At 34.7% G+C, this 141802-nt stretch overlaps 18 protein-coding genes, 1 non-coding gene and 2 pseudogenes across 22 annotated transcripts; 11 read left to right on the top strand and 10 right to left on the bottom strand.

Moving 5' to 3' along the window:
• The first annotated feature begins 8316 nt into the window (after nt 1–8316).
• LOC143626544 (cytokinin hydroxylase-like) lies at nt 8317–12367 on the top strand. Its single transcript, XM_077096607.1, has 4 exons — nt 8317–8765; nt 9129–9358; nt 9595–10215; nt 11654–12367. The coding sequence occupies exons 1-4, from the start codon at nt 8486–8488 to the stop codon at nt 12080–12082; spliced, it is 1560 nt and encodes a 519-aa protein (XP_076952722.1). The 5' UTR covers nt 8317–8485; the 3' UTR covers nt 12083–12367.
• A 3300-nt stretch (nt 12368–15667) lies between these two features.
• On the bottom strand, nt 15668–16720 carry LOC143626534 (uncharacterized). Its single transcript, XM_077096601.1, has one exon. It carries the CDS (start codon nt 16432–16434, stop codon nt 15712–15714), a length of 723 nt encoding a protein of 240 aa, XP_076952716.1. The 5' UTR covers nt 16435–16720; the 3' UTR covers nt 15668–15711.
• Nucleotides 16721–19134: 2414 nt separating this feature from the next.
• Nucleotides 19135–24629, bottom strand: LOC143628012 (U-box domain-containing protein 32-like). The gene is made up of 9 exons (XM_077097707.1): nt 24432–24629; nt 23480–23547; nt 23251–23372; nt 23048–23152; nt 22877–22946; nt 22640–22786; nt 22043–22570; nt 20577–21233; nt 19135–19543 (listed from the first exon to the last, which is right to left on the bottom strand). Exons 1-9 carry the CDS (start codon nt 24595–24597, stop codon nt 19361–19363), a joined length of 2046 nt encoding a protein of 681 aa, XP_076953822.1. The 5' UTR covers nt 24598–24629; the 3' UTR covers nt 19135–19360.
• Nucleotides 24630–35952: 11323 nt separating this feature from the next.
• LOC143625161 (gibberellin 20-oxidase-like protein pseudogene) lies at nt 35953–37301 on the top strand (annotated as a pseudogene). The gene is made up of 2 exons (XR_013152230.1): nt 35953–36429; nt 36695–37301. The product of XR_013152230.1 is annotated as a gibberellin 20-oxidase-like protein pseudogene (transcript).
• A 1347-nt stretch (nt 37302–38648) lies between these two features.
• On the top strand, nt 38649–39712 carry LOC143626525 (large ribosomal subunit protein eL36y-like). Its single transcript, XM_077096594.1, has 4 exons — nt 38649–38695; nt 39155–39259; nt 39337–39536; nt 39624–39712. Exons 2-4 carry the CDS (start codon nt 39158–39160, stop codon nt 39652–39654), a joined length of 333 nt encoding a protein of 110 aa, XP_076952709.1. The 5' UTR covers nt 38649–38695; nt 39155–39157; the 3' UTR covers nt 39655–39712.
• Nucleotides 39713–41227: 1515 nt separating this feature from the next.
• Nucleotides 41228–43177, top strand: LOC143626516 (large ribosomal subunit protein eL36y-like). The gene is made up of 4 exons (XM_077096589.1): nt 41228–41325; nt 42557–42661; nt 42739–42938; nt 43050–43177. The coding sequence occupies exons 2-4, from the start codon at nt 42560–42562 to the stop codon at nt 43078–43080; spliced, it is 333 nt and encodes a 110-aa protein (XP_076952704.1). The 5' UTR covers nt 41228–41325; nt 42557–42559; the 3' UTR covers nt 43081–43177.
• A 995-nt stretch (nt 43178–44172) lies between these two features.
• LOC143628005 (uncharacterized) lies at nt 44173–50369 on the bottom strand. The gene is made up of 10 exons (XM_077097702.1): nt 49993–50369; nt 48924–49007; nt 48005–48825; nt 47396–47484; nt 47217–47320; nt 47052–47148; nt 46879–46954; nt 46680–46794; nt 45506–46037; nt 44173–44873 (listed from the first exon to the last, which is right to left on the bottom strand). The coding sequence occupies exons 1-10, from the start codon at nt 50270–50272 to the stop codon at nt 44381–44383; spliced, it is 2691 nt and encodes an 896-aa protein (XP_076953817.1). The 5' UTR covers nt 50273–50369; the 3' UTR covers nt 44173–44380.
• Nucleotides 50370–52591: 2222 nt separating this feature from the next.
• On the bottom strand, nt 52592–55693 carry LOC143627998 (signal peptide peptidase-like 1; annotated as a pseudogene). Its single transcript, XR_013152680.1, has 4 exons — nt 55678–55693; nt 53874–54779; nt 53604–53800; nt 52592–52852 (listed from the first exon to the last, which is right to left on the bottom strand). The product of XR_013152680.1 is annotated as a signal peptide peptidase-like 1 (transcript).
• Nucleotides 55694–57793: 2100 nt separating this feature from the next.
• Nucleotides 57794–61531, bottom strand: LOC143627991 (uncharacterized). The gene is made up of 2 exons (XM_077097693.1): nt 61250–61531; nt 57794–59116 (listed from the first exon to the last, which is right to left on the bottom strand). The coding sequence occupies exons 1-2, from the start codon at nt 61340–61342 to the stop codon at nt 57950–57952; spliced, it is 1260 nt and encodes a 419-aa protein (XP_076953808.1). The 5' UTR covers nt 61343–61531; the 3' UTR covers nt 57794–57949.
• A 15042-nt stretch (nt 61532–76573) lies between these two features.
• Nucleotides 76574–79312, top strand: LOC143626506 (sec-independent protein translocase protein TATB, chloroplastic-like). Its single transcript, XM_077096582.1, has 5 exons — nt 76574–76885; nt 77629–77750; nt 77958–78017; nt 78109–78511; nt 79134–79312. Exons 1-5 carry the CDS (start codon nt 76666–76668, stop codon nt 79259–79261), a joined length of 933 nt encoding a protein of 310 aa, XP_076952697.1. The 5' UTR covers nt 76574–76665; the 3' UTR covers nt 79262–79312.
• Nucleotides 79313–80913: 1601 nt separating this feature from the next.
• Nucleotides 80914–83389, top strand: LOC143626496 (rRNA 2'-O-methyltransferase fibrillarin 1-like). Its single transcript, XM_077096574.1, has 6 exons — nt 80914–81214; nt 81918–82013; nt 82099–82176; nt 82266–82442; nt 82964–83032; nt 83119–83389. The coding sequence occupies exons 1-6, from the start codon at nt 80990–80992 to the stop codon at nt 83293–83295; spliced, it is 822 nt and encodes a 273-aa protein (XP_076952689.1). The 5' UTR covers nt 80914–80989; the 3' UTR covers nt 83296–83389.
• On the top strand, nt 82749–82819 carry LOC143628939 (small nucleolar RNA snoR60). Its single transcript, XR_013152847.1, has one exon. It is a non-coding gene; the product is annotated as a small nucleolar RNA snoR60 (small nucleolar RNA).
• Nucleotides 83390–85103: 1714 nt separating the features above from the next.
• Nucleotides 85104–87315, top strand: LOC143625150 (uncharacterized). Its single transcript, XM_077095590.1, has 5 exons — nt 85104–85187; nt 85643–85731; nt 86365–86643; nt 86684–86870; nt 86972–87315. Exons 2-5 carry the CDS (start codon nt 85674–85676, stop codon nt 87192–87194), a joined length of 747 nt encoding a protein of 248 aa, XP_076951705.1. The 5' UTR covers nt 85104–85187; nt 85643–85673; the 3' UTR covers nt 87195–87315.
• A 9266-nt stretch (nt 87316–96581) lies between these two features.
• On the top strand, nt 96582–100390 carry LOC143628041 (uncharacterized). The gene is made up of 4 exons (XM_077097725.1): nt 96582–96868; nt 97887–98068; nt 98156–99252; nt 99333–100390. The coding sequence occupies exons 2-4, from the start codon at nt 97901–97903 to the stop codon at nt 100141–100143; spliced, it is 2076 nt and encodes a 691-aa protein (XP_076953840.1). The 5' UTR covers nt 96582–96868; nt 97887–97900; the 3' UTR covers nt 100144–100390.
• A 357-nt stretch (nt 100391–100747) lies between these two features.
• Nucleotides 100748–104415, bottom strand: LOC143626485 (ferric reduction oxidase 2-like). Its single transcript, XM_077096569.1, has 8 exons — nt 104228–104415; nt 104025–104130; nt 103661–103855; nt 103339–103573; nt 102503–102830; nt 101781–102021; nt 100973–101709; nt 100748–100881 (listed from the first exon to the last, which is right to left on the bottom strand). The coding sequence occupies exons 1-8, from the start codon at nt 104382–104384 to the stop codon at nt 100748–100750; spliced, it is 2133 nt and encodes a 710-aa protein (XP_076952684.1). The 5' UTR covers nt 104385–104415.
• Nucleotides 104416–105040: 625 nt separating this feature from the next.
• LOC143626473 (uncharacterized) lies at nt 105041–106076 on the bottom strand. Its single transcript, XM_077096561.1, has one exon. The coding sequence runs from the start codon at nt 105700–105702 to the stop codon at nt 105202–105204; it is 501 nt and encodes a 166-aa protein (XP_076952676.1). The 5' UTR covers nt 105703–106076; the 3' UTR covers nt 105041–105201.
• A 3669-nt stretch (nt 106077–109745) lies between these two features.
• Nucleotides 109746–112148, top strand: LOC143627980 (septum site-determining protein minD homolog, chloroplastic-like). The gene is made up of 2 exons (XM_077097685.1): nt 109746–110333; nt 111303–112148. Exons 1-2 carry the CDS (start codon nt 109793–109795, stop codon nt 111728–111730), a joined length of 969 nt encoding a protein of 322 aa, XP_076953800.1. The 5' UTR covers nt 109746–109792; the 3' UTR covers nt 111731–112148.
• Nucleotides 112149–113441: 1293 nt separating this feature from the next.
• Nucleotides 113442–117087, bottom strand: LOC143625477 (glutaminyl-peptide cyclotransferase-like). The gene is made up of 11 exons (XM_077095794.1): nt 116911–117087; nt 115821–115877; nt 115666–115701; nt 115452–115516; nt 115300–115363; nt 115103–115220; nt 114920–115014; nt 114771–114841; nt 114656–114683; nt 114515–114566; nt 113442–113721 (listed from the first exon to the last, which is right to left on the bottom strand). The coding sequence occupies exons 1-11, from the start codon at nt 117085–117087 to the stop codon at nt 113612–113614; spliced, it is 873 nt and encodes a 290-aa protein (XP_076951909.1). The 3' UTR covers nt 113442–113611.
• Nucleotides 117088–119461: 2374 nt separating this feature from the next.
• Nucleotides 119462–121975, bottom strand: LOC143627970 (small ribosomal subunit protein eS10z-like). Its single transcript, XM_077097673.1, has 5 exons — nt 121824–121975; nt 121658–121706; nt 120600–120879; nt 120363–120501; nt 119462–119728 (listed from the first exon to the last, which is right to left on the bottom strand). The coding sequence occupies exons 1-5, from the start codon at nt 121824–121826 to the stop codon at nt 119645–119647; spliced, it is 555 nt and encodes a 184-aa protein (XP_076953788.1). The 5' UTR covers nt 121827–121975; the 3' UTR covers nt 119462–119644.
• Nucleotides 121976–123460: 1485 nt separating this feature from the next.
• LOC143627953 (protein REVEILLE 6-like) lies at nt 123461–127411 on the bottom strand. 2 transcript variants are annotated; one of them, XM_077097664.1, is made up of 9 exons: nt 127191–127411; nt 125337–125394; nt 124854–124977; nt 124641–124766; nt 124469–124573; nt 124233–124342; nt 124068–124127; nt 123885–123988; nt 123461–123801 (listed from the first exon to the last, which is right to left on the bottom strand). In XM_077097664.1, the coding sequence occupies exons 1-9, from the start codon at nt 127379–127381 to the stop codon at nt 123795–123797; spliced, it is 885 nt and encodes a 294-aa protein (XP_076953779.1). In that variant the 5' UTR covers nt 127382–127411; the 3' UTR covers nt 123461–123794. The 2 variants fall into 2 exon arrangements, with proteins under 2 accessions (XP_076953779.1, XP_076953772.1); XM_077097657.1 differs by having other exon boundaries at nt 124653–124766; nt 127191–127409.
• An 8502-nt stretch (nt 127412–135913) lies between these two features.
• LOC143626462 (uncharacterized) lies at nt 135914–136818 on the top strand. The gene is made up of 3 exons (XM_077096551.1): nt 135914–135973; nt 136101–136176; nt 136269–136818. The coding sequence occupies exons 1-3, from the start codon at nt 135968–135970 to the stop codon at nt 136703–136705; spliced, it is 519 nt and encodes a 172-aa protein (XP_076952666.1). The 5' UTR covers nt 135914–135967; the 3' UTR covers nt 136706–136818.
• The last annotated feature ends 4984 nt before the right edge of the window (nt 136819–141802 follow it).

Genomic DNA, 141802 nt, shown 5'->3' with positions numbered 1-141802 from the left:
ATCGTGTGTTTGGCTGCATTTAGAGTCGATTAGACACATTACAAGTGGCGATTAAGTGTCTACCGTGTCAAATACGAACGAGTTTGTGTGTTTTCTTTAAATCGAAAAATAATATGGTGATATCAGTTAGTTTTTGTTCATGTTTTTCATAATTAATCAGTTATTACACATATGTAGTACCTGGATCGTGTGTTTGGCTACACATTTTTTAGATATGTTGGTCGAACACAACAATTTTATCATACGTGTGAATATCTGGTTATAATGCACAGGTTTATTGCATTATAACCTTGATATGTTGATGCATCTAATTGTATTTGTTGACTATTGCACATACGCAGCACATTGATCATGTGTTTGGCTGCACGTTATTTTGGGTATGTTAGTCGAACAGAAAGATTTTACCATATGGGTGCACATATATCACAGATACGCAAATATAGATGTATTACATATACGATGCACATATATGTTGTGTATTACATTTATGTAGTATGAAAATGACATATTTTAATGCATGGTTTAGTTTTATTGCAGGATTAAGTATTATTTTTAGTACCTAATTATAACTTTACAATGTGTATACTGGGTAGTATATAAAAACTTGACAAGGGTGCATTAAAATCAGACAAGGGTGCATGAAAGTCTGACAAGATATGGCTGCTACTGCATATAGTTGGTTATAAAGTTTTGCTATTGGCTTGCACAGTTGGTTGACTACCATTGGCTTGGTTCTTCGGTGCTAATTGCCTGGTAGCTGGTTGATGTATGAACAAAGGGCAATATTGGTTCATGTTTACCTGCTGCAATATATTGCTTTAGTGTGCTGGATGGTTTGACGGCCTGATTGATTCTCAATAAATCATTGGGTTATCTTTACAATTGTTGGGTGTGATGACTTGATTTTTAAAAAAAGAAAATCATAATCAAGATGAGCTATATTGGTGCATAAGGATGACATGTTTGAAGATTGTTTGTGTTATTGTTAAGTTTTATGTTTGTTTTGATAATTACAAGTGTTTGTTTGGAAAAGTTTATTAGTTTGGGTTGTTATTGTATGGATTAAGGAGTTGCTTAAGATGTATAGTTGTGTTTGGTGTTTGTGGTTTGTTAGGTTTGGTATGAGTATTGGGTTGTCTTCTTATTTTGGTTGGTGCAGATCTTGAGGAAATTTCCTAAATCTCACAAACCCATTTTTTTTGTATTTTCTTTTTAGTTAGTAAAATTTGATAGGGTACGCCCCTTTTACCAATACAATAAAATAAAGAATCAAATGTGGGTGTACTTGAAAAGGTTATTAATTAATTATTTTTCTTTCCAAAATCCGTGTATAGTTAACAGTTGTGTTTTCAATTGAAAAATTTTACATATAGGTCGTTGGACCACGATGTGTTTATGTGGTATGAAAGTAAATATGAATACTTTTGTACCTGTTATTAATGGTATCAATTGTTTTTTTAAACATGTAGTTGAATGTTACAGTTTAATCCCGTAGTCATACGCACTTAAACGTATATGTTAGTGATGTTACATATTTTATGAATGTATTTTGTTTTTGACATATGTAATAAAACATATAAGGATGGATATATGTTGAATATAATACAAAACATGAGTCTTTTTCTTTAAGGCAAAGATGCGTTTAAACAACAAATGAAATATTAAAATGCTAGACTGAAAACAAAGAAATGCTGAAGAATAAGCAAACAACATTACACAAAATCATAGTTACATAAATAATACACTTAAATACTATTGTTCATCGAGTCAAACAAGTCTTGACTCTAGTCCCACGTCATTTGCAGATCACCCCTCTACCATATTTACCCTTTGTGCCACAACTTATTTAACATTTTCCAATTCGTATAACGAAGCGGGCCTAAAAAATATGTATGCACACATGATTAATACACGTGAAACTCATGAATAAGAAGAACAACATCAGATAAACTGTTATAATATTCAATTTCATATAGTATCTCATCGATTATGCGTATTATACACCCAATCGAGCACACCGAGGCTATCATGTTTGACGTGCTCTGTTTTTGTCTTTTTTGTGTATAATCGGTGAAGAAAATTAATTTAAAATGAAAGCTATGAAGGATGAGCATAAAGATCAGTTCATGTATTTTACATGAATTTCAAGTTACGTATATGTATTGTTGATGTATAACACCTATATGTAGTGTTGATGCATTGTGTATACGCAATGTTGATGTATTGCGTATACGCATTGCTAATGTTTTAGATTTTGCATATATAAATGGTGTACTTTACTGCATATTTATGTTATATTGCGTGTATGTAGTGTTAAAAGTTAGGATTATTCAAAAACATTTTTTGTATATAACACAATATGTAATAGTAACAGTATTACATATATGCAATACTCAATATTACATATATGCAATACTTAATCATGTATGACACATATGCAATGCTCATTGTTACACATATATAACAACGTAATACTGTATATTATGATTATTATGATATTTCTCTTATTATTACATATATGTAATACTTGTAGCATTACGTATATGTAATACTGTTAGTATTACATATACGTAGTACTCTGTATTACACAATTTTTACCCTTTTGTATTATTCATATATCTTCTAATAATGTATTGATACATGACTAATCAATTAAACCATCAAATCACATGAATCAAACAAATTATGGTATTTCCTTGAGTAATGGCCGTTTTTAATCAAAAATTCCCAAATTCTGGCCGACTTTGACCTCGAATCACCTAATTCTGATAGTTTTTGACCAAGAATCCCCAAATTATATAATTACAGAGTCATTATTCCTTGTAGAACGTGCATATAGAGCAATATATAACCAGATTAATAGGAAAACGATGAAATTCAGTAACAACACATATGATTAAGGAAGATAAAAGTTTGAATTCCAAAATACCTTAAGATGTCGTGTTTAATTGCTGAAATCAACGATGAAGAGAAGATTAACCGACTGTATTTGCATAACTACGAACGAATAGTGGATTGATATTCAATATCTTTGATGACTTAGGGTTCTTAATCTTCAAGTTGTAACATTTCATGATATTTTTGTGTACCGATTCACAATTTGTTGAGTTGTTGAGAGAGTTTGTCGTATACTGGAAGGTTGCAATTGTTGTACACGAGAAACCATGGTGTAATTGGGGTATTTTTACAAAAATAACCCTATACTTAAGAGTTCTTTAGTTCTCTCCATAAAATGGAGTTCTCTCATGATCCTCTCCTTAGGGTAGAGTTAATGTAAAAAACAATATTTTTGTGAGAAGAATAAGAATAGATCTAGGCCCTTGAATCTATGATCTAGTGGTTGAGATTGGTAGTTTCTAAATAATTGTATTGTTTCATATTTACATTGTATAGTGTCATATTTAGGTGGTTTCTTTTATTTTAAAGCTCTTCTCACACTTCTCACCAAACACTTGTTTTTTATTTGAACTCTTTTATATAGGTCTACAACACTATTACACCCCAAAAACAAAAAAACCAATTATTTGCTGACTGGGCGTCACACGGCGCAAAACGCGTATTTTGTCGCGCCTCCACTACGCATAGCCTTAACGGAAATCCAAAATACAACCCTTGCAAATGATTTATTGCACACTCTCATCTTTAAAAAAACAATTTTTTATTCAACAACTTGATATCAATATGCTAAAGAGTAAAGGCTCTTTGGTAAATACCATGTGCTCCTAATATGTAACAAACTAACAACCCACGTAAACCATGTCTAAACATTGTCAATTTTGCCCCGATGAATTGCACACCCAGGAACTCATGGTTTTCTTTCCCCCCAACGAACTGCTATTCCAGGCAAAACGTGTGTTAGTTAGGGAATGTTTCTACCCCACAATAAGACATAACAAAAGGTGGGACTTACATCTCCACAACTCTTACGAAACCCATTGTCCTTGTTGGCACACTGACCTGACCCTAGCTCTAAAACCATTTGTAACAACCCAAGTAAACCATGTCAGGATATTGTCTTTTGTGGATTGTTCATCCAGGAACTCATGTGTCACACCCTGATCAAAGTGGCAAAACGTGTCGGGGTGCGACGTTAATTGCTCATGAACACATGATGTACACTATTAAGTAACAATAATTAAACAACTCATTTTCATTCATTCAAACTCAAATATAACTTGTCCATATATCAAATTACAATGATATAAAATAATCAAATAATAATCTAACAATTTATTTGTTTGATATAAACCCTAAAAATCAAATATAATAAGTATTCATTTTTCAATATCAACCTATATTCAAAACCAATAGCATGCATAAAAATAACTTTGATCAACACGAATGTTGATGAGCAATACACTAGATTAAATATATTTATATATAATGAGGCAAAAACACAATTCATATTTTTTTTTGAACGACCAAAAAAGTAATGACGGATACTCCGTACGCGGCCCCATTGGCTAAAGGAAGCCCAAGCCGGCCACTAGTCCAGACGGACGGAGACCCTAGCGGTCCACCTATTGAGGGATTCCCCGGATAAAACCTGACTCCCACGCCCGCCAAACTGCACGACAGCGAGAGGCCGGTAAAAACGGGTGAGATCAGGACTCGAACACATACAAGCCAGGGTCATCCCTCATATCTCACATATAATTTGGTGATAGTGAGGTTTGAACTCCCTAACTCTCACTAGTAAAATGAGTGTTATACCATTGAGCCACATCCTATTTATATATGTAGATAGAATATCACAATAATCATTGCATTTGAAATATAAATAGTGGCTCCTTTATAATTGGTGACAACCAAAATTATAGAAGGGGCGTATGATCATACTTAATATGAATGAGGCCAAACCATAAATAAACATACAAGCATATAATCATAATTGAGGCATAATTAAACAAGTGATTGAACAATTTGTCATGTAAACACATTATTATTAGTTACCAAATATGGTATATTAATTTCCAAGTTTTTCTTAATTTTTCTTATTTACGATAACTTTACAAAATTAAGATTTAGCAACGAAAATTAATTGAGTGGCGGGAAAGTTCGTCAATACTGATGGATCAAACGAAAATTTTAGTAAGAAAAGAGAAAATATATTTTTAAACTTTGCCATCTTATTATTGAAATTTCAAAGAAAATCATAAAAGTAAAAAAGAAAAGTATTTACAATGTCAAACTTGAAGAATGAGTCTTAACAGTCAATTAAATGTTACACGTTAGTGTGTGAAACATGGAAAGTTAATCTAGTTGATTTATCATTAATGTACCGTCCAAATTATGTAAGTCGATATTTATGATAAAATTAATTAAACTCAAATTTTTAGTTTCATGGAAGTGAAATTTTTTGAATAGTTATATATCGTTATATACTTAAAATAGTTTCGGTATGATTCGAGTCAGGTCCGGTAACAAATAATCAAATAATAGGATAAAAGTTAGGAATTTTTCTTCTTCTTCTTAATTAATACATGTATGGCCGGTTGAATTAAGGATTTAAAAGATGTTCAGAATAGATTTAAAAGATGTTGATTGGGTCCAAATAATTATTATTTTTTTAAATTGGACTAAAATATACAAATTAATTGTTTAAAATGAAAATTTTTGTCATTCCAATAAAAGATTGTTTATAATTTTTTTAAATGGTAAAGTGCAACGGGGTGGTAAGATGACTCCGAAAAGTTTACCATTCGTGTACAACCCACATTACTCAATTCGAATCCCTTTTACAGTAGTGTTGCCCATATTTCAGAGCGTGCATATGAACCGCGATTTGAACTTGAGCACCACCTAAAAGGAAACTTTAATAAACTCGAATTGTCGAAATTAATTGTGTAATGAGGCGGTGTATAAATATCATGAAAAACGGTTGAGATAAAAATAGTATTATATATTATTAAAAGTGAAATAAGAATCTACGTGGTGTGCCTGCATGCCATCTCTCCAATGTAGGTTCGTCGTGTGAAACATGGATTTTCGAACTGTAAACTAACCCGGTTAAGTCGGTTAAATGATTTAAACACCCGTATCATCCGATGTGGCGTAAAAAGAAATAGTTTGAAACAAATATTAAAGAATTAATGTAAAGTCAATACTATACTTAATTAGGAAAGATAATCCTTTGATTTTCATTAATCGCTAAAAAGTTCACAAGTATGCCCGACATCATTGAGGTATTGTCGTGAAAAGTTGATGAAAAAGTAATATAATATAACATTGTAAATAAATAATGAATTGATAGAAATGTAATATTTAAATTGATAAAACCAAACCAATTCTCGTAAATTTTATCGTTAATTTAAAACAAGTTATTTTACAAATGAGGACACAAATGAGAAAGATGAGAAGAATTTCTAGACAAAAAAAAACCCTAAAAAATTAAAAAAATTAACAAAAAATCATGACTCAAAATTTAATTAAAAAAATGAAAATATTAAAAACGCAAAATGTTTCCACCGTCTTCCTCGTTCTAGATAAAAAAACTCGAAAAACACACAATGTTGAGGAAAAATATTATTGTGTTTTTTTAATTATCATTGTGTTTTGTGTATTTTGTCACTAATTGTGTTTTTCCCTTTACATTGTGTCTTTTTATCTTGATATTGTGTTATATTACTCAAAATTGTGTTATATTTGTGCGGCATTATGTTAAATTTTGTGACATATATATTGTGTCTTCTTTAGTTTATCATTATGTTGTTTGTTCAATTGTGCCATTGTTTATTTTTTCCCGATATTGTGTCTTATCGTCGGTTTTTTTGGGAACAAGAATGACGGGGGAAACATTTTGGTTTTTTAGTTTTTTTCAGTTTTATTTATATTTTGAGTTCTTATTTTTTAATTATTTTTTTTAATTATGTTGAGTGGTTTTTGTGTGGCCATAAATCATTTTCACACTTCTCCTTTTTGTCTTCCTTTTTATTTTATTTTATCTTTACCCGATTAAAAAAAATTTATTTCATGATAGTTTAAGTAACAGTAGTTAAACTAGACTATCTTGATTAGTTTTGTTACAATGAATTTTATCTAAATTTATTTTGTGATAAGCCATCGGAGATGCTCATTTTTACATAGCATTGTTTTGTTTAAGTAGCCAAAAGAATATAAACATTTTTAACTAGGAGTGTGCATTTGTTGGTTTAATGCTTAAACCAAAAATTCCGTTATTGGGTTTTTGAAACCCGTTTGATTTCAGTAGTTTTAGTTTTATCATTTAAACTTAAAATTTTTAAGCTGAAAATATAGTTGCAAAAGTTATGAAGTTGAACTTAATTTGAGTCTAAGTTTTTTATTTTATTAAATTGTAATCGTTTTATAGTAAATTATATCTTTTTTCTAGACTAAAAAAAAAAAAAAAAAAAAAATTAATAACTAGTTAATTATTGCACATTTAAATTTTAAAATTTTGAGCTACACGATTTAATAATTTCATATAAATTATATAAAGTTGGTTTTTGGATGACAGCAAAATCAGAAACCGAAACAAATTTTTGGTTTATTGAAAAAACATATAACCAAATTTGTGGGGTTTTATTTATTGAGTTCAGTACTTTTGGTTCGCTTAAATCAATTGCTCTAGTTACGGTTTGATTATTTTCGTTCTGTGTACACCCTAGATCTATTAAATAATTTCTATTTTATATTATCACAAGGGATTTACATGTAATTAAATTACTTTTCAATGAAATTAAAAGATCGTACATTTGATCAAAAACATTCTGAAAATGACAATCTCAAAGTTGTGTCATCAGAAGCCAGTTCTTTTACAAATAATATCACGTCACGTGTCACATAAATCGTCGATCCAACGGAATTTGTTGTGAGACGGAAAAATTATCTTTGAGGCCCACGATATTAACAATGCGGCAACGATAAATATATCTGTGGATCCGACAATATTATCTACAAAATCCAAAGGTATCACATGTGATATGCGATGACATTTTAGTGCGGTAGTGAGATCCAACAATATTTGGTGAGATCCGACAATATTTTAGATTTTAGTGAAAACTTACTGTATTTAGTTGGATACGGTGGAAATAACATGATTAAAAATTTAAAACCGTCGTTTGTCATATTTAACAGATTTAGAATAGAAATTTTAAAAACATCATAGTTTATAGCCAGCAGTGTATAATTTTGAGTGGTAAATGTCATTTAGCTAGGGTACGTCTATTTCCCCTTTTTAAACCGTGTAACGAAAACTACTTGGACGGAAGAAAGAAAAAGTGCAAAAGTATTTTATATTTAGTGTGACCACCGTCTATTTCTATATTAATTTTCGCATATTCAAATTCCTCATTCAATATTCCGTATTTCAGGGGGCCATTTTCAGTCAAACTTTATACGTTCCATTCATATTTGCCTATAAATATCCAACACCATTCGCCATCTTTCAACATAATCAAACAACATATTATTCCCATATTAATATTCTACCTACCTACCTAGCTTATATACAACAGATATATCAATGGAGAATAATATTATTCAAGCTCTTATCTTTGGAATGGCTGCATGCTTTTCGTTTATGTTATGGAGGGTCTTGTATTCTTGTTGGGTTTTGCCCATTAGAGCTTACAGAAAGCTCGCCAGTAATGGCTTTTCGGGTCCGCCTCCGAGCTTCCCGTTAGGTAACATCGTCGAGATGAAGAAGACCATGAAGAACAAAACTCGTTTGGTGTCTTCGACTGTGTCGAATGATATTCATTCCAGTGTTTTCCCATTTTTCGCTCAATGGCAAAAATTATATGGTAAAAAATTTTTTTCACTCATAATCATATATTAAATAAAAAGATCTAATTACAATAGAGAGGTGAATAAACTGGCAAAAAGCTGTGCCACCATCCCTTTTTGAATGGCAAACCCGATCCTACATTAAACAAAGTTATTGTAATTAAATATCTAATTGTTGTTTATAATTGTTAGCATTCTTTTTTCAAAATTTTGCTTGAATTTGTTAACACACAATGTAATTAGTTTTAGTTAGAGGTGGTGTTTTGTATAATCCAAGATGGTGTATAAACTCTAATTACAATTATAAATACAATTTACACGTTAAGCGCGCACACTTAAGAGTTTAACTGAATTAGGGTTTATGGTTCTTGATTTTGCAGGGAAGGTGTTTATGTACTGGCTAGGAACTGAGCCTTTTTTGTACATTGCTGATCCGGAGTTCTTGAAGAAGATTTCGTCTGGGGTTATGGGGAAAAGCTGGGGAAAACCGAATGTTTTCAAGAACGATAGGAAACCCATGTTTGGTGATGGTTTAGTTATGGTTGAAGGTGATGATTGGGTTCGCCATCGTCATGTTATTACTCCTGCATTCTCCCCTTCTAACCTCAAGGTACAGTCTGATATCTTGTTTTCATTGGTTTCCTAAGTAATCTTTATAATATTTGTGATTTAACTGATCTTGTTAGTTAGCAAATATTGAAAATGCACATCGACCAATGAGTTTTCTAGATAACGGGTTTTCATGTTAACTAGAAAAAAAATAATTAAATAAGGTTATATAGATTTTAGTACTTGTTATTACTATCTCTAATCATACTAATATTAATGTACATGTTTAATTAACAGGCAATGTCAAGCATGATGGTAGAGACAACAAGAAGCATGCTTGACCGATGGGCGGATTTGATTAACAATGGGAAACCAGAGATCGAAATAGAACGAGAGATCATAAGCACGGCGGGTGAAATCATCGCGAAAACAAGCTTTGGAATGAATTACGAAAACGGTAGAACTGTTTTCAAGAAACTAAGAGCAATGCAAGAGACACTATTCAAGTCGAGCCGTTACGTGGGCGTACCTTTTGGCAAGTACATGTGTTTGGGACAAAATCTGGAAGCCGAAAGACTTGGGAAAGAGATAGATGCCCTACTTCTGTCGATCATCGTTGATCGAAAGAGATCGATGGCTGAAAATGGTGGTGGTCAAGAACAGCAAAATCTTTTAGGGGTTTTGTTGGCAGAAAACCATGTGGATGGTAAGAAAGGGAGGGCATTGAGTACAAGGGAGCTTGTGGATGAATGTAAAACATTCTTTTTTGGTGGGCATGAGACCACAGCTTTGGCAATCACTTGGAGCTTATTGCTATTAGCACAACACCCCATGTGGCAAGATGAGCTTAGAGAAGAAATCAAACAAGTGATTGGAGATGGTGACATTGATGCAACCACAGTTGCTCGTCTAAAGAAGGTAGCATGTTTGATTCACTTATTAGTTAGTACATAGTAACATGCTAGCTAGGGTTTCCTATTAGTTTTTGTTTTATTTTTGTTTTTAATGGTCATTTGAATCATTGATTGACCATTGATTCGAAATATTTTAAACTATCTATACTACAATCTTAAATACTGATTATATTTCTAAATAATACTAAATCTCTCTTTCTTAATTAACAAGAATCTTAGACACTTAAAAAACATCCTCATTGTTAATCATTATTAGAAACTAGCAGGGTGTCCGCGTTATGCAACGGTGCACGAACGTAACTCAACATTGAACACATAGTCTGTGTCGGTATATACGTCACCTGATGACGGTGCAAATGTAGCCTAAAATTGGACGCGTAACTCGGGCAAAGCTAGTTGCGTGTAATCGAAGATTGAACAATGTAACCGGATGGGAATGCTCGTTACCGACATTAAAACATGCTTAACCAATATACATTAATTTGAAATATACGTTAATTTGAAATATACAGTAATTTGAAATAAATTATTTTTTTAAACCAACCCGTTTTGGCCTCAAACCTGTTCCGACTCGACAGCGTTATGAGTCTTCTGACCGGGCCCCTTTCCACTTGAACCCGAACCAAAACCATTTTTTTTCGTATCGACTCATTCCGACCATATTGTACTTTTACAAATGACCCGAACTCGTCCGACTCGACCTATTACCCGGTTTTAAACGGTAAGCGCATAACATGCCAATATTTTAAAACTAAAAATTATAGCAATATTATACCCAAATTAAAGAGAATAAAATGCTCATTTTTATGATATAATTTTTTTGAAAAAGTATTAACGTTTGAAAAAGTTATGACCGTTAAAAAAATCGTGGGGTAGTTAGTTTTGAATTAGGGGGTATATTTGTAACTATTATTAAACTTTACAGAAAAAGTAGTGAAGTTGAGTGACAAAAATTGTAAGTATAATACTTGTGAGTAAAGACTTAATTACCCCTAATTTTAAATTTTTGATGCATTTATGTGTTGTATATAAAGCATTGAGCTTGATACCTCTTAAAATTTAAGAGGTCCCTAACTCATGGTATAGATTAGTAGGTTTATTCAGTTTGTTCCAATTGTTTGGCTAGATGTTAGGTTTGATAAAATCACCTGTGGATAATGATAAGTACAACATGAATATTAAATATTTTGCAATATATGGTATAATTACGATAAAATCTTGCCAAACAAAGGAATTCAATTGAATAATATCAAGTGTCCATTTAAAACAAATCACGTTAATAGATATATCATGTAACATGTTAGTTAAGCTATATAGATCATGTTAAATTGTTAAGTAACAAACAGAATCTTATCATAACATTTTTATTCTTTTTTTTTTCATGTTACAACTATCAAATGAAGATATTGATTTGTTTTTATCATTATATTTTATGACAACAGATGGGATGGGTGATGAATGAAGTTTTGAGATTATATCCGACTGCGCCAAACGTACAAAGACAAGTACGAGGTGACATTAGATTAAACCAAACATCAGTAATCCCCGATGGCACCAACATATGGATTGATGTGGTGGCAATGCACCATGATCGTGAGTTTTGGGGTGAAGATGTCAATGAATTTAATCCCGGGCGGTTCAAGGATGACTTGTATGGTGGGTGCCAAAACAAAATGGGATATTTGCCTTTCGGGTTTGGTGGTCGAATGTGTGTGGGTCGAAATTTAAGCGCAATGGAGTACAAAATTGTCTTGAGCTTAATCCTAACTAGGTTTTCGTTTTCCTTATCACCAAATTACACCCATTTACCCGCAGTTATGCTTTCCCTTCGGCCTATGCAAGGTTTGCCCTTGATTATGAAACCGTTGTAGGTTTATAGAAGTACTTACCGATAACCAAAGAGGTTTTTTATTATTATTGTTCTTACTACGGATATGAGTACATGTAACTTTATCATCCGCGCATATGTTGTTAGGGCAATAAAATAGGTCAAATGATAGTGTTTGTACAAGGAAGCAACTGAATTCCATGTATAATGTTTGTTTCTTATTTCTTTAACATTATAACAGTATTTAAAAGTTTTTATGGACATGTACGATCATATTGTTTGAATACAAAAGCATCCACAATAAGTCGTTATTAAGATTGGTTTTTCTTATTTTTACCGAACACTTTTTACTTACTGTATGGCTCTTGGTTTTGACAATTTTTTTGGTGGCCGGTCTTGGACTAAATTGCCTAAGATATTGGTGAGCCCTTTTAATTTATATACTTAGAGAAAGGTTCATATCTTTTAACATGAGAATGTAAGAAATAATATTAATTTATAAAAAATGAGAATGTAAAAAACAATACCAACTACAATTATAATAAAAGAATTTATAATAAAGAATAGTTTATAATAATAAAGAAAAAAATCTAAAAATTATAACAAAAGAATCATAATAAAGAATACAATAATAAAAGTAAATAACAGCAAATACATGTAACAAAAGAAAAAAAATCTAATAATAACAACGAAATATGAATCAACAAATATTTATAACGTCTAATCGAAAATTAGAAAATACGAGCAAAAAATAACAGCAAACACCTATAAAAATAAACCTAATGATAATAGCAAATTGGTTCTCACTGTTTTCATATTAAAAATAAAATGTGTTTGATCTTGTTTATATATATATATATAGAGAGAGAGAGAGAGAGAGAGAGAGAGAGATGAGTGATCAAAATTAAAAAAAAAAAAAAAAAAAGGTGGTTATTTGGCATTTGAGGAATGATCAAGAAAGTTTTGGAAGTAAGAGTAAGCCTCAACATTCTTTATTGGATTATGTTAAGTTTGCTTCCTTTTTGTGGGTCTTTTTAGCCATAATACGAAATAAATGTAATTAAGTTTGATGGGACTGAGTGAGTAAAAAGATCCCTCATTGTCTTTAATTGTTAATGGTTTAGCCACGAGTTAGCTATTAGCTAGTTGGGAGTGTTTTTTAGTTTTCTTACCGTGAATGGTCTTAACACATAAAACTATATCTAAAAGAAGTAAGGAAGCAAAAGTGTCAAGTTTAATTTAAGATACGCTTTAAGATTTTATTATCATGTTGCTTGGCTATATAAGATTCTCTTAAATAGAAAAAGGATTAGCTAGCCCTCAAAGTTTAAAACCTCAAGGAAAGACTAATGTTGAAACTAATTGCTAAGGGTCCATTTAAAGAAACAACAAATCACAAAGCTCAAATATGATTTTATAGCCAATTAATACACCACTCCATTGTGGTTCACGAAACACCATCCCATGTGTTTTCAATTCCCAAAGATGGCAAATCTCAATGACCACTATCACAATCAAAATAGAAAAATAGGACGTTGGGCAATGGTCTTTTAACCTTTGAGAAAAAAATATATTTTTTTACTCTATGTAAAAAATCAAACTCATATTTATTAAACATATTTCTTCTCCTACTCTTCAACACTCTTTCATAAAAAAATTAAATAAATAAATAAAAATAGAATATTGTTCAACCAAATAAAATTTGGTCCAAATTAAGAAAACCATTAAGGCCGAAGGTTCGTGTTAGCTAAGACGAAACGAATAAATTTATTATAGCTTTTAGTTTTATTTATCTCTATTTTATTATTTGATGAAATTGTCTTTTTTTTTTTGGTTTAATTTGATTTTATATTTAATTTAGAAAATATATATGGATTCAACCAGTAAGGTGATCACTACCTCATATGCAAATTGGGTCTCAAGTGTTTAAGTGATGAAATGACTTAGCTAACTAGAGGTGCACAAACTAGTTTAAAACTTAAAATCGTTTTGGGTTAAAACCGGTTCGTTTTAGTCAACAAAAGTTAAAACCGGTTTATGATCGATTTCTTTTCGGGTTGAAACCGGTTTCTTGATCAAGTTACGACCGCTTTCGGTTCGGGTATTGATCGGTTTTGGCCGGTTTCGGTTCGGTTAACCGGTTTTGAGAAAGAAAATTACAAACCGCTTTCAAACCTACGGTTTCAATTGGTTTCAAACCGTTTTCTACATAATCGGTATTAAATAAGTTTGGTTTCAGTTCGATTTTCAGATCAGTTCGGTTAAACGGTTTATTTGCCTACATCTATGGCTAACTATGATTAGTGGGCCTCAAGTGATCACCACCCCTTTCACTTTGTTTAGGTATAAGGATATTGGATAATATTTCGTCTATAAACGAAGACGGCGGATAAAGGTGCAAACAAGTTAAGCTGCTAGCGAACTACATTAGTTTAATCATAAAATGTTATTATTTAGAAAAAAAGTTCTTATTTTGATGACATTTTACCTAAACAGAGTAAACACCATTAAATTTAGTTTTGACTCTTTCTCGATTTATAAAGTTTTATAAATTAGGCAAATTATAAAAAAGCACATGTAACACACCTTACATAGCACTATATCATTGTGACACATTATTAGTAGCCCCATACTCTTTTTAGGGAAATGATTGCCTCTCCTATCATTTTATGTTTATAGACTACACTTGATCACTTCATAGTGGAAATATTGCCCAAACTTTTACACTTTTATTTTATCATATTATAAATAGTGCAAAGGTCTAGTAGGAAATATGAAAAACGTGTAAAGCGAATAAATTATCATGCGTCATTGGTAAGTCGCTATCTATATACATATACAAAGAATGAGGTAGCACACTTCGGTTTATACAAGAAAACAAAACAACATAATATAAAACATGCGAGGGCGTAATTAAACACACTACATGATTCATAAATTAATTATGAAAGTAATACCACTTTTATAAAAATGTAATACAACTTTTCATTATCGTGCATCATCATAATTTAATGGAACGTTCCATTATTACATAAACAGTTAATTGTCAACTAATTAATTATATTACGTACCACGCATAAATTAAGTCTTTCTTGTTATTATGCTAAAAAACCTAGTTTTTTAATTTATTAAATGCTTATTCATCCGCTTGCATATACAAATATCGTCCCATCATCAAAATTAAGAGCACTCTCAACACAAGGTTTGTGGATATCCGTCCGTCCATCGTGGGAAGGCAACAAACGAGCAGCGGCAAACTTCCATGTTGTGGCTGTTCGTCCGTCGAGTGGGGTTTGTTGCTGCAAACTTGAAGGTGGAAGAGGAAGTGAAATGTTTGGAATCTGATGTGGGGCTTATGTGACAGTATATGAACGTCAAAGTGGGTGCTTTAGTTAAGTTCTCCATTAAAACTTTTAATGAAAAATCTTATTAAAAAAAACAAGTATTCACTCTATACAAATCATAAAACTTGCATCATCTTTAATAATGGACAATATCAACTCGATTAGCCAGGAAACATAGCTGAGGCCGACAACCACACACGAGTTAGTCTGCCTCGGCCATGTTTCATGAAGGGCAATAGCCCTAATTATTATATATACACATTCTAATTAATTATCCAAACCAATAAAAACTCTAAATTTGATAATGTACGTTGTCAATATCATTATATCAATCTTTCTTTTGATCATCTGAATAATATCTCTTAAAAGCTAAAGGAACATAAAACGGCAACAAAACACCAAACAAATTAACACTCCAATAAACCATATTAATCACCGCTAATATCCTCCCCATAACCAACCTTCTACTACTCCCATGAAACACTTGTTCCACCTTCGATATCTCACTCCTCACCCACTCCATCAACGTAAACACCCGCGTCGAGTTATACACAACCGGCACCAACACCCTCATTGGCAACGAAAACCGATCCGAATAAGCCACGCCTTCCAAAAACAACTGACTAGCTAGCAAAAACACATGTGGAGTAGCCGCCTTAATCCCCTCTTTATCCCCTTCAATAATCCCTTCAAATATATACGCTACGGGAAGAAACAACCCGAACACCACACCCGCAAATGAGTAGAGGTTGAGAACACGATTAATATTGTTACTAATGTTGTCAAAGACTAGGTGGTTATGTGATGGCGAGAGTGTTAGGGTAGGAAATGAGACTTTTGAGAGGAAGTACATGTAGAAGAACGAGAATATAACGAATGCGAACGCTTCGATGGAGACCATGCCTGAGGCTGAAAGGACGAGGGCGATGGCGAGGGCGTTGAGTTGTTGGAATGAGAGGATGCCGCGGTGGAGTTGGGATTTTGGTTGGTGGGCATGGTTGGATTCTTTTTCGAGGGTGATTTCGTCTTTCGGCACCGCCCTACCGGACATTTTTACGATGATCTTGTGCTTCTTAAATTTGTTGTTAAAATTGTGGATATGTTGGTTTTAGAGAGAGGAAATTAGGGTTTGTGAGGATGAGAGAGAAACAAGGAGTGTTACTATTGCACGTGCATGGAGAAAGTGAATAATATGACACGTGGTTTGTTGGTTTGACCGGTTCAACGACCGAGTACGATGAGACCAGTCGTTGGATGTCATCTACGTAGTACGCGGTCGTCCACTTGGTTGTATATTGTGGATTGTATTTGCATGAAATAAATAATAATAATAATAATAATAATATTTTTATTATTATATATCAAATAATACGTTAGGCGTTATGTCACTTTGATGATATTCTAAATTTGACTTCTCAATAACGGATCAAGCATACAAGTTGTGGCTTGTGAAGTCAAGCTACGTACATATTAATTTTTGTATTTTACTTTATATGTTAACTATATTATATTTTTTTAATCTACTTCAAAAGTTTTAAAACGCCGACCTCCGGATTTTTGTGCGGCCAAGCTTTATGAAATTAAATTTACGACCCACTAAAAATTATGATATGAACACACTGCATATATAGATATAAGATATTATTTTGTAAAAGTTCACTCACTCAATAAACACTACTCAGTTTCGTATTTTTGGATCGATGCTTAATGGGTAACGATGATATTTGATTGGTTCGATTTTCTTTTTACCTTTTTCCCACTGTCTAAGCTCAATGTACAAGCGTCCGTTGGTATGTTTTTCTATATAATATAAAGAAAACAATTGAAAAAACAGTTAAAACATCACTACATTATATTCTTTATAATAAAGAAGGTTTTATAGAAAAGCAAACTTCACCTCTGTATTCAGAGGTTCATATTCAACTATTTATATTTTGTTGTGAGTGTATAAAAAAATAATAAAATAAGTGTTTATGAGTATGATAGATATAGAGATAAAGAGCTAGATGTGGAAGCTTTTTTCTTTTTGAGAAACTTCATAAAATAGGAACTAAGTTTAAAAGTGTTTCAATTAGGTTACTCAACTTTAAAAATTGTTTCAATTAAGTCACTCAATTTTCATATTTTATTAAATTAAAGGTTTTAATATGTTTTTTTAGCGTTTTTCTTTTTTGTTTCACATAGGAAATCTTTTTATTTTTTTTTATGCTGACGTTGAGTGATGACATGAATTTTTTTTTTATTTTTGAATTTTAAAATAATTAGCGTTTTTTAGTTTTTTTATTTATAACTACATATATTGCAAATTCCGAACCCCACATCTTATCCTTCATTTCTTTCTTGACGCACACAAAAATCAATGAGACTCGATTTGAAGATTTAGTGATCTAATTTGAGAAAAATATATGTGAGTGACTTAATTAGAACACTTTTAAAGGTTACTATTCTATGAGATATTCTCTTAAAAAAATAGAAAAAATGTGCTTTTTAGTTAATTATAGAGATGTATATTAAGATACCAATGTAAAAGTGATTAGTTAAAGTACAAAATAACTCTTATAATATACTATTAGTTTTAATAATAATTACATACTTTATAAATTTTTGTAACTATTATTTTTATTATTATTATTATTATTTGTATTATTATTATCAATGTTATTATTAATAGGGCAAACTTAAATGAATTACGAGTTAATTAGTCGTAATTTGTGTGATTCAGTGTTATAGCATATGGGTTTACATTGAAGATGTTATTTAGTTTATATAAACTTCCGTAGACATTAAACTTTTCTGAAATTTGTTTTATTTTCTATCTCATATATACTAAATTTTTACGAAAATAAAAGGTCAATATTTGTTTTATCAATTAAAACTATACTTAGGGGGTGTTTAGGATTCCTTATTTTAACTCCTTATAGTTTATAATTTATGGGTTATAAGTTATAAGGTGTTTTGAAAAGTTAACTTTTGTGAGGGTATAAGGTATAAGTTACCACTTTGTAACTTATATCTTATACCTCATATAAGGAGGTAAAATAAGGAATCCCGAACACCCCCTTGTTAAATATAAATATAGTAAGCCCAAAGTTCTTTCATCCAATCAAAGGCCCAGTTTACCAAATCCACATTTACCTTTATCCAAAGTCTAACCCGGCCCATGGTACTCACCGGCCTACAGTCAAGCACGATTCGTCTATTGACTTTTTGTATGTTTTTTTTTATTTTTTTTATTTTTTGTATATTATTGAAACTTTAAAAGTTGGGTGTTTTTATGTATTCATATTTGATTTGCCTATTTGTTTGACCAAGTTAAGTCTTAGATTGAAATTCAAAATTGTTTAAACTTTGAAACTTGAATTTTCAGTTTAAAGGTGATATGAAGTTGCTTAAAAGTTGTTGGGTAAATTAGAGAGACCTCAAAAGAAAGTATCAAACTTTGAATCTTCAATTTTAAAGAATACTATCGAAAAAATTAAAATTAAATAATTTTCCATGTGATTTTTCCGAACAAAACCAATTGATTCTTAGAGGTCCATGTCAACATCACGATTTTCAATAATGAATGAAAACATACTCCCGACCCAACCAAAATTTGAACGTTAAGTTGAGAGAAATCCAAGACCAAGAAACACCGACACTAGAAAAAAATTCACAAGCACGCCATTGACATCCTCTCACTAACAAATGACTTATTCTTGCTCGATCAGAATGTTGTAAATTGTTTTGAAAGAGTAGTGCTAAAGTGAGATTACACTTGGTAAAGAAATCAAAAGATAGTAGTGCTATTCATTACATTGCCAGTATGAAATATTTTCGGCTAACTAGTCATAGATTGAATTATAAATATCCAATTTCATAACCTTAAATAACTAAATAGAAAACCTGCAGAGTAAACAAATGCTTCAAGAACAAGATGAGTACTATACTTGAATGTATGTTCATGATGTACAGCCAAAGTCAAACTTAGGGGTATTTTAGGAATGTTGTTGCCATTTTTGAATTGCATCAAAAAGAGCATGATTAGGTAGCAAGTCACAGTGATCAAGCTCAAGGTTGGTCATAGGTGAAGTCTTGTGGCCACTGTTTAACCAACCTTTTATGGCATCTTCTTCATATGTATAACCATCTGCTGCTATGTATGGATCTTTCATCACTTCCTGCAAATGCTCAAATATATTAATTTCTCTATGCACCATTGAAATAATGTCAAAAAACTTACTTTATTACAACTTAGAGTAAACTACGGTTTTCGTCCCCGTGGTTTGTCCAAATATGCGGTTTTAGTTCAATAGCTTTAAATTTGCGATTTTCATCCATGTGGTTTCATTTCACTTGCAATTAAATCCGACCCCAATAACCCCGTTAAGTATGATGATTAAACCCATCAGCGTGCCCCGCACGTGAGGGACAATTTTGTCTTTTTTCTCCCCAAATAAACCCCAACCCTGATTCACAAGCCCCCTCGCGTGAAGGGCTGAGGTGTATTTGGGGGAAAAAGGACAAAATTGCCCTCACGTGAGGGGCACACTGATGGGTTTAACGATCAGACTTAACAGGGTTAGTGAGGTCGGATTTAACTGCAAGTGAAATGAAACCACAGAGACGAAAATCGCAGATTTTAAACTATTGGACTAAAACCGTAGATTTGGACAAACCACAGGAACGAAAACCGTAGTTTACTCTGCAAATTAATTATCAAATAAATTTCAAGAGTGAAGATGCATTATTCAATCATTTCAATATTTCATACATCATTCATCTTGTTTTTGTTATCTTTGCATTCGGTAGGTGGCGGTTTCCATTCATTGTGTCGATTTTCTTTTCTCCAACGGGTCAAACAGGTAAAATAAACAAAAGAGTTAACTACGGTTTTAGTCCACGCGGTTCAGTCAAAATAACAATTTTAGTCCAGTAGTTATAATTTGACTTTTTTTCGGTCGCTGGTTTCAGTTTTGGCTCAACTAACCCACAAACTACTAAATAGAAGGGCATTTTAGTCTTTTTACACATACAAATTATATATAAGAAAGGGTGTAAGCAAATGCATAATACCTCTTGAATCATTTCCTAGTTGCATTAATATTGAAATTTTATCTTTTAATTAACCCTTTTGACACAATCCCGTTATGTACCCGCCCAATTTTCCATCTTTACATTAAATATTATTATCTTTTATTAATAAAAGTGTACCTGAAAAATTGGGCAGACAAAATAAGGCGGAACCTTGCTACGATTCTCGGACTCAACTGAAGATACCTTTACAAGATTCCTCATTGTCTCCAACTTTGTCAATACATCATCCACAAAATCAGGCCAGTTCATCGGGCTCTCTTCACAACATCTTAAACCAAGATACGCCAAGTCCTTCGCATGCTCGGCGGGCCAATCGCCACCCGCCAAATCCAAAATATTACCAAAATACCCTTCTTCTAACGCATGCTTTGTATCATCTACAACACTTGAACCCGGTCTCCCTGTTAATATTCTTAATAACACAACTCCAAATGAATACACGTCTGAAGAAACTAAATCATGAGGTTCATTGTTTATATCAGGGACCAAATGGTTGATTCCTAGGTTGCTTAATTTGGATGTTCGGTTTGAGTCGAGAAGAATGTTGGAAAGTTTTAAGTTTCCATGGATGATTTGAGGTTTGCTGTTGTGGAGGAAGATTAGTGCGGAACATATTTCTGAACAGATTATTATTCGGCTGTGCCATTGATGTGAAGCGAGTTGATCTTCAAGATTACCATTTTCAAGATATTCGTATATTAAACATCTTGTTTCGGGACAAACACCGATTAGTGTCACGAGGTTTGGATGCCTTATTCTGCTCAAAATCTCCACCTGCATGAAATTAATATAATGACTGGGGTCAGGAAACAAAACTGCAGTGGAAAAATGTGTGGGTCGAGTAACGGGTCGGATGGATAACTGTTCTTACAGGTCACATGAATTGACCTGATATACTTTTGCTTCAAAATTTCAAACTTTTCTATAAACAGTCTTAAATATGTCGAATTTGATAAAAAAAAAGTTGTACTATTTTCACTAACAATTATTTTTTGTTCTCACTAGAATGATTTAAAGTATTTTACGTGGGCGACTTTCGACCAGTAAACGAACCAAACGAACACGAAAGGAGCACGTTCATGTTCGTTAGTTTAACTTTAACTAACGAGAACAATAATACAAACAGGGTTTTCTTGCTCACGTTTGTTCGTTAAAAAAATGTTTTTGTTCGTTCGTTAATGACAAACATAGAGCATAACTGAGCTAACAACAGTTAAAACCAAATATGAGCAAAAATGTGTTGGGCCTAAAAAGTCAATAAAAACTAAAGCTAGAATAAATTCTCATGGGTAATATTTTAATTTCTAAAACTAGACTAAATTGTAATGTGCCTAAAAACTTTACATGAATATATTGATGAATGTAAACGAATAAACTTAAACCGACGTAAACTAACAACCGTAATTGAAAATAATCGAGTGAACATAAACAAACGCAAACGAACTTAAATGAAACCGGTTTTAATGAAGCATAGTTGATAATTATTTTTTTTTTTTAAAACACACATGAACATATAACGAGTTGGCGAACAGGCCCGGCCCAGCCAGCCCATTAGCCACCACTAACATTTAGCAACAAGTTACCTCATGTTCAAATTCTGCATCACTCTGAGAACCAACAGAAGGCAGCATCTTTATTGCAACCTTAAAATGGCGAAGAATCCCTTTATAAACACTACCTCGTTTTCCATCACCAATCTTCAAAGATTGATTAAAATCTTGAGTCGCCTCCATAATTTCCATAAAAGACGGTTTATAAAACTCTGCATGTGACAAATTCGCGCTCTCTTCGTATACATTTTTCGCAAGCCTGTTAATTTGTCTCCTTGCATTATCAACTTTGTCTTGCAAGTTATCTCGACTTTCTCTAAAAGTAATCAACAGATTCACTGCTTGAACAATCCTCTTCTCCAATTCTTCTTTTGTGCATTGGTTTTCTGAAATTTGGTCAACAAGTCCCGGATTTTGGTCTTTGACCATCTGAAGCTCGTTTATGAACCCGTCTCGCTGATTTTTCATTGTTTTCATTTCTTCAGTTTTCGTTGTTATAGTAACCTCTATTTCTTTTATTATTGTAATTTCCTCGCTTAATGATCTTTCTGATGCTTCGGCCTGTTTAAGTTGGAAAAATTGTAGCAAATTACATAATATTAATTAGAAAGTTAAATAAACTATATTTACCTTATTTAAAGCCTCGTTGGCGTCTTCCTCAGCTCTCCACCTTTTTATTGACTCTTCAAACGCTTTCTGCTTTGACTTTTCAGCATCCTTAGTGGGCAAATGCAAGTCTTCCTGCAACTCGGAATATGAAAGCCCTTTCGATCCTTCCTGTAAGAAGCAGACAATATACTAATACTTATAAATAAAAAAGACATATTAAAAGAAAAAAAAACAAAGAAACAAATTTTTGTGTTGTACCAGAAACATAGCAGAAAGCGAGTGAGACAGCTTTTTTTTATATTCATGCGGTAAAGTCGATCCATTTTGTCTATAGCATCATCAATAAATAAACATAATTAAATAATTTAGATTTTATATTAGCAATCAACTATGTATATTGTATAATAATTAATAACAAAAATTTAAAACCTTGTATAGATGAGGTGGCCTTTACAAACAAACCAAATTTGACATGAAATTGGTGCATGTTGACAAACATATATTGCTTTACTAGACTTGATCTCTGACATATCCCTGCAATCTTAACATTAACAAATTAGATTCTTTAACAAACATAACAATGTTAACAAATTGAATATTTTGATTATTAAAATAAATTGTATATTTCATACTTGGAATATAGCTTTTCGGATACAGCTCCCATTACAAGCCATTGCACACGATGCAGCTCGATCGTTTGTATAATACCGGTTTCAACATCGTTGGCTTCTATCCACACTTTACCTGCTTCAACCTAAAGTTCCCAATTTTCAATTTTCAAAATTTTTTTAGTGTCAACTTTAAAATTTAATATTCATCAATTATGCTAAAAAATTCTGGAAAAAGAGTAAGAAATGATACCCCTAATTGAGATAAAATGAGACTGTACTCATTTAGGCTTTTGTGCATAGATATTCTATCATCATCCACTGTAAACATATACAGAAATTAAATATTATAAACATTGGAAATATCATGGTTGCAGAAGTCGCGAGGTGCTGCCAGGGTTGTCGGAAATATCACGTGCCCCTACTCATGGTTTGCTCGAAGAGCTTTTCTTATAAATCGACTCACGAAAAGAAAGCAGATACAAAGAAATAGAAACAAACTAATGTGTTCAGAACTTCATATAGACCCGTACGTAGCAATCCTAACTAAACTCAACTAGGACTTCAATTCAAATAAACTAAATAAACACAATTAACGATAACTTCAAACATTCTTAAAAGTTAAACCAAAACTTTTAATTATTAACTTTTTATTTGAATCTTGATCTCACCTACCGCCCATACGAGATCAAACCCTACCACCCTCGAATGCCAAGAAAATACTGTTTATAATTTTTTATATTTAACATGTAGTACTCAAACATGGTAAATTATAAAGAAATTCATTTTCGGGAAATTATATCTATGCTAAGTATTATAAGTTCACTAATATTTACAATAAAATATGTAAAAATCAGTATAAATCAAAAGGATACACATATTTAAATACTAAATAATTTCAAAAAATGATATTCTTTCTTTAATATTATAGACACAGTAATAATTTAAAAACAGCAATAATCCGACTTGACCGAGACGATTCGGAGTAATGTTGGCCGAACTAGAGATACTTTAACCAGGTAAGCCAAAGCGAGCATAACTGGTTATATTACAGTTGGGTCGGTACCCGGGTCCTAAGAATATATCACTAACCGGGTTCGGGTCGGGTATGACCAAACCCGAGAACAGACCCGGTTATTTACAAGACCCGTTTACACCTATTTTGACAACACAGATTGACAATTGAAGTGAAGTGATGGACTTACGGAGTGTGATTAAGTGGTTTGGTTGATGAACATGAAGCAAGCAAATGTTCATGCTGGAGAAGTGATTTAAAGTCCATAATATAATGGATTTACTCTCATTAATATTATTCCCGACTGCAACAAACACGGTATTATTCACGTCTTCAATCCCCTCTTCACTCCCCATCGATGATCTTCAATTACTGTTTGTTTTCCGTACGCATTCGGAAAAAAACCCTAGTATTATTATTTATATGGATTGTGAATTGAGTGTGAACAGATCGAAAGAAACCCACAACAACATATGTAATTAGGTTCAGTAAAACTAAAACTAAAGACCTCTTATGTTGGTGGAAGTCAATAGTATTGGTCGGGTAGGTGTCCAAAAGACTTTGATTGTTTCAGAGACAATATTCTATCATCAAATGGATAACCGATTTTTATTCATATTTTAATAAGGCTACTTGGATTGTTATTATTTTTTATTTTTTTTTGACAAAATTGTAAAAGATGTACTTTATGTTTGCACGGTTTTTCAATGGACGTTATTTGGCAAACTTAATGACAGAAAACATCCTTTACGTTTCAAAGCCCCATCACATTATGTCCTTTGACACTAACCCAATTAATTTTTCTTGTTAAATATGGTCATATGCATTCCAGATGAGGATATTTTTGTAAATTTATAAATATATTCAATAATCAAAGAAAACAGTATCTTCTTCTCAAAACAAAACTTCTGCATTTCTTTTTCTATAATACCACCACCAACCCAATAACCAACAATACTGGTTGCCGGCAACAGCCGCACCTCTGGACTACCGCCGCCGCACCACCGCACCTCTGGACCACCACCGCCGCATCTCAAGACCATCACCGCCACACCTCTGGACCACCACCGCCGTGGTCCGAAGTTTCCGTTTCGATATGGATTTACACGCCAGCAGCTCCCGAGAACTCCGATCTATACACATAAGTTACGCCGAATTCTCCACGGCCTAATTCTCTATCTAATGCGTACTTGTCTTCAATGTTTTCCTTCGATTTTTAACTAGAACAATAACAGGTGCTTTCTTTGAGTTGCCGGCGTTAGACTTGAGTTTGCGGTTGGTGTGATCGTGGCCGTTGGATGACTTGACGTCTTCTCTGACGACGGCGGCCGGAGATCTGAAGCAGTTGCCCATGGAATTTGGGGATTTGGAAGGTGAATTGGAGTTTTAAGTGAAAACCCTAGATAGATAGATAGATCAGGTGAGCTAGCAAGGGCTTCGAGTTTGGGGACGCTGGTGGTTGGGGATTGGGATCAGGCGTTGGGAAAGGAAGCGGATTTGCGGGTGTCGTGGAGTCGGGTTGAGAATGGGGAGGTAACGGAATTCATGACTCTTGTTTAAAAGTCGTCGGTGAATTCGACGGCGACTGCATAGGTGATGGAGGATGGACGGTTGAGATGATTTGTGACCTACTCTAACATTTAATTGACTGAAAACAAATTTGGGGATGATGATGGGTGGTGTTTGGTTGTGGCGTTGATAGTGGGTTTTGATTATTTGGGGAGGAAGATAATGACTAAAAAGATAAAAACTTTTATATTTATTTAAAACTCAAGATTTTAAGTCAATTACACAAATAACCCCTGAGGGGTAAAAAGACTACCCTCACATGAGGTGCACATGACTGGATTTAACGAGAGAAACTAACCTTCGTTAGTGAAAAGGACGAACCGTGCAACGTTTTTTGAACATAAAAGATGTTTTCTGTCATTAAGTTTGTCAAATGACGTCCATTGAAAATTCGTGCAAACATAAATGACGTCTTTTACCATTTTATCTATTTTTTTTTCTCTATCAAATGTTTTCAAATACTACGAGTTAGACCGGTTCAGTAAGATTTTTTATTTTACAAAGAAAATAACAATATAAAAATATCGTCTTCTTAGCTACTAAGATTTATAGGGGAAAATGAAAGGGGTTGAATGAAAAACATTGTATCCGTTCTCTTTTTGAGTTTATATTGTAATCAGATGTATTGTATTCAAATGTATATGTACTTTTGTGTGTTTGTTAGTTGTTCTTGTCTTGCATCTTGCTAGTTAGGTTTTTTGTTGATTTCGAATAAAATTGGTCGTTCAAGAAAACGTGAATTAGGTAATATATTTTGAAGTATATGGTTTTGAAGAGGTATGTCCCAGCAGAGCCCAGTTGGACCCGCAAGACTCACCTTGAACAGGGACGTATGCGCGGTTGGACCCGCAAGACTCACCTTGAACAGGGACGTCTGCGCGGTTGGACCCGCAAGACTCACCTTGAACAGGGACGTCTGCGCGGTTGGACCCGCAAGACTCACCTTGAACAGGGACGTCTGCGCGGTTGGACCCGCAAGACTCACCTCGAAGAGAGACGTCTGCGCAGTTGAACTCGCAAGACACCTTAAGAGGGACGTCTGCGCAAAGACCAACTGGCTCCGCAGGACCAACCATGCTCAGAGACGCGACGTCCTTACGCGCAGTACGCAAGCTGTTCCCGTAGGAAAAGCCTCCCAATGGTGACGTACTCCGCCTGTTCCCGCAGCTACGTATACTAGCCATCAGGGAAGGCTACCCGCACAGCAAGGCTACACGCACAAGGCACTAACTCTCAAATAATTCAGTAATGTCACCTGAAGAGGGAATGAGCAAGCCGGGAATACTCCCGCCCAAAGCCGGGAATTCTCCCGCCCAAATGAGCCAGTCCGTACGCTACTGGAGGATCTTTTGTACTATACCTGCCAAGGTATGGACAAAAGATCTGACCAAAGCTGCGACAGCTCACTGACAACAATACGACGAGCAGCACGCTCTAGTACTTAATGTCACTATCAGCCGCTGCCTACTCACCAACCCTTGTCGTGGCACATGCATAGCCTGCAGTTGGTGGAAAAGGAATAGTACACAGCCGGCCATGTCACTATCAGCCGCTGCCTACCCACCAACCACCAGCACGGCACGTGCGTAGCCCACAGTTGGTAGAAAAGGAATATAATACAGCCGGCTGTACCTTCTTGGACACCTACCTTCGGCTATAAATACTCCAACACCTTGGAACGGTATCATCATCTTCTCTCTAGCTATTTCTCTTAATATACACTTATATTCAAGAGCAATCTAGTCTGATTCTCACGCCGGAGGGTGGTCACAAGGAGGTACCCCCCCTTCTCAGTGACGAGCTCACGGTGTCTGTTTTGCAGGTCATCAGAAGAATAACCATCTTGCCGGACCTAACCCTCGTGGGAAACATCTATTTAACCCCCAGATTATCCGTAGTCTGCCGGGGTCGATTAGTGTTTCTTCAGGTTTCTTTGTAATTTGTTGTTAGTTTTTTATTTTAAGAAAATAATGTATTGCTCTTGTACAGCTAACATTACAAGATACTTATAATAAGCTAAGCTTCTTGATATATGTTGAATTTATATTTTATGTAATATTTAAATGTTTTTTTACTTTAGTTATTCCGTGATCCAGTTCTTGGATCTAGTACGGTTGGTGCCGGTAGTTAAGAACTAAGAAGAGTGGTTCGCTATCTAGTTTGGTCCTTAAAAAGTTCATTAAAATCATAAAAGGTTTCATATCAACCAATAATAACCTCTCAAAGACTTTAATTTTATTATTGTACGGTTGTTAAGAACTGATTTCTTTTAGATGTTAAATATCACAATAGTATTTCTTATTGAGATGTGTTATATTAGATAACTTAATAACGATATATACATGTCTCAAATAATATCGTATTAAACTTAATATTATTTAATATGTAAGTAAAACTAAAGATATAAATTTATTCAAACGAATGTTCTTATGAGCTAGTTGAACAAACCTGTCTCTCTAAAATGTTGTAGCATTGCCCTAGTTACAAAACGAAATTACTTCCCTCGAAAGTTAATCTTGTTAAGTGTGTATGGAGCCATGGCACCAATTCCATCCATATCGGAGCCATAGGTCAAACACCCCCCCCCCCCCCCCCTCTTCACGCGTTACCACCCCACTACTAATAGTCAATAAATTGGTGATGTCATTGGCTTAAAAAGTCAATAAAAGGTGGTTGTTGAAACCTCAAAACTTTTGTTAAGAGCTACTACATAACATTATATTACATAGTTAAAAGGCATTCACCTATGATATATTTTCCCATTAAGAGTTACGTGTTATGTCTTTATATATGCCAAGTGCACATACATAGCAGACATCATAGTCACGCATGGTCTGTCTCGCAACATTGACATATGCGTTGAATACTAAAAATGTTAAAAGTCGCATTACCAATCCAGGACAATATAGTATTGCAATTGTAATCATTTGGATGCCCAATTTTCTTTATGTTGACTCTATTGAAGATTTGGAGGTATGTGTGTTGGAATACTTTAAATATTTAAAAGCTAACTTCATGGTAATTGCTTCTCTTAACGTTACTTCATCGTTTCTTTCGATATGGCCAATGCTTTTCCTTTCACTTCTCATTTTTAATTTATATAATTGTAAGTATTTTTAGGGTTAATATAACAATAATAATAAGAGTAATAGTGATAATATTAAATGACAAACTTGCTTTAGACCAACCCTTATGAATTTAGATTATGTTTAGTGGTAATGTTTGTCAGCAAAAATATATATGATTATAGACATTTATAGTGTTATCTAGAAATTTTTTTCACCTAAATAAGTAAATTATTATCGTTTTAATTTTATAAAAAAATAAAAAAGCCCAACCCTACTCACAATCGCGGCCACTAAAATCCCAAATAATCATCGTCATGACTTTCCCACAAATATCCAACAACTCCGACCATACATATTTTTTCCGTACGTAGGGTGGGAGCGATTCCCGCTAACCCCACCCCGTCACATCATCTCACTACCTCGTTTGTTTCTTTGCCACTTCAGGTCCACACTTCCATTTGCCACCCTGCACCACCGTATCTCTGCCACAACACACACTCTTGTTGCCACATCACCCATCACACTCCCTCTCTTTGTCATTCACTTAAGGGTAGTAGAACGTATTCTCATTTGGTGTTTTTTCGCGTTATTATGGGTTATCATGTAGCAAGTGATATACTTAGGTGTTTTATACATAAACAACATAATAAGTTTATTTTATTGGAATACTAGTTGACAACACAAGTATTAATAGACTTGTTAGATGAAAGGGTAATGTATAAAGATTAAAGAATTAAAGATAAGTTGTTCACGGGCACAAAATAGCCATGTGTTCATATTGACAATGCACGGAGAATCTAAATAATTTCTTGCAAATGAACCCAAACATCGAATTCAAAACTCAATGAAAAGTTAATAAAATGATAAATAAAACAAATACCTATCATTCGATGCCATTTAACTCGTCATTCCTTTACCATTGCTACTAATGGGTCATCTTACACTTGTGAGTTGTGAGTAATAATGTTTATAAATTTAAAAAATATGTCAACAAGGCAATTAACATACCATATTAAAGTACTAACACAAAGACTTGCTATAACATTCGAGGTTGCATGAAGGTCCTATATCACATTTATGGCTGCACGAATGTTCTTTACCAAATATGATGTCTGAAAATGGGTGCCCCATGTCTTATTACTATCGATCTAAGGGTGACATGGCGTACTTATATTCACTTGTGTTCCCATTTCTTTATAGAACTCACCCAAACCTAGATAGAAACTTGTTATCATTACGGACACCATGAAGATTAGAACTCCATGCCTTAATTAATAGTATCTCCTTTGCAAATCTACATGCTAACATAATAATAGAGTAGTCTTCTATAATAAGTAGGAAATGCGTTGTATTGGTTAATCGGTCTACTATAGTTCATATCACGTCATGTTCCTTATGAGCCCGTGTGATTTTAGTAATGGTCACTTTATCTCATTTTCACACCAGTATTTTTGTCAACTATAAATACAGGTTAACTTGTAGATAAATCATGCATCTATTCACATACTAGCTATTGACTTCTTCATTCTTGGCTACCAATAGTGATTCTTCATGTCCTTAGACGTCTAATTTAATTCAGGGTGCGTGGCGTGCTTCAACTTATGAACCTCATAAAGTATTTTCCATAAGATCTCCTTAAACTTTGGAATCCATTTCTTTTCCTAGTGTTAATAAATTTAATCCCCAAACCAATTTGTTCTTACCCTTTCTTCAAGAAATGGCTTCCATCTAGGCTTATTTGACTTGTTTAATGAGATCAATCCTTGCATCCATTCTCAAGGCCTTAACTATGTTGGGTCTAATTCTATTTTTTTGGCCTTAACGTGTCATCCACAACATTAGCTTTGCTCGGGTGACAAATTATCACACAATCATAATCGTTTAGTAGTTCCATCCACCTCCTACTTAAGTATCTTTTAATCAAACACATGTGTATATATCACACATTTAGTTCCATACAAGTAACATAATCCTAGTTAAAAATGTCGGTTCACACATTCTTTTGTGCTATTGCACTCTACTTGTTGTCATTGTCGCTTAAGGTGAAGATTCGCCAGTGGCAGCCGTTCAAGAAACAAAACAACTCACGCAACAAATGTTAAGGTACAAAGAGAGAGACAACAATTTAGACAGAGAAAGAGAGTGTATTCTATTTACAACAATTAACTATCGGTTCGTATACATCACAATATCGGTTTTTTCATTACACGTTATCAACTCAGAGTCTCAAACGATTACAAACATGTAACAATACAAGCTCGAATTGGTTCAAGTCCTACAATCTTCAAGCTTTAACGATTCGATCTTCGAAACTTCTTTTAAACACCACCCGTCAATTTTCATTTCAAACCCGAACAAATCAATAAACGATCAACTCCAACCCTCCAAATATAAACCCAACAACAAACAAACCCTAACAATTTCAGATCAAATCAAATGGACCCAGACACGAGAGATCGAACCGGCGTGAAGAAGATAGCTTCAGTGTGCGATGTTGAAGCTCTGAATAAGTGTTTAGAAGAACACAAAGGCGATTACATCAAATGTCAATCTCATATCGAAGCTTTTAAGTCTTCGTGTTCTATTAAGAAGCCTTCTGATTCGTCACAGTAATCAATTGCTTTGTTTGATTGATTTACATGTTGCAGAACTTGATTATGTATTATTAATTTCAATTTGGTTGAATTTTGCCCTAATTTTATGAATTTTGATATTATTATTGTGATTACAGTGGTTAATTTGGATTAATGATATTGATCTAGTATTATTATGCTTGTTATAGCTTCATGATCCTAAATTTGGATTCAAATTATTTATGAGAATTGAAATTTCTAGGGTTTTGTGTTTGGGATTGCACACACAAAAAACCGAACACGCACGAAGAAGCCTGTAAATGAACCGAATCGAACGAATTGTTCATGAATTCTTTGGCGGGAAATTCGTTTATGCTCATTTATTTAATAAACGAACGAACATAAATAAAAATTTGTGTTCATTTAATAAAACAAACGAACATTTAAATGAACACGAACATATGTTTCGCTCGTTCGTTTATGTTCGTTCATTTATTTATGTTCAATAATTAAATGTTATTTGTATTTTACAAATTATATTACTTTAGTACCTAAATATCTAATTGAATATTATTTGATTTTTCATGCTCATTTAAGTTTGTTTGTGTCTGTTTACGTTTGTTTATATATGTTTGTTCAAATATGTTCATTAATGCTTGTGAACTGTTCGCTTAGATTTTAAATGAGCGAACATGAACACGTATATTTGTCTGATTAATTGTATGTGTTTGTGTTTGTTTAAAGTTGAATGAACGGACACGAACATGCCCTTGTTTGCATTCGTTTGGTTTGTTTGCAGGCCTACGCACGAAAGCAAATAGATGAACACTAGAATTGTGGTTCGGTCTGGTCACAGACTCACAGGTGGTAGCTAGGATATTTTTATTATGAAGTGTTAGAACATTACAAGTGCATATGATCATTATATAGACAAATAATTAGGTAATCGGTGAACCTGTCGGTTCTAGTAGGCACCGATTAATCGCTAATCAGTGGACTTCCGATGCGATTTCAACCAATCAACCCTTAAAATCAGTAATCGGATTGGTGGAAATCGGTCAAAATTTGGTCGAAATCGGTCAATATTGGCAAAATCTTTGGAGTATTGAAACTTTTACTTACTAATACAATCCGACTGATTAGTTTGAACTTTAAATTATTATGTATGCGTGTGTTTTGACTAGCGCCTAGCGAATTCTACGACACTAATTAGGATAAACAACTAAGTGGGCTGGGCTTTTAGACTGTCTGAAGGCCTACAAACCAACATTTTGAATCTCATAGATGAAGATTGAAACCAAATATGACTGGATCCAACATTATTATTAGATTCCCCATTTCAGTTTCAGTTCACGATTGGTGAACTGTCATAGTTGGGTCCAAATTCAGGTATTTTAACCTGTCACAATATGATAATATCAGGTCAATTTCACTGAAATATATGCGACTACTGTCTTCTTTCTTTAATATTCATTCATGTGTCAGCTTTCCATGTTTTAATGGATCATTCCAGCTATTTTAGTTCTCAAAACTGCACATGGGAATTATTGTTTTTGTTTGACTAGCTTCACAACTTGTATCACAAGCCATTGACATTGACAACTAATAGTACATTAGTTTAGAAGGCACCATCATATTAATAACTATATTATGTTCTTTAGTCTCTGCATTGACCATAATTAAGGGAGTTCATGTTTCACATGCTTGTTTTTTTAATCAAAGTTGATAGTTTTTCACTTATTCTAAGTAACTTATGCCATGTTAAAGGCGGTATGCTTGATAATTAAGTTTCATCTTGTTTCTTGCTCGTAAAGCAATGACACTGTCTTTTACGATAAAAATATTTACATCCGGTTACCTGATTATAGTTATTTAGACTTATATAATCATTTCCGAACAAACATGAAAACATCACTTAGTTCCAACCGGCCTGTTCATTGTCTGCATATAAGATCCAATGGAAAAAGAATCTTCACAAGTACTTTCAACCTGTGAGTCAACCCTTTAACATTGATTGCGGCTTTCTAATGTTTGCACTTACAACTAGACTCTTATCTCTACTGTAGAAACATGAAATGAATCTGACCTGATCCATGACGATGTTCCCCGGTCTTCGAGATGAACGAACCACGACTCGATCTTCTTCTCCGGTAGCTTAAGATCTGCAATGGTTTTTGGGGGTGTGGAGGTGACTGCTAAGAAATCTCAAGGATCTCTTGTTTACAGACACAAAAATGGTTATGGTGGTGGCTCTTATTGAGAACAACCAACCCTTAATAAGGAGGTGGAGACCTCCTTATATAGGGAGCCTCATGGCCACCATCATGGTACCCTAATGGGCCTAGCCCAGTTAGGGTTACCTCCACAAAACCCCCTCAGCCCAATAATATTGTATTAGCCCATATAATAAAACAAGCCAAACATAATAAATTAAGGTCATAAGCCGGGTTTAGTACCATACCCCTACAAGCCCCCCAAGTCCAGTGTTGCTTCTAGGCGTGCAAGCGTTTAGGTGGAGCTCTGGACTTCATAATGTGTGTTAGGATATGAGGCGGTTTTTTCCCCTTTCTTCGGCCTTATCTTTATTGTCTTTGAGTTTTGAGAGGTTTTCTCCATGATGGTGACATGTTGTGATCCTTATGATAATAATGGTGCACTGGCATGAATAAGATATAGCACGCATCATAACAATAGTGGCGCGGGGCCTGATAAAAGATAGAGTGCGCATCTCGATAATAATGTAACGCAACTTGCGCGCGAGGCAGCTTACGAGCTATAAAAATAATGAAGCTTGCGCGCGAGGCGACTTACGAGCTATAAAATAATGAAGCATGCGCGAGTTGCGGCTTATAAGCTATAATATGATGATAATGACTGGCCCACAAGGGCCTCTTCTACGCAGGATGACTATCCCGGCTTGTCTTCAAAATAATAATGGAGGCACAAACGGCCAGATAATAATAATAATGTAATAGGTGCTTGTGCGACTCGTAGCCGAACATGCAAAAACATATCAACTAAAAGTGGATGTATTACAAGGTTCCCATCCTCGGGCAAATTATGAGGTGTGCCCAACCTACGCTGGCGCGTGGCCTTTTGGGATATTATTAGGCTCCCGACCTTTATGTTTGGCGCGTGGCCATTTGGGATATTATTAGGCTCCCGACATTTATGTTCGGCGCGTGGCCGTTTGGGATATTATTAGGCTCAGGACCTTTATGTTCGGCGCGTGGCCGTTTGGGATATTATTAGGCTCCGGACCTTTATGTTCGGCGCGTGGCCGTTTGGGATATTATTAGGCTCCCGACCTTTATGTTTGGCGCGTGGCATAGCGGGAGTTGAGCGCGCATGCATGGCGGGGGGTTGAGCGCGCATGCATGGCGCGGGGTTGAGCGCGCATGCATGGCGGGGTTGAGCGCGCATGCATGGCGGGGGGTTGAGCGCGCATGCATGGCGGGGGTTGAGCGCGCATGCATGGCGGGGTGGAGCGCGCATGCATGGCGGGGGTTGAGCGCGCATGCATGGCGGGGGTTGAGCGCGCATGCATGGCGGGGGGTTGAGCGCGCATGCATGGCGGGGGTTGAGCGCGCATGCATGGAGGGGTTGAGCGCGCATGCATGGCGGGGAGTTGAGCGCGCATGCATGGCGGGAGTTGAGCGCGCATGCATGGCGGAGTTGAGCGCGCATGCATGGCGAAGCGTTGAGCGCGCATGGAACAGATCTGAATATCCACATCAGGTAGGTTTTATGTAAAAACCAACAGATCTGAAAGGATTTATAGATCTATGAATATGAAATGTGACTATTGCTCAAACGAACCCAGATCTGAAAAAATCATAACTAGATCTGGTATATTTCACTTATAAAAACACATGTCTAAGGGTTTTCCCAAAAGTTTGGTGGTATTTCTTCTTGTATATTTCTGGATCTAGATATATTTTCAGATCTACAGATTTTTGGACTTCCATAGGACAGATCTGAAAGAAGAAATCATAGAACCTAGAGTATTTGATGAACAGATCGGAGGACCGAGACGAAAAACAAGACGTGGTTCGTTGCCGCTCCCACGGATGACGCCAATGTAGAAACATGAAATGAATCTGACCTGATCCATGACGATGTTCCTCGGTCTTCGAGATGAATGAACCATGACTCGATCTTCTTCTCCGGTAGCTTAAGATCTGCAATGGTTTTTGGGGGTGTGGAGGTGACTGCTAAGAAATCTCAAGGATCTCTTGTTTACGGACACAAAAATGGTTATGGTGGTGGCTCTTATTGAGAACAACCAACCCTTAATAAGGAGGTGGAGACCTCCTTATATAGGGAGCCTCATGGCCACCATCATGGTACCCTAATGGGCCTAGCCCAGTTAGGGTTACCTCCACAAAACCCCTCAGCCCAATAATATTGTATTAGCCCATATAATAAAACAAGCCAAACATAATAAATTAAGGGCGTAAGCCGGGTTTAGTACCATACCCCTACATTTACAAATATAGCAACTTTCCAATATTAAATTCGCATACGTTTATTAATATAATATTAACTTAGTCTTCTGCAAACTGCTTATAAGCTTTCTGCAGTGTTAACACCTTTTAAGCAGCTTCCATTAATCATTATTCATCCTACATCATGCCTGCATCCCAAATTTCAACACAACTTCCGGTTTTTGATTTATCAAAACCGATAAGCCTGTCTTCTCTCTCTACGCTCTCTCTAGCCTGCAAAGAATGGGGCTTTTTCCATATTATTAACCATGGAATCTCTAAAGATCTTTACAGCAAGCTTCGGTCTTTGTCGTGTCGGCTTTTTAGTCTCCCGTGTGAACTTAAACTCAAAGCGGGTCCCACCTCGAATACACGCCTCATTTCATCGCTTCCCCGTTTTTCGAATCGCTTCGTGTTTCTGGACCTGATTTCGGTGCCTCGGCTCAGAGCTCTGTTGAAGCTGTTTTGAGCGACCCGGATTCAGAATTCTGGTAAAGTGATGATACAGTTTTTGATTATTTGGTTGACTAGTCAAAATGGGTTCGGGTCAAAATAGACATTTTTTTAAAATATTTTCTTGTCTATTCTGTACTTTTTTTTATAAAAAGTTAACACGTCGAATATGATTACAAAAACTTACCCGTTTCACCTTTTGAGAATTTTTAACGGTTTGACCAGTTAGATAAGTAAACGGGTCAAAACTGCTACCTCTTTTTCCGTTACTTATCATAACTTTTTTTTTAACATTTTTGGCAGTGAGGTAGTAAGAGAATATGGAGATAAAATGAGGATATTATCCAAGAAAATCACCCAAATTATATTAATGTGTTTGGGTAAAGATTTCGATACAAAATTCAAATCCGAATTTTCGACATGTGAAGGGTATTTAAGGATAAACAACTACTCGTTACCTGAAAAACGGGTCCCAGGAAAAGACGTTGAAGGGCTCGGTATGCACACGGATATGAGCTGCTTAACTATAGTTTACCAGGACGATATTGGCGGGCTGCAAGTAAGGTCCAAAGATGGAAAATGGTTAAATATCGACCCGTTTGAAGGGTCATTAGTTGTTAATATCGGTGACTTGTTGCACGCGTGGAGTAATGGAAAGTTAAAGTCATCCGAGCATCGGGTTGTGTTAAAAGAATGCAGAAACCAAGACCAAAACCAAAACCGAAGCCGAGTGTCACTTGCATTCTTTTGGTGTTTTGAGGACAAAAAGGTAATTTCAGCACCTGATGAAGTTGTGAGTGATGAGTTTAGATGTTATAAGCCTTTTAAATGTGGTGATTATTTGAAGTTAAGAGAGAATAGTGAAAGAGGCAAGTTTGAGAAAGTTGAGAAACACGTTGGTCTTCAATAGCAAACCGATAAATTTGTGCAATTTGATTGGTAAAATAAGGACGTTGAGCTAGTTATGAGTGCGAAATAGATCTAAATGGATACACTTTTCATGGGATAAGTGGTGTGTATTTTCATCTCTTGTATCTTGCTATGGGTGTTTGTAAAAGAGAGAAACAAATGAATTTTGTTGGTATTATTACTAAATTTTATAAGAATTAAATTGTACACATTAACTAAAGTATTCTTGTAAGTTCTACTATGCGCAAATCGGATTTTCGGCTCAAAAACGGTTCAGGTTGATATCGGGCAAAGCTGCATCAAAGAATGTCAAGCCCGGTTTTGGTCAAACCAGTAAGGATTCCATTACAACATGTAAATAATTAAGTAAATGAGTGAGTTGAGCCCAAGCTCAACTATGCTCGTTTAACTTACACAAAGCTCAGGCTCAGGTTTTTTCAAGCTATAAGTTTTTTCACGAGCTGATTTGGAGTAGTTAGACTTGTTTGGAGTTTTGGACCCCCTAATGGCATAATCTCTACTAGAGGTGCACAAATCGAGTTTTTCAAATACCCGGTTCTGTGTATGACCAGGTATTGGAAAATCGGTTATTGGCAATAGCCGGCTTGGGTTCGGGTCTGGGTATTGTCTCTAAAAACTATACCCTATGTATCGGGTCCGAGTCGGGTATAGAATCGGGTTCGGGTATGGCCGGGTATTGGCAATACCCGGATCGGGTTCGGGTCCGGGTATTGTCTCTAAAAACCATACCATATGCATCGGGTTAGATCGTGTATAGAACCGAGTATTTTAAAACCGGGTATTTGAATACCCTATCTCCGGGTATTGAAAAAACCCGGTTATTCGGGTTTTTTTCCAGGTATTTTTTGGGTACAAATTGCGCTTTTTAAGATGTTGCACTTTTAGGGGTATTTTTTTTTGGGTCATTTTCAACTATTTTTCATGTATAGATTGGGTATTGAAAAACCGGGTTTCGGGTATTGGAAAAACCCAGTTCCATCTAGTTCCGGGTATGGAATTGGTTTCGTTTTTCGGATATTACCGGCTACAAATCGGGTCAGGTTCCGGGTACGAGTTTTGGTATCGAAGTGCATACCTTATTCGTACCCTACGGGTAGGTTCGGATACGTGTTCGGGTATTAAAAACCCGAGTTCCGGGTTTTTTCATAGGGTCCGGTTCCGGGCTCGGGTTTTTTTTGTGCATCTCACCTTTAGTCCTTTACTGGACTTTATATTTAAGTAAATGAGCCGAGCTGTGTAGCCCATTAGTGAACCCAATGAAAACCCAATCATCACTAACTGATCCTCACTATAAAAGAGAGCCCAAACCTAAATCTAAACCCTAATCCTAATCAATCGTCTTCTTCACGTCCGCCGATCCAGACTTGAGCCGAGGTATGCTTCATTTTGATAATAATAATAATAATTTGCATAGTCTAGTTGTAGCTTGTGTACTTTGTACATAGTCTAGTTGTAGATTGTGTATTTTTAGTTCAGATGCTTTTGCACATGTGAAGAATTGTGTTTGATAATAATAAGCTTATGATATGAATTGCTAAGGCCTAGATTTGGAGCTTGCATAGTTCATAGTTGTATCCTTTTACCGAAAGCATTTGTGTATTTCAGATGTGAGTACACGTTTTAATTGGCATTTGAGGGTGTACTTTAGCTTATGATCTATTTTCTTAATGTGATTTCTATAGAAAGCAAATTTATTAATTCTCTCCTTTGTGTGAGTTCTATACCAAGCAGATAAAAATAAAATCAAGTTGCTTAAACTTTGTATTTTTGTTTTAACACTTTTAACTAGTTAAGGTTTAGAAACTCTTAAACATAATGCTGTATATGTCACAGGTGATGGCACCCAAGCAGCCTAACACAGGCCTTTTTGTTGGATTAAACAAGGGTCATGTCGTGACCAAGAAGGAGTTGGCACCTCGCCCATCAGACAGAAAAGGCGTAAGTTTTATCCTATTGTTGTTCTTTCTATTAATTCAATGACAAGAGTAAAACATAAAGATTGTTACTTTTGATAGAAAACTAGCAAAAGGGTTCATTTTGTGAGGAACTTGATCCGGGAAGTAGCTGGATTTGCACCATACGAGAAGAGGATTACCGAGTTATTGAAAGTTGGCAAGGACAAGCGTGCGTTGAAGGTGGCTAAGCGAAAGTTGGGTACACACAAGAGGGCAAAGAAGAAGAGAGAGGAGATGTCCAGTGTTCTTCGCAAGATGAGGTGCGTTTTCTTTATATTGTTGTTTACATTGTTCTGAACATATCTATTAAACTATAATTTGTTTTTGATTTTTTGAATGATTTATAGGTCTGGTGGAGGTGCAGAAAAGAAGAAGTGAGGTCTATGTTTTTTAAATTTTGGTGGCATTTGTAAAACTCTTATTATCATGGATTGAAGTTAAGCTAGTTGTAGTTTATTTTGGATTCATGTATTTCTTTTGAAACAAATTATCTTTTTTATATGAATTTTGTGTTGTTGATTTTTGGTTCCTGCAACTTGGGTTCGATCTATTTTGCGTTGTTTGTACTTAATGCGTGTTTGCAAATCAAATGACAATATGGCTTGTGAATTCTGGTATTTGCTTGTTAATTTTGATTCTCAAAAGAAGTTAAATGTTAACAAATTAGTGTAACATTAGGGAAAGTTAACATACAAAAACGTGCTAACTGTCCAAGTCAAGTAGTGTAATTTTGTAATTATATTGTAGTGTAATTAATATATGTTGAAAGTATTATAATATTAAAATACTTGATTTACACAATTGACCATAGGGTTGTCAATCTTGACCCAAACAATGTTGTTTTAAAATCTAAATGGGTTGGTTTGGGTAATGAATTTTATTAAGTGGGTCATTTGAAATTCTATCATGTCATTTTTGGGTCAAAATGAGTCAATAAATTCAAAAAATCGGTCAATGTGGGTTAGGTTTCAGATTAGAACAAGTTTTCACACGAGACAAGTTTCATCACAAAACAAGTTTTAGATTGGAACAAGTTTGGTTCAGGTTTCAAGCTAACACGGGTTTTCACACGGGACAAGTTGGGTTTTGGTTTCTTTTTGGTCGATTCCGCATTCGTTTTTGGTTTTTTGTTTCGTTTTTGTTCGGTTTTATTTTTTTTAGTTTCGTTTTGATTGATTTGGTTCGGTTTTGGCTTTTTGTTTCATTTTCGTTGATTTCAGTTCTATTTTTCAGTGGGTTTTTTTATGGATCGAGAACAACGAAAGAAACATTTTCGTGTTTTTACCTTTTCAGTTTTTTATTTATATTTTAAGTTTTGATTTTTTTATTATGACTTTGAATAATTTTTTTGAAGGATTTTTTATCTTAACAAAAAACACTAAAAAAATTCAAGAAAAAAAAATTAAAAACAAAAAATCTAAAACGTTTTCGCCGTTATCACCCCTAAAAAAAAAAAAAAAAAAAAAAAAAAAAACCCGAAACTTGTTTCGACCCTAACTCATTTTAACCCAAACCTGTTTCGACACAACACATTTACCACCTCTAATTAGCATGCTAATTTAATTTGCATTTGATCCAAACATGTGTAACATCTACTTGACACGTTTAGACTATTTATTTGAAATTAACAAAACGAATCAAGTAAGCGTGTGGTGTAAACAGGCCGTAAATGGGTTAATGGATAACAAACAATTATTACAACATTACAACCACTTCATATAAGAAACACAAATTCATATGGAGAATTCGTTGGCTGTTCAAAGAAAAAGTTTAAGTTTTACCGTGCTCAAATCGGAATTTTGGCTTAAAATCTGTTCGGGTTGATACCGAGATCGGGTTTAATCATAGGTTTTAACCGGTTGAGTTCGGGTTTAAGCGGGTTTTATATTTATTTAAGTAAATGGGCCAAGGTGGGTAGCCCATAATAATGTGAGATGCAATCAATCCACCTTGGTATAAAAGAGAGCCCAAACCTAAACATAAACCCTAATTTCAATTTTATCTAATCGTCTTTATTATTCACGTCTGCCGATCCAGATTTGCACTAAGGTATGCTTCATTTTGAATGATTATTATTATAATTCGCATAATTTAGTGTCTTTTGATATTATTATATACGTTTTTGTTCAATTGATAATTAGCTTGTGATTTGAATTGTTATAATCTAGAGTTGGAGCCTGTGTATTTTGCATAATCAGCTTATTATATTATGTTTGCTAAAATCTGGACTAGGAGATTGTGTATTTTGATTTTCGTTTGATAATCAGCATATAATATATAAAATATAAACTTGGAGCTCCAAACAAGCTGAGCTTGAGCTTTTAATAGTTTAAATATAAAAGGAGCTGATTTTGAGCTTAACTTAGCTCGGGCTTGTCTCGGTTTGTTTACGCCTTTAGTTGGAGCTTGTGTGTTTTAAGTTGAGATGCTTTTGCACATGTGATGAATTGTGTTTAATAATAATAATAATAAGCTTATGATATGAATTTGCTAAGGGTCTAGAGTTGGAGCTTGTATAGTTGTATACTTTTACACGGCCGTCTTCGAAAACTGTTAATGTATTTTTGCAAAAATGTTGGGCTTTAGGTAAAAGGGTTTTTTTGTTGGGTTTAATTTAAACAATTAATTTTTTAAATGAGCTTACTTGGTTGTGATTTCGGTTGTGCTGTTTTTTTTTATGAAAATAGGTTTAAATGAGTTCAGTAATTGGGATAAAAGTTTAAACATTAAAAATACTTTTTTTTTTGTATAAAAATGTTTATAATTTTTTTAAAAAAAATCGAGCCTGTCAGTGATCGGCGGTGGCCGTTGAGTCGTTGACCACCCGGCTCTCGTTCAAAGCTGGCAGTAATACTTTCATTTCTGATGCGGTTGTACATGTGATGGTTTGAGTTTGTTAATCAACTTATGGTATGGAGTTTTAAAGTTTTCGCCTTTTTATAGAAAGTTATTTAGACCATCACACATGTTTGTACATGTGATGGTTTGAGTTTGTTAATTGATCCTTTTTTTACCGAAAGCATTTGTGTATCTCAGACGTGTAGTATGTGAGTAAACTTTTTAATTGACAGTTCAGGATGTATTTTTGTTGCAAATAGCTTATGAATAATAATCTGGTTTCTTAACGTGGTTTATGTACAAAGCAAGTTGGTGAATTCTTTCTTTTGGGTCAGTTCTATACCAAGTGGATAAATGAAATTACTTAAAATTTGTATTTACGTATAATTAATTTATGGTTTAGAAACTCTTAAACATAATGATAATGCTGTATATGTCACAGGTGATGGCACCCAAGCAGCCTAACACAGGCCTTTTTGTTGGATTAAACAAGGGTCATATCGTGACCAAGAAGGAGTTGGCACCTCGCCCATCAGACAGAAAAGGCGTAAGTTCTATAATATAATTGTTCTTTCTATTAATTTAATGATTTAAAAGACTAAGAATAAAAACAACTTATGATAGAATACAAGCAAAAGGGTTCATTTTGTGAGAAATTTGATCCGAGAAGTAGCTGGATTCGCACCATACGAGAAGAGGATTACCGAGTTGTTGAAAGTTGGAAAGGACAAACGCGCGTTGAAGGTGGCTAAGCGAAAGTTGGGTACCCACAAGAGAGCAAAGAAGAAGAGAGAGGAGATGTCCAGTGTTCTTCGCAAGATGAGGTGTGTTTTCTTTATATTGTTATTTACATTGTTTTGAACATATTTTTACTTTAGTCGGATATCTGTTTAACTATAATTTAATTTTGTTTTAACTTGTGAAATGATTTATAGGTCTGGCGGAGGTGCAGAAAAGAAGAAGTGAGGTCTGTGTTTTCTAAATTTTGGCAACATTTGTAGAACTCTTATTATCATGGATTAAGCAAATTATAGTTTATTTTGGCTTCATGTATTTTGTGACCATGTATCTCTTTTGAAACAAGTTATCTTTTCTATATGAATTTTGTGTTGTTGATTTATAGTTTCTGTGACTTGGGTTCCATCTATTTTGCGTTGTTTATGCTTTATATGTATCTGCAAATTTAAAATGATATGGCTTGTCGATGTCAGGTAATTGCTTGCTAATTTTGATTAAAGAAGCCAAATGTTTACAAAATAAGTGTAACGAATGCAGTGTGTAGTGTAAGCTGTCTGTAAATGTGTTAATGGGTGACAAACAATAACCAGAACGTTATAACTAGAGGTGCACAAAAGCCGGTTCCAGACCCGACCTTACCCAACCCGCGGGTACGGACCGGGCTTTGTTTTTTCAACGAGAACTGTACCCGGAACCGACCCGGACCTGGTGGAACTGGTTCTGCCAATACCCGGTCAAAACCCAACCCTACCCTACCCAAAACCTGAAAAAAACCCGATGGAACCAGTCAAATACCTGATTATACCCGGTTCTGGTTCCTGAGAATGCCCGGTTTTTGCACCTCTGGTTATAAGTGATAACCACTTCATATCAGAAACACACGAATTCATACAATAAAAACTCTCTTAACTTGGTAAAACATAGCATTCTATGCATAGATTTTTATTGCCAAAATGTTCATATTATTTTCTTATAAGGTTGACAGTTTGAGTCTCATGGTTCAAAATCGACGTAAATTACGATAAAAGTCGTGTTATTTGATAATTTGAAGTGCATGATACTAGACATAGTTTGTTGTTTGTGATGAATTGCAAATTTTAGAATGTAAAAGAGGGATATGAAGACTCACGTTAAATAGATCAACTCGAACATGACCTGTTTACTAGACGGGTGATGTTAGCATCCAAAACTGAGTACTTTCATCTCATGTTTGGAGTCTGTCATGAAAACATATGACAGTCATTTCCTGATACTAAGAATATAAATTCATCTATTCAAAGTTTCAAATAAAACATATTTCTCAACATGACACATGAACAAGATTCTTCACTATAAATGAAGAGTTAGCACTTAGCTTCAACTCTTAATGGTATAATTTATTTCATCAATTTTGTACCAACAGCAGGTACTCAATAATACAATTTCCAACCATCTCCAAACCCATTATTAGTATTATTCAAACTCAAAAACGGGCGAGTCTAAAGCAGAGTATACAAAATTACAAAAGAAAAAACAAAAACAACCCCACTCATGTCTTAAACTTCTGAGACAGTTTCTCAACACCTTCCCTACAATCACCGACAACTCGCTTCACACCATCTTTAACTGCCAAACTCAAGCTGCCCGTACTTTGCTGCAAATCTTCCATTGACCCGTTGACTTTCACCACAACCCCATCTTTGACTGAACCCGCTTGGTTCACAGTCTTTGAAACTAGTTGTTTCAATTGAGATATAAAATATAATACCTTTTCTATCACCATATCTATAATCTCTTTGGATTTTCCGGTGACATTGGCTGCCATTGACTTTAGTTGGTCAACAAGGGTTTCAGCTCGGGTCTCGGTTTCTTCGATTGAAAAGTTCTTCTGAGCATTGACCCATGTAGATTGTGTCATTGACTCATCTTGAAGATCTTTGTCGACTATTACCTTTATGCCCTTACTCTCCCATTGGCTTCTAGCATCTTCTAGAACTTTTGCTTGTTCTCTTGCTCTTTTCGCCTCATCTTCGGCCCATGATCTTTATAAAAATGTCAAGAAACATTATGTCATTTATCAATAAGAGATCAATCAGGGTCAATCGAATTTTGGGTCAAAATGTGTAAATTTGTTAGGGAGACTGCATTTTTTGTCGAAAAATACTGATTTTTTTAAATAGTGTGAAAAAAAACCATTTTATTCCTACAAATAATCTTTTTTATTAAAAATGATTCAAGAGGTTTTATGCATAAAAAAATACACTTTGAATGACTTTCAACCTGTTTCCTTTTAACCTATTTCTCTATTACATATATGCAATTAAAGCACATTAATTTACGTTTAATAGCATAAATACCAGTATACTTTTGTACTTTCACAAAAAGTCCCAAATTAATTTTGGCACATTAAAGTTCCTCTTGTCCACATTGCATTCGAATATTTTTTTTAAAAAATAATGAATTGTTAACTGTTGTAAAATTTTGTTCACAAATAGAAAAAAAAAATTATACGCTCATACAATCTATGGGTATTGGGTAACAAGTCATTATTTATTTTTTGTTTTGCAGGTGACACCATGTACACTTTTGCCTAAAATTTCTGTATTTTTATGTAACTAGTGTGACAAATATGATTGAAAAATTTTATTTATGTGGATAATCGAATAGAGCATACCTGGCCATTGCTAGAGCTTTCCTCTCAACTTCTAACTCATATTGTAACCGAACAATCTCCTGATTTTCAAATTCTGCATCTGCCCTCAGTTTATTTATTCTTTCTTTTTCATATTGTATTTCAACTTTATTACTCAAAATTCCCTGCAATTCTTCTTCGGTTTCACGCCTCAACTTTGAAAGCATTTCCATTTGTGAATCAACCGCCGCTCGTTCTTTCATTATTTTAACATTTTGTTCCTCTTGTTCGGCTTTTAACCGCTCCAACTCTTGTCTTGTTTCTTCCGCTAACTTTTCTAAAGCGGTTATTTTTTCGCGTTCTAGTAAAAGGTCGTTTTCGTAATATTTGTTGATATCCTTTTGGACTTGGTCAACAAGAGCAGTATGTGCAGCAACAGCCTTTTCAGCCATTGATTCGGCTTCAATGCGTGCAAGTTCTTCACTGACTATATCAGAAGATTCGCCTGTTGCAAGAGCAATTGCAGCTTGGGCCTTTGTCACAGGCTTATCGGGCTGGAATAGCCTAGTGTAACCTGTGGAATTACAAGATGTGTGAGTCAGACGGGTTGGGTTACAGGTACGGTTGATCATGGTAATTTCAGTAAATCCAAAACCAGCAAAGTTGGATTGACCCACAAAGAATTTTTTGTCCATTTCTAACTTTCATAAGAGTATATTATGATTTTAGTCACTGTGATTTGGCCATAATAAACCATTTACTCTATTAGTTTCAATTTGACTTGGTTACATTTTCTTCTCAATTAAGGGTATGTGTTAATTTTTTTTATTTTGAGTAAATTACACAAATAGTCCTCTGACTATTATATTATTAGTCCCTATGTGTAAAACGGCTAAAGTGTCCTTCCATTTAACAGAGCTAGACAAATAGAGTTGAGAAGAAAATAAAACCACAGCAACTGAAAATGCCAAATTGTTACTAATGGACTAAAAAGGTTATTTTGGCCAAACCACAGTAACTAAAACCATCATTTACTTTCTTTTATAAATAATGACATGATTAGAAAACAATACTACTAGTTTACTACAATAGTAATCCAAATCTTTAAATGTAGATAATTGGAAGTAGTATGCACACAAATGTAGTTGAGATAAAACACAACCAGATGGACCTGGTCAGGTAACTTATAGGTAAAGAGGCTGAAACAAAAACTCACCAAAAGCAAGGCTTACTATTCCATTTTCTCCTGCTGATAAATCTGCAATGAGTGCGGGCCAAGCATCTGGATGGATCTTGTCAATGTCTATGAAACCAGAAAGTTGCTGAAGAATCTGCATGTTGCTATATATTTTTAGCATAAAAAGTTTATAATATAAAGGAAAGGAAAACTTATTTCATTTTCAAAGTCATATCACCGTTCTGTCAGCTACAGGAAGCAGTCTTTTTTCCAAGGACATTTTCCAGCTCACAAGATCCTGACGAGACAAAGGGCTGCATAAATTTGTTAAAAAATAAACATTTAAGTTTACAAAAAAGGTCCGAGAAACGGAACACGGTAATATAATTGTGAAATTATGAAAGTACGTACCTTTCGGGACAAAAATGCAGAGAGCTATCATCTTGATTTGAAATATCCATGTCACGTTGAGAGAGCTTACTGGCAATAAGTCCCGCTTCCGCCAAGCCTAAATATCCAAATATTTCATTAATTTATTATCATAAAATGATACAACTCTAAATGTATTGTATTTACCTTGAATGGAAGAGAAATCAGGATCTTCAGGTGTAATATCATCAAATGCAAGTTCAGTAACATTCTCAATATACATTGCAGGGTACACTTTAGACAGAGTATTTCTATACATATTAATAAATATTAGCTTTAAATCTTTAATGCATATTTATGCAATCAAATAATGAAACAGTATTTACCTAGAAAGAGCACTGCTGGCAGAAACCAACCATCGAGCATATTCACGGCGAGTACATAAATCACCGGGTTGAACATCACCTTCAATAACCTAACATCAACCATACTTGATTACATTATTATTAAATACTTCCATACTTTAAAATTTTAATTAAAATAAGAGTTAATTACACAGATGGTCCATGTGGTGGTTTGAGCAAAGTAACAAGTTTGGGCACTAACATTGAAAAGTTACATGTTTGGGATTCGTGGTTTTAATTCTGTAACAAGTTTGGGTATTAACACCTTTTATGTTAATTCTACATAAGATGACCAAGATACCCTTGAACATTAAAGAACAAAAAATACCCTTTTCGTATATTATTCTTTTACGGATTTTACATAATCAGTCCCTTTTGTTATTTATTTATTTATTTTTGTTTTTTTTTTGGGTTATTTAAGCCAAGGGATCTTTTGGTCAATTTACCCAAATTTAACAGATTAACTAACAGAAGTTAATCTTAAACCCCAAGTTTGTTACGAAATCAGAACCACAAAACTCAATTTTGCAACTTTTAGAGCTTAGCACCAAAATGTGTGACTTTCACCAAAATATAATATGCCAAACGAACCTTTAATACTTGCAAAGCTGCCAATGCCTGCCCCTGAACTTGATCAACAACTGCAGGAACCAACACTTTCCCGGGGCCCACTTGCAGAGCTGGCGAAAGTACAGACGGAGCTGGAATGCTTGCAGAAGAAGATATCTTTCCAAGATCCACCGACTCAAAAATTGTTCCTTTAATACTATTATCAAAACTAATATCATTTTTTTCACTTTCAAATGTATAAGGTATCGACTCCCCTGTAAACACTTGTGACTCTTTATTGTCAAAGTCTTCAACTTTTGAGCTAACTGGCTCCAAGATCACAGCCACCTGCTCACTCGGTGTATCAAGAACGGAAATCACGGGTGTTTCTGAGCTGAACTGATCTAACTCGTTTATCACATTACCTGCCTCGTCAGAACCAGTATCAGGTTTTATCAAGTTTTCCTCTGTGACTGAGGAATCTGTAACATTGACATCTGTCGGCTCATCTTCTAGATTATTATCGCTTTGATCAATACTCTCAGCAACAAGATTGTTATCTACATTCTCAACCAATTCATCATCAGCATTGGGTTTGTGTAATTCAGGTAACTCTTCCTGTAACTCTTCTTGGACGGAAACATTGTTAATCACGTCCCCGCCATCTATGTTGGTACTATGGTCTTGGTCTTGGTCTTCAACATTATTATCATTATCAGTTCTGATTTCATTTTCTTTTTCATTAGAAATATAGTTATCAGTTTTTGTCTCGGCTCCTTTGTCTTCAACACTATCGGTCTGGTCAACAGACGTCAATGACTCTTCTTGTTGTGCTGTCAAAGTTTCCATGTTCTTTTTCGGCCCTAAAATCGTTTTAATTTAGACTGTTATAAAACTTGAGTTGTTAATATAAAAAAGCTTAAATTTTTAATTTACAGGAACAGTGTTCACATGCTTTTACCAGATGCACGTCTATTTATAGATATAGTTGCAAATGTGAGTCCACCAACAAGCACAACTCCTGCTACTGCACCTCCCACTATGCCTGTAAATTAGCTACAAAAGCATTATTAATGAACAAGAATACCATATGCAGCAGCAAATGATCATAGAAAAAGGTTGCATCTGATCACTAAGTTCAAATTTTAGTACTTTTCCTAGTGGATGCCGTTGCATACTTTAATCCGAGTGTTTAAATTAAAATGTAAAGTGCATCACAAAATAAGATAGAATGTCAAGCTTTGAGCACTTATTACTCCTCATAGACACAGCTGACAGCACTAAAACATAAGATGCAAACAACAAAGTCAATTATGTATCTCCAGCAGCAAAAGATCAATTATGTATCTCCAGCAGCAAAAGATCATAATAAAAGGTTACATTTAATCACGAAATTCAAGATGCTGTTGCAAATTTAATTCGAGTGATACACTTTGAATTAAACGGTAATCTGTGTCAACGTTGGCGGAAAGTTCATTTACGTTCGCTCGTTTAATATATGAACGAACACGAAAAGAGGCCGTGCTCGTTCATTTATGTTCTTGAACGTCCGGTAATGTGTTCATTTACGTTCATTCGTTACTTCGTTTATGTTTTTTATTTTCGTTTGTGTTGGTTCATCTAAAGGTATTTTATATAATATATTTTTATTTTATCCGTTTTAATTTAAAAAACTATAAAAAAACTAGTTATAATAAGTATATCAAGAATGTTGGGATAATTAAGTTAAGTCCTTACCTATTTTTGGTGGATTCCGTGTAATGTTTTGTGATAACAAATGTAGATTTTGGTCATAACATTATTATATGATCGTTTGTATTCATTTGTGTTCATTTCCTTAACGAACGAACACGAACAAGAAATCTCGTTCAGTAGGTGTTTGCGAACAGTTCATGAACAGTTAGTTTCGAAGACTGCATCTATGGAAATTAAAGTGCAAATTCAACAAAATTGAAATATTATGCTTATCATCAAACACTTAATTACAACAACAACAATAATAATAAGTGAATAATAACATTATCTCTAACCTCCAGACCATCCTTTCTTCTGCGGCGACTCATTCGAACCCTCGGCATCATCACCTTCACCGGACCATCCCGAAAACGCCTTAACCGAACAATCAAAACTCCTCACTCGTCTACTCACACTCAAATTATCAACAGAGCCTGAAAAACAGTGAATTTGATACTCAAGCTTGTGCACATGCATCCGTAAATAGACCGAAGGCGAAGGGTATTTCCGGCAATTGAAGGCGGATAATCGGAGCTGGTATGAGGTTGGAGACCTGGTAGTAATCAAAGCACTCATGGTGTGTGTGTGTTTAATTTAATTGGAATTGGAATTGGGGATTTAGGGTTTTGTGTGTGTGTGTGTGTGTGTGTGTTAGTTACAGTCACGGAGAAGAAGAAGAAGATAGACCCACAAGGTCACTACTTGTTGCTGTCTATTTACTTATCGGAAAAGCATTTATTATTATTATTATTATTATTATTATTATATCCCACCTACTACTCGTGTATAAGTAAATCCCGATTACCTAAAATAGTGATGACGATTTGACTCGATTATATGGACATTTTAGACACGTACACGATAGGGTAACTAATCGTGTCATTTTGTTTCAAATATAAACACGAACCTGTTTAGAGAAAGGTTAATACGCAATGACTTGCTTAATAATCTATTTAGATAAATAATACGTGTATATATATTGAAACAAAAATTTATAAAGGTTAATAAAAATCTTAAGGAATATATAACTGATTAACCGTAGTATCATAGTGCTTAACATATTTGAAACAAAAACCTATAAAATTCATCATTAATATATAACATACTTCAAATAAAATATAAAAAAATAGGTTAATAATACAAACAAGTTACTAACATGTTTTAACCAGATAAGATGACCTATTTAATACACGAAATTGTTAAACTCAAACCAAAACATGTTAATATATGTGTCGTGTCGTGTTAATAGGTTTGTGTAAAAAATTGCCAACTCTAAGCAATCTTGACTCGACAACTTGAACATGGATCACAACCGGGGTGGGGGGTGGGGGGGGGGTATAGTTACACATACATGAAGGTGACTTTCGTAATTAGGTTAACGTTATTTTGTGATAAAACACATACATCAAGTATATGATTCTATTCTTGATTTTTCATGTGTCTTTATTGAAAGAAACATTGTCATTGATCATCAAGTCTACAATCACCGGGGCTATTAGTAGGCTAGTGACAATCCTCAAAAGTCGAATCATCAAAATGAAACATGTAATATGCCTATCTAAGCTTACATAACAAATCTACGTAATTTACATATCAACTAAACTATCACGTGTCACAAACTGTTTCTACAATCCATCTCATACAAGTGCTTAAAATTTTATACTATCTTCTTGTTTTTGAAGGCAATTGCTCTATTATACTACTACAAGCCATATTGGATCATATGTAATTTGATTGTTTTGTCATAACAATCTTTTTGCTTACTTAAACCTTGAAGGATTTAATGCAATTGAATTGGATCTTTCCTTTCATCCATATGACACTTGAAAAATATCAAAGGTGGTACCTATAAGAATAATAATAGAACAATATATGTGGTAATAGGAAGGCATTCGTTTATCTTAAGGGATCTTTACTAGGAAAAGAATATAATTCTAACACAAAACTGCCATTTATAAAACTATAACATTTACAAACAATAATTTTCACAAGTAGTCTTTTAAACATTCAGCTTAATTTTTGTGTCACCCTTAAAATGCAATGTTCTTTACAAATTAATTAATATTGTCTGAATAGCATATAATTTATATCTTGTGACATGTCTTTTATTCTAGTTAAATAAAATCATATAAAGTGTCTTCTGACACGTGTTTTATTTCCTTTCTCTTAAATTTTGCAATGTGTCACGATGTCAATCTTAGACATATTTCTACACAACTATTTTAAATCACCACGAATAAGTTTTAATGATTTGTCGTGTTAAAAAAGTATTTCAAAATGATTTTATATCCTCCAATAATTTCTAGCTGTTTTAAACCATAAAGTTGTAGATAATAAGTGCCCTTGTGCTTGTAAATAGTCAAGAAACCAGGATGTGAAAATCAAAGCAAGAAAGAAGTCGTTGCACAAACAACATTTTCTCTGATCCATTGGTTAGGAGAGTATTGATGGGTCCAGGGCCGTCTTTGAGGCATGGCAGGGTAGTCGACGGCCACAGGCCCGACACTCGCTAGGCCCGAAATTTTTTTTTTTCAAAAAAAAATATGTATAATCAATAACTCAATGTTTCAACACAATTACATAACTACTAGCTTGGTCTAGTTGTAAAGGGCTATAACATCTAACCAAAAGGGTGTGAGTTCTAGTCTTATTTAAGACAATTTTAAGATTATTTTTATACAAAAGTTTTTTACACAACTCAATTCATAATCAAATAAGCCTATTTAAAGTTAAATTGTTTAAATCAAACAAAATGTTTCTTTTACTTAAGGGCCAAAAAAAATTTCGCCTTTAGCCCAAAAAATTTTTCGCCCTCTCGGAGCCGGCCCTAGATGGGTCCCATAAATTCATTGGCAACTGTGTCACAAGGTCAAAGAAATAAAAAAAAGAAAAAAGACGACGTTTCCAACTATTTTCGGTTCCCTTTAAGTTTTAACTGGGAAGTTAATATAAAAGTCATGTAATAATATTAAACCAATTGTCATATCCAAAGCAGCAACATCATTCTTAACTTACTAAAGTCCATTTACATGTTTTATGGCTTAAACTTCAGTCGAATGTGTTCTCTGTGAGAACCGGTGACGATCCTTCCCATAATTCCTTTAGCTCCTTCCGTGCCCATGAGATCACAACTATCGGTCCAAGTGTCGATGGCACCTACACCCATCAAATGTTGACCACATAATCAAAGTCAAACCACTCGAACACCAATCTAACTAGAACTGATTTAACTAGATTGATGCAAATTTACATTTTTATATATATGACTGTAGTTGGCAATTTCAATTTTCAACCCATTATGTTTAATCGCTAGCCCATTATGTTAAATCGCTAAAGGGTCAAAAATATGTAAAAATAATAGCTTCGGATAAAATGGGTCAACTGATCCAAAGTAAAAAAAGTGATTTCATCCCTAAAACATATGATATCATTTTATACATAATTTTATATAATTACTGTAAAAATATTAACTACTTGAGACTAAATAACATTAGAAAACCAAAAATTTTGAACAAAAAGTGTTTCAGGTCATTCCAACCCAACATGACCCGTTTTGAACCATACCAAAAATCACCACAGTTGACTTTTTACTGAAATAATGTAGCTTCTTGACACTAATTAACATTAGAAAATCATAACTTTTGGACAAAAATTGTTCCGTGTCAATCCAACCCGCCCGATCCATTTGACCCACACGAAAAATTCACCAGATTTGCATTGTTACTGGAAATGAAATAATATAATTTCTTGACACTAATTAACATTGAAAAATCAAAACTTTTGGCCAAAAAGTGTTTTAAGTTAACCCGGGCTGACCCGTTTTGATCCACACCAAAAATCACCAGATTTGTTAAATTATTCAACTTAATCTAGCAAAACAATTTTAATGCTATTAACAGAAACATACCAAATATAAAAGTGCTGGTTGTGGAGAATGAGTAAGAATTCCAGCTGCTAATGCAGATACTAACCCAATAGCATACACGTAGCATACCATATGTATTTATACCCCTTTTGAGTAGATACATCCAAAGGATTTGCAACCTCTTTGACTTTTCTATGGTCAAAGCAGAGAACCAATGCCAAAAGCATAGAAGGAATAGCCTACAAAAACAAACAACTTAATAATAACATATTCACCATAATCAGACGTATTTACCATAACGAAAACGTTTACCATATCACCAAGACCGAGCATCATGAAATCACTAGCAGCATTTCCAGGTACAATACCACCAAACAAGTTTCTTGGAAACACAATCTTCACAGGCAACTCAAGTTTTTTAGTAATTAATTGCAAACTGGGAAGACTTAAAGAGTTAGCCACTGTATGAACAGGGTTAGAAGCTTGTTGTGTTGCTACTGCAACCATAACATTTGCACCAAAGAACCATTCTGAATAAAACACCCAAAATATATCATACACAAACAAGCAGATCAACAGCATTGCACAAACTTTAATGTTTGGCAGACGAACATGACTCACAAACGCAAAACAAAGTGAAATCCCCAACAAATTGTTCAATATCCAGTGTCCAGAAACAAGCCATGCTGCAACAGTACTCAAGCACATAAACAGTAAAACTGCTTGCATTCGAGTAAACGGTTTGGAGCAACAACGAGACAGAAACGGGTCAGAAAGCCCAAATTGTGACTTGACATGGGCTATATAAGGTGAGAAGCAAAAGTATAGGGATGAAACTGACGCAATTGCAGTGAAAGCAGTGAGTAACTGTGAAACCGAAGAGAATAAGTAAAACATTGTAAGCAGACTTAATGAGCTCATAACTGGTATCATGAGTGCTTGTGATCTATCCAATGTGATCGATGCTTCAGATAGATCACGGTTTTTTTCCATTTCTTTTCCATAATTTAATGCTCGGAAAGCTGACCCGAATGCCACGGCAACGGCGGTTAGAATAAGAGTAACTGGAGCTGGCTCCAAGAGAAACACAAGCTTCCATAAAGGCTCCATTGTTAACAAACTAAACCGCAATTATCAGAATTGAAGCCCAATTTGGTCAGCTGAGCACGTAGAGAGTATAATTAGCTGCTACAAGGTACAAATCATTGACAGATCTCCCTGAAATTAAACAAAAAATTATAAGAAATCGATGATTCACTGGTATAACTAGAGGTTTGCATGAAACCGAAAGAAAAAAAAAACAACTAACCGAACCAAAACAAAAACCGACGGTTTGGTTTTATGTTTTCATTTCGGTTTCGGTTTTGTGTGTACCTAAAACCAGAGAAACCGAACCAAACTCATATATTTTTATTTTTTATTTTTTATTTTAAATCTTAGGTAAAGGTATATTATAACAGTTTAATGTATAGTTTAACCCAAATATTTTAGCCTAAATGTATAACAATCGATTGAATCATAATTATTAACCAACAAATACATTTAGTCTCAAATTCATTATGTTTGACCAACCTTTTTTCCAGCTCAAAAATTTCAAGCCAAGCGGTTTTCGAAAACTCAAAAACCGAAGCCAAACCAAAAACTGAAAAATTCGAAACAGAACGGTTCTCAAAAGCTCAAAAAACGACATTTCAGTTTTTGGTACAGTTTTAGCCCGAAACCGAAATGACACCCGTACGTTTAGCAGATCAATCAGAGAATCCGTAAATCGACTAACTCAGCTAACAACATTTCAACTTCCTGATAAAATAAAAATCAACTAATACACAAAAAGTCAAAGCAAATCCGATCTAATAATCATCTACATCATAATAACAATAATAATAATAACACATAGGGCACACAATTCAACAACTATCTTCATCATCCATAATAATAATAATAACACTAGCAGAGCTACGTACGAATGTACAATTAGAAGTAAAAGTTACGTACATAGCAAGGAATCGATAACAATCTAGTGAAATTGTGAATTGAGGATTAGAAATTAGGTCAAATTGATGGGAATCTGAAGGAATTAGTTAGAAATTGTGTAAAGGTTGAAAAGAAGACTTACGTTTAACAGGAAGAACTTGAGATTGACTCGCTGAGTTACCTGCACGAGTTGTGAAAGAAGCAAACTGTGTGTGACTGCACCGAAAGCAAGCAATACCGTCTTGTGTTTACAAGGTTTTGCTTTTTGTTTTATTTGTTTTTTTTTAGATATTTATTTATCTTTGATATAATGTTACTTGTATAGTAAAAGTAGCGTGAACTTTAAAGTAGTATCTAATAATAATAATAATAATAATAATAATAATAATAATAATAATAATTGACTTAGACTGATTTTCTTTACAAAAACACAGCTAAACTTCATAGGGGATCATCCATTTATCACAAAATTGCAATGAAAGTTGATTGTTGTCGAATAAGGTTTTTTTGTTTGATTGAAGAACGAAGATAAACACGGAGAATTCGATAAAGAAAACTTCTATTGTTCCCCTAGATAACACATCTGGTTATATGCTAATTATAAGTTTTCTATTCTAACAACTATATAGTCGTATTACAAAACTAAAGCTGACGCAAATACAAATATGTTAATACGGTTTGCTGGCATCGATAGTTTGACGGTAGGAAAAAACTTAGCAGTCGCAAGTGTTTTCAACATCATTTTTAACTTACATTAGTCTTAAAGTCTTATGTTAGCAATTATAATTTTTCTTCTCACGATAGTTAATCTCCCAAGATGTGATATCTTCTAGGCAGTTGTAAATTTTCTCGTTTGCTACCCTTTCACTAAAGCAAAGGCATCACAAAACTTGAGTGGAAATATTAAGTAATTGAAAGTTAATGAGGTACTTCCACTTTATAAGAATATCAAACACCATCATCAAATCAAATCCATCACACTCTTCAAACAAGATCAACTATTTTCTCTCTCGGTTATTAGGATATTTTTTTTATCCCAACAAATACCTTCTATACACGTCCTTCCTCCGGCAAGTGGCAACTAACACGCGGATAAACATGACCAAAATATCTCACCTCTGTCTTTCTATATTTGTTCTTAGTAAATCCCTTAAATTTGTAAGTATTTTTTATAAAAATTCAAATTTGGGTTTTAATTGCAATAACTTGTTATATTATTTTGTTTACTAATTTGGTTTGAGCATTTTTTTTAGATATCATTAAAATGGTTTATTTGTTAATAGCGATATGATTTTAGATTTAGGTTTTGTTCGCATGCATGTTCTATATAAGGTTTGGTTCTTTTGATGCTGATGTCGAAGGCGGGAGAATGGCATGGTAGGATTCACATGTGACTACCGTTGTGGTTTGGCAACGAGGATGAGGTTCGAGAGGGATGGCAAATTAGTGGTGAAGGTGTATGGTTGCGATGGAAGTGATATAAGATTGTTACAGTAAAGCCTTACAGTGGAGGTACGAGTGTAAATAAAAAATAATAATCTAAAACTTCATTATCATACTCAGTAAATCACGTCAATAGCAAACTATGATAGAGCCTAAGGAATGTAAGATGTATGGTGAGACTAACGCCTCTATATGTAAGGGCTTCAACTTTTAAGGCTTAGCCTCGTTTAATTTTCAGCTTTTGACAACTAGAGCAAATAGTTGATTCCATGAAGGGTTTCTTTTCACTAAAACAGACTCAAACTCTAATATGTGTGATTGTCTGACTTTATAAATCGTATATAAAATATGTTCATCATATTATGACGTGTTAGTATCCCAATATGCATTTAATTATTTATTTTGACAAAATCACCACTTTTAATATTTGATTAGGCCTCGAAAATGGTTGAGATGTCAATTTTAACATCGCTTGTACTTTAAACCCGATCAAATAAGAAGAAAATTTGAATGGGCAATGGTAACTTAAAGCACATTTACAAAGATAGCAAAACTTCTAAAGCACAATACAACTTAAGAATCTGAATTGGATAGTAAAGCCTAACAGCAGCTATAGGTTTGTTACATTTGTAACATTTTTTATGCATATAATCATTAATCTGTGTGGAGAGATTTTCAGCAAATATATGTCAGGCCCAAGACCAAGGCCCATATACTGCTGGTAGGTCGGCCCAACCCGTTCGCCTGACCAGCCAGTCCACAATCTAAACTGGGCTTCATCTTTCTAAGTTTCTAACCATTATTCCATTTCTTCCTATTTTAAATCCGAAATACATGTAAAAACAATGAGCTAACATCACAAATGTACATCCGTAAATCACATGATCGGTTAGTCCTGGGGTCAAACCACCAGACCCAATTACCCTTAGCGGCTAGGCTAACCGACTCAACCAACCATATACCAACTAACCTCAGTTCGGCTTAACCGACGGCTGCAACGTAGGAAAGAAAGTCCAGTTATTGTGTGACCCCAATTCCACACCATTCGTGTTGTCAAAATTAAAGTCCCTGCTAGTCGATGTTCGTTTACATCGACACTCTTTTTCCTTATTTTCTCCATCCGACGACTTCTCGGTTATTTCACTCGTGTTTTTCTTTCCAACACAATATTCACAAACACTCTCGGTTTTGTTTAAACCCGTTTTATGTCCCGAAGCTTCTAGATTATTTGCTACATGTGTCAACTCAAACGAGACCCTATGATCAATCAACGGTTCTCGCTTTGGCGAACTCGTTGCTGAGTTGGCAAGTGATGCCACCTCAGATATCTGACTCTCCATCATATACACTTCACCAACACCGTTTGGAGTCAATGATCCAGACCCGACTTGTGAACCCAACCCGTACCCATATGGAGTTGCTGAACCCGAAACACCATTTGGTGTACCGGATTCAGAACCCAATCTTGAACCCCACTTACGGGTCGAGAAGTACTCGTACCCAATGAATTTCGGGCCGTCCCCGACCCGTAACTTTAGAACACGGTTCTGTTTATCAGGAAAAGGAGAGGAAGTACCCGAATTTGGAATCGTTGAGCCCATACTGCCACCTGGACTGTACGTCTGGAATTCGTGTGAAAATGGGTACTTTTGATATGACCCTATGCTATGTCGTCGGGCCCGTGCAAGTGATGATGTCAGAAGTTGAGCAAATGGGACTTCAGGTGAGGACGGTGTGGTTATTTGTACTGATTTGGTTGGTGGAGTAAAGGAAGCAGTAGATGGTTCAGTAGTGTAAGTGGAAAACACAGGCGGTGAAACTAGTTGTGTCTCATACGTATATGGACCGACAGTGAAGATTGAATTGGGAACATTTTGAGAAAGGGATTTAAAAGAAAGTAATCCTACTGGTGAATATGTTGCAGAGGGCGGGTCTGATTGGAGAAAAGATGCAGGAGATGAAGGGGGAGCAATAAAGGGAAATATTATTGTGTTAGAGGCGTTTATGTTTTGGGTCACGGGTTGTGACGGTCCAGGTGGCGCTGGCTCGGGCGCCAACAAGGCGTGACTAATTTTTTTGCTTTGTTTGTATGACCCGAAACACGCGTATAGACTCCAGCAGCTGCCCCATCTTCTCTTCTGAAGACATATATACAATATATGCGATGTAAATAATTAAAAAAAATTATCAAGAAATCATAGAACCAATGGATCACAATTAAAAGACACCAATGTACAGAAGAAGCATATGACAGGGTAAAAAAATACAAACTGAATAACTGATATTACAGTATTTAGGAAACAAACCAGAAACCCTGAACAAACCTATAACGTGCCCATGGACTCGAGACAACTAAATCATATTAAAAAACTAGTGATAATAAACCACAATTATAATTAACAAGTAAGAATATCATGATGTTGGTATTAATATTCAAAGTGATGATTCATTTCAGTTGCCATTTACAAATGTATATCCTGCACTTATAGCTAGTCTGACCAATGAATGATTCACTTTGGTTTGCACTTGAGGAACTCAAATTTATATGCATAATTTTCATTTATTTACTAAAAACCTATGCCAAATAACTTCCATCTGCCTATTATTAATTCAAGAAACCTAAAACTGATTTCCTTTCTTGAATTCCAAGTAAAAAGATGCTTATGGGAGGCCATTATTCCTGCCTGACATCCCTCATGCTTTCTAATTAAAAGATCAATACTCAGTTCACTCTCTATTATTGATCCTCTTTAAAAGTGGCGGGACATCATTCATCATGATAGTTACAATATCTTATTCATTATGGCAATCGCCTGTTTCAGAGTTGATGCCAGATGTACAAAACCTGATTTGTTAAATTAGGTCTCCACCTGTTCATACATGCATCTCTTCAACAAAATTCATACATTGCAAACCATATATACATGCTGATCTATAAGTATGAACTGAACATAAACATTAAGTGAAAGGTAGTACTGAACATAAAGTGACAGGTCCATGAAAGATCCATTTCATCTAACCTCTAAAAGTCGCACATATCTGGACTAACAATAATAGAAAGGATAATTACATAATTGAGTGGTCCATCACTAATAAATTCGTTCACATACCTAAACGAGCCTATTACTTATATTATTTTTATTTAACACGTATTTATTTTATAACTATTAAGATAAAAATAACTAAATAATATATTTGTTATATATAAATTTATATTTTAAATATGTATAAAACAATCAATAAATAGGAAAAAAGTTGAGCCTGAGCCGAAAGCTTGAAAATTTACTCACAAGCCAAGTTCGAGCTTTATAAATAGAGCTCGAAACAAGCTGAGCTCAAGCTCTTTATAAGTTAGCCTAGTCGAGCTCAGGCTCGGCTCGTTGACTAGTTCATGAAAGATATACCTTCTAAAAGTCGCACCTATTATGACTAATAATAGAAAGGATAATAACTCAAATGAGTGGTCCATCACTAATAAATTTATTCACAGACCTAAAACAATCTAAAAAGTAAAAACCACTGAATTTAACTTCAGCAGCCACATCTTCTTCAATTTCACACAATCAAATGATCAATCAAACACAAATATTATAACACAGCTAAAGTAACCTAACCTAAATTTCAAATCCAATCCTCATATCAATTGCAAAACAGATCAGTATCATCAGTTCATCACATAACAAGTAAAACAGTTCACAAATATCACGAATTCATTGCCGCATAAATCAACAACTGAATTTAACTTCAGCAGCCACATCGTCTTCAATTTCACACAATCAAATATCACAAATATTTTAACACAGCTAACCTAACCTAATTTCACATCCAATCCTCCCTCATATCAATTCCAAAACAGATTAGAATCATCACATAACAATAAAACAGTTCACGAATATCACGAATCCATTACCACATAAATCAACAACTGAATTTGACTTCAGCAGCCACATCTTCTTCAACTTCACACACTCATTCAATCACAAACACTAAAACACATCTAACCTAACCTAAATTTCAAATCAATCTCAAAACATATCAAAATCACTTCACGAACACCACGAATCCATTACCGCGTAAATCAACAACTGAAACTAACTTCAGCAGCCACCTCACCTTCAACTTCACGCAATCAATCAATCACAAATATTATAAACAACACAGCTAAACTATAAAACTAACCTAAATTCAAATCAAATCATCATATTAATCAAAATCACTTCACAAGCATCACAACTCATTACCGCGTAAATCAACAACTATTCGTAACAAACCTGAACGGAGGTAGGCTGTACGCGGCTTTCAGCTGAAACTATGGCGGTTGCAGCAGCGTTAACCGTCTCCACGGTGTAATTAACCGAACTCATACACACGCCGTTAAACTCACCGTCAACGGTTGCTGTGATTTAACGATCTGTTGAGAATCCGTTGACGGAAATAAATAATTATATAAATATAAATCTATAGGTTCGTTATCGGAAATGTAACAATAAATAATATTGGAGGATGTCACATCACGTAGATAAAGTAATGAATAAAAATGGTGATGGATTTAAATAAAATATGTCGCTTATGTTTCTCTCTCTTATTATCGAGCTGTGAATTTGTAATTATGTCGCACGTAATGTTACGATTAAATATTGTAATAGCTGATAGGGACGCGTTTGGTAGTCGAGATACTTTTAGTTTAAAATAGATTTTAAAGTGGAGTGAAATGTATTGTAAATAACGGTGGAGTTGTCGCACTTACTCACACTCACGGCATATGCGTCTTGTGTGAGCAAGTGAAACGTATGCAACCTTTTTAAGAGTGACGATAGATGTATGATGTTCAACCAATAAGATAGTGACAAGAAGATAATTTTTTTGTTTTGTATTATAATATTTCATTTAAAAAAACTATGATCACATTCACCTAGGTGCACACTACTTTTCAACTACTGTGAGGCGAGAATCCGAGATACATCTATTGCATAAGTGGCACTTATGTAGCACTGCTCACTCAATTAACATAGGTTGAATAGTGTGGTTTTAGACCGGGAGAATTGGATGAGATTTGATTTGTAATAGTGTCTTTTTTGTGTGGTGTTTTGTCTTGTCCGCTAGTTGTTTGTTAGCGGTTGGTAGGCTGTTTGTTTTAATAAAATTTGTTGTTTGGAAAAAATGTATCTTCTTATTAAAAAAAGAAAATGTTTAGGAAACAATTCTTCTCACTCAGTTCTAACTGGGACATACAACAATAAAGTTAAAGGAGATGTTTAATTTATAATATAAATCATATAGGTGAAAAAGAAGTAGTGATGATAGTATAATAAGTAAAGAGACAAGGTCATTTGGTAGTTAGTGCTATTTGCATTAGTTTTAACTTTTAAGTGAATTATGTGTCTATGTGATAGAAATAGGTGTATAATAAACAAACACAAGTACACAACTATAGAACAGTTTTAAAAGAGAATAACACATGTACAAATAATAAACCCTAAGTGGGAATAAGGGATGAGTACGAGTGCACAATAGTTAGTACACCAACATGCATTTTGTTGTTAAATTGGTATTTTACCATGGATGTTACTTTTCACTTGTTACTTCACCGATGTGTATGGATGCCAAGTCGCGAAGGACTAGGTGAACCATGATCACTAGGCTAGTTCTCTCGTCCTATTGTACAAATGGTCAAGATGCAAAATGATGGCGGTGAACAGAAAGAAACAAGGACGAGAAGGACTAGATCATTCAAAGAGTGAGAAAGATGAAACAATAAATGGGACCGAGTGATCAAATCTAAGATACGAGGTTGACGTCACAGGCCTTGGTACGTAAAAGATGCCATTTTTCATGATGATGGGATGAAAATAATTACCAATAATGTAAAGGAGAAACAAGACATAAGTTTTCATAAGGTTGTACACAATTTTTTTAAGATGGCATTCTTCACACGCATAAGATACGAAAGAGGTAGTGTGGACACTCATGTAGGCAGAGGCGAAGTATAATGAGGGCCAGGGGTGTAGTGTATTTTATGTGATACGTTTTTCGTCCGAAATATTTTATGTGTAGTGTAAATTTGCCTGTTTTTGACCAAAAATTTAAGCTCGGCCCCCTCTCGTTTATGAATTTTTTTATACATTTTGAGTTCGGTCCCCCCGGCGTTCACGTCCAAGCTTCGCCACTGCATGTAGGGTGTTTTACCGACAACATTTAGCCCGTTACGTGGACTTAAAGAGGATATATCATAAATGTTGACACTCGCCCAATAATGTTGCTTGTACGTTAAAATGAAGCCCTCTCATGGTTATTGCATGTTGTCTAGATGTTGAATTCACACAATGTACTCGATGTTGACCGAGTCTTGTTTTTTATTCAAAGTTAGCATTTGTGTGGACTCCCGTTCAACATGGTGCGTTAAAAGTACAGAGCGATGACATATTAGGTGGAGCACATGCTTATATTACCTTACAATACGTGTTTAATTGTGAGTCTGGAGTTTTAAGCGGTAATCTAGTCAACTTGTAAGGAACTTCATGTGAATTTTCTTGTGACAAGAAGAAATGAAAAACGCTAATTTATCATTCATTTTCATGATTGCTCTACATTTCTTGTTAACTGGTGATATACAGTTAACAAATAAATCGCATTATTATTTTAATATGATATATTTTTATGGCAAAAATACTTATGTTTATGAACTTTATCATTACCAAGAAATTATCTGAAAATGTATCCATTTGATACACCAAATGAATCAACATTGTCCTTTATTTAAAAAAAATTGAGATACTTGTATTTCACTGCTAATTAATGAAAACAAAATATTTAATAAATAACTAATATACAACAAACAATAAATATGTTAAACATTGTTAATGCATGTTGTTGTACTATAGTATTTACAACAATTTTAAGGTAAACAATACACTTTTATTTTTTAACATAAATTAGATAATTTTTAAAGCTTAAATTTTAGAAATTGTAATGCTATTAAAATTAGAGAAGGTTCATGTGCATTTTAATCTTAACATGAGAACGTAGGAAATAATAATAATTTATAAAAAAATGAGAACGTAAGAAACAATACCAACTACAATACCAATCTACATAAACAATGATTTATAATAATAAAGAAAAAACCTAAAAAATACAACAAAATAATCAAAATCAAGAACAAAATAATAACAGCAAATACCAACAAATACTTATAATAACAAAAGAAAAAATCTAATAGTAACAACAAAATATAAATCAGCAAATACTTATAACGTCTCATAATCGAAAACTAGCAATTACAAAAAAAAATAACAACAAACACCTATAAAAATAAACCTAATAATAACAACAAATTGGTTCTCACGGTTTTCGTGTTAAGAATAAAATGTATTTAATCATGTTTCATTATAAATTTACCAAAAAATGATGCGGTTTAATGGGAAAGTCACCGATAACAAAATCTGTAATTTTGTATTAAAGGGTATCTATATAGATACATGAATACATTTTTTATATTTATCGAAAAATAAGAGGGGAATGGGCACTCATGGGTATTACCCATTCACCGGTCAATCATACATCGTTATTTCATTTCTACCCTCAAGTACCCACAAATCATAAAAAAACTGGAAACACATATCCATAAGTACCCTAAAATATTTTTTGTAATATATGTAATAGATTGATTATTAATGAGTATTTTAACTTCTTCAAAATTCATATAACCACACGATAAACTCTTGCCATAAATTGTAATTTGGCAAACTGCCCTTATAACTAGGGATGGGTTTGTTATATGATAAACTACCCATAAACTTTATCCACGCTAGTGCCCGGCACCTGTAAGTATGAAATACTTATTTATTGACGCATTGGTCACGTTCATTATTTTATGATCATTTTGAATTTTAGTGGTCCCATTTTGTTCAAACTAAAAGATTCTTTTACCATTGACATTATTAACTTTCGGGACTTCAAACTTTATCCACACTTTCTCAAGAGCCTTTATAAGTTTGATAAACATGTCTTATAATATTTTAAATCATGTTTATCATATTAAATAGTTTAATATTAAATAAAGTTACTCAACGAAAGTTATTAATAATTATTGTGACGATTAAGGTCATCCCATCACCAAATTCTCTCTAGAATTAGACCATGTGTACTGCAAACGTTATGTTTGAGTTATGGGTTGAAAACGCGGGGTACACCGCCCCCCCTGCGTTATGTGATGTTGTTTTTTTGGTGCGTTGTATACAAAACGCGCAAATGGCACACAAATCAAAAAAATATTACCGTTAATCGTTGAGAATAAAAAAAAATTAATTTCTTTATATATTAAACCAACTAATTCCCAATCAAAACTCATCAAATTTATAAAACTTCTCTTTTAACTCTACAACTCTATAATTCCTTTACACAAAATTCACTATATATGGATCCTCCATCTACATATAAACAGTTTTTCGGGCCCGACCAACAAGCCGAGGACGTGGAGGAGGAACAGGCGGTTACGAGTGCGATTATGCTCGCGACACAGTATATGAGTTCCGTTACGGGTAACAATGAAGACGATGATGAAGACAACGACGACGATGGCGAAGACGATGAAAACGACGACGAGGACGACGAAGACGACGACAACAACGACGAATAGTTTTTTTTTATTTTCTTGTAATATTTATTTAATAAAATATTATTGTTATTTGATTATTCTTATTAAAAATTAAAAACAAAAACTGTAAAAGTGACTGGGCGCCACGTGGCGCATAAACCCTGGATGTGGAGAGTTATGACTACAGCCTGTTTTTGTACAAAACCATAACTCTGACTGGGCGCCACGTGACGCATAAATCCTGGATGTGGAACTTTATGACTACACATGGTCTTAGCGGTTTATGTTAAAGTTGATAATGAGAAGAAGGGTAAAAATTAAGTATTTTGAGAGTTTGTCAGTTTTAATATGAGTCATACGAGGTTTTATTATGTTGGCATTACGTCCGAATGTTTGGACACTTGTAGCAGCTAGCAGCACAACTAATGTCAAATGACATTAGGAGAGAAGGATCATCCAATAACGCAGAGACGACCCGGGAACTAGGGATTATGCCCTTCAGGAGAAACTCATTGGGGTTCCAAACCGAGGTCGACCACAATATTACCAGTGACCACCCAGTCATACTGTAGATTGTCGTCTTTCAAAAAAAAAATAACTTATAACGGTGGACGGGGTATCATTCAGGTATTCCTTATGGGTACTACTCATAGGTACATTGTCGCCACCCTTGCAGGTAGGCTTTCAAAGGAATGGAACTAGGTATGATTCACCGATAAAGAAGTAGAATGAGGAGGAGAGAGAGAGTTATGTTTGTGTGTGGTTTGGATGGGGAGTTGAGGTAGGCTAGGGTGGCTGCATATCATTTGCTTTCACAAAGATTTTGAGTCAAAGGCACAAATTTGGGTAGTTTAGTCATTAGTGAGGAATCTAGGAATTTTTTCCAGTGGGTTCACTATTGTTAGGTGCTCTAATTTTATACAACCGAGCATGGTTCAGGTCGGGTCGGGTCGGGTCGATAGTTATGGTCGGGTTGAGTAAGGCTCATCACATAATAAAATACAATACAATAACAAAAAAACAAACATCATCATTAATATTGATAAAAGACATCATATAGGTACGATTGTCTTTTCAAACTTTAAAAGAAGGTACCTATCATTGTTCTATATGGTTCAATGGCTCAAGTCGGTAATGTTAAGTTTCAACATATTAACATCCAATTCATGTTTAAACAAAATAACAATAATGAAGAAACACTAAATGATCCCGGCAGATTACGGATAATCTTAGGGTTAAGTAGATGTTTCCCACGAGGGTTAGGTCCGGCAAAGATGGTTATTCTTCTTGACCTGCAAAACAGACACCGTGAACTCGTCACTGAGAAGGGGGGGGATCCTCCTTGTGACCACCCTCCGGCGTGAGAATCAGACTAGATTTCTCTGAATATAAGTATATTGAGAGAAATAGCTAGAGAGAAGATAAAATGATACCGTTCCAAGGTGTTGGAGTATTTATAGCCTAAGGTAGGTTTCCAAGCAGGTACGGCCAGCTGTATAATATTCCTTTTTCCACCAACTACGGGCTATGTACGTGCCACGATGGGAGTTGGTGGGTAGGCAGCGGCTGATAGTGACATTTTGTACTGGAGTGTGCTCCTCCTCATACTATTGTCGGTGAGCTGTCACCCTGTGATTGGTTCATGGGCTGATTTGGTCAGATCTTGTCTATTTTGTCCATACCTTGGTAGGTATAGTACAAAGGATCTTCCAGAAGCGTACGGACTGGCTCTTTTGGGCGGGAATATTCCCGCCTTGCTCATTCCTTCCTCAGGTGACATTGCTGAAGTATAAGAGTTAGTGCCTTATGTGTGTAGCCTTACTGTTAGTGCGGGTAGCCTTCCTTCTTGGCTTGTACCCACAGCTGCGGGAACAGGTAGGGTACTGTACCAAGGGAGGCTTTCCTGCGTGAACAGCTGGCTTACTGCGTGTAAGGTCTTCATCTCTCTGAGCATGGTGGGTCCTGCGGAACCAGCTGGTCCTTGCGCAGACGTACCTCTTCAATGTGTGTCTTGCGGGTCCAACTGGGCTTTGCGGGGACCTACCTCTTCAAATAACAAAGTAACAATATAACACAACAAACTAACAGCATAACATTATTTTTATTGAAAGGCAAATGAAACCACTTTATTAAGCATCAAAAACATCATGCCACTATCAAGCAGCTAGCTGCACAAAAAATTCCAAAGTTCAAGACCTTTAAAGGACGGGCAAAAAAAAACTCCAAAATAAAAAACCAATCACCAAATAACTACAACGGAAAAGAAAAAAAGTACAACAGAACCTATTCTAAAAAACAATAAAATATATGCGGATAAGGGGATTCGAACTCAGGTTGACCCAAAGTAAAGGGGGGATGATTATCACTACACCATAGTTCAATATTGTACATGGGTTCACTCTAAAAATATATGTGAGTTCACTATCATATATTATATAGATATTCGATATAAATTTCAAAACTCAGTGGGTTCCCATGTAACCGCACCAAAGCACGTAGATCCGCCCATGTAGTCGTGCTATGGGTGGGTTGTTGGTTTTTTTTATTTATTTATTTATTTTTTTTGGGGGGGGGGGGGGGGTTGTGCTCCAGTAGGTTGATTGCAACATCGGTTCTCTAAGACCATTCTCTATGGTGGGGGCATCGAATCCCCTTCACAGTACCACTTTAGCGCCACTTAAGCACCGGAGGCATCGAATCTCTAACCAATAATGCCCCGCTGTAGTTTAAAGCCTATTGGTGCCCATACACACACACCCATATGTATGTGTGTGTGAGAGAGGTTGAGAGAGCAAAGGCACCCATCGTTCTGAAGCCCCAACTCAACGCGCCCCCCTCCCGGCGGTGTTTCACGCCTTCCTCGCCCCAAGGCCGTTCTCCACCGCGCCCATATCATTGGGTCTAATAGTAATGACCTTCCACTAGCCATACCTCATAGCCTTAGATTAGTTGTTGGTACATTTGAAGTAACAAAATAGTATTGGTTGAATCTTATGATAGTGGATAGTTGTGAAAAGAACACACCCTCCACCCTAATCAAGAAGTTAGATAAGTGTTGGATGGAAATACCGAAATATAACTTGAAACTTTTTAGCAGATATTCGGGGTATGAAATTGAGCTAACAAATGTGGAATATGTACGGGATCGGTCTCAGATTTAGTGCTTTGCCAGAGGAATGGGCGGAGATCATGACGTTATATTTTTTTAACCGAAGTTAATGAAAATTCTCGTAGACGCTACACATAATAATTACATATGTCAAATATATAAGTTCTAAAGGTGTTACTTTTAACAAACCACACCATGTGAATTATTTATACAACTAACTCTATGAATAGTTATGATTTCTCTTATATTTATATAAACTGTCTCCTTTTCTTATTTATTTAAAAATGCATATTATTGATGCAATATTATTACGCTAACTCTTTCTTTAAAAAGCAATGTATTTTTATAATGTAATCAAAATTTATTTACAAAACTTAAAAATGTATATTGGTAAGATGCAATGTTTCTGGATGATTATGACTTGTTTGTTGTTAAAGCTTTAAATGCAGTTGTTTATTATGTCTTTACTCCAAGATACAATGTTTTTATATGATTGTGATTTATATGTTGGTATGGTTCCCATAATAATATATAGACTAACTATTAGGCTACCTGTACTTGGGCGACAAAATGGCCAAATTGGACGATAATCGGGCGGCAACCCCCCCTAGTGATATTTGGGGCAACAAGGGCGGGGGCGAGGTGTTTTTGTCGCATGTTGTTTTTGTTTTTTTATTATTATTATTATTATTATTATTATTATTATTTATGTGTGTGTAATATATTTACATATATATGAGGCTACAACGCCATTACATCCCTAAAACAAAAACTTACCATTTACTGATTGGACGCCACATGACGAAAGTCGCCGCATTTTATAGCCCCCCACTACACATAACCTTATGTTGTATGCAAAAACATGAACTATGTATGCACACATTTCTCGTGGCTCAAACGATAGCTAACTTTTATGTTTTGAACCGCATAAATATTATATAACTTGATAATACGACACGTTTCTCTCTCTTATTGTATTTGATTAACAATATGTACAATTATTTTTATGGTATTACGGTTGTATTTCAAAACTGATATATTGAATGCATCTCTATATATATTACAGGCATGTGCAATATCAGTTCCAAAATCCACATATATACTTCCCTCGGATGTAGTTGTATCTGCAAGTGCATCAAACAAACCATTTGTCAAGCTTGATAATTGTAAGAACATGAACATCTTTAAAAGCACCCATGTATGATACCCAATGGGTTGGTGTCAACCCCTTCTCATCTACATTTTTACAGTGCAATGTTAGGTTAGTAACACGTGTACTACACAAGTTGAAAATATAGTAAAGTGCAAATAAGAAAAGATGCTTATATATTTAAAGATTTTGTAAATTTTAATGTGGTATCAACGGATCCTTTTACGTAAAACCTCATGTTTTTGTAATGAGATTGGATTAAAAAACACTGAAGTCACGGGGAGAACAATTGATATTATAGTTTATTTTTGTATTTTATAAAAGTAATTTTGTCATTTTTAAAAAATAGTGGTTTTTAACTATAAAGCTAAAGCTAGTTGGATGTTTAATAGCTATATAAAAAAAGAATTATTTGGTTGTGTAATAAGTATAAAGAAAGTGAGAAAAATAAATTGGTATTGGTTTATAAAAATCTGATTGAGTTTCATGATTAAATGAATCTATACCTGTTAATAAAAAGAGAAAATGAAAATTAATTCATTCTAGTTGAGTTAATAAACACGAACATTTTAAATGGTTATTTGGAGTTCGAAATCCTCACCAACAACATATTTAGGTGTCATGTGTTCACATGGCTCCTTTAAAAGAGTATTAAAAGATAAGATATCTCAAAATAAATATTATTTTATGTGCTTAAAGTTTTATCTCTCATAATAAGTACGGTGGTTTAAATATACTTAACGTGAAACATGGGCCAAAGGATTGTTGATATTTTACAAACTGCTTTTTAACAACGTTTGGAGCAACCCCAATATTAGAGTAGGTTTTTTTTGAGATAAGACATTAATGTCTTTACTGATTTTGATACTCCAACATAATAAAAAAAAACATTGTGAGGAGAAAAAAAACCGTTATTCATATTTCGAACCTGAGACCATAATTATCAAAAGCCTCAACCATATTAAACCCATGTATTATCATAAAACCAATTGGTGAGATTTTATGAACCGGCCGTGTAGCAGGGGTTGGGATTAGATGGGTATGGGGTGTGGGCCACTAGGTAGAGGTGCACAAATCGGTTTTTTTAAAAAAACCGGTTCGGTTATTAACCGGACCGGTTTTTTTGGCCCGGAAAAAAACCGGTTCGGTTAATAACCGAACCGGTTAATAACCGGTTTTTGTATCTGAAAACCCTAACCGGTCTAACCGGTTAGGACCGGTTTAGAAACCGGTTAGAACCGGTTAATAAACCGGTTTTTTTATTAACCGGTTTTTTAATAACCGGTTTTTAGGTTAACCGGTTTTTTTTTTTTTTTTTTTTTAAATAACCATTATTTTTTCACAGTATAAACAAACCGGTAACTACAAGGCAAACCGGTAACTACAAGGCAAAACGGACTGACTCCATTCTTTGCTTTCGTTGTTAGGGTTCTTTGCTTGGAAGATTAAAAACACATAACTTTCATTTATAGCTTTTACATTAAAAATACAAACATTAAATCGTTATCGCATATTCGTAACTCAAAAATAAAAACATTAAAGAATGCTTAGACACGATTACATTAACAACTTGCTATTTCTTACTCATTATTTGCCTCCATGTTTGCTGTTTCTTTAACTAATTTTCTTCGCTACCCGATCCCGAGCTATTCCTTAGGTAATCGTCGTACGCGGCTTCTTCATCGGTCATTGGTTGAGTGTGTCCTTGATTGACCTCGTCTTCATACAAGCCCGCCTCATACTCCATTTCCCCCTCGAGTGAGCGTTGATGTTGTGCCCTATCTAAAGAGTCCAAGTAATCCTTGTAGCAAATCGACATCTCTACAGCTGGTGGAGTGAGTCGAGTCCTTCTAATCGATATAACCCTGCCAGAAACAGAAAAAGCAGACTCCGAAGCTACCGTGGAAGCTTGGACCGTTAGTAAATTTTTGGCCATGGCGGCGAGGATCGGAAACTCATCCTCCTTACCTCTCCACCAAGCCAGCAAATCAAGACTTCTAAATTCATCCGGAGTCATGTGTTTCACAAAGTTGGTACCACCATACCTTCCAAGTTAACTGCTTGGGGTGTTTACCTTTTGACGTTTACCGGCGTCTTCCCAAATCATGTAGTACATCCCCATTTCAAGGTCGGTTTGGGATTGGGATTGGGCAACAGCTCTTAACGAGTCATGAATTTGGGAAGACGACCCGTATTTTGTAAGGTAAACATCATACATGTTTGACAAGGTGGTGTTGAAAGCATTCTTTAAAGTTTGGCTATAATAGGGGTTTTGATCGTCGTTTAACTCTAGCTCATCACAAATTTTTTCTATTAAAGCTTCAACACCACCAACATTGATGCAAGGGTTTAACGCAGCGGCACATGTCAAAACAGCGGGTAGTTCTTGAAAATATTTTCTAAATTTTTCTTTCATTTTTACACCCATATCAAAATAAGGTGCACCCCTACAATGAAGTTCACTCAACTTTGTGCACATGACAGCAATTTTTGGTAAAGCAATGGGGCTTGTTGGATAGTAAACCCCGGATAAACTAGTTGTGCAAGATTTAAAAATTTGAAGGACCTCCGTAACGATCTCAATCAATAACCAGTTTCTAGGATCGTACGGTGCACATTTACCCCTACTTGACAAAATTTGATGAAACGCAATTAATGATTCTTTTTGTTGGATGGCTTTCTCAAACATATCACAAGTCGAGTTCCATCTTGTTGGACAATCCCAATTTGGCCCCAACCATTGACAATTAGCTTATACACAAAATTTTTTGTATCTTGAAAATGTTTTATTGTTGCTAAAAACATCTCGTAACATTCTTTTAAAATTGTTTCTTTACGTTTCGATCACGTTTAACCCATCTTGCACGGCCAAGTTGATAATATGTGCAATGCATCGGCTATGAAAAAACGCTCCATCACAAATAGGTTTATACTTTAATTTTAAATGGCCAACCGCGGCCGTATTGTTGGACGCGTTATCAAACGAAATTTAAAAGATTTTATGTTCAATCTTGTATTGTCGAATGACTTTATCCAAGAGTTTAAAAATATTTCTACCCGTGTGCGGGTAATCAAACAATTGAAACGCAACGGTTCGTTTCATCATTTGCCACGACTCGGGGTCAACCCAATGAGCCGTCACACAAATGTATGAGTCGGGCGAACCATTAGGTACCGACCACACATCCGTTGTTAAGTTTACACCAGTTTGTAAGTTTGAAAAGTATGAAATTAGTTCGGATTTAGCGTTTTTCCATGCTTTAAGACAATCTCTTCTAAGGGTCGAACGACTTACGTGTTGGTAGCGTGGTTGAACATACTTTTGCATCATCTCCGTGAATTGAGGGTTGTCGAAGTGGTTGAAAGGAAGTGTTTGTTGAATCACAAAGTTTGAAAACTTTTGACGTACCGCTTCAAGGTCGTACGTAAACACCGTTCCTTGATTCGTCATCTCCGGCTGCGAACTACTTCCCGATTCGTCCTTCAAGGCCTTGCAAAAGGGCATTTGTACATGCGCTTTTAAAGTGGAGTTTGCATCTTTGCCATAAAACTTCAAACAATGTTTGCATCGAGCTTTTTGGCTACCGTTAGACATTTCGCATAGGTCGAAATGTTGCCAAACATCTTGGTTTCGTTTCGTGGGGATGACCCGAACGACCGTTTCTCCCGTGTTCGAGGCACCCATGTTGACGGATGAAGCAGCACTTTGGGAGGCCATGATAATCGACTACGAAATAAGAGCGTATGGAGTGGTAATATGGTATAATTGAGTGTGAGATAACAAAATAATCGCGTATGAAATAAACGTTTAGAGCGTTTGGAGTTGTATAATCGAGTGTGATCTAACCAATACCCAACCTAAACTATATATAGATGTTTGTGGGGGTAAAATGGTAAAAAAAAAAAAACTGTCAAAAAAAAAAAACGGCCATATAGCCGTTACAACGTTCAAAAACCGGTTTTTAACCGGTTAACCGGTTATGGAAAAACCGGTTAACCGGTTTTTCCACAACGGTCAAAAACCGGTTTATAAAAAAACCGGTTAACCGGTTTTTTTATAACCGGTTATTAAAAAAAACCGGTTTTTTTAATAACCGGTTCGTTAACCGGTTTTGGCTCTAAAACGTGTAACCGAAATACGAACCAGCGGTTTGTAAACCGGTCAAACCGGTTTTTAAAAAACCGGTTTTCGTAAAAACCGGTTTCCGGTTTAAACCGGCAAACCGGTTCCCGGACCGGTTTTTTTGACCATCTCTACCACTAGGTCTACGTCACTAAAGCCTACACCGGCATACCACATGTCTAAAGTCGTTGGTGCTTTCATTTTGCAATTACGATAATGTGATTTTCATTATTATTATTATTATTATTATTATTATTATTCAAACTATTAAAATATATTAATGCATTTTGTTTGTTTTTTTTAATGTTTTGATTCTAATTTTATAAAATTATGAATATATTACAATAAATGTAACCAAGCATAATGGATGTATATATGTCACAAATATATACTTTGTAAATTAGTGGAGACCCGCGAGGCTGCCAACTCTTATGAAGGCACAACGACTGTCAAATGACAGCCGATTGTATGGTTTCTCGGAACAACACCCAAGTGAAAGCCAGCGTGAGCTTAGTTAAGAGAACATATTCTGATTAGAGTGGACAACGAGACTCTCCAAATTTGAGGAGTGCGATGGCTTAACACACAAGAAAGTCGGGTTCAAAAAAAAATAATTTAAGAGTTACCATACTAAGGTTTGGAACATCAAAACATTTGCAAGTGGACTAGAAAATGACATAACTAATAATCGATCATTGTTTTCATTCCATTTGGGGTTACGCGGGCTATAAGTAATGAAACAAAATGTCTCAATATAACAACCGATTGAACAAAGTTTCATAGACAGTTTCCCCGAATCTCGTGAAGTTCAATGAAGCTCGAAACCAGAACAACCCTTCTTACCATCGGTAACGAGGTTTCCAAAATCAAGTTTGTGAAGGAATTATACTTTGGCAAAATCTTGACGAGGTGGTGACCATGTAACACATGGTGATTTCCTAATATCGAATGACTTATCTATTCAAAAAATGTGATTAATAATTGACATTACATGTTGGTTCTTAGGATCCCACCTTTTGTGGAATAAGATTATGGTTGTTGTTTTAACATTGGATGGACTCTACTAGGGCTGTTCACGAGCCGAGCCGAACCGAGCGAAGACTTGCTCGTTGCTTGGCTCGTTTCCAACTGAACCGAACCAAATGGTTGAAATTCGAACCGAGCGAAAACCAAAACGAGCCAAAATCGAATCGAGCATTTTTCGATCAAACATCGAGCAATTTCGAGTATTATTTATTTCTTTTTCACTTTAAAATTTTCAATAATAAACAAATTTGAAGGTTGTAAATAATATATTTTATAAATAAATTAATAGTTTTTAGACAAACATGTAATATATTGTAAATTTTTATTAAAAATAAGTTTGAAGTGAGATCTAATGATAATGTAAACAAACTTCTAGTATTCTAAAAACTTGAATCGAACAAATAAAACAATAAAGTTGACGGAATATGAAAAATTTTAATGAGTAAAAATAATTGTAAGCTTATATTTATGTGTTTTGTCTATATATTTATATATTTTTTCATATATAATTATATATAAAATAAATTAAAAATATTCGAGCCGAACCGAACCGAGCAGGCCTTTGCTCGTTGCTTGGCTCGTTTACAAATCGAACCGAGCAGAGCGGCTCGTTTTCAATCGAGCGAAAAAACGAGATAGCATTTTCCGAGCGAGCGGCAAGCGAGTTCGAGTGCCGAGCGGTTTGGACCGCCCTAGACTCTACAATCTACATGCCACTATAGTTCCATCCAGGCCCACAATATACATTTTCATGGATTTCATTTTAGGCCTTCATTGGACTCAGCCTGGACTGGAGTGGTTTAGTATTTGTGATTGTGGGTCGCCTTTCAACACATTCCATTAATCCATTCTAAACATTGATGATTTGATGTTTTTTCATATGGCAAAGTTGTGATTTCAAGAGATTATTTAGCATACCAGAAAATAATAGCATCCTAACAAATTTATTTATTAGTCACAACTACTCATCTGCCTACTTTTTCCATTTACTTCTTTTGATTCCGAACTAAACATATAAATCTAAGTTTCTTAATTGATAATAAGAATTAAACACCCATTAACAATCAAAGGACAATAACTACAAAAGGTTTATAGCTTGAGTCAGAATAACTAAATATTTATCTCTTACTAGGTGACTAAGCATTAGTTATACTCGTAAATAAATGAACATAAATTAGGTCAACATAAACCACGACCTCAACACGACACAATTTTAAATGACCCCCCTCCAGTATGACACAATTAAGTATATAAATCGGATTACGCTTATTCAACCCGTCAATCCGTAAACCAAACGAGCTAATTTACTAAATTTCGTTGTTCAAAGTTGAAACTTTTTTTTAACGGCCAAAAAATCTTTCAAATGAACCACCTGCTAAATTCAACAAATCGAGATAAACTCGCATTTCGCTCCAAGGAAAACCCCACTAAAGGCAAACATATGTGAAGACTCGCTCGTAAGCATAAATGTAAAGTGAGTTAAACCCATTCAATTTAATGAACCTACCACAAAAATATAGATATAAAATAATAATATCTCAGAAAACCAGGATCATGTTGGACCCAACATCCAAAGCAAGTCCAATCATCTTCCTGCAAAACATAATATTCAACTTCACCTAATTTTATTTCAACCTCAAATTGATTCGCCTTAATCTACGGATCATCACCTAACCAATACCCATGGCTGCAGCCATCTTCAATCCATCATCATTAACACTACCCAATATTAATATTAATAATAAAAAACCCTCAATATACGCCTCTCACATTTCATGCTCCAAAACCCTAATTGTTCGTTCGCTAACGTGCGCGCCTCAGTTAAGCATTATTACGCCGTTTGCTAATTGGAACGGGCTCAGGACAAGTTGGTTTTCAGTTTCATTGCAGTATTTGAAGTTAGGTACGTGTTATTATTATTATTATTATTATCCAATTGGGTTTCAGTTGTTGTAGATTTTGTTGTCAGTTAAAGTCAAAGTTAGTGTTTTTGAGGGTTTATTGACTGCTTGAATGATTGGATATTTGGATTTAAGGGTGTGCGTGGGTCGGTTTGGTTTGGTTTTGGCTAAAACCAAAATGTCGGGTCTTTGATAAATGTTCGGTTTTGGATGTTTCAGTTTCGAGTTTTTCGGTTTTGCCATTTACACTTGAAAATTTTGGCTGAAAATAATGAATTTGGGTCTAAATGTATTTGTTAGTTATTAATTAATTGATTATTATACATTTAGGGGTGTGTATGGTCGGTTCGGTTTGGGCTTAAATCGAACCAAACATCGAAATATCGTATTTTGAGTTTTTGAAAATTGTTTGATTTCGGTTTGGTTAGGGTTCCAGTTTTGCTGTTTTGGCTTGAAACTTTTTGCTTCCAATAAAAATTGGCAAAAAATAATAAGCTTGGGTCTAAACTTTTTTGTTAGTTAATAGTTAATTGATTATTATACATTTCGGCTTAACTGTATATTAATCTATAAAAGGTTACTTAAAATTTTAAAATGAAAATAAATAACTATAAGTTCGGTTCAGGTTTTTTGGTTTTAGTTTCACGCAAAACTGAAACTAAACTGACAGTTTGGTTTTTAGGAAAACAAAAAACCAAATGGTTTCATGCACACAGCCCTAATTGGATTGCTTCGTTTGTTGCAGAAAGGAGAAAGAAATGTAAAGGGAAAGGTGTATATGCATCTTTATTTGGAGTTGGGGCTCCTGAAGCTTTAGTCATTGGAGTGGTGGCTCTCTTGGTATTTGGCCCTAAAGGTCTTGCTGAGGTGAGCTGACTGAAAGTCAACTTTGACTCATAATTAGTTGAAATATCTTATTTTCAAAGTCATTTTTATTGATGAACAAACGTTCTGATTATTAAGTGCAACAATGTTATCAAAGTGATTATCATGATGAACATGCTAATGATTATTTGTACATTTTTTTCGTCTAAATACTTTTTTGTGTTAATGTTTAACATATTTAAATTGCAGGTTGCAAAAAATTTAGGAAAAACGTTGCGTGCATTTCAACCAACAATTAGGGAACTTCAGGTAATGCATACAATTACAAGTTTTTTATATTTTGATGACACAAAGAAACTGTTTACTAAATATAAAATCATGATTTGTATAATAACAATAGGAAGTGTCACGGGAATTTAAGAGTACACTTGAAAAGGAAATTGGTCTCGATGAGCTTCAGAATCAAGGAGGTTACACTTCCAACACAGTCAGACCGCCTCCCGACACCCTTCTGAATTCTCAGTTAACAGTACCACCGCCTGATGCCACCACCACCACCGCCACTGAAGATTCTCAAGCCACCACAACAACTCCTGCTGGCGGTTTGGAGGATTCACAGGAAAGTTTAACAGCAGCTGATGTCAGTGCGGAGGATTCCAAGGAAACAGTAACCACCGCTGATGTCAGTGCGGAGGGTTCCCAGGAAACGGTAACCACCACTGATGTCAGCCTAGAGGGTTCTCAGGAAACAACAGCGATTCCCGCTACGACAGTGGAGGATTCTCAATCTACAGTTGACACTTGAAAGTCCTCTTTTAAGTAACTTAAAATTTCTAATCCTTATAAAAACCTTTTTTAGATAAAGTTTGCAATTTCGGCCCGTTTATGGATAAACCGGTAAATTCAGGTTATATACGTCTCTTGCGTCAAATGACTCAAATCATTGTCTTTAAAGGGTATAATGGTAATTTTAGAAAACTATCAGATCGTCTAACAGTGAGGATTATATATGTAGTATATGAAAAAAAGCACCAAAGTTGCAATATGATCTTACCACATGGACTATTTGTGTAATTTTGGTTTGTTTGTGGATAAACAGGTAAATATAGGTTTTTTGTGTCAAATAATATCTTAAAAGGGTATAATGGTCGTTTAAAAAAATAACTGATTTTCTAACATGAGGTTTTCATATGTAGTTTTTGAAAAGAAAGGCCCAAACTTGCTATCTTGTTTTACCACATGAACCGTTGTGTAATTTACGCCGTATTTAACGTATTAGTGTTTATCAAACTCAGCCGATTGGGCGGATATTTTGACTTGTTCTAAGTTCTAAAATAGAAGCGTAGGACCTATGTATGAGATATACTATGTTTGACTTCTGGTTGTAATATTAAATATCGTTGACTGATATTGTTGGTTATCCAGCAAACAGGTCGGCTTCAAGCACAGCATATTCAAGTGAAGTTCTTTTAAAGATTACTGAAGAACAGCTGAAGGCAGTTGCTTCCCAACAACAGAAAGACCAGCCTCCATCTCCTGACAGTGAGATCTGAAATGAAATGCCAGTTTTGATCAGAAGACACGAAAACGGAGTTGAGCTTGTAGAATCGGTTGCGAGTTATAAAAAAAGGCTAGGAAGTTGTTAGGATGTAAGATTTTATTTGTTCTAATGAAACTACATGTTGTACACTTAGCCAATTCTTATTGTTCACACTTCACCGACATGCTCTTTAGTCGAGTGGAACCATTGTTTATAAACTAGACCAGTTGAATCAGGTACCTGACAAAGCACCAGTCTGGTATGGGTTAAACTGACATGTTATGTCAAACCCACATAAAACTGGCTAATAGAGTTATTGGTGTCTCACCAATCAAGTTATTTGTTTAACAATATTTAATGTCATAAGAATTTGTAAATAGTCTATAATCGGGTTTTGATCCGTGAACCGGTAGATGATTACCATCCAATTTGTAAACATTGCTTTTAACAATGCCAATGTTACGATACAAAATGGTAATCGAGCATATTACAAGTGTAACACTAAATAAATTATTAGCTATTTACAGTTTAGGACCTTAACATTTAACGAACCTATAGAGGTAGGGTATGAGAAAAACTGCTTGAAACCAAACCGAACCGTCAGCTTGTAATCAGTTTACGAGCTTCCTTGTTGAAACCGCTTTCAAACGAATCAATCTATTTTCCCCTATAAACCGGGTTAAAACCGTACCGGTTTTGACAGAAAACTGATGTTATCTTTCTTTGACCTACAATTGCACAAACCGGGTATTTTCCGGAACTGGGTAAGAATCGGTTCCGACTTCCGTGTATAGTCAACAAAATCCAAAACCGAGTCGGGTAGGAATGAGTTTCGGGTATAGTTGAGTATTTGACCATGTTTTCCGAGTTTTTTTATAGGCAGGTTCGGGTCGGGTTTTGACCGGGTAAAAGTGAAAATCGCTTCTGTCGGGTCCGGTTCAGTTCCAGGTACATGTCTAAGGAGAAACCCATTACCAGGTCGTACCCACGGGTCGGGTACGAGTAGAAACCGGTTCTGGGTCGAGGCAATTAAGGGGTGTTTGGGATCCTTATTTTACCTCCTTATAACTTTTCATTAAGTTAATAAGTTACAACATTGTAACTTATGAAACTTTTCTTCTCACAATATAAGCAATTCCAAACACCTTATTACTTTTCAAAAAGTTAATAAGTTATAAATTGATGAAAATAAGCAATCCCAAACACCCCCTTAATTGTTCAGTTCTCCACCTTAACGATAACAAAGGGTCCCGAAACCGAACCAGTTTGGCCCAAAAACTCTGCACCTCTAACTAACTCCTCTAATTGTTTGTTAGACAAGTTGGGCTTTAACAGAAGCATATGAAAGCCCAATTACCAAACATAGTTACAACTTACAACTTGATACACAGACGGTAACCAAAACCCTAAACCCTAATATTATAAAACCCCCAATTCCACCAGTCTTCAATCACACACCCACCGCCATAAACCCTAATATCTCACCAATTCAATCCATCATCTTCAACTAGCAACAATGAGACCTCCAATGAGAGGAGGAGGTACTATACTTCATTATTATTATTAGTAATATTATTATTAATTTCAATCAATTTGTTGTAACAATCAAATTCATCATCATCATTATTATTATTATTTTACAGGACGTGGTGGCGGAGGATTCAGCGGCGGCAGAGGAGGAGGAGGTAGAGGAAGAGGTGGATTTGGCGGTGGAAGGAGCGGCGGAAGAGGCGGCGGAGAGATGACACGTGGTGGCGGAAGGAGTGGAGGCAGAGGCGGCGGAAGAGGACGTGGTGGTGGACGTGGCGGACGAGGCGGTGGTGGAATGAAGGGTGGGAGTAAGGTGGTGGTTGAGCCGCATAGACATGAAGGTGTGTTTATTGCTAAAGGGAAAGAAGATGCTCTGTGCACTAAGAATATGGTGCCTGGTGAAGCTGTTTATAATGAGAAGAGGATCTCTGTTCAGGTATTATAAGGTTTTTTTACTAATAATTTTAGTTATTTCATTCGGTTTAAATGAGCTCGAGCCTAAAAGTTAGTTTGTTCAGATATAGAGTTTTTATGTAATATGTTAATTATGTAAATAAAATGGTTACTGGTATTTATAAATTTATTTAAAAAATAAGTAAACAATATAAGGAAAAAGATATACAAAAAAGGCTTGAGCTTTAGTAATTGAGCTTGAAACTTGTTGAGCTTGAGATTTAAAACTATTCATGAGTTGAACTCGAGCTTTAAATATAGAGCTTGAAATGGGCTGTGATTGAGCTTAAAAACTACTCACGAGTTGAACTAGAGCTTCAAAAAGAGATCTCAATCTTGAAAAACTATGCGTGGCCCGAACTTGAGGTTTAAATGTTAGAGCTTGAAATGAGCTTGAAAAACTACTCACGACTCTAACTTGAACTTTAAAAATTAGAGCTTGAAACGAGCTTGAGTTTGAAAAACTACACGAGTCAAATTTGGTTTTTAAAAATTAGAGCTTGAAACCAGCCAAGCTCAAGCTTTAAAAATTTTAGCTTAAATTTTACAGCTAAATGTGAGATAAGATTTTGCTTGTAAACTACTCACATGCTGAAATTGACAAGCTTGGCTTGACTTGTTAACACTTCTAAATTGCTCCTACAGATTTGGCAATTTCGATTATTAATTTAATGTTCTGATAACAGAATGAGGATGGGACAAAGGTTGAGTATAGAGTGTGGAATCCATTTAGGTCAAAGCTTGCAGCTGCTGTTCTTGGTGGAGTTGATAACATTTGGATGGTAAAATCACATATAAAGTAATAATTTTATTAAATATGTTTATGATGGTTGTGTTGTTTTAATATTGGTTAGTTGTTTTGAGTAGAAACCTGGCTCAAAGGTGCTTTATTTAGGGGCTGCATCTGGAACCACTGTCTCTCATGTGTCTGATCTTGTTGGACCTGTAAGTAACTTATTGTGAATGGATGAGTTTCTTTAATGATGTTACTATTTGTTAAATTGTGACTTAATTGTGATTTTTTATGCTATTAGACTGGAGTTGTGTATGCTGTTGAGTTTTCTCACAGAAGTGGTAGGGATTTAGTTAACATGGCTAAAAAGAGAACAAATGTGATCCCTATTATTGAGGATGCTAGACATCCAGCCAAGTACAGGATGCTTGTTGGTATGGTTGATGTTATCTTTTCTGATGTTGCTCAACCTGATCAGGTTTGCTTTTAACTTTTGAAAATATTTAGCATTGGATTTTGGTTTATTAATTTATTAGTTTGCATTCAGTTACTCTAGTCCTTTTTAATTTGATGCCTTTTCAATTGTATTTTTTTCATTTTTGTGTTTTATCTATATTCTACAGAGTTTTGAACTTTGAAATCATTTTTATTTTTTTATCACCACCGTTTTGTTTTATAGTTTTTTTATATTTTTAGAATTTTTTTAACCTTAAAATTTTTTTATGGTTTTTTGTTCTATATTTATTATTATTTTTTGTTTTTGTTTTGTGTTGATTTGGATTAGTCACATATGATGAATTACTCGGATTCCCCTTCAGGACATCTTGGATGATGCAAAACCGAGTTTCTGATGTATTTATTGGCTACCAATTTTCTCATGTTTGTTTCTTAGTTTTTCTTGAAAGTTTTTTTTTATATCAAGTCTTTTATTATGCATTTATGCAAAAAACTAGTTTTTAGTGATTTTTATACACTTGTTTATTATCTATGTGTGTGCAGGCAAGAATTTTAGCATTGAATGCTTCTTATTTTCTGAAAACTGGAGGCTATTTTGTCATATCAATCAAGGTTTGTATATCTCTTGGTTATTTTTTATATGATTCTGTAATAATTATTTGGGCATATAATGATTGTTACTTTGGAATGTTGTGTAGGCTAACTGCATCGACTCTACTGTTCCTGCTGAGGCTGTGTTTGCTTCTGAAGTGAAGAAGCTTCAAGCCGAACAGTTCAAACCCATGGAGCAGGTGACCCTTGAGCCTTTTGAGAGAGACCATGCTTGTGTTGTTGGAGCCTATCGCGTTCCAAAGAAACAAAAGGCTGGACAATAAGTCCTGCTTTTATTGATTCGTGTCACCCATGAATGTTTTTTTGTTGGTTTAGTTTTGTTTGTTATTTTGAGTGTTTCAGTGTAATCAATACAAACTTATTAGTGGACCAGTTTATGGCTTAATTAATTATTTGCATTTGCATATGTATTTATCAGTCATGTTCCAAAGAAGCAGGCACCTTATTATATATGTACACGGGTAATGCCAAAACCGATATTTTTGATTTTGAGAAAATATCTGTGTTGCTTTATGCCTCTCTTAAATCAGTTTTAGTTGGTGTGTCGTATCGTAATCCTTACCCTGATCTCACGAAAGGAAGACTGCTTTAAAATTTATGTTATGTTGGTTATGTTGGTTCGTTTCATGTTTGTCCGAAATAGACATAGCTTGATTGTTGCAACAATCTAGCTAGTGCTAGACTGATTTTTGGTTTATAAGTCTATTTCGGACGAACAAGAAATGAACCAACATAACGTAAAGTAAGAACTGGGCAAAAAGGTTCTTAATTTAGACAGTCTAGCACTCTAGCTTGATTATTGCACATCCCAGATGAAGCGTGAGTCGAGATTTTAATTTATTTTAATAACTTTCCCTTACAAACTATGCTTAGAATTCATTCTATTGGATTCATTCACAAACAAACTATGCTTAGAATTCATATTCCAACTAGAAGAAATTAATCGAAAAAAAGTGATTAGGAAAGAAATTCAGATTTTATTTCCATTAAATTCCAATGAGCCAAACGCTTCACAATAATCTTTTTATATACTTGATATAAACTCTACCCCATAAATAGTTTGGTAGCTGTGGAATTTTAGTGAGTTCGTTTGATATAAATGTATGATGTTAAGGTTGTTTATTGTGCTTATATTTACGAATAACTATAAAATATGAACCAAACGTTCAATCCCTAAAAATTGTGAACTGGAGAAGCACATAACACATAGGATCCTTAGCAAATTTTGAGCCTTGCTAACAAAACACAAACACAATAAAAATCCTCAAAATGAAAGAAACTATAAGACGGAGGCAGCCAATAAAAGCACAGGTACAAATGAATGACAAAGAGTATGAAATTATAGAATATAAGGACAAACAGATCAAAACATGTGTGGGAAAGTAAATGGGTGTCTTGTAGGTGCAGAAGGGTTTGTCAACACACAATATAATTTTTATTTTGATGAATAGTAGGTTATGTGAGTAACAACACATATTGCTTTTTGATATATATCATTATCATTACAATCACGAGAAAGAGTTGAAACCAACATCGATCTCGATTGCCAGCGCCAATCAAGTTGTGAAACGTACAATTATTCATCAGTGTTGACATAGGCTAGGTTGTGGCCGGTGATGGCATTTATAGAAGAAATGAGTCGTGCTTATTAAAGGATGGCAAGAGTCGTTCTTCAATGATAGGGTAAAGTAATCGCCAACGATGCGTTTGTAACCGGTAAACCCTTCAAACATGGATAATAATATAACGGTGTCTTATGGAGAGAGAGAATGCAGAAGATGAAATAACGTTTATATATATTATATCGTAACATAGAGAATAAATAATCATTATATTTATGTTTTCGATTTATTAATAACATAATTTTCATTTTTAATTAACTCCATGGATTAAGTTAAATACTTAATAATATAAAAGAAATATTATTATTAACGTAAACAATTGCAAAAGAAAGGGCAAAACGGTAAAAGAGTAACCTGAATATGACCGTTGCAATTGAGTCTTTCTGTTATCCCCCTTTTTATACAAAGCAACTCACACAAATTTTATAATTATAAATCGTTACAAATCGTTTTCAATTTCAATCAAACACCAAGAAGAAACATATACAGTTCAAATCACATAGCCATTAATCAATCCGTACAGTTGTTTGTAGGTATTCTTCTTCATTTAACACCTAATTTCATTGTTGTATTGTTTAATTTTAATTCCCCTTTGTTTCAGTTTCTAGGGTTTTGTTCATATTATTCTTCAGTTGAATCTCGTTAATGGTGTATGATATTTGTTCAACGTCGAAATAGTGGTTTAGATTTTCGATTTAACGGAATTTGTAATGTAAAATTAAGATGCGTGATGGTTACTTTTGAAACCCTAGTTTCATTATTAGTTAGGGTTTTGAAATTATGTAAATAGTTGCCATAAAAAGCCCTAGATTTGTTAGGGTTTTGATGTGATTTGTAACGGCAAGTGTTGTAATTTGAACGAATTGAATTCAGTGCTTATTGTTTGTTTGTTTAATTCGTGTTGGTCTTATTGGTTTATGATTTTGTTAGTGATGTGAAACCCTGGTTCTTGAAAAATAACTTTTTTTTTATTTTTTTGCTTTGGTAGACTGCTGTGAATCAAAACCAGTTGCAAGAAAATGGCAATGCATGCTAGTCGTTTGACTCAAGACCAGAATCTCAATGTGCACTTTGATGGTATGTTACACATATTTTGCATTTAACATTCTTGATAAATGATAATAATAATAATAATAATAACAACAACAACAACATCAATAGGGGTGTGCATGGATCGGGTTAGGCTAAGACCGAAATTTCTGTTTTTGAGTTTTTAAAAAGTGATGGTTTCAGTAATCTTGGTTGGGTTCAGTTCGGTTTTGGTCTTTTTGGTTGTCATCTAGACCGGAAAAAAAAGTTTGCCTAAAATAATGAGTTTGGATCTAAACTTTTTTGTCAGTGAATAATTTATTTGATCATTTACATTTGTGCTAATTCATTTGGGTTAAACTATATTTCTAGCTGTTATAAGTTACTTTAAATTCAAAATAAAAAATGAAAATCTACAAGTTTGATTTTATTCGGTTCTGTTTGTCGGTTTTAATTACAATGCGAAACAGAAACCAAATCGAAAGTTTGGTTTTTACAAAATCATAAAAACAAACCGTCGGTTTTTTGTTTCGGTTCGGTTATATCGGTTTGGTTTTCTTGGTCTTTTTGGTTTCGGATTGGTTTTTTCGGTTTCATGCACACACCCCTAAAAAGATATATCTTGTGTTTGTTGTAATTGTATCTTGATTTCCATATGAAATTAACCATTATTTATTACAGGGGTCAAGATCAATGGTTCCATTGCTCAAAAGAACAAAGGTCTTGGCGGAAGGAAAGCCTTAAACGACATATCGAACTCTGGGAAACCATCTGCACTGCAGCCATCAAGGAAACACAACAACAAGAATGTGATTCTAATTGGGGAAGATCTTATCGTTTCCAAGAAGGCTGCTAATCCTGTTGGTGGCAGAAAAGCACTTGGTGACCTTACTAACTCGGTCAAACCGTCTGCTCAGAAGCAGCAGCAAGGTTTTGAAGAAAACGAGTCTTCGAAAGCCGACGGTAACTTTTGCTGATGATGAAAAGTTTCCTTACTCTATTGCTGAAGAGGGTTTTCTGCATAATCATGATGAGTGTATTAAAGCACAGAAGAAATCAATGGATTTGAGTGAGTTCTTGAAAACCATTGGGTTAGATGAAGGTATACATATAATTTTTTTTATTAATCTTTTGACTCGTTTAATCGCTAGTAACTTATTGTTTTTATTATTTAACTGCAGATCCCTGTTTTCATTCTGTCTCTGCATGCAACAACAAGCCACTTGAAAAGTCAAAGGTGAGCTTTTGCTGGTGTGATATTATTAAAAGTTCTCAATTTTCTTTAAATTTGTGTTTGTTACAGAATTAAATTCTTGTGTAAAATGCAGGATGAAAATTTCATGATGAGCTACAAGATGGAGGAGATTCCGGAGACATTAATGGAAGATTGGCCGCGTGTGGGGCCAGCTTCCCCGATTTGTGGAAGCCCGGTTTCTCCAAGGCTGTCAATGAGAGATTATGATGATTTCCCTGCCTTTGTGTTGATCGAGTCACCAAATCGGTCAAAGTAGCGTGTGATTCTATGGTTCTTAATATCTGCAAAAATTATGTTCTAGTAGTTGGTTTAAGTAGTCAAACTATTGACTATTGTAGTTAAAAGATAAAACTTTGTTTTGGATGATGTTGGGTGGACTAATTCAGTCAAGTAAGTTTTTGCAAACTTCAAGTGCAATGGTTGTTTTAATTTTGCTTTTTTTTTCTAGTTGTAAGCCTGTAAATCGTATTCACACGAAAAAACAGTGGGATCAGCCAAGCAAAACCAACAAGACTAAAAAATTATACCATTTAGACCAATCGATATCGATAGACTCAAAGTTTTATCTATAGGATTTAAGTCTGGTAATCTCTTCAGTCTTGATATCTTTGCCCCAAAAATGTTTCTCATTTCTAGCTTTCCCTTAAACTCGAGGCTAAAAAGTGGTACTTGGAAGTTGGAACACCCGTCTAGTTAGTCCTCGTTCGAATTGTATAAATGTTGATTTGGGTTGTATGTTAAGGCTTCTAACAAACTTGTATAATTTCTTATTTTGTCCCACCAACTTGTAAGATACGAACATGTGAATTTTTGAAAATTTCAGTTGAAAGCGACGCTACATGTTGACGTGGACAATCTACATGTCAGAAAATGCGTCTCTCTTTTTCAGGATTTTATTCTAGTATGGACTATGAACATGTCTAACAAACTTGTATAATTTCTTATTTTGTCCCACCAACTTGTAAGATACGAACATGTGAATTTTTGAAAATTTCAGTTGAAAGCGACGCTACATGTTGACGTGGACAATCTACATGTCAGAAAATGCGTCTCTCTTTTTCAGGATTTTATTCTAGTATGGACTATGAACATGTGCTCGTTTTTGGTTCACTAATCGTACAGAAGTCCATAATGAAATGAGTCGAATTTTGAGCCATAAAATTGCTCTTCAAGCAATGAAAACAATTATTTTACCCTGTAAATGTCTTGTTGCGTAACCCAAGTTATAAGTAATTTCACGCTTTGTTGCATTTGTTCACCCAATTTAACGGGAAAAAACATGATGGGTGAACACATATTATACTAGCAACGTTATACTATACGTATTAAAGAAATTATACTATACGTATTTTGGTGGAGCCTCAATCCTTAATACTTGATCAGTTGATTGAGCTATAGTTAAAAAGGCAGTTGCCTCGTTTCTAGTTGATCACTTGATCATTTTTGTGCTATCAGCCTTGGGCCTACCACCATTAAGCCCAATAATGCTACACTTTATACTTCTTTCAAGTTTCAGCCCAATTCAATTCAAATTCAAGCCCATTTTTAAATTAATTATTTCGTGTTAAGGGTAGGGTGCAAATAAGACGGGCTCGAGCTTGGTTTGTTTCGAGTTATTTTTCAAAAGCTCGAGTTCAGATCATAAGTTGTTTTTACAAGATTTTTATTTATTAATTTATTTATCTGCCTTGGTTTTAATTTTTATTTTGAAATGATAATTAATAAGTTTGTTTATTTTATTATATTTTTGTCTAACAAGACTTGAATTACCATTTATAATGATGAACTACACTTTACTTGGATTAGTACCTTGATTATTTGCGTTTGTGAACGTTGGTTAAACTTATTAGTCTTTGTATTATATTTCCTTTTTACAACTAAATATTTTATGTATAATTTATGGGGATTGAATTATTGGGAAGAGTTATTCTAAAAACAAGTAGTTTTTTAGGAAGATTAGGAATAAATCATAGCCATTGGATCATATCAATCAATGGTTGAGATTTAAAATTACAAAAAACCGTCATAGTTTTCTATAATTACTCTTTCACCATTATAACCGACATAGTTTCCTATAATTGTTCTTTCACCATAGGTTTTAATGTTAAATGTCAAAATTCTATTGGTTCTTACAATTCCTATGAAACAACTTCTTTTTATTTGAACATTTTTCTTGAATCATTAACCTATTTCGCGTAACCTTTGACCTCCTATTTTGTCCTTGTATGATACATAAAATATTGGGTGTTTTGTATTTTTATAACAAAAGAGTAAACTGTGATTTTCGTCTCTATAGTTTGTCTAAATCTGCAGTTTTAGTCAAATAGTTTCAAATTTACGATTTTCGTCTATGTTATTTCATTTCACTAGCAACCAAACCTGAATTCACTATTCTTGTTAAGTCTGGTCGTTAAACCCGTCAGTATGCCTGTCACTTGACTTGAGGGGCAATTTTGTCCTTTTTCTCTTCAAATAAACATGAGTGATAATTCGCAAGCCCCTCACGTGAGGGGCTGTGGTGTATCTGGGAAAAAAAGACAAAATGCCCCTCACGTGAAAGACATGCTAATGGGTTTAACGACCTGACTTAACAAAATTATTGAATTCGAGTATAATTGTAAGTGAAATAAAACCACAGGAACCAAACCGTAAATTTGAAACTATTAAACTAAAACTGCATATTTGAACAAAACATACGAAAAAAAACCGTATTCACTTCTTAAAAAATATTAGGTATGGGAAGTGGTACGGTACAAGTGTAGAGAGCAATAAGTTGGTTTTAATGCGCATGACTTTGGCAGGTAGGAGCCAGCTGGAATCATGATAGAGAAGGTGAAGAAAAGAAAAGATAACATTAGAAAATGGAGCCAAAGGCATCTTTGACTTTTCCATTCACACAAACGCGTTTTTGACTTTTCCTTTTTCTAAAATATTATATGAATAATAATAATTGATAAAAAAATATTATTATTTTCTTTAAACGGCTTTAATACAACTTGTTGATTTGTTGATGATCTATGACAGACTAAGCAACCACGTACAACTTACTTTATACGAGTTTGAATTTTAGAATAGCGGGTTTCTCCCTTATCAGTGATGTTCTTCTACAAATTTTTTGTCATACATAGTTTAAAAAGAAAAAAAACAACATATTTAAATATGGATTGTCTATTTACTTCTTGTGTTGGGTTTACATGGGGTTGAAATGTTGAATTAGACATGTATAAATCCGTTTTAAAGTCAAACTAGTTATAGTTCATAGTTAAAGGTCGATCCAGGTTGGTTAGTTGTAGGTCAATATTGGTTCGGGATAAGTTGATATGGGTTCGAAACCGGTCTGAGACCCAAAAATGGCAAATTTTCAAATTGGGTTGGGTCAAAACTAGTTTGAGATAACGAGATTACAACTCGGTATACGAAGTAGCTGTTGGTTTATCACCTGATCGGGTTGAGCCAAACCGGTTTTTTGGTGTGGTGGTCGGGTTATGAACCGGGATGACATGCCCAAACTTGTTACTTTGCACAACTCACAAGGACCATCTGTATACTTTATCTCTAAATGTTATATAATTTTTTTTAAATAAGTAATTATTTTTTATAAAAAAACTGCACTTTACAATTTGGTCTCGTTCTGCTATGAATTTAAATAGTCACCAAAGCTCCAAACTCTAAAGTTGCTTTGTGTTCTGTGAAATGTTCTTTATCCTGGTTTAACTGATAACTTCTCATCTACGAACATACAATAATAGTATACATTAGCAATAAAACTCGATATGCATTTTGTCCTTAATAAGTTAAACACAACTCAATAGAATACCATGCTTGTTCATATAACTAAATGCTTCAACAGTCATTTGCGAGGGTGAGATTTGTTATTTCACGTTGTTATGGATCCAAGCTAGAACGTCCGGTCAAAATCATATGTAAGCCAACATTAATCAGTATGTAACTCTTTCATTCTTCCATATTAATACAGATTTAATCTTTCAAAACACTTCTAATAGCACTACCATGCAAATTTAACCAATAATCACTCTTTACTCAAATTACCATTTTCAAGTTCCCGTCTACCAATTTCAACCACACGTATAACTCATCTTGTCAGAATTAAACACATTTAACAAGTTATAAACATAATATGTATCATTTTTAAGCGGCTCATTGAATGAATCCAAACTTCACCTCTAGCAGTAAGTTTCAAGATTTTGTTAATTTTCAACACACACAATCATATTTGTTGACGTCTTTAATACATCATGTAGTTTCAACTAATATAAACTTTGGCATCTTATTCTCTCTAACAAAATAAAAGATGAATTTAGACCTTTGCATCATCTACCAATGGTCTAATTAAGTCATCACTCAATTCCCAATTTTAAGTTATAGTGACTTGTCTAGAGATGGCCCCCAATGGTGGCTCAACTTATGTCACTTAAATACAAACTTTAAAATGTTGGAATTTACAAAGAAACTTCTCATAGCAAGTAGTATAGTCGTGTGACACAAAACAATAGATATTAAGATGATAGAATACCCCACATGATCATATTGAAAATTCATATGGTTGTATGCTAAGTTATCCTAAAGAAAATTTATATTTCAACAAACAAGTGGCATGACTTTGTTCTACATTTACAAACTTTTAAAGTTTATATTGGGTGGACCTTAACAATTAACATGTTATGCATAGTTATCAAATCACTTTTTACCATAACACCTAGGATAACTTCTAACACAATACCATTATTTTATTTAGTGAACTTTAACTTCACTAGCTAAAAGTTCAATGTAACTTCTTCACTTTGGAATTACTCAATACATTTCATCTTATACCTTTATTTATTAACTAGTTTTTATCCCCCGTATTACGGGGGGCTGCTTTACTTTACTCGTTTTTAATATTTATATACTTTTTGGGTTTAATTTTATTTATTGTAATAAAATTTATAATATACTTAGAGTTTGATAATAAAAAGGTTTCACAAATAACTAAGATGTTATAACCCGGTTTAACAGTTATCTGGATTTGGTAAGATCTAAGACCTGTTGTTTTTAATATTTAAATATTGTTTTGAGTTTAATTTTATTTATTGTAAGAAAATCTATAATATACTTAAAGTTTGATGATAAAAAGGTTTCACAAATAACTAAGATGTTATAACCCGATTTAAAAGTTATTTAGGTTTGGTGAGACTCAAGACCCGCTTATTTATTTACTATAAAATTATTTCTTAATTATAAATAATATCTTTTTTTAAAAAAATCATATAACAATTTTTAGTATATCATATTTTATAGGATTTTCACATCAATAATTTGGTGAGAATAATTTTTAATTTAATGAGATGTTATAACCCGTTTAAGGAATATTTGAGTTTGACAACACCCATACCCGTGAATTCGGGTCAAATGAATGAGAAGCCTTCATTTAAAAATCAAGCAAATCTGGTGACTCTTAAAAAAGGGGGAACGACCACATCGCGACGCATAAGATTTTTAGGTTTTCGTTTATATATATTATAGATAGATAGGTATATTAAACCTAAAACATTTGTAACTTTACACCTTATAACAGCCTAACTTTTAGATCATTATTAAAAAAATTCTACATGAATAACTAGACATGTCGTATTTGAGATTGACGATAACCCGTTAACTTTCAAACCCAAACCTTAGATGAATTACCACCTTGAAATATCTTCTTAGATTTTAATTACTAAATTGATAACCTTCAAAGAGGACAAAATACCTTAACTCTTAGCGGTAAAGAAATGACGTTTGGAAAGTTGATAGGAGATGATGTTATGAACGGGATAAGTTTTTCAACCTTTTATATTATCGATCCAAACTATGCTTTAGGTAAAAAAGACGAAACACCATTTATTTCATAAACATTCAAATGTTGCAATATGAAATTGTTAACGTTAACCTGCGAGATGAAGAGAAAAGAAGATTAAAATAAAAGATAGAAATTTGTTTTAACACGATATATTGACAAGTTTCTTCTGTAGGGAAGTTATATATTGACATATATTGTCAAATCTTGTGAGTTAAAAATTGACAAGTAATTAACATATAACCAAGGAAATAATAAAACATAAAATTAATCTTATGCATTTGTGATAACTTGAAATCAACTTATTTAATGAAAAAATAAAAACTTCTGAGTAAACTTGAAATTTATTCACGGAATCTGTGTCTTCCACTGCTTCATCGATTCACGCATAATCTCTCAATTGGGTTACTTGCTCCTCGTTAGTATGCAAATACCTAAAACACGTTACATTTAAATTTAAATGGCACTCAAGCTCGAATCAAAACCACCACATATGAAATCTGATACATGAAAGAATTGTTTATGTTTGTTTTAAAATATAGGAAAATTGGATTACAATAATCCAAACTATCAACTATTGGCCAATATTAATCCTAATTAACAATGTAACTATTGGCAATCCCAACTTTTAACTTTGTTACCACTAGCAATCCCGCACTAACGAAATGTTAACTCTGTTTGTTTTTAATTACATTAGAGTCCTTGTAGTTTACAAACATTACAAAATTGATAAAATAGACCGTTTAACATTGAAACTATAACGAGACTACTGAATCCTTTATGTATTTCCGGCGACCACAACCACCGATTGCCACCACCATTGGTCACCAGCCGTCTGAATCACTGTGCACCACCATCTTCCTTTTCTAACTTCGTTCTCTTTTGAACCAGTGTGTACCACCGCCATTGATTCCTAGCTTCTAGTAACCATAGTTCACCATGATATCACAACACAATCACACAAATAATTAACATAACAAATTACATTGATTAATCGTTATATAATCCATCAATGCATTGTTCTTCCTCTTGCAACGATTTCGCCCGACCACCCTTAATCTCCCCGGCGTGCGCCGCTTTCGTTGCCGCCTTCAATAGTTGATTCGGTTCCGTCTCCACGGGGAAGTAATGATCCCGTTACGTATTATAAAACCAATGATTAGTGTTTCACATATATGCATCGCCATTTTACATATATGAAAACCGTCTCCTTCTTCTGAAGCCGTTTCACCGGTGGTTGATTTCATCGATTGTGGGTGGTGCACGGTGGTTCAGGCAAAATAAAGAAAACAAATTTGGTGGCGGCGGCCGGTTATGGTTACAGCCGGTGTTGTGGTCGCCGGTAGTACATAGTAAGTAATTGAGTACGTTTAAGGGGTTTTTGGCTTTTTGCATCAAATTTGTACGGGGGTTGTGTTTCTTTTTCGTGTCTAATATTCATATTTTTTTGCATTTTAATTTTATGTATTATAAAAAAGTTAATAATATACTTAGGATTTGATGATGAAATAGTTTCACAAATAAATGACATGTTATAACCCGTTTAAAATATATGGGTTTGGTGAGACCCATGACCCGCTTATTTTTTTTTACTATAAAATTGTTTTTTATTATAAATAATATATTTTTCTTAAAAAATTGCATATTAATATATAGTATGTCCCTACTTTATAAGATTTGTATATCAAATACTTGGTGAGATTTATTTTTAAAACAGTGAGATGTTATAACTCGTTTAAGGTTATCTAGGTATGGTTAGACCCATACCGTGAATTCGGGTCAAATGCACTTGAAGTCTTCATTTACAAATAAAACAATATGGTGGCTTGAGTAAATGTAAGAAACAATCATAAAGCTTTTAAATGTTTCGTTATTTACGGGGGTTGTTTATAATATTTGTTTCTAATATTTATTTATGTTTTGAATTTTTATTTTTTTTATTGTATGAAAGTTAATAATATATTTATAGTTTGATAATAAATTGTTTCACAAATAAATGAGATGTTATAACCCGGTTTAAAAGCTATATGGTTTGATGAGACCCAAGACCCTTTTATTTTTTTTTACTATAAAACTGGTTTTTTAATTATAATTTATGAATAATATATATCTTTTTTTAAATAAATAATATATTAATTTTTCGTATATCCATACTTTATAAGATTTTTATATCAAATATTTGGTGGGATTTTGAATGAGATGTTACAACCCGTTTAAGAAATATATGGGTTTGATTAGACCCACACCCATGAATTCGGATCAAATGCATGAGAAGCCTCCATTTAAAAATCAAGGAAATCTGGTGACTCCATAAAAAGAGGGAGCGACCACATCGCGACACATTGGATTTTATTGTTTTTGTTTATATTATATATATATATATATATATATATATATCTTCTATTGAAATAAATCTATCTAAGAATGAATATTTATTGTCTTCTTTTACAGCAATGTATCATGTTCAAAAGTAGTAAATAATTTCTAATTTAGTTAAAAATATTATAACCATATTAATAAGAAATAACCTTAATGTACGATTATATGTGTAAATACCATATCTAGAATAGAATCCATGTCGGGTTCCCTGTTACTGGTTTGACACATTGAAATTGTTGAACTTAAACATAAAACATAGTTCTACATTCATTCTTGTATAAAACATTAACTAAGATACTGCGTGTAACTCATTTATCTAAATGTCTCATATAAGTTGACAGATCAAAACAAATAGTAAACGTGTTGTAATCAAATTACAAACAAATTAAACGAGTTCACATTAATTAACTTCATCTCTATTAATCTTAATACAATCCAAACACGACTATTATATTAAACGAGTTATACACGTCAACCAAACATTATATTAAACGAGTTATACAATCCAAACATTAACTATTATATTTAATACAATCCAACTGGTTAATATGCACATACTTAAAACACGTTACATTTAAAGTTAAATGGCACTCAAGCTCGAATCAAAACAACCACACATGAAATCGGAATACATGAAAGAATTGTCTGTGTTATTATAAAAAATAATAGCATTACTAATATTTTTATTATACATATCTTCTATTGAAATAAATCTAGCTAAGAATGAACATTTATTTTCTTACTTTACAGCAATGTATCATGTCCAAAAGTAGTAAATAATTTCAAATTTAGTTAAAAAAATTATAACCATATTAATAAGAAATAACCTTAGTATACGATTATATGTGTAAACAGAACCCATGTCGGTTTCCCTGCTACTGGTTTGACTCATTAAAATTGTTGAGCTTAAACACGCTTCACATTTATTCTTGTACAAAACATTAACTAAGATACGCTGACGTAACTCATTTATCTAAACGTATCAAATAAGATGAAAAATCAAAACATACAGTAAACGTGTTGTAATCAAATTACAAACAAATTAAACGAGTTCACATTAATCAACTTCATCTCTATTAATTTCAATACAACACAAACACGACTGCTTTATCAAACGAGTTATACACGTCAACTATAATTCAATTCGTATAAAATTTGAATTATTACTTAAATCTAATTCGTATCATATTAAAATTGTCACGCCTATAAATTTTACCCTATTTTGTAATTCAAATTTATATGAGGAAAAAGTTTAAATTCTTTTAAAGATTATAACCTTAATTGGAATACAAGCCAAAAATAGTGTGTAAAAATAATAAAAATATAACACAAGAATAGTTCTTTTCTTTTAGCATAATTTTCTCGATATATACACATACATTATGCATATACATATATCTATATATATACAACGATACCTTCAACACTCCTTCGTCCGTCCATAAATACATCATCGATTTCTCCCTCATTATTATTATTATTATTACTCAACTTTTCTGGTTCTTATTCTAATCGCCGATTGAAGAAACTAAACGACGTCGTTCGGTCGGCTGATTCTTCGCGTTTAATCGAAGCAAATTGTTTGACCTAAAATCACTTACTATGAGGGTTTGATCTGAGATCTGAGCTTACGGATCTGACGAGTTTGTTAAATTGGACGTGTAATTGAAGGTTGACTGAAGGTTTTTGGTTCGAATATTGAAGATTCAACACAGGTAATTGAAGAGACTACGAGTTTTTATAATATTATTAGTGTTTTTAGGTTAATTTTTCAATGATTCAAGAGGATTCATTCACGGCCGTCTGATTGATTGATGCTGCATATAACAGAGATCAGATCTGAACCACATGTTAAAATTGATGAAGATTTGATGAACCGGAAACCCTAGTTTTTGTTCGTTACGGTCTAAATCAGTAAATCTCATGGAACGCATAAGATTTATGTAATTCGACGTCGTTTTGACTTCGATTGGTGTTTTGAGGATCGGAATAAGGAAAACTCTACGTGTTTCGTGTTTCGGCTGAGTTTTTCGATCTGTAAAGAACTAATCGGAGGGTTGAAACCATACTTTTCGTCGTCTGTTAACTAAATATTGTTTTAATTAATTTGATCTGGCCTGCAAGGCTGCAAATAAGGTTTCTGGATGTGTTTATTGAAGATTCTTCGTTCACAATGATTTGATGAGCCGGAAACCCTAACGTTTTAATCTCGTGAATTCGAAGGAACGCGTAGATTTGATCTTCTTTACTTGAGTTTTATTAATTTGATCTGGCCTGCAAGGCTGGAAATAATAAGGTTTTCCAGATCTGCATAATCTTCCGATTTTGTCTTCGAATTCGTTTTCGTCCAAATTTTTTGATCGATTTTGATCAATAATGAACTAATCTGAAGGCTGAAACCATACTCTTTTCAATTTGAGATAAATAACTCTTGTCAAAACTTCTTCATGAGACATATTGTGGATATGAACAGATATCTCAAGAGCTTCATGAAGGAATTTGTTTATGATGAACAGATCTATCATAAACATACATCTTCATAATATTATGATAGATCTGGTCTATACACTAAATTATTTTCTTCAGACATCGTGATTTGTGGGTCCTTGATGTTGGGAATATTTACAATATATGTTTCTAGGCTTGATTCGCGTGAACATAGTAGGGTAGATTGTTTTTTCATTGAATGATTATTGGATCTGGTTAATAATAAGTGATTCGTTTATGTTACAGAAGTGGACGTAAAAATGGTTCTGGAGCTTGTTAAGTTTGTCAACTCGGACCTCACATGGAGTGCTGTTAAAAAGGGACATAGGACGATGAGGCGCCCTAAGAGGACCGAGTCCAGCGGTTCTGATTTCGAGTTTAAGTCTGGGAACAAGTCACGTGACTCGGATGTTCTTGATTACGAAAAGGTATTATTTACTTGTAGTTTATAATCTATATATGATATATTATATGTTCCAAAAAAGCATGGATTTATACTAGTTTTCTTTTTGCAGTCTGGTGTCGCGATTCTAGGTCAACACTTTGCGGAGGAAGTGCTTGATGTCCCGATAAAGAAAAGAATACTTAGGGCTCAGGCTCGGTCACCTCAACGTGATGCAATTAAACTGGCTGAGAAAGCTGTTCTGGATCCGAATGACTTTTCTGGTATTGAACTACTTGCTGCAGCCGCGTGCCATAGCTCTGGTCATGTGGAGTCTTCTACCGTGGAAGAAATGTCAACACCAAGAGTTGACTCGTATCCTGATGACACTAAACAGGATATTAGCCCACTAGGCTCAAATGATTCTTCAGTTCAAAATCTTTGTGATAATAAGAATGATGAGGGTATTAAAAGCACTGCTCCTTCACAGGCTCCTCGGTTCCATTGGGATTTGAATATTGTGATGGATGAGTGGGAAGAACCGTGTGATACTGAAAAAAGTGACTTAAAAGATGTTAATAATGATGGTTTGCAGAATGAAGCTATGAAATCACAAGTTATTGAGACTCTTGGTGATCAAGTAAGCAAGTCAGATGTAATCGATTCATTCGTTAATCCCGCCATATGTGAAAATGTAACCACTTCAACCGCTTCGGTTTCACAAGAAACCGCAACAAAAGTTGAGTCAGAAGATAAACAGGCTGTTTCGGAAGTAGTTCAAGATAAACTCACTTCAGAAGATCATTTGAGTGATTGTTGCGGGTCAAATGTTTCTCAAGATAAAGTCAAATCGGGATATGAATCTCCTGTTGAAGATGGTGAGTTAAGAGAGGCGGTTACGCACATTTGGGAGAAAGAAGAATCTGAGGAATTGGAATGTGTTGATTATGAGTCAGATAATATGTATGAAGATAATTCAGATGCTATTGAATCCGTTACGAACGAAAACATTGATGATCATGATCATCCACAAGCCATTAACGATTCAGTTTTAGTTCCGGTACTGAATAATAACATTCAGCAAGTTGCTAAAGCAGATTCTCTACCTGTTATGTTAGCAGAACAAGATTCTATCTCAAAAAGATTCCCACCCGAGGAGAAAAATATGTCGCGAGCTGATAGACCAACATCAACTTCAACAACATTAACATCTTGCATACGTCGTAGCAGGTAATTTTAGGATAATAGTTTGCTTTAAGCAGTAATACTTAATATTATTTCGTTATCTAATCTTTTTCTTGTGTATACAGATCTGAGAGGGACTTTGTTCAACCATCTTATCACGGTGGTCAATGGGTTGACTCCTTTTCAAGAAACAAGCACGGGTCAGGTGGGTACCCGAGGCCAAAGAATGAAACTATGAATTATAACCCGAGGGGTGCTTATAGAAAGGAATCTTATGGTATTCATAACGGACCACCACCATCACGTGACGTGAACCATGACAGATCTAGGGATGGATACAATAATCCCGACCTGTGTTATTCAGGAAGAAAGGTCTCGTCTTTTGGTCCGAATGTTAATCGTGGTCGGTCTCAAAAACAATCCAGGTCAAGATCTCGGTCAGGGTCTCCGATAGCATGGCACTTTCAGAAGAAACGGAATGTGGATATAAAACCACAAAGCCCAGATTATAAGCCAGTGTTTCGGAAGCCCAATGAAACTGAAACAGGCCTTGTCTCTCAGTGTGGTTCTAGAAGATTTGATGACCGGAGCATTATCAGAGAGAGAAGATCATCACCGGTCAGAAACCGGGCCTATCAAAGGTATGATGTTCCTGGATATGTTGGAAAGTTGAAGTCAAATGACCATTTTGCCCCAAGATTTCCGCCCAATAGCAATAACTATAGCAGTGTTCGTGACGAAAGAAGGCGCTTTAGGTATGATAACGACGAGTCGTTTAAAGGGTATTCTCGTAATAAAGACGACGGGTTCAGATACGCGCGTACGGATAATAAGTATTTCAGAGATTCGAAGAATACCATTGAGGAGAAAGGTTGTAGATACACTACTAACAGGATGTTCTATTCCGGTGAAGGGTATTTTCGTAAAGATAATTAAGCAAAGGAAATTATCAAGTTATGACTTTGGCTTCATGTTAGGTTTGCATTATGTTATCTCAGTTTGACAAAGGGATTATTAGTTGGTACATAGGATATTTTTGGATCTATAGTCCCTTTGTTTTTAATTTATGATTTTACTTTTTTCTTTAATATAACCTTTTAGAATCAACTTGTTAGGTTCTTTTTTAATTTTGGAAGTGATGTGAAGGAAAATATCATTTACTTATATTATTATAGATAAAATAGAAAAAAGACCAATACAATGTTGTCTTATCATACATTACACACAATATAACATATATCTATGAAATTGATTTATGAAATTACATCACACAATCTTCAAATCTTCAATTTATATGTAATTAATCATCGGTTCATCCAAATAAACAAATCATAATTTGAGCATATTATGATTTGAGGGTATTATGAAAAACAGGCTTGGATTTTATACTTATAGAGCATAATTCGTGTATCTAATGTATGATAAACGATTATTGTACAATAACTTTCCTCTATTATTATAATACTTTACAATACATCAAATCATATATAATTTTAAGCTTTTAGAACCATATTTCTTGAAACACATCATCCAATTAAGCTCACCAAGTGAAGCTAATGGACTCAAATTGCAAGTTTCTTGAAACCTTACATATTGTAGCTACATCTTGTCTCATCTTCTTTGGTCCACTTGCTAATACTCCAATGTTTGATCCTTCAATTTCCATAAGTATTTCTGCATATATATATATATATATATATATATATATATATATTAGATGTTTATCAAAGATTAGTAATTAATTAAGTAATTTGACTTGGCTTACTTTTGAAATCTGGTCTTTCTCCATAATTAACATTGATACAATCATCAAAAGATCTATTAGGAAGACTTTCTAGCTCTCTATCTGGTGATGCCGTCGGAGTCGGTCCATCCGTCGCTCTAACCCGGCTCGTTTCGGTTAAATTTCTTTTCTTGTTCCATAAGAAAGTCATAGTTACAAAACTCACACTTATAGCTATAGACATGCATATAATCGACATGTTAATAATCGACCTTATAGTATACGAATACATCATATTCGTGTTATGATCAATCGGGTATATGTAAAACCGCGTAACAGTCGCAACACTCGTTACACAAATAACAGAAAACCAAACTATGATCATGGCAAGCCAAAGCCAGGCGTTTCCACCTAGAATTGGAGAAATTGGTCCGTCGAGAGCGTTGGGCTTGAACCATACGGTCCGGGTCGAATAAGCCTGCTGGTTTTCTGTCATGGGCCTGGGAGGCCCATTAGGCCCACCAGGCCCACTCTCCTGTGTTACATAGGCTTGGACTTGTAACCACAAATGAGATATATCATAATTAGTGCCTGAAATAGGAAGTAAAAGGTCTAAAATCCCAAGATCTAGTGATGTCTTGAAAGCTGAAATTAACAGAACTTGTGGTGTTCTGTTAGTGGGACCCGCGACGTCGTTTGCCACGTGTACAAATTCACGGATAATGGAAATAAACGGAGTAATCCCACTCCCGCCACTGATCATCACAAGCTTTTCATACCTACATCATGCAAGTATAAATATAATCGTTTTTAAACGTGTATAACTTGTTAAACTTATTGTTTTGCTTACTTATGAAAACGGGTTGTTGCGGGTCCATACGGGCCTTCAACCGAAACTTGAAGATGGTTTATTGAAGGCTTAGAGAGTTCTTCATATAGCTGTTGTGACCAATCTCCTTCACATTTTATAAGAACACTTAACTTTTCGGGTTCTAATTTACTGCTTGAGGTTATAGTGAATGGATGCCATTGAAGTTTTGATATTTTGGGCACGTTTACGAAGATTGAGCTTGTTGGATTGTAATGCAGCCCTGCAATACGAAATATTGACTAGGTCAGTAGATGAACCAAACGTTCAGTTAACTCATTCCATTCGTTCATTTATGTTTGTGAATGTTTGTTCATTTAACTTCATTTATATATATATATATAGGGTTCTGTAATGATACTCATCCTATATATATATATATAGGGTTAATGTAAAAAACAATATTTTTGTGAGAAGAATAAGAATAGATCTAGGCCATTGGATCTATGATTTAGTGGTTGAGATTGGTAGTTTCTAAATAATTGTATTGTTTCATATTTACATTGTATAGTGTCATATTTAGGTGGTTTGTTTTATTTTAAAGCTCTTCGCACACTTCTCACAAAACACTTGTTTTTTATTTGAACTCTTATATATATATATATATATAGGATGAGTATCGTTACAGAACCCTTAAATTATATAGTTTTTACATGTCCATTAAAATTTAGTCTAGTTTGATGTAACCAAAATATCACCCTTACCTGGGATTTTGGAGAAATTCAATTCAACAGCTCGGCACGTTAAAACCCGAGCTAAAACTAACCGAACTTTTTGCTGCGATTGCATGAACCGTAACACTCGATCGATGAGAAACAGATAGAATCCCGGAAGTGTAATCCAGCAATAATTAAATCCAACATGAAATATAAAGAACACCACAAACATAATATACAAATGGTGTGTATAATAAAAGAGCTCAAACACATTCCTTCTTACGCAAGGCATACTCGTTAACCAAATAACCAAACCCGTTAACAAACCCATTTCTCCCGCTACATTTGATACCCCGATTTTGTCCCATTTTAGCATCTGTAACATTAAACAAATCAGGTTTTAACTTTTATCCTTATAATCTTTTAAGCATATTAAAGAGAAAATTGCACAAAAGGTCAATGTCGTTTGACCATATTGCAAGTTTGGTTCCAGATAGTCCAAACATTTGTGAGAGGGTTGCGCGTTTAGTTCCCATCGTCAATCCCCACTAGTTTTTAACATGATAGTGTCATGTGCTGAACCTTTGATTTTGCATTGATCGAAGGTGATGAAGTCGACGTTAGGAGTTCTGGAGTTCAAAAGAGTATCTTAATGAGTTTCAAATTTGAAAAGACACAGTTATAAATTACTTGTCACACGACGGCACTTACCAATAAAAAAGTAACGGCGACTAACGGTGGGGACTAAACCTGTAATCATTTCACAAATGTTTAGACAAAGTATGCAGTTTTTAAAAATTGGGAACCAAACTTGCAACATAGTCAAACCACAAGGGCCATTTGTGTAATTTTTTTGATACGGTCAAATAGTCAAACTGTCATACTTGTGAGATTTGGTGTGTTTTAGCCCAGAAAAGAGTGTAACATAAACCATGAGCAGTGAAAAACATCATAGTAACATGTCCAACCCATATATGATACTTGATACCAGATTCTGAAGTTAGCCCGATTAACCGAAGCAGTGGTGACCCGCGGGTCTGGGGAAAGAACAAAAAAGCTAGACATATGTTGCCAACAAGTCCTAGCATTAATGCAATGCTGTCTAACTTCATTTCCCACCTGCCAATAATATTATTAATTATTTATTTTTTGGTTAAAAAGTTTAATGTGTATGTATATATAGTTTTTGGAATGAGATTTGTGTACACTTTTTCTTTCAGTCTGGATGCTGACTGTGTAGTGATGGTGGCAAACATGGCATGTATGTAAGCTGACGTGGACCAGACCAAAAGCCCAATGAACATGAAGAGAAACAGTAATTCTATCCATGTAACGATACAAAGCGGGCCTTTTACAATCACGGGCCGGGCCCAAAAGCCCGTCATTTTTTCCTTGGAGATGCTTGAACTAGCGAAAACGGTTAACTAGTTAATTATGAAATTATGATTACAAATCAATGTTATTTTTGAAAAATATGACACCACTAGTTAACGTGTTTGAAGCATCGGTTTTTAACTGTTTTGGTGATTTCAATTCGAAGTTTCCGGTTATGGTTTAGTATATTGTTTACCTTTGGTTGTTTGGATGGTGGGAAGGCTTGTTTTGTATGTGAAGGTATATACATGCTAATGTTGCAATAAATAGGACTGGGGCTGTGTAAATTAGAATATTACCTCCTGCAGATGTAATATAATATAAAGCTATAAGCAATGAATTAAATCTAGTAAAAAAAAGGAAAGTTTAGTATCGACTGGCACGGTGAAGGACACGAACCTTGTTGGCCAAGAAACGTCGAATTGGTGGCAGAATGGATACGAGGCAACCAATGTAGCCAAAATGTGTTTGTAGGCATCATGATCCATATCATAATGTATCCTAAGATGATCACTGTTGCCAACAACCTTATTGCTGTTTGAATCATGATGCTCATATTTTATTAATCTCATGATTGAACTTTTTTTGTTATATAGGAAATGGTGTAGAATCTTGATAGATTAGCAGTCATAGTAGTACAAATTAGGAGCTGGTTACCGTAATACGCCGGGAAAAAGATACGCTAGTTTCTCTTAATTTGTTATTGTTCAAAAAGTTGTATTTGGCTACATTGTTAATATCGAGCTTGGCTGCATATAAGAGACGCCTATTTGGCTCCATTGTTAATATCGAGCTGGACGCATATAAGAGACGAATAATTGGGCCGTATTAATTAGACGGATGTTTCCTGTTATATACGCGTATTTCACATCGCCATACAGTCTCAGTTGCTTGGTTAACCCGAGTCAAATTTCAAATTGATACTTTAAAAACGACCCATTTTAAACCACTCGTTGGGCTCAAAACTGCACTGGTACTGCCCGATTATGTTTTGACATGTTACCCAAACTGCCTTTTAATATGTAACAGTTTTAAGTTTTAACTGAACGAGCATATAAAGTGTCACATCGCTGCCACATAAATGGTGAATCTTAACTACACTACATTTAACAAGGCAGTTCAAGACAACCAACAGCAATTGTATTTATAAATACATCATGATCAATTATTAAGACATTATAGCAGCTCGCTTACGATAAAACGACGATAAAATAACCAAATATACTTCATTTTCAGTACCTGACTTCATTAAAAAAAAAAACAAGATCAAAAGAGCACCAAAGCTGGTAATACAAACAAGACACTAATAATATATACACACCAAACATATTATTAAACCACCATTACATCAGACAAAACTGAAATTCAACCCATCACCCTCTCACCATTCTGTTGAACATGAGGGCATTAATATCTTCATCATCAGCAATTCGAAGGCCCGAAACCGCCTGCGCAGCAATCAGTCCAGCTGCAGACACCTCATCGAAAGATCCGTTTCCTCCCGACCCGTATCTATTCCACTGACATACTGATCCTCCATTTGCATTAACAATCCAACCAAATTCTTCACTTGGATTATTATAACCTCGTTGACCATAGTTGGCCCGACTGCATTGATCATCTGAGTCTTCACCACTTAGGACCTGCAAAGCAACTGCTTCAGCTATGGCAGCACCCTCTTCATCCAGCCTCTGCTGTTCTTCTTTCTTCTTCTGTTTCTTCTTCTCGAGCTCCGAAATAATGGCCGCTGACGTGGCTAAGGCTTTCTCTAACCGCCTCTTTTTCTTCTCGGCTTGTTTGATTCGGTCTGATTCGTCTTTCACTTGCTTTTTCTTCATCTTTCTAACACCAGATGGCGCTTTACCACTTTCCATGTCTTTATAAATATAAAAACTAAACCTTTCTCTTATACGTATATGTTCTTGTTTATTTCTACTACTAAAAACTTACAAGTAATACTAAAACAGTAAAATGTAAATTAAAGTTAGTTTATTGACCGCTACACCCACTCAGAAGTGAATGAATACCGGATCTTACGAACAGTACAATCCCAAACAGATATTGCAGGATCTACCATAAGAGAAACTTGATAAGAACTCGTTAGAATGTCTTTTGGTAGCATCCTTTTTTCTAATTTTCCACAGCCCAAACATTTGCTCATTTCGTGCAACAACCAGACAATTTATCTAGTAGCCCGAACACACCAAGAATCTTGTTCCAGTTTAAAAAACACACACGGCATTCAAATCTGAAAATAAATCAAAGAACATGGTAAGTATGAAATTAAAACCAGCAAGAGTTTGTACATCTACCATCTATATGCACACGGAAACTTGATGTGTAAACCGAACTAAATTGTTTCAACATTTTACTATCTATATGCACAAATCGTACTAAATTAAAACTGAATTACCTGGTGATCACAATTCATCAGCAACAAATTGTGATAATCATAAAGGATAAAGCTACAAAAAGTACAAATCATCATGAATATCAAGATATTCAAAACCTCTTCTGGCATGATTTCACAAAAAATAATAATAATATAATAAAATAAAATCTAGAATCATAATCTGAAAACTTAACATACACAATTATACATAAATTTAAAACCCTAGCACTCAACTAAACTTCTTCAGATCATTAACTCTGCATATTATCAAGCCGAACACATACACACATCAAACGGTAGCAAATAAGCGCGTTATTGTCAACAAACTAGCCCGATCAACTAACCAAGACACAAAACTAGGGCTCACAACTCACAAACTGACCTCAATTTCACCAGTTACCACCAAAACAAATCAACTACAACTTAAGATACGTGTTATCCAAGCAATCACAAATTCAATCACCAATTAACACTATAACCACATAAAAACCCTAAATTGTGAGAATTCAATCCAAAACCTAAATTAAAATCAATCACAGATACAAAATTGAATTCAATCGGAAACACAATTGAATACATACAAATATACAATTATATATTTATATAATAACAGATCATGAAGTATAATAAGATGATTGATACCTTGAGAGAGAGCTAGGGTTTGTGAAATTGAGATCTGAAGAATAATAATAATAAGAGAAGATATTAATAATAATAATAATAATAATAATAATAATAATATTTGGATAAAATAATAATAATAACTGATCTGATCATCATCACATGATAAGAATAAGAAGAGAGTGTGGAACGGCAAGGGTAGAATGGTCATTTTCTAGGACACGTGGCGGGAGATTTTTACGCAATCTAGAATGTGTTAAGAGTCATTTGGTTGTTGGACTGGCGGAAGGTATCTGATCCGACAGCTAGATGTCTGACACGTGGAGCTTTGTTGGATCGAGTGGATAGCGGCGGGACCAGGGTGAGAGATCTCGGACGTTGGTTTTTCGACGGTTGTGATTCGATTCGGTGGGCTTGTAGATCGAGTTTGAAGGGTTTACAACCGTTGAAAACTTGAAATGTAATTTATATGTCCATCTATTTCAAACTTAATACTTTTATTATTTCACCTAAAGCATTTTGAACATTTGTTGGTGTCTCATCGAATACCAACACGTTTCTCGTCTTTCAAATATACCAAATCGTTATTAGACAACGCGTAGAACACTTTTGCTTTGTTTTTTTTGGTTTTCATTAATGTTTATAAAGATCCAAAACATCTTGTGTAGAAAAGGCAAAAACTTTGGGTACTTGGCACCATGTTGCTATATTGTATCTATAATTTTTATTATTCTTTTAGTGTTATGTAGAACCTAATGATATTAAAAAAAATAAAAGTAAAATAAAAAAAAACGTTTGTAAATTATAACGGTTAAAATCAAGTCACTAAACAACCGAGATGCGATAATTGATCATAGCAACCTACATAGCTCAATCTAGTCGATTTGGTTTGTCTTTTTCAAAAACCAGCAGTTTGGCCTAGAATTTTGTTAAAGTTGTCTTAAATAAACTGTTAATAATCCTACCTTTAGTCTCTTCTTTCTTAATTTAAATTTTAGACAAGGCTGTCATTTTTCGCTTATAAGATTTGGTCATTTTTGTCACTTTCATTCAAAAGGTTAAGTTAGGGACATTGTATTCATCGGTTCGATATTCATATGGATTGAAGGTCATGTTAACATTGTAAACAACACAAAAATACTTGTTACACATGGAGGTATTAATTTAGGTATTCATTAGTCCACCTTTTAAAGAATTCAATATTGGATTTTGTTTGGTTATAATCGAAATCAAACTGAACCAAAGACTGGTGTTTAGCCGATCAAGTTTATTATTTTGCTTGTTGAATCAGATCTGAATGTACTCATTTGATTTTAGATCGGTTTGTAAATGAGCCAGGCATGAGCAAGCTCTTGCTTTTCTCATAGACAACTCTATTTGTAAAATGTCAAAATTGACCACTACTGCCAAAATGAAAAAATTAGCTAAGCAGCACTCTACCCAACTCAACCTAGTTATTTTAGTCTCTACTTTCCTAAAATCGTAATTAGTGGTTAGACCCAAAATTTCCGTAAAACCAGTTGAACCAGTTCAAATTTAGCCTTATGTTTCATCAATCTTTAAAACTTTAAATTATATCCGGCTTTTATAAATTGACATGATAGCAATCAAAATACTGGATTTGAAGGCATCGAAAACATTATTCTCAACATACACACACTAGTTATATACAAACATACAAATAAGGGTGATCACTTCAGCTTTCTATTTCCAGTCTACTCAGACTATTAAGCTTGGCCTTTTTATTCCATCATAACTAAAACCGAACAAAACCAAATAAGATAACTCATTAACCGAGCCTTTTCCGATTCATATTCAAACCAACCTTAAAACAACTTAATCACTCGTTGCAAGTATTTTTATGTTCCATTTCATTTCAGTTCGGCTAGGCCTTGCTTGACTTGTTTTCGGCTCATAAACAACCCTAGTTGTAATCATCAAATTGACATCAAACCATCATAATGATAAAACTGATCAAACCGAACTCTACCCGGTAGGTTAAGCCTCTACTTTCCTAAAACCGTAATTGGTGGTTAGACCCAAAATTTCGTTAAACTGGCTAAATCGATTATACTTTTAGCCTTTTGCTTTCATAAATCACAAAAGCTTTAATTTATATTCGACTTTTAAAATCAACACAGTAGCAACTAGAATACTAGATTAGAACGCCATGAAAACATGTTCACGACATAAAACATACTACATATAAGGTTGTTTATCATTTCTATTTTCTATCTCAAGTCTACTCGAGCTATTAAGTTCGGTTTGTTATATTTTCAGTTTCATTCCATCATAACAAAAAATCGAACAAAACCAAATAAGATAGCTCGCTATCCAAACCCAATTCGACTCGGATTCGGTTTCAAACCAACCCTAAAACAATTTAATCACTCATTACTATATAACTAATAAGAAGTTTGGTGCGTAAGTGCTCTATTGGACCACCTGGCGGCATCGAACTGGTCCCCAAAATTTGTTCTTGTTTTTTTAAGTTCAGCCACCGTAACGAACGTAACGGAAACTGGCCGAATGCCGTTTTTTCTTTTTAGTTTTTTCAGTTCCGGTACCATAAGGAACGTGACGGAAACCAACCCGTAGACTCACCGCCTCAACGCCCGGGATCGACAACGACTGGGTTTTATAAATAATTTTGTTTTATATTTGGTTTTAATTCAAATAAAATAACGGACGTCATCGAAACTGACCAAATTTACGTCGAGTTACCGATTCAATGCTTGAGTTTTACCACCGACCTATTTTCAGTTTTTCTAAAACTATATATATTTTCAGTACAATAAAAACCAGTTTCATTTGGTTCGGTTAATCGGTTTGTATTAATAATAAACTCTCCGTGAACTATATATGTAGTGTGGTTGCTATCACCGAGCTGGTTCTTAACTTCTTTCCACCGTCGTCCAACCCCATCATCTTCCGCCGCCGTCGCCGGCAAGATGACGTCACTATTCTCATCCACCTTCATCCCATCAAACCCACTTCACAAAACCCTAACCCTAACCAAACCACCCAAACCCCACCAAAAACCACCACCAATTGGTCCAATCCACTCCGTCCTTCAATACAACCGCAAACCCCAACTCTCCGGCGACACGCCACGTGTCGTCGTCATCACCTCCGGCAAAGGCGGCGTCGGCAAGACCACCACCACCGCCAATGTGGGCCTTTCACTCGCTCGGTTAGGGTTCTCAGTCGTCGCAATTGACGCTGACGTTGGCTTACGTAACCTTGACTTGTTACTTGGACTTGAAAACAGAGTTAATTACACTGTTGTTGAGGTTCTTAATGGCGATTGTAGGCTTGACCAAGCACTGGTTAGAGATAAGCGTTGGTCAAACTTTGAGTTGTTGTGTATTTCGAAACCTAGGTCCAAATTGCCCCTAGGGTTTGGTGGGAAGGCGCTTGTTTGGCTTGTCGATGCGTTGAAAGACCGCCCCGAAGGGTCTCCGGACTTTATACTTATCGATTGTCCCGCAGGTAACGGGAAGTTTGTTTATTTTTTAAATGAATGAACGTGAACACACGTTTTGTTCATTTCGTTTAAATTTAAGTAAATACATGATAGATATATTGTATAGAAATGTAAACATAAAATGAGCTTGTTTATGTTTATTTCTGTTTGTTCGTTTGTGTTTATCTAGGTGTTAAATAATAAATACGTAACTAGCTGTATAAACATAAAATGGGCTTGTTTCTGATCACATTTTTATGTTTGTTTAGTTAAACGAACTAACATGAACACACGTTTTGTTTGTGCACTTATGTATGTGAACATTTGTTTAAATTTTTAAGAAAGACATAACTAGCTATATGTACATAAAACGGGCTTGTTTATGTTCATTAGTGTTTGTTTGTGTTCATTTACGTTCATGTAGGTATTAAATGAATGAACACGAACATGAACAAAACATTTTGTTTGATTATATGTTTGTGTTTGAGTTCGTTTAAGTTTTCGTTTATGGTTGTTTGTGACTGTTTATGATTGTGTGCTGTTTGTTTTGGTTTGAAATGAACTAACACGAACATTAAAAAAAATTATTTGATTATATGTTTGTGTTCGAGTTCGTTTAAGTTTATTCATTTATGTTTGTTTGTGTGTGTTTACGGTTGTGTACTGTTTGTTTATGTTTTAAATGAATGAACACGAACAAAAAAAATTGTTTGATTATATGTTTGTGTTCAATGCTCATGTTCGTTTATGTCCGTTTATGTTCATGTAGGTTTTAAATGAACTAACACGAGCATGATCAAAAATCTTGTTTGATTATATGCTCGTGTTCGATTAAAGTTAAATGTATCAGCATGAACATGCTTGTGCTCGTGTTTGTCGGTTTGTTTACAGGCCTAGATAGGGTTAAGGTTTTGTCCTCGTACCACCCTCTCTGACCCTGCATGCTATATGTGGGATTTTAACTGGGTATATTTGTTTGTTTAATTGGCTGTTAGGTATTGATGCCGGGTTCATAACAGCGATTACTCCGGCTAACGAAGCTGTTTTAGTTACCACTCCGGATATTACAGCATTAAGAGATGCAGATAGGGTTACTGGTTTACTGGAATGTGATGGAATTCGGGATATTAAGATGATTGTTAATAGGGTTAGAACTGATTTGATAAGGGGTGAGGATATGATGTCAGTTCTTGATGTTCAAGAGATGCTGGGATTGGCATTACTGGGAGTGATTCCCGAGGATTCGGAGGTGATTCGTAGCACAAATAGAGGGTTTCCGCTTGTGTTAAACAAGCCTCCGACTCTAGCTGGTTTGGCATTTGAACAGGCTGCTTGGAGGTTAGTCGAGCAAGATAGTATGAAGGCGGTGATGGTAGAGGAAGAACCGAAAAAGAAGGGATTTTTCTCGTTTTTTGGAGGTTAGTGATTGAAGTCTTTGAAGGGTTCATGTGTACAGGAAGCCGATAAGGTTTGTTTTTCTTCGATTCGTGTTTGTTCTAAGATTGAGTGATTGTAGGGAGAAAGTTAGATTTGTAGGCAGTTTTTATGTGGTCAATTGATTGTATTTGTTTGGTTTCAGTAATGGATTATTTGTTGGTCAAAACTCAAAAGTCAAAACTTTTTGTTGTTCAAATGGAAGTAAAACAGGTTCATCTGTTTGGCTTTGCATGTGTAGATCCAAGAAACAATCCGAATTGTTGTAGTCACGTTACGAATTCTGTGCTAAAATAATATCTTATGTAAAGTGCAGTCAATCCCAACGCGTTTCATACGTTGATAAAGCTTTGGACCGACTGTTACATACGTAGAATTAATATTGTCACACCATAAAGTAGGTGGAATAAGAAGAGGCGCGCATAATTCATGAAGCATATACGCTACCTGGCGAAGCTCATTGATAGTATGTGTAGGCGTTCGATACTGGACCAAACAACCATTTGTTGGTTTTTCAAACGCCATCTGGACACGAGTCAGCATCAACATAAGCATGCGGATCATGGCTAAAGATCGTCGAATAGTCAAACCAGGTGAAGAGAATACGCTCAACTACAATCCTGATGAATAACATAATCAATAAACGTTGGCATGAATGCCCAATAAATAAATCGCCTTAACAAATCCGCTACAACTATGGACTCTTGACGATGAATATCATCAACATAGACGAGAATGCAACATGACACATAATCTCTTCAATAAACAATTATATTTATCAGATGCACACGGGGACAAGTGAAACACTGAGCTTGTAAAACCTTTCTTAGAGAGATCATACACATCGTAAAAAGTCAAACATCAAGCTTGGAAGACTGATCTTAGACGCGTGCTTGGTGTTACAAAGGAATGAAGGACCTTATGTAATAAGCAAACATGATGAGTTCGATTGGAATAAACAAAAATGAGGGCTCTTAATATCAAGCAAATGCCCGCCTTGTGAGACTTAAACCCACACCACTTTAATGAGAATAAAGACCTTATGTCGCCAGGCTTAGAATAGTTGAATTAACATAAAATTTGGAATAATTTAACAACCTTTATATACATTTATAATATTCAATAAGTACGCACATTACAAGACTACTAACAAGAGTACGCACATGTAAGCCCATGAGTCTTGTTAGGCTCGCATGAGTACACACATACTTTATTTTGCTACAGTAGTTTTGTTTTGTTTATTATTATTACAATTATCGTCCTATTACTTAGTTTATAACGACATAAAGTGATGAGGGCGGTGAAGTACAGAATGAGGGACAAAATGCTTCATGTAGTGATTGTAGAAAGCCTTTCTATGAGCAATTTATAATATTATTGAAAATCTTTGAAATCTTTTTATTCTATGGTTGCTACTTTGGTATTGATAGTTATTTTGAAGACAATATATATATTTCAATAGCCCAAATGCTTCATCTTGTTAGTAGTTAGAAGAAATACATCCACCCCTTACAGATTTAATAACCTTTGCTACAATGAAGAAACTCATAAAACCAAACTCTTCCGAACTAATACTATGTTTCTCATTCCTATCTTCAACCCGAACAGTCGAACATATAAAACTGTTTTGTCGTGTTGAAAGTTGAAACTGTTCACACTTTCCAATCTACTTCTAAATCTATATATTATTAAAAGATTTGATACACCAATCAATCTCTGCAAAGATAATCAACACATGAAACCTCTGCCTACTTTTCTAATCTAAGTGACTAAGATTCTCAAGTGTAGCTTAATATCCACCCAAATGACAAAAATATCAGAGATTGCAAAGTGTTTCATATATATTTGATCAGTCTTTACTTCACTTCCTTCAAAAATGAACTGGGGCCCGCAAGCAGAGACGTTCCACGGGTGCCAGCAAAGGTTTCCTTAATGGCTGCAACTTTATCTCGTATAGCTTTGGCCAGAGTTTCCCGGTCACTGCAACACATCATATGTTCAATAGTTGATATTAGGGGTCATACATTGAACAGGTTGACTAACGGGTCAAAACAGAGTTGACTTTAATACTTTGTGTCCAATTTTTATAATATTCTTTTATCAGTTATTTACACTAAATATTTAGCATGTTGAATAAAATGATGCATAAAGATTCTGCACATCAGAAATACACCTTGGTGACTTTCAACCTGTCTTTTAAGTTTTAACATTTTAACAACTTTTTAGATGATTTATGACTTTACCCGTTTTGACCCTTTAGACTGTAAACAAACCTAACGTTCATTGAACAGTTAGTGAACCGTTCAGCTGAGGGAAGGACATGAATTCATTTAGTTAAACGAACGAGCACTTCGTTCATTTATGTTCAAGATTGTTCGCTTACGTTTGTTCATTTAAATTCATTTATGTTTGTTCCTGTTCACTTAAATTTTGTTGGCCCATTACAACTTAGTCTAGTTTTAGAAACTTTTTATGCCCGACACATTGATTTTCACACTGCTTTTAACTGATTTTAGCTCTCGGTTATGTTCATTCATCTACGTTAGTTTGTTTACGTTAGTAAACTGTTGATTTATACTGTTACTGAACACACCTAAACAAACACGAACATGTACATTAAAACCATTTGTTTAATTGCTCGTGCTCGATTGTTTGATCGATTAAAGGTTAAACAAACGAACACAAGCAAGCTTCGTTTGTGTTCGACCGGTTTGTTTACAAGCCTGTGATAGAAAGAAAAACATAACCCATACAGACTCCTGTGAAATCTTACCAAAAAGACGTTTCTTATCTTCATCCCATGCTATACCGTTCAACACATCAATCTAAAAAGCAACCATAAGTTAAGAACTTGAAGTGATAAAATGGAATAATAATAATAATAATAATAATCAATTGATGAAGATATACTTACTCTGTTTCCAGCTGACTCTAATTCCTGTCTAGAAAAACAAAATAACAAAAACATAGAATTAGTTAAATCATATATGCAAGAACCAAATAAAAAACCAAATGGATGATCATTATACCTCAATTCTGGAAGAACAACCCATCCAGTCACAGTCCCATCTACAGGCGAAATTCTAGCTATGCAGTCGCTCTAAAAGAATATAATGTTAATAATTTCATACAGTAAAAATAGAAGTGTTGCCGTATAAATATAAAATATTACATATACCTGCCAAATGTTTGCCCAAACTTCATTGTTTATATACTCTAATTCGTTTAAGTTATGTACTTCATGACCTTTATATTTAACATGTTCTTTTATAACTGCATTCACGAGAAAATGAAGATTATATTAAGTGGAAATTCTATTTCCCATCGGCCTGAAAATGAAAGTTAATCTAATATTATGAACCTTTCATTGTTCGAGGGTTGAGATGATATAAAGAAGATGATCCATCACTTCCAAAGAGTATTTTTCCATCAGTTGCTAATCCCCAGCCATCTTTCATACCATGAGTAAATTTTTTAAACTGCGATGGATGTTAAGGTGTAAAAAAAAAAAAGAACACGAAATATGTAAGGATAAACTATAAAGGGTGAAGCACAAACTTTTGTAAAATTATATCGGTCATATATGAAACCAGTGTTCTTCAACCAGGTCACTTGATACAACCTAAGAAAAAAACAAATACGATTTATATATCAGAGAGACCGGAAACTAAGGTTTTACAAAGGTAAATTGAGTAGAACTAAGGAAGTACTTTTTTCCCAAAAGATTTAAACCCTCTCCAAAATAAGAATAATCCATTTTTTGCAGGGTCTTAATCTGGGACAAACACAAAGAATGCAAAATCAACTTCAAGTTCTATATACTAAATTCATAAACTTGTGATTCAATGTTCAGCTTTATTTTGATAACATAAATAATAAACTCTACTTTAGCAATAATGTTTTATCACACAAAATGCAATGTACCTTTCCAGTCTGAAGCTCCACTTCCCTTACTGATGACTGTAATCACAAAAAAAAAATGAAAATGATATTGTAAATGTGTAATACTCAACATCTTGAATCAAGTATGAAATGAAAAGCATGTAAAGTCTGTTTATTTAACAAGATTTCAAACTCACATGCCCATTGAGTCCGGTTGACTCCAATAGTGTATCATTCCCTCCATACAAAAGCCCCTGAAAAGCAGCATTGTAAATATCAGAAAAAATTGGTGACTAGTCAGCAGTCGGTGAACTACTGGTTAACATTTTGCTAATTGTGAATTAGTTAGCAGTCGGTCAAATGGGTCAAATCAGTAAAAATATTGGACCTTTTTATATATATTTATATTTATATATAAATTTATTTTGAAAGGCAATTGGACATTGGCTTTCTCATTGATTTGTTATGTACTATGTTTACATTTAATTGTTTATGTTTGAAGCATTAATGTCAACCTTCATATGTAATTTTCCAAAATTATGTATTTATTTAAATATATATATATATATACAAGGCTGGCTCAACATGTTCGGAGGCCTAAAATTAACTAAAATGTTGAGGCCTTTTTTTCTTGTGTATAGCTATAAAGAGTATCCATGAATAATAGAATATGGATGATATGCAATGATAATGGGTACGTGGCGTTCCTCCTAAACTTGTGGCTAATAAATGAGTTATTAATTCTAAAAAAACGAATTTCAAAAACCCATAATACAAACCTATATTTTATATTGAGGCCCTATAAAACAGGAGGCCCAAAGCCTTCGCCTTATTTGGCTTACCCAAGAGACGGCCCTGTATATATATATATATATATATGTATATATATATAATTTTTAAATATCAAATATAAAATTTCCCAATTGACCGCTAGTCGGTACCCCACCGCCCGACTAGTAACGACGTGCATGGGTCGGTTCGGTTTTGGTTATTAGTTGGGTTCAGTTCGATTTTTCGGTTTTATTTGGACTTCAAAACTTTGGGCAAAAAAATGGCAAAACCGAACCGAACTGATATTTGGGCTTAGTACTGGTTTTTTCAATTATTCGGTATCAGATCAGTTTTTTCAGTCTCATAGGCATTTCATCAAACACTTGGCGATCAACACTTGTAAACCAACTAATCTCCTTATTTCTAACCACAATAATCATATTCTTTAATCTCTGATTCCAAATCCACAATCATCAAAATAATTACAGTATTTTGTGATCCGATTAAAGAAGTGACCTGTGTGAAAGCAGCAGGATCATGTGGGAACTCATTGACGATCTGAATCGAGTGAATTTGGTCGGAAACAGCAAGGGTTTCAGATGTGATGACGGCTACAGCTGATAAAACTGAAATAAAAAAGAGGGTTTTTTTGGTACGGAAGGGTGAATTAGAATTAGAAGAAGATGGATGCATTGTATTTGTATTTGTAGGTTGTTGGGGGTTTGAGGAGGTTGTTAGATCGGGTGGTTGTTTTTTTTCTCATGGATGTACGGGCCATGAGATTGGTGGTGGGTTGCAGGACATTTGTGATTTGATGGTGGTTGAACTTGAATACAGAAGAAACTGAAAGTCGCAGATGACAGTAGTTCTGAAACATTGGTGTTTGTTATTTTTTTCCGAATCTCGTACTAATGTTTTTTTAACTTTTATCAGAAAAAGATATGAGTCGATTAATGTAAAAACGTTCGAAACGGTGCTACACAGCGATGGAATAATGCTTTAATTCGGGTGTTAAAGTTTACAATTAACAAAAATCAAGACGTTTGAATCACCGTTTTGAATTAAGTTTTACATCATTCGACCTGCATCCTCTGTCCGATCAAAAGCCCTAAAACATTAGTTCGAAATTCGGAAAAAAGTATAACGTCGTTGACTCTTTTTTTAACGGGGAGGGGGTGGGGGGGCAACTTTTATAAATTTGGGAACGCTAGTGACGATAAAATGAATAAAGATTATTATTGGGTAATACAATTAAATAAAGATTATTATAATCCAATAAACCAAATCAAGTTGCAAGATACATTCGGTAAAACACGAAGTGAGGTATAAAACATCTATCATGCTCGGAAAAATCTTACCCGTAGTATGTGAGTTATAATAGTTTATGAATTAGCTTGTATTAGGGATGAACTCGGGATGATGCCCTTACTGATTCGAAAGAAATTTGAAAATTCATGGTACCGGTATCAGTATCGGTAACGAAATGTTCGGTTCGGAACTAATATTGAAGGTAAAAGTCAGAAAATACAATCAATCAATTATACATGTATTTCCCATAAATAGCCTAAGCTATCAGTAGGGTCTGGGGAGGATGGGATGCAGACAAACCTTACCTCTGTCTCTAAAGATAGAGAGGTTGCTTTCGACGACACCCCAACTCAAAAGTAAATAAATAAACAAATAAAATTAAATTAAATTATACAACATAAAAAAAAAAGAATAGCAGTAGATAATAAACTAAAACAATATGATATTAGTACGTTTCAAGCAACATTTCATTATAGATAGACTAACACATAACTAAGGTAAAAATTATAACAATAATAAAGGCCATAGCAAGAAATAGCCCCTCCTCCTAAAGGTCATTAACCTTAATTCTACGTCTCCAGGAACTCATATCCTCAACCACATCCTCAGAGAGGTGTAAGTCTAGCAAATCACGTCTAATCCCCTCATCCCAAGTCAACTTGGGTCTACCTCTACCCCTCATCCCCTTTATAATAAGGGTTTCCACTGATCTAACGAGAGCCGTTGTTTGTCTCATTTTTACAAGTCCAAACGATCTCAATCTATCTTCCCTTATCTTATCTGATATAGTAGCCACCCCTAGTCTTTCCCGAAAAACCTCGTTTCTTATTTGGTCTAACCTTGTGTGCCCACTCATCCACCTTAGCATCCTCATCTCTGCTACCTCCAACTTACGCATGTGTGTCTTCTTGATGGCCCAACAATCCGTTCGGTATAGCATCGTAGGTCTAATCGCAACCCTATAAAACTTTCCCTTTACTTTAGTTGGAAACCTTTCGTCGCACAGTACCCCTATGGCAGCTCTCCATTTACACCATCCTACTTGGACACGATGTGCTACATCACCATCTATGCCTCCGTCACTTTGTACAAACGATACTAGGCATACGGGTGTGATTCCACGGCGACTTAACTTGTTTTAGATAACGCAGGGTGAGGCGTATGTGAGGGATGTATAAAACAACCATACTCAGGAAAATATCATCCGTAGTATGTCTGTATGTGAGGATCATAGCCACTTCAACATACCTTAGCCAACAAAAGAAAAAAAAGACAGCAAAATAGAAATACATATAAAAGGCTACTCCTACTATTCTTAAAGATGAAAAGTACTTGTACCCTGTAAGTGTTATGACAACTAGCCATCTATGTGACCTATTTTATGTCTATATACTACTTTACAAGTTACAGTTACAGCAATTGTTCTCTTATCATTTTCATTTCTATACTCTATCATAAGCAGACAAATATAGAACGAAGAAAGGCAAAAGAAGACCAAGCAAGAGAAAGATATTAGCATCACCCAAGTAACACAGATACGTAACATAACCCTTGTTTCCTTCAATAATCTTCAAACAATCAGAACTCCGTCCGTCATGAACGGAGACTATGAATATTGCACACACATGCCTCTTCAGAAAGATATTAGCATCACCCAAGTAACACATCGCGCATAAAAAAGGCGCTTTTAAATTGCAGGTTTTAGTGTTCAGATTTGAAAGTTACACTGCACAACAGAAAACTAATCCTGTAACCAAAGTAGAGAAAAATCCATGATTTAAAATTATCTAGAAAACAGAGTAATTCAGAACAGTATTTGATCATCAAAGAACAAAATCCACGATTTAACAAAACCACTAGATAACACAACTCGAGTCCTATAACAGTAACATAACAGTTAATCCAAACATTTTCAAATTCAACAGGCAAAACCTAGTAAAATTTAAGAGAAGCTTGAGCTTGGTGGTGCAGCTCCTCCATAGCCGCCACCTCCACGGCCAAAGCTGGGTCTTCCACCAGCACCACCCTACATTAAAAAATGTCAAAAATCCATGTCAGCACTTACAAAAATGTAAATAAATTAACACAAATAACTAAAATAGCTATGATGTTCAAAAGCCATAACAAATTCATCCACGTTAAATGTTTTGTCAAAAAAAAACTCACATTCAACCAAACAAATAAAAATAGAGCTAAGCACTAGAGGTGTAAATGAAACCATAAACCCCAATCCATAACAAAAAAATTGACGGTTTGCTTTTATGTTTTGTGATACCCATATTTAAAGTTCACTTATGGTTTTGCATGTAACAAAAAACGATATAGAAAAACTGAATTTATAGATTCAAATTTTATGAAGAAATATATAAGAAATTAATAAATATGTGTTAGAATATGTAGTTCAAACATTAAAGCACAAATGCATAATAATCAATAAGTTATTAATTATAAAAAAAAAGTTAAAACTCAAATGGCAAAACAGAAACCCAATCAAAGACCAAACTGAAAACCAAAAAAAGGCTGAGACCAAATGGTTTTAAACATTCAGAAAACAAGGTTTCAGTTTTTGGTTTATTTTAGCATAAAACCGACCCAAACCTAACCATGCACACCCCCACTAAACAACGAGAACATAAAATGTGCCTTGAGAATAGCATTACCCTGTTAAAAGCAGGCTGGTAGTCAGCTGGAGCTCCCCCCTTATCACCACCAAATTCACCAGGAGGCCCTCTTGGTCCACCACGGTACCCATCTCTGTCACCAAATCTCGGCCTATCACCTTCAAATCTAGGCGGACCACTAAAAAACAAATCACACAGCACCAAAATTAACACCACAAAATCTAATAATCAAATTACCTCCACCAACAAAAATTAACAAATTCAATCTAGCATTACCGTGGGCGGTCACCGGGAGGTCCACCAGTAGGACGTCCAAGAGGCTTAGCTGACTTCTTCAAAGTAGCAGGTACAATGTCAGATGGAAGATTCAAGTAAGTTCTGAGGAACTCGATCCCATCGTTGGTGAGATACCAGTAGTAGTGCATCCAGGCGAACGTCTCCTTGACATACTCCTTCGATTTGAAGCTCTGCATGAGCTTAATCACCTGAAGATTCGGTACATCGATTTCCGGGTGCTTCGCGAGATTGTAATCCTTCTTAGCAAAGCAAACTCCCTCTGTTTAACAATTATTAGAAAAATACCAATTAATCAACATAAAAAGTATAAATCTATAAAAACCCATGACTACTAGTTAGTTACAAAAAATGATGCATCTGTGTAACATTTACTATAAAAATACCAATAAAATATAATTTAAAAGTATAAAAATTGTTTTGAAAAAATACAAGTTAAAAATACATTACCTAATCTACATGAAAAGTATAAATCTGTTAAAATACTAGTTTATCACATGAATTGATGCCTCTGTGTAACAATTACTAAGTAAATATCAATAAATCAAAATTAAAAGTACAAAATATGATTAAAAAACTAGATAATTACATACATTTAATACTTCTGTGTAATAAATAGTAACAAAATATCAACTAACCAAAATTAAAAGCATAAAATCTGTATAAATACTGGTTAATTACATAAAAAGAATACCTCAGTGTAACAATTAGTAAGAATATAACAATTAATCAACACGAAAAGTACAAAATATGCATAAATACTAGTTAACTGCATGAAATTGATGCCTCTGTGTAACTACTAATAATAAAATATCAATTAACCAACAAAAAGGTATAAAATATGTATAAATACAAGTTAATTACATGAAACTGATACATATATCAATTAATTGACATGAACAAGTATAAGATATGTACACATACTGGCTAGCTACATGAAATTGAAGCCACTATGTAACAATTAGTAGTAACGTATCAATTAATTGACATAAAATGTATGAGATCTGTACGAATAACAGTTAATTAGATGAAACTGATACCTTGAAAGAGGTATTTGGAGATAGCCTTGCGATTCTTGTCAGGAATGATCTGAATAATGATAATAATAATAATAATAATAATAATAATAAAATTGAGGAATTAAGAGAGTGATTTGATTAGTTTTAGGTGGAAAACATGAAAGGAATAAGGATGAAGATAGCTTACCATGATTGCTTGCTGCTTCGAAATGGATGAGCTGAAGGCTTAGGGTTTGTTTGTGGCTGCTGCTGCTGCTGCACTTATTATTGAAGCAACAGATGAAGAAGAAGAAACCCTAGTAAATGGTGGTGGTTGTAGATATGGACTGTTAATTATAATGGGCCGACGTTGAGGCCCGTTTCTTATGGTCCGATTAAAACTTTTTATCATTTATTAAAGTTATTTTATTTTATTTTATTAACCGCTAACAGTCCTTCAAATTGGCTACTGGTTAAATTCACCGTATTATGATACACTCAGCATTCATGTTCATTTCAAGAATCCAACTAGTGTATGTCATATACCCCCGCCTAGTCTTCCATCATCACCTGAGGCCCACTAAAACTAAATGATTGGGGCAAGATTCGAACCTGGGTCACATGGACTACTAAGTCTCTCCCTTACAACTCCACCACTAGCTTATTGCTAAAAAAAATAATATTTTATGACTCATCTAATTTCATATCAGTTTCTTTTAATAAAATCGACTAAATTTGTTGGGTGATAAAAACTGTTTTTAGATTATTCGATGTGAAATCATATTAAATCGTTAAAGTATTAAGTAATTCGTTCTGTTTTGGCTATTGTGTTGAGATGAAAAAATCAATATGTTTGCGGAAATTGATGCAACGAATAAAACTAAATCATTTAGTGGGATAGCTATGCATTGTTAATACAATTGAGGTTTGAGGCTTCTAGTTATCGGTTTACAAAAGACTAGTTTTTGGTTTGACTCGACCAGTCAACAATTTAACTGTTTATTATGACAAATAGTTAGTTGTTTATGTATAACTTTTGACACAAGAAATCTTGTTATTTTTGTATAACTTTGACACAAGAAAGCCTTTAAGTTACATCAAGTGAACTGATACAAGACTTGTTTAGAGAATTCAATTATGCTTGTTATTTGATATATTCGGTTTTTGATGTCCAATCATATTCAAGCACGCCTCATCAAAATAATCAATTGATCGAGGAAACTTAAAACACTATTTCTATAATCACAAAAAACGTGCACAAATACTTTATTTTTAACCATTAGGTACACTCTTTCAGAAAGTACGACTTTTGTCTTACACATTTTATTTATTAATAATTTTGTTGTATCTTATTTTTACGTATCCAATATACAAAAATGTTTTATTTAGCTTCTTTTTATTTAAAGCATGCAATTTTTATGCAATAAAATCAGCCAGATATGATTTCAATTATCCACTACACATAAGAATCAACAACATTAAAACTTTGTTATAAATTATTAGCAAGCTTGGGACTAAAAGAATGGTTGAGACAACAAACAACAATAATCCATCTCTTTTATACTTTAGTTTCCCGTGTAACCGTCGAAGGTTGTTGAAGTGACTAATTTCTGGAAATTGGGAAGGTTGTTGAAGTGATTAATTTCTGGAAATTGGAAAGCGTGAGTACAAAGAAATTGTTGAAATTATCATTTCTTACTAGGACCAATAAGTTTGATGTTAAGAAACGATCTCTTGCAGTAAGATTGGCCAGAAACTTCTTTTAAAAACACTAACCTACTCAGTTCATAATGAGAAGTTTTTCATCTTCTTTATGTTATCATTTTATCATTGTGCACATAGGTATAAACTTTATTTCCTTTCATTTATTACATACTTTGAATCTTATTGCCATGAACATACACAAACCATGTACCAGCCACTCTTTATCTAGACAAAAACATAATATAAAAGCAACATACACAAAGTTTATGATACTAAACTATAAAGAAAATGTCAAAACTTGAACGTTCACAAATCAAGCTTTACATTTTTACATTCCCGCAACATAATTATCGACTTCTTCACCCCAAAACCGTTGCATATTTACACATAGTTGGAGCTCAAACAGGCAAGCTGCACAACAACTCATGCTTACTTGTGTTACAACATATGTTAAACTGCAGGTCTCGAGCTTTATTCAAGTCCTGTAAATGTTTCAAACTAGTATTATTTTATCATAATGAAAGAAATAACCGAACATAGCGATCGCGTTATATTTTTTCCTTACCCAAAATGCCCAACTTGTTCAGGTTGACAGTCAAGAAAGGCGTTCACCGCATCATCTAAATTTTCTTTCTCCATATCAATTTCATATGTTGACAACAATTTCCTCTGTAATACAAACACAGTTTGGTTGACTTTTGAATTTTGATGTGTGTGTGAAATATAAAATAAGTTGATGAATACTTACATGATCCTCAAAATCAGGACTGGTCAAGTTGATCGAGAGGTTTCTCATTAGTAACAACACCTGAAAGATGAAAAGCAAAATTAAATTTGTTAAACTTGAATCTTCTGAATACAAATTACACCACGAACACTAATTGTATAATGCTATTAAAAGTAACATACTAACCGTTTCAACATCAATGGGGTCCATCTTTTTGAGCCTCTGCACGTGACCAGATGTATTTGGATCAAACACGCTTCCAATAAAGCCATAAACTTGAGCAAAGTCAGGCAAAACTGAACCAATTAAAAACAAGTAAAACAATTTCAAATTAAGCTTGTTTCTAACATACATAATAATAACAACATATCATATGTTAACCAAAATTTGGTTGCAAAGATAATTAAGTATAAATGCAAAACCTCTTGATGGAAGTCCATGTAGTTCAACTTTTGGTCGTGTTTTTAGTGCAGTTTCATCACCACTGCAAAGGTCATCCACCGGTTGACCTTGAGATGCCACGTCATCTGTAATGCATATATGCAATACCATGTGAATATATTAAACAGTAAAATACAATCCATAAAACTATACCTTTTGCTATACTGCCAGTTTCCACAGGGTTCTTCATCACTTTAGACGGAGCAGCCCGTGATAATTCAGGGTCAGTAAGAGCAGGTGTGGTTTGAAATGAAGCAGCAGCATTTGAAACCAATGGAGCTGTTAAATTCAATAACTTAGATTAATTATGATATCATAATCTTATTATAAAGTATGGGCTAAAATCGAGTAGTGCCATTAACTAACCGCTTTTTGCAGCCTTTTGTGGATATGGATGTGCAGCTTTCCGTTTTGGACGAGGTGGAGGCAAATGTTCATGAGTACCACTTTTTTGAACCTTCAGAAAGTACTTCTGTGCATGACTACGAATCTGCAAAACATATATTTATTCACAATAAAAACAGAACACTGTAACTATAATCTGCAACAAGATTACAACTAGAAATATCCAAGTCAATTAAAACTATCACCTATAAATAGTAGAGCATGGTTTTGATGTAACAAATAATCGAGGACAGAGAGTGAGAAAGAAATCAAGGGTATGATCTTTTCTATAAATGATGAAAAGGCTATTTTATTTCTTTAAAAAGGAGAGCTAGTTGCGGGTTGTCAGTAAATATATTGTAAGAAAACTATTGCTTAAGGGATTATTACAGTACCCTGTGTCGCATGTGCTCTTAAAATAAGTTGCATGATAAAAGGATTGGTGTAACAATCAGCAGAATTCACCTGGATGACAGTCTTTGAACCTATGAATGCTTCAATTTTCTTCCAATCACGATCAAAGCTGTAAATCAATGGAAGATAAAAACAATCAGGAATCTATTTCAGGTTATACAATCCATAATTTCACTCAGATTCAAGATACACGACAATCCCTGACCACCATGGAAAGTATCAGCAGAAGATTAGCATTAATTTAGAGCAAAAACCTAGTGCTTTAATTGATAACATGTAGCTTTTCTGCATTCAAAATTCTCTTGTATGCATCATATACGAACACACATTATGTACATATGGCAACAATCAGGTTTAACTACCAAAGACTAAACTTCCTACGAAATATCTATTAATCCCGTCATGACACCAGCATGCATGTGCATAACATGAAAAATAAAAAACATATATTACTGAGAGAACATGACAATTTTTGATCTGTTGGACTGTTGGTTTAGCCGTTTAGGTTTTCAAAGTCTTCAAACAAATAAATTAATTTACAAGATTTTAAAATCATGCTAGTATAGACTATAGATTCAGCATGCATGTGCATAACATGAAAAATAAAAAACATATATTACTGAAAGAACATGACAAATTTTGATCTGTTGGACTGTTGGTTTAGCCGTTTAGGTTTTCAAAGTCTTCAAACAAATAAAATCAATTTACAAGATTTTAAAATCATGCTAGTATAGACTGTAGATTCAGCACACTTTTCAATTTTCATCCAGTAAATAAAGATTATAAAGCTCAACAAAGAGAGTTAGCTAAGGTTAACCCTGTAATCCTTGGTAGATATAAATAGACATACAGAGAGATATGTTGGACTGTTGGTTTAGCCGTTTAGGTTTTCAAAGTCTTCAAACAAATAAAATCAATTTACAAGATTTTAAAATCATGCTAGTATAGACTGTAGATTCAGCACACTTTTCAATTTTCATCCAGTAAATAAAGATTATAAAGCTCAACAAAGAGAGTTAGCTAAGGTTAACCCTGTAATCCTTGATAGATATAAATAGACATACAGAGAGATATCTGCAAAGGATCTGAATCCCTGGTCCACTAGTTCTCGAGATTAAAAGCATACTACATGTGCTTCCTGTTATAAGTAATGATAGTGACACTTGTGTTCATCATGTGACATACAAATCTAAAACACAGAAGAAAAATATCTTCATCTCAATCCACCACCAGCACAATTCACCAGATTTGCAACCTAATTTCTGTGCATATGATAAACCTAACATCTAAATCACTTAACATTCACAAATCATATGCTAATTCCCCCATCAAATTTACCTAAACATCACAAGTAATCAATCACGCTCCACCAATACGAAATTATTACGATTCCGTCTCGATTCCGATCTTTGCAGTCAATATCGGTGCCTCGATGGAATCTCGGTTATCGGTCCTCATGTGAAATATCGGTCAAATATTGGTCCTCGCAATAGCAGTGTTTTAAGTTTTAATTTTCAATTTTTAGTGTTTAATGTTAGTGTTTTGAGTCTTAATCTGTTCCTACTTGCTACAATTGTTAGTGTTTTGCAGGTTGCAAAAGGATCACTGTTAGTGTTAAAGTGCTATATATATAAATTCCGCATGATATTAAAATTTCCGATATCCCACCGGGATAACCGATATCTCAAGTACTGCTCCTCTACAGATATCCGATATATTTCCGCATTAACTTCTTAGATTCCGATATCAGAATTCAAATTACAGAAGCTAAAAGTAAACAAAAAACGTAACAAATACTCAATTAACATATAACCTAAACTAAACCTAAAATTTCATTTCAAACCCTAGGTACATCACAAAACCGAATTCAAAGCACAAAGCTCAATTAAACAAAATTTAACTAACAGTTGAAGAGCTTCAAGGAACTTATCGTGTTCCGGTTCAGTCCAACTCTCTCTAGACTTCGTAATTGTGTACGGCTTCCTAATCTTCTTCGAAGCGTCATCGGCGGAAGAAGATGAGGAGTTCGTTGACGGCGGAGCAACGACGTCCGGTGGAGTGGATGCCGTGCCGGAGTTATGCAGAGCCATGCCCATTGGATTGAAGTAGTTAGGGTTAGGGTTAGGGTTAGGGTTAGGGTTAGGGTTTCAGTTATGCATGTGTGTTTGTGTGTGTGTTAATGTGAAGGATGAAAAAATGATGTGGCTATGGTTACATACGATGCTGGCCTACTATTATTATTGTTGTTATTATCTTACACATCATAGATACTTATGGCTATGGAACCTATGGTTGGTTTATAAAATATCTAAGGCTAACTTTTTTTTTTGGTTTTAGGTTTGTAACCTAATGTTTTGTAAAGTAAATTATACAACAAAAATGTGATGCTTAAGTTTATATATCCTTTTAAGTTAGCTTTTGATCAACATGGCTGTCTATGAGTATGTAATTGAGAAATAAGGTTAAAATTTGATTGGGCATTTACATATTTCCCCTTATTAAGATTGCTAATTACATATTTTTTCATATTAAATAAATTAATTACATATATCCCCTTTCTAAAAGATATATATTACATATTTATCCATATTTTAAAAATTAACCTTTTTATTACTATTTTACCCTTTGTTACAAAAATAAAACAATAAAAATAGAGAAAATTCCTAAAATGACCCTTTTAGGAGAGAGAAAATTAAAAATAACCCTAAATTTCAACGTATTCCTAAAATAGCCCATTAAATTTGGACTGATGAGACGAGATCTGAAAAAATCCTCTGGCCAATAAAATTTAGACAAGTGTCAAAATCCGACAGGATTTTTAAAAATATTGAGGGACCGGTCAATATTTTCTATTAAAAGTTATTGAAATTAAACAGTTTTTGCTGTCGGTCTTCTAATGTTTCCTAACGTGTCCCCACAACTTCCAAAAACATGGGAAAATGTGTCTTCAAATTCAGTCATTCAAGACGCATTTAGGGTGAATTTGTACCAATAAGATCATAACTTTATAAATATTGAGGGATCCCTCCATGTTTTTGAACTAAAATTTATATTCTAAAGCGTTCTTGCCAGACGGGTTATTTAAGTTTCTTATCTCGACCCTATATATTTTGAACTCATGGAAAAATGTGTCATTAAATTCAGTCTTTCAAAACATGAAAATTTGAACTAAGGGAATCATATTTTTGAAAATATTGAGGTACCTGTCCATATTCTTCACAAAATCTTAATATTAAAAAGTTGTCTTGTCAGACGGGTTATTTAAATTTCTTATCTCGACCCTATATTTTTAAACTCATGGAAAAATGTGCCATTAAACTTTGTATTTCAAGACACTTGCTTGAAAATTTTGAACTAAGTGGATCATATTTTTTAAAATATTGAGGTACCCGTCCATATATTCACAAAATGTTAATATTAAAAGTTGTCTTGCTAGACGAGTTTTTTAAGTTTTTTATCTCGACCCTATATATTTTGAACTCATGGAAAAATGTGCATTAAAATTTGTCTTTCAAGACACGAATATTTAAAATTTGTGCGAATGAGACGAGTATTTAGTATATTCTTACTTGTCCATCCATATTTACATTATATCTATCATCTTCATCAATCCTCATTCGTTCACATATTTTCATCAAATTCTAACTCTTGAATCAAATCAAAAGTTTAAGAGAGGTGATCAAGTGGAGGTTATGGATATGGGTCCCGGGTTCGTTGGATCCTATTATGACGGCAACATAATCTCAACGTTCGGAAACGAGTACATTGTTTAGTTCTGCACGCTGCTTGAAAATGATGAGTTTGTTAATATTAATATTTTGTGAATATATGGACGGGTACCTCAATATTTAAAAAATACGATCCCCTTAGTTCAAAATTTTCAAGTAAGTGTCTTGAAAGACAAAGTTTAATGGCACATTTTTCCATGAGTTTAAAAATATAGGGTCGATATAAGAAATTTAAATAACCCGTCTGGCAAGACAACTTTTTAATATTAAGTTGTGAAGAATATGGACGGGTACCTCAATATTTTCAAAAATATGATCCCCTTAGTTCAAAATTTTCAAGTAAGTGTCTTGAAAGACAAAATTTAATGACACATTTTTCCATGAGTTCAAAATATATAGGGTCGAGATAAGAAACTTAAATAACCCGTCTGGCAAGAACGCTTTGGAATATAAATTTTAGTTCAAAAATATGGAGGGATCCCTCAATATTTATAAAGTTATGATCTTCTTGGTACAAATTCACCTTAAATGCGTCTTGAAAGACTGAATTTGAAGACACATTTTCCCATGTTTTTGGAAGTTGTGGGGACCCGTTATGAAACATTAGAAGACCGTCGGAAAAAACTGTTTAATTTCAAGAACTTTTAATATGAAATATGGACTGGTGCCCCAATATTTTTAAAAATCCCGTCGGATTTTGACACTTGTCTAAATTTTATTGGCCGGAGGATTTTTTAAGATCTCATATCCTCAGTCCAAATTTAATGGGCTATTTTGAGAATATGTTGAAATTTAGGGTTATTTTTAATTTTCTCTCTCCTAAAAGGTCTATTTTAAGAATTTTCTCATAAAAATATATGATTACATACACATGTGATTGTTATTGTTGTACCCCAATTTTAAATTTTTCTTCATCTTTGTTTTGAATGAGTCATTTTCCCCACATGAAACAATGGCAGCCCACCCCTATTATCATATCCGGTGAGACTTGCGCAACTTCCGGCGATGCAAAATCTCTCTGTCTCTCCCTCTCTCTAGCCGAACCACCACTACCGCCTCCATTTCGTTTCACCCGGTTGGTCAATCCCATTTTCGGCGACCACCAGAGTCACGTTTTTGTCAGATCTAAAGCAAAAAGCCCACTGAAGAAACACTAAGTGACCCGGCAGATTAAGGATAATCTTAGGGTTAAGTAGATGTTTCCCACGAGGGTTAGGTCCGGCAAAGATGGTTATTCTTCTGATGACCTGCAAAATAGACACCGTGAGCTCGTCACTGAGAAGGGGGGGTACCTCCTTGTGACCACCCTCCGGCGTGAGAATCAGACTAGATTGCTCTGAATATAAGTGTATATTAAGAGAAATAGCTAGATAAGATAATATCAGATGATATGTGATAAGATGTGATCCCCATACCGTTCCAATGTGTTGGAGTATTTACAGCCGAAGGTAGGTTTCCAAGCAGGTACAGCCAGCTGTATAATATTCCTTTTCCACCAACTACAGGCTACGCACATGCCACGATGGGAGTTGGTGAGTAGGCAGCGGCTGATAGTGACATGGCCGGCTGTGTACTATTCCTTTTTCACCAACCATGGGCTGTGTACGTGCCACGATGGGAGTTGGTGGGTAGACAGCGGCTGATAGTGACATTTTGTACTAGAGCGTGCTCCTCCTCGTACTGTTGTCGGTGAGCTGTCACCCTGTGATTGGTTCATGGGCTGCTTTGGTCAGATCTTGTCTATTTTGTCCATACCTTGGCAGGTATAGTACAAAAGATCTTCCAGAAGCGTACGGACTGGCTCATTTGGGCGGGAGTATTCCCGCCTTGCTCATTCCTTCTTCAGGTGACATTACTGAATTATTAAGAGTTAGTGCCTTGTGCGTGTAGCCTTACTATTAGTGCGGGTAGCCTTCCCTGATGGCTTGTATCCGCAGCTGCGGGAACAGGCGGGGTACTTTACCATTGGGAGGCTTTTCCTGCGGGAACAGCTGGCGTACTGCGCGTAAGGTCTTCATCTCTCTGAGCATGGTGGGTCCTGCGGAACCAGTTGGTCTTTGCGCAGACGTCCCTCTTCAAGGTGAGTCTTGCGGGTCCAACTGGGCTCTGCTGGGACCTACCTCTTCACCCACTCAAACAACTTATAAGCTCATGATTCAAGAGACTGTTTGAATCTACCAATCGTCTTTCTGGTGTTCTTATGTGAAGCATTAATGGTGGCGTCAATTGCATCGGTAAATGACATGTGTTTACCATGGTTGGAGACTGTGGAAGAAGATAAGGTGTCAGGTGGAGGGAGTCCAGAGAAGAAGACTGGGTGTTAGGTGGTGGTTTCCGGTAATGATAAAATGGTCGGAAACTTGCCGGTACCGATGAAGTGGCTTGAAGAGTATATGTTGGAGAAGATGCAACTTATAACATCTTTTTAGTTGTTTTGTTTTAATCCATTAATTTAATTTATTAGTTATAACTTATACATTTTAAACAAGGTTAACAGGGTAATTTAATATGAATAGGGGAAATATGTAATTAGTGTTTTTTGTTTGGAGAAATATGTAATTTAGAGTCTTAGTAAAGGAAAATATATAAAAATCTCAAATCTGATTTAATAAGTTTTTTCAATTTTTTCAAGGTTTATCATAAAGTTTATCAGCGGTTCGTGTAGTTTTTTTACTTCCATTAATTTTAATTTTAATCACAGTTAGATTCTAAGTGAGGTATTCTTTCCAAGCAAATCTTTAAATATGTAGATTTTGAAGTATGTAGTTTTAGGGATGAGCCGCAGGGCCGACAGACCCTGACCAGACACCTAGCCGATTTTTTTTTAAAAAAAAAAATACATATATATCTTTACAAAATATAATATGTATATTTAATGTTTAAATTAATTACACAACCACTATTTGGAACTAGTGTCAAAAGTGTATGATTCCCAACCAAAAGATTGTCGGTAATAGTTTCACTTGAGATATATTTAGGCATATTTTTAAATCATAACCAAGTAAGTCATTTTTAAAAAATTAAATTTTTAAACCCAACAAAAAAAAAACCGTCGATCGCCTTCAGCCTAAAAAATTTTATCAATTCTCGGAGACGGCACTATGAGTTCGGTACCGATCCCGAGATTCTCGATCTCAGTTTTCTCAAAAACTTGATACTGGTACTAAAATGCTCATTTTGGTATCGATATTCGGGCTTGCTCATCCCTGCGTACTTTGTTGTAGCATTTACTTTTTGTCATTGTAGAAAGGTATATCATATTTCTTCATATATCAAAAGTTAATGGTATTATGAATTTTAGCAAGTGTCTATTTGCTAGATTTCTGGTCAAATAGAAACAGCTAGTTGCTAACGACAGCAACACCTTTTCATCTTCAAGATTACTATATAAAAATAGGTCTCTCTCATTAGTCATCATAGATCCAGTTGCAAGTTATCAAGAAACAAAACAACCAATTAAAAAGTTAAAAAGAGAATAAAACCTTAACATTGGTGATGGTTCATTGTGAAGTAATGGATGAAATAAGTGCTTCCTCTAGAAAATATCTGCACTAAAGAATATTGGCTCAATGAAGTGTTAGTCACAAACCAACAAAAAGTTAATAAATAACAATTTTAGTTGAAGCCCAGAACTCCGTTCCCACTCAAACCCAATAACTCGAAGATGTGTATACATGTGTATCTCAATTTCTAAATATATAGATTTTCAAAAAATCACACGGAAGAGATAAAAATCAAGTGAATTGACTTAATGATATGTGATGAACCTTTATATATATGATATGATTATGAATTCGGATCTATAATATGTATCTCCTATATTTAGTATTTCCATACGGTACGTAACACCCTAAATTTTAAACCGATTATTATTATTATTATTATTATTATTACTACTACTACTGCAAAAGTGTAGGTCTCAATTTCTTTTCCTTCTAATTAACATCAACAGTATATATAGGTTTCATTAACTTAATATCAACACGTTTCACTTAGACATTAAATTAAAAAACCAACTACTTTTGACACTTTTACTAAAGTGGAAGTTCAACATGAAGATCTGTTGATGCCTAATTCTCCGTATTGATCTTCAACTTTTCAATTCTAGTTATGAGCTTCACCGGAGGCATTACAAGTTTACAACACCACGAATTAGTATACCAACATTTAAGATTGCATATAAATATGACATGATAAATCCAGATTGAGTGTTGGCAAAGTTTTAATTAGCATGCGTGTATTACTACCATGTGTATTGACATTCATGATTCATGTCCATGAATGACAGTGAAAACGTTTAATGTTTACTTTCTATCTCCAAACTCCGATACCTAGGTTACATGGTGGTGTACCCAACATAGTTAGTCTGACCTTGTGTTGGCTCGCACTTGGCTTGCCCAGACCTTTTAGTGTTGTGTTACCCCTTCATAAACCTCATAATGGTGACATGTCCATTTAGAACAAACTTACCATGCTTCATGATATGAAAAAAGGCTAACTATGAGATTTTAGTTGGTTTATAGAGGGCATTCTTCATGAATTCAAAGTATCTAGGAAATACATGAGTTTTCGGATGGCTTGAGTCATAAATGAGAAGAGGCCCCTTCTTTATAGATGAGGAGTCGTGTGGCTATATAACATATAACATAACATATTTGATTTTCGTTATAATTTGTATCATCCTTACTTTTAATTTTACCGTTATATTTCTTCGTGATTATTTAGTATTTCCAAACCTTTTACTACTATCTCAACATGTAAAAATTATCTTCAAATCGACTCCATATGGGTGGGAGGGTGGTGGACGGTGGTGGTGGGTGGTGATGGTGGTGGTAGATATTGTGTGTTGGTAGAGTGTAGTGTTTTAATCTTCTGCAGACCTTAGAAGATCTCAAAAGTATATGGACCAAGTATGCACCAAGAAGAGCTTGCGCAGACGTTTTTTAATGAAACGTTTTCGAGAAAACAAACAGTCTGCAGATGACAATGTTTGCGCGTGGTTTGCGCAGCGCAGACAAAAGAGGTTGCGGGTACCTTTTTCAGAAAAACAAACACCACCTTAGTGAGCGATATGTAGCCCAGGGGCGGTGTTGTAGCCCAAATCACCCCACCCTCCAATCATTGATCGCCACGTCATCATCATCATTACACAACCCGGCAACAAATTCTCGCTGCCCTCTCCCCCAACTTATCGCCAGGGAGCGGTGTTCTCGTCCTTGTCACCCGTATTTGTAGTCCCACTACACATCGCCTAAACTCAAAAAAAAAATCTCTCTTTATTAGATTAATCTATGCTATATAATTTTGGTTATTAAAAAAGATAAATGTAATAATTATATTTTGTATCAACCTTAATCTGTCCAGTTGTCCAAACTATCCACGAACACCAACTTCCGGACACCGACAAATCCACGGTGGACAAAAGGCAATCACCATCGTAAAAGCCAAACATGTCCAAACCCAAATTATTGTTGTTCCTTCCACGAAGCCATCCGGCTAGCTTTCTCCGCCGTACCGGAATCAATCAATATCTTAAAGTTAAATCACACGGTTTTAATTTATTCAGCCTTTTTCAAACCTTGGACCCCTCACTATTAACTCTTGACGATCTTGACTTAAATATTATAAATTGTTGACTTATTGACTTAGCCCAATCTCACACATGTGGTTTAATGGCTCTCACTTGACCTAATGATCTGGCTAGACTTATTGACTCGGTTGACAGAGTCAAACAACCCCCAATTTAGGGTGCATGAAAAAACAAATTACCTAAAACCGCAAAACTCAAACCAGAACGAGGTTTGGCTTTATATTTTTGTAATAATCGAAGTTACGGTCCGGTTTTTTGTTTTACAAGTGATAAAAGAACCGATCCCAGCTGGATTTATAGATTTTCATTTTTTTATTTTTTTAAGTAACTTATAAAAGTTAAATAAATATGTTGCTCAAAAATTATAGCTTAAATCTATACCATCTAATAAAAGCATGCAAATTTTGTCACTTGTCACTCTTTCCTTAAACCCCATCCTTTTTAACAAATTTATATTAGTAAAATAATAGTTACCATTCTTATAATTTATGCTTCAAAATTTGTGAATTTAATATTTCCTTTCTATTTTTTTTTTCAAACATTTGATATTTATAATTATCTTTTACTTGAAATTACTTTAAAATTGTTTTAAAAACTATTGTACAACGATTGTATTAATAGTGTTTAACGAGTTTATTATTTCTTGTATATTGATTATTTATTAAATAGTGTATTTTGAAGAACTACCCGTGTAATACACGAGCCTCAAACTAGTGTATTATAATCAACTGATTATTAACTAACCAATCATTTAGGGCCAAATTTACAATTTTGGCCAAGTTTTTATTTTTATTTTTCCAATCCAAAAATTTCAAGTTCAAATGGTAAAAGTGAAAAAAAAAAAAAAAACGAACCCAACCCAAACTGAAACCACAATTATCAAAAATTTCATTCAGTTTTTTGTTTGATTTTTAGTGCAAAATCAGATCGTGCATTATAGAACTTCATATTTTATTTTATCTAATTTTTAAGAGTTAAATAAACATGTAACTCAAATATTTTAGTTTAAATGTATAATAATTAATCGATTATTAACTAACAAAATAAGTTAGACCCAAGTTTATAATTTTGGGCCAATTCTTCTTTTCGGCCCACACTTTTTCATGCTTAAATGATAAAATTGAAATCGAAACGAAACCAAACGATTTTCAAATATTCATTGGGTTTTTTGTTCGGTTGTAATACAAAACCGTACCGCAGTCCTCACTCACCCCTCCCCACCCCACCCACCCACCCTTACCCTGTCTTTATATATCACAATCCACAAACCATTGTAAACATATTATTGCTCTGCTCTAAACACTAAAAGCCTGCAACTTTCTCTTTTAACCTTCCTCACACAGATCTCTGCAACTTCAAGAAACATGAAGGTACCAAATTACTCTCTTTATTCACCAAATTCACCTTAAATTTTCACAACCCATATCATAATATGTGAAATCCCACATGGGTTTTCAAATTTTCAAAATTTTAATATTTTCTTCAACTTTTTTTCAGAAAGTTGTGCTGAAATTGGAAATCTTGGATGAAAGAATCAAGCAAAAAGCCATGAAAAATGTGTCCAGTCTTCCAGGTACTTCAACATCTTGTGAAATGAACACAAACCCAGATCTAATTTGCCAAAAAGATGAAACTTTATAATCATTTGATGAAATGAAAACACAGGTGTGGATTCAATATCAATGGACATGAAAGACAAGAAACTGACAGTAACAGGGGATATAGATCCAGTGACAGTTGTGTCAAAACTGAGAAAGATTTGTCACACTGATATTGTGTCAGTGGGTCCAGCTAAGGAGCCTGAGAAGAAGAAAGAAGATGATAAGAAGAAAGAAGATGACAAGAAGAAAGAAGATGATAAGAAGAAGAAAGAAGCTGCTAAGAAGAAAGAAGAAGAAGCTTTGAAGTTAGCATATGCTGCATATTATCAGCAACAACAACAACAGCAGCTGCAGCAGCAGTACCCTTATTATTATAATAATTATCAGCAGCAGCAGCAGCAGCAGCCACATCAAGGTTATTATCAGTATAATCATCCACCAACACCATATTATTCAAAGGTTGTTCAAGATGAAACAACATCCAATTGTGTTATTTCATAATCAGTTGGTAAAATATGTTGGTGAAATCAGATCTTGGAGGTTAATGGAGTGAGCAATTTGCTTTTTTTTTTCTTTTTTAGTGATGTGAATTATTATATTTTTATTTATATTATAGTTTTATTTTATTGGGTTTAAGAGGTTAAGTTATTTAGTAGTTGTGTTTTATGTATCAGAAGTTGTATCCGGGTGGATCGGGTGTGATGTAAGGTGTCCAGTGGGTCGGTTTCTATTCCGTCGTGAATAAGTGATGTAGATTCAAAAGTAGATTTAGAGAGTCTGAGTTTGTTGTAAAAAAATGTGTTAGAAGTTGCGATTCACTTGTTTGGTGAAAGGGTTTTGTAATCTTGTTTTTATAGCTATCATAATCTTGAAAAGTTATGATATGAAAAGTATACAAAAAGTGTCGATTATTTGAGTTACATGTAAATGGAATGCGTTAAACTTACATAATAATCTTATATATCATATTTAAAGCAAGATGTACAAATATATATCATTTACGCTATGTGAATAATTATAAAATTTTAGTGATCAAAAGAATAAAATCCCATATATGCGATGATTATCTTGTTAAATCCTTCACAAACGTTAGAATCATCATTTTTGTGACCACGCTATGTGTGATGTGAATTGCGAAAACGAACTTACAACATTGATTGTCATTTTATAATTAGTCAAAAATATACAAACTGTGACGTTTTACTTATCTATACAAGATATAAAAAAATAGCATGTCGAATGTTTCTCATATTTATAATGTTAAATGTCAATTTCAAATATATATTGCCAGCAAACATACACCACTAATACCTAAAAGCAAAGTTAGTTAACACAATTTTTTTAATTCAAATGTCATTTTCATTGTAGAAGACAATATATGATAAATTATTTTTTTAAGACCACACGTATATGTATTTTGGGCGTGTCATATTGTACATGTATAGGGGGGTGGGTAAAATTTTGATGGTATTTAGGTTAAACTTTAAGACAAACAATTAACTTTTTAAATCAAAGTAAACTGTGAAAAGAAGAAAACAAAACAACACAAATTGCTACTACAAATAGATTTCACGGTTTTAGTTGAGTTTATCATGTTTTTAAAATAGATTACCTTAGAGTTTAGACACGGGTTGGCTTGATCTGAAACTTTAATAAGTGAGTGTAGGGGTATGGTACTAAAACCCGGTTTTACGACACTAAATCTATTATGTTTGGCTTATTTTATTACATGGACTAATACAATGTTATTGGGCTGAGGGGGTTTTGTGGAGGTAACCCTAACTGGGCTAGGCCCATTAGGGTACCATGATGGTGGCCATGAGGCTCTCTATATAAGGAGGTCTCCACCTCCTTATTCAGCGGTCATGCTCAATAAGAGCCACCACCACTTTTTTGTGTCTGTAAACAAGAGATCCTCAGGATTTCTTAGCAGTCACCTCCACACCCCCGAAAAAACATCGCAGGTCTCAAGCAACCGGAGGAGAAGATCAAGACGTGGTTCGTTCATCTCGAAAATCCGTGGAAACATCGTCATGGATCAGGTCAGATTCATTTCATGCTTCGACATTGGCGCCATCCGTGGGACGGCAACGAACTACCATTCGATCTTCCTCTCGGCTGTCAGATCTCTCCCAGGAAAAGCCCAGATCTGGAAGCTTACAGAAAAAGGCCTTCAAGGCTTGTTCTATTAAAGCTCAAAAAGATCCATAGATTTAAAAGAGGCTTCCAGATCTATGCAAAAAGAAGCTGCCTGATTCGAATGATCAGTCTCCGGATCTGTGATGGTTTTAAATCCGCTCCGAGTCTCAGATCTATCCAGATCTGATTTACAGATCTAGATCTAGATTACAGACCTGGACTTTAGGTTTAAAATTGCAGATCTAACTCTTAAGTTGCAGATCCAAAAATCACCAGATTTCCGCCGCCATGTACGCGCACCCGCGGATTCTCACTCCGCAGCCATGCACGTGCCGCCGCAGGAACCACCATGTGGGTTTTGCGCAAGAGACCTCCGCCACGCACGCGCGCTCACGAGTCACCGCTCCATCGCCGTGCATGCGCGCATCAGGCCACGCGCGAAACTTAAAGGTTGGGAATCCTCATAATATCCCATATGGCTACACGCCAAACTTAAAGGTTGGGAATCCTCATAATATCCCATATGGCTACGCGCCATGCTTAAAGGTCGGGAATCGTCATAATATCCCATATGGCCACGCGCCATGCTTAAATGTTGGGAATCCTCATAATATCCCATATGGCTACGCGCCAAACTTAAAGGTTGGGAATCCTCATAATATCCCATATGGCTACGCTCCATACTTAAAGGTTGGGAATTCTCATAATATCCCATATGGCTACGCGCCAAACTTAAAGGTTGGGAATCCTCATAATATCCCATATAGCTACGCGCCAAACTTAAAGGTTGGGAATCCTCATAATATCCCATATGGCTACGCGCCAAACTTAAATGTTGGGAATCCTCATAATATCCCATATGGTTACGCGCCATACTTAAAGGTTGGGAATCCTCATAATATCCCATATGGCTACGCGCCATACCTAAAGGTTGGGAATCCTCATAATATCCCATATGGCTACACGCCATACTTAAAGGTGGGGAATCCTCATAATATCCCATATGGCTACACGCCATACTTAAAGTTGGAAATCCTCATAAACCCATCAGGCCAAGCACCAAACTTAAAGGTTGGGAATCCTCATAAACCCATACGGCTTCGCGCCACACGCTCACACATATCACACAGTCTACGCGCACGCGCATGCAACATCTGCGCGTGGCGCATAATACAAAGCCAGAGCCTATGCGCACGCGCATGCATCATCTGCGCGCGTCGCATGACGCGCAGTCTACGCGCACGCGCAAGCTCCATTATTATTATAGCTCATAAGTCGCCTCTCGCGCAAGCTTCATTATTATTGTAGCTCGTAAGCCGCAACTCGCGCAAGCTTCATTATTATTCATACAGCTCATAAGACGCCTCGCGCGCAAGCTGTTATCGTTCTTATAGCTCGTAAGACGCCGCGAGCGCAAGCTTTATTATTCATACAGCTCATAAGACGCCTCGCGCGCAAGCTGTTATTATTCTTATAGCTCATAAGACGCCCCGCGCGCAAGCTGTCATTATTCTTATAGCTCGTAAGACGCCTCGCGCGCAAGCTTTATTATTCTTAGAGCTCGTAAGACGCCACGCGCGCAAGCTTTATTATTCATACAGCTCATAAGACGCCTCACGCGCAAGCTGTTATTATTCTCATAGCTCATAAGACGCCTCACGCGCAAGCTGTTATTATTCTCATAGCTCATAAGACGCCACGCGCGCAAGCTTTATTGTTCATACAGCTCATAAGACGCCTCGCGCGCAAGCTGCTATTATTCCTATAGCTCGTAAGTCGCCTCACGCGCAAGCTGTTATTATTCTCATAGCTCATAAGACGCCACGCGCGCAAGCTTTATTATTCATACAGCTCATAAGACGCCTCGCGCGCAAGCTGCTATTATTCCTATAGCTCGTAAGTCGCCTCGCGCGCAAGCTTTATTATTCATACAGCTCATAAGACGCCCCGCGCGCAAGCTGTTATTATTCTCATAGCTCGTAAGACGCCTCGCGCGCAAGCTTCATTATTTTTATAGCTCGTAAGATGCCTCGCGCGCAAGCTTTATTATTCTTATAGCTCGTAAGACGCCACGCGCGCAAGCTTTATTATTCATACAGCTCATAAGACGCCTCACGCGCAAGCTGTTATTATTCTCATAGCTCGTAAGACGCCACGCTCGCAAGCTTTATTATTCATACAGCTCATAAGACGCCACGCACGCAAGCTTTATTATTCATACAGCTCATAAGACGCCTCGCGCGCAAGCTGCTATTATTCCTATAGCTCGTAAGTCGCCTCACGCGCAAGCTTCATTATTATTATAGCTCGTAAGTCGCAACTCGCGCAAGCTTCATTATTATTATAGCTCGTAAGCCGCAACTCGCGCAAGCCAGAGCCTATGCGCAAGACCTCAACACGTCACCATCATGAAGAAAATCTCCCAAAACTCAAAGACAATAAAGACAAGGCCAAAGAAAAGGGAAAAAACCGCCTCATGGCCTAACACACCTTATAAAGTCCAGCGCTCCACCTAGACGCTTGCGCGCCCAGGAGCAACGCTGGACTTGGGGGGCTTGTAGGGGTATGGTACTAAAACCCGGTTTTACGACCCTAAATCTATTATGTTTGGCTTATTTTATTACATGGCCTAATACAATGTTATTGGGCTGAGGGGGTTTTGTGGAGGTAACCCTAACTGGGCTAGGCCCATTAGGGTACCATGATGGTGGCCATGAGGCTCTCTATATAAGGAGGTCTCCACCTCCTTATTCAGCGGTCATGCTCAATAAGAGCCACCACCACTTTTTTGTGTCTGTAAACAAGAGATCCTCAGGATTTCTTAGCAGTCACCTCCACACCCCCGAAAAACCATCGCAGGTCTTAAGCAACCGGAGGAGAAGATCAAGACGTGGTTCGTTCATCTCGAAAATCCGTGGAAACATCGTCATGGATCAGGTCAGATTCATTTCATGCTTCGACAGTGAGTAATATTATTATCAAACGTGGGTTGATTTTCAAGTAGATATGAACTTAAAGATAGTTAAAGTAGGATAAACAAAACAATGATTGGACACATTTTAATAATGTTTGGAAAACAAAATATCGATCGAATACACTATACGAATGGTTTTAAAACTAAACTGGTTAAAATTCTTACGTTATGTTTTTTTTGAATTAATTTCAGACCGCTAAGTAAGCTATCAGCTATGTAGTTGTTTGATGATTAAGACATTTGGGCCACCATCAATGATGTTGTTTTTTGTCCAATAGCTGATATCTTTTTTGATCTCCACATTCTTGAAATATTCCTTTGCGTGATATATGTATTGGGAACATTTTATAAATATGGTCTTAGAATTATTAACCTTTTAAAATTATCCACCAAAGTACACATATGTGCATGTAACTGTTATAATATTAAACATTGTAACTTAATGGTTATAGAGATACCGATTGAAGAATATCCTTTTATCAACT

The sequence above is a fragment of the Bidens hawaiensis genome, unplaced genomic scaffold (genome assembly GCF_021521415.1).
Source record: "Bidens hawaiensis isolate Kalapana, Puna unplaced genomic scaffold, B.hawaiensis_p1.1 tig00000458_1, whole genome shotgun sequence".
Taxonomy (NCBI): domain Eukaryota; kingdom Viridiplantae; phylum Streptophyta; class Magnoliopsida; order Asterales; family Asteraceae; genus Bidens; species Bidens hawaiensis.
The sequence above is the reverse complement of the archived record's forward strand: the minus strand, read 5'-3'. Positions and strand labels throughout refer to the sequence as shown.

Bases quoted from the DNA above. Each gene is read 5' to 3' on its own strand.
- LOC143628005 (XM_077097702.1), bottom strand. From the start codon at position 50,272: ATGAGTGCTTTGATTACTACCAGGTCTCCAACCTCATACCAGCTCCGA. The intron at 46,955-47,051 runs GTACGTACTTTC...AAATTTATGCAG, and splicing joins CTGCATTTTTGTCCCGAAAG to CCCTTTGTCTCGTCAGGATC. The intron at 46,038-46,679 runs GTGAGTTTTTGT...GTAATTCCACAG, and splicing joins AATAGTAAGCCTTGCTTTTG to GTTACACTAGGCTATTCCAG.
- LOC143626516 (XM_077096589.1), top strand. From the start codon at position 42,560: ATGGCACCCAAGCAGCCTAACACAGGCCTTTTTGTTGGATTAAACAAG. The intron at 42,662-42,738 runs GTAAGTTCTATA...AACTTATGATAG, and splicing joins GCCCATCAGACAGAAAAGGC to AATACAAGCAAAAGGGTTCA. The intron at 42,939-43,049 runs GTGTGTTTTCTT...AATGATTTATAG, and splicing joins AGTGTTCTTCGCAAGATGAG to GTCTGGCGGAGGTGCAGAAA.
- LOC143626462 (XM_077096551.1), top strand. The intron at 136,177-136,268 runs GTACTTCAACAT...ATGAAAACACAG, and splicing joins AAATGTGTCCAGTCTTCCAG to GTGTGGATTCAATATCAATG.
- LOC143628012 (XM_077097707.1), bottom strand. From the start codon at position 24,597: ATGGGGAGTGAAGAGGGGATTGAAGACGTGAATAATACCGTGTTTGTT. The intron at 23,548-24,431 runs GTAAGTCCATCA...ATATGTTTACAG, and splicing joins AAACCACTTAATCACACTCC to TGGATGATGATAGAATATCT. The intron at 21,234-22,042 runs GTAACTTGTTGC...AATTTCATGCAG, and splicing joins ATGCAGAATTTGAACATGAG to GTGGAGATTTTGAGCAGAAT.
- LOC143626473 (XM_077096561.1), bottom strand. From the start codon at position 105,702: ATGGAAAGTGGTAAAGCGCCATCTGGTGTTAGAAAGATGAAGAAAAAG.
- LOC143626525 (XM_077096594.1), top strand. From the start codon at position 39,158: ATGGCACCCAAGCAGCCTAACACAGGCCTTTTTGTTGGATTAAACAAG. The intron at 39,260-39,336 runs GTAAGTTTTATC...TACTTTTGATAG, and splicing joins GCCCATCAGACAGAAAAGGC to AAAACTAGCAAAAGGGTTCA. The intron at 39,537-39,623 runs GTGCGTTTTCTT...AATGATTTATAG, and splicing joins AGTGTTCTTCGCAAGATGAG to GTCTGGTGGAGGTGCAGAAA.
- LOC143627991 (XM_077097693.1), bottom strand. From the start codon at position 61,342: ATGAGTTCGGTTAATTACACCGTGGAGACGGTTAACGCTGCTGCAACC. The intron at 59,117-61,249 runs GTTTGTTACGAA...ATATGTCTTCAG, and splicing joins TACAGCCTACCTCCGTTCAG to AAGAGAAGATGGGGCAGCTG.
- LOC143627953 (XM_077097664.1), bottom strand. From the start codon at position 127,381: ATGGGCATGGCTCTGCATAACTCCGGCACGGCATCCACTCCACCGGAC. The intron at 124,128-124,232 runs GTTAGTATGTTA...TTCATCTTTCAG, and splicing joins ACCCCATTGATGTTGAAACG to GTGTTGTTACTAATGAGAAA. The intron at 123,989-124,067 runs GTAAGTATTCAT...TTTGTATTACAG, and splicing joins GTCCTGATTTTGAGGATCAT to AGGAAATTGTTGTCAACATA.
- LOC143626485 (XM_077096569.1), bottom strand. From the start codon at position 104,384: ATGAGCATCATGATTCAAACAGCAATAAGGTTGTTGGCAACAGTGATC. The intron at 104,131-104,227 runs GTTCGTGTCCTT...TTACATCTGCAG, and splicing joins GACGTTTCTTGGCCAACAAG to GAGGTAATATTCTAATTTAC. The intron at 102,022-102,502 runs GTAAGGGTGATA...TTCGTATTGCAG, and splicing joins GAATTTCTCCAAAATCCCAG to GGCTGCATTACAATCCAACA.
- LOC143628041 (XM_077097725.1), top strand. From the start codon at position 97,901: ATGGTTCTGGAGCTTGTTAAGTTTGTCAACTCGGACCTCACATGGAGT. The intron at 98,069-98,155 runs GTATTATTTACT...TTCTTTTTGCAG, and splicing joins ATGTTCTTGATTACGAAAAG to TCTGGTGTCGCGATTCTAGG. The intron at 99,253-99,332 runs GTAATTTTAGGA...TTGTGTATACAG, and splicing joins TCTTGCATACGTCGTAGCAG to ATCTGAGAGGGACTTTGTTC.
- LOC143627980 (XM_077097685.1), top strand. From the start codon at position 109,793: ATGACGTCACTATTCTCATCCACCTTCATCCCATCAAACCCACTTCAC. The intron at 110,334-111,302 runs GTAACGGGAAGT...ATTGGCTGTTAG, and splicing joins ACTTATCGATTGTCCCGCAG to GTATTGATGCCGGGTTCATA.
- LOC143627970 (XM_077097673.1), bottom strand. The intron at 120,880-121,657 runs GTATCAGTTTCA...ATTGTTAAACAG, and splicing joins CTCCAAATACCTCTTTCAAG to AGGGAGTTTGCTTTGCTAAG. The intron at 120,502-120,599 runs GTAATGCTAGAT...TTTGTTTTTTAG, and splicing joins CCTCCCGGTGACCGCCCACG to TGGTCCGCCTAGATTTGAAG.
- LOC143626506 (XM_077096582.1), top strand. From the start codon at position 76,666: ATGGCTGCAGCCATCTTCAATCCATCATCATTAACACTACCCAATATT. The intron at 77,751-77,957 runs GTGAGCTGACTG...TTTAAATTGCAG, and splicing joins GCCCTAAAGGTCTTGCTGAG to GTTGCAAAAAATTTAGGAAA. The intron at 78,018-78,108 runs GTAATGCATACA...TAATAACAATAG, and splicing joins CAACAATTAGGGAACTTCAG to GAAGTGTCACGGGAATTTAA.
- LOC143625150 (XM_077095590.1), top strand. From the start codon at position 85,674: ATGGCAATGCATGCTAGTCGTTTGACTCAAGACCAGAATCTCAATGTG. The intron at 85,732-86,364 runs GTATGTTACACA...TATTTATTACAG, and splicing joins TCTCAATGTGCACTTTGATG to GGGTCAAGATCAATGGTTCC. The intron at 86,871-86,971 runs GTTTTCATTCTG...TTTTCTTTAAAT, and splicing joins TTATTTAACTGCAGATCCCT to TTGTGTTTGTTACAGAATTA.
- LOC143625477 (XM_077095794.1), bottom strand. From the start codon at position 117,087: ATGCATCCATCTTCTTCTAATTCTAATTCACCCTTCCGTACCAAAAAA. The intron at 115,702-115,820 runs GTGAGTTTGAAA...TTGTGATTACAG, and splicing joins CAACCGGACTCAATGGGCAT to TCATCAGTAAGGGAAGTGGA. The intron at 115,517-115,665 runs GTACATTGCATT...TGTTTGTCCCAG, and splicing joins TGGAGCTTCAGACTGGAAAG to ATTAAGACCCTGCAAAAAAT.
- LOC143626544 (XM_077096607.1), top strand. From the start codon at position 8,486: ATGGAGAATAATATTATTCAAGCTCTTATCTTTGGAATGGCTGCATGC. The intron at 9,359-9,594 runs GTACAGTCTGAT...TTTAATTAACAG, and splicing joins TCTCCCCTTCTAACCTCAAG to GCAATGTCAAGCATGATGGT. The intron at 10,216-11,653 runs GTAGCATGTTTG...TTATGACAACAG, and splicing joins CAGTTGCTCGTCTAAAGAAG to ATGGGATGGGTGATGAATGA.
- LOC143626534 (XM_077096601.1), bottom strand. From the start codon at position 16,434: ATGTCCGGTAGGGCGGTGCCGAAAGACGAAATCACCCTCGAAAAAGAA.
- LOC143626496 (XM_077096574.1), top strand. From the start codon at position 80,990: ATGACACGTGGTGGCGGAAGGAGTGGAGGCAGAGGCGGCGGAAGAGGA. The intron at 82,443-82,963 runs GTTTGCTTTTAA...ATGTGTGTGCAG, and splicing joins ATGTTGCTCAACCTGATCAG to GCAAGAATTTTAGCATTGAA. The intron at 83,033-83,118 runs GTTTGTATATCT...AATGTTGTGTAG, and splicing joins ATTTTGTCATATCAATCAAG to GCTAACTGCATCGACTCTAC.